Raw genomic sequence first — 132,243 nt, forward strand, 5'->3', positions numbered from 1 at the left:
CCTCTTTTACTTACTTATTCATCTTTGTAAAAGACTTACTTTTGGTTAAAGATGGCTTTGTAACTAATTTGCTCTTGAATTATCTTTTGACTAAAGTTTGTAATATTCTAAACATGTTGTACTTGTATCTAAGCTAATTTGGGCCGTGGTGCCAAGATTGTATTTCATTAAACTTGGAGACTTGTTTATAAATTAAACAGGTGGGAAACTCTTTTGGGTAATATGTATGATACACAAGGCTCTTTATTGAAATGTATTATTATTTATCTTAAAAATCGAGGGTGTGACAAATTTGTATCAGAGCGTCTAGGTTTGAATACTTTGAGACCGTGGGGAGACTTCTAGTCTCATGGATTCAAAATGTCACGCCATTTTCATAACATATGTGTGCTTTGATATTATTTTGCTTACATGGCATGACATTTCAATATAGTAGAGTGGTGTAGAGTCGCTTTAACCCATGTTGGGATAGTTGGAGGTTTTGACCTCATTTGACAATGTTGCTATTGATCAATCTTTCTTATAACTTGTAGTAAGATGCCTCCGAGAACGCATGCTAGGGCAGGTGAGGCCGAAAGTTGGGGTGGTTGTGGCCGTGGCCAAGAAGCGCCAGTTGAGGATGAGGTTAGCCACCATGAGGAAAATCCGAGTGGGAATCCGGGGGAAGGGGCCGAACACGATCAAGGAGAGGAGGTACCGATCGTTCAGAATCCTTTTGCTAGGGATTTCGTTGCAGCTGTAAATCTTTTAAATCCTGCTACTAGGGAAAGCGCGGATAGTCATGCTATGATAGCAATGAGGGAGTTCAGCCGTAGAAATCCACTTACATTCGACGGGTCAAGCAGTGACCGTCTTGTGGCCAATCATTGGCTAGCCCAAATTCAAAAACTTTTCAGGGCTCTTCAGATAACGGAGGATGACTTGCGAGTCAACATAGTAGTAGTTCAACTTACCGAAGAAGCGAACGAGTGGTGGGAGTTGGTGCTAGAATCATGAAAAGATGCAAGGAGAGCGGCAAGAACCGCGGCTCAAGCAAATGAGCCAGATGTTGAGAACCTAACTTGGGCCTAATTTGAGGTGCTCTTCGAGGAGCAATACTTTTCGGAAATGAGTCGCGACCAATTGAGAGATGAGTTTGAGAAGCTAGAGCAAAGGGATATGACCGTGTTGGAATATGCCATAAAGTTTCAATCCTTGCCCCGTTTTGCGCCAGAGTTAGTGGCTACTGAAGAGAGGAAATGTAGGCAATTTGAAAGGGGCTTGCACGACATTGTGAAGAAGTATGTTGTAGCACAATGTAAAGGAAAGTTTTCCGAAGTCGTTGAGTGTGCAAGGAGTATCGAGACACCTAAGGAGGCACCAAAAAATACTAAGGTTTAGGAACCAAGACAACCAATGGGAGGTATGAGCTCTTCTTTGGGGAGTTTCGGTAGTCAAGGGAAGAAAAAACAAAGGGATAAGATGTTGACTTTGCAGGGTCTGTCAAGTTTTAGGCCTCCACCTTCTTCTTCATTTGGGACTTGAGGAGCTTCTAGTAGACCTCCGATCATATGTCACGAGTGTGGTCAGATGGGGCACACTCACCCAATGCCCGTGACTTTTGAACACATGCTTTACTTGTGGGAAGCCTGGTCACTTTGCTAGAAATTGCCCGCGTGGAGAAGGGGCACGTAGTGGGTCGGGATCGGTGTAGCAGCCAAGGGGTGGATAGGGTTCTAGTCGGCAAATATTTTGGGGTAATCAGAGGCAGCAGCAGCCTCACTTTCGTCAGACTACGTCAGCTCAAGGATATTAAGTTGAAAGAGGAGTGAGTTCATCTACAACTACTCAGGGTTCTGGTCAGAGGGGCGGACATGTTCAGGGTCAGACTACTCAAGGAAGGGCATTCGCAATCACTTCTGTTATTCCACCTCCACCACCTCCTGTCACTTCTCAGGCCCTGGAAACTTCGGTTGTGAGGGGTACATTTCTCTTATTTAACTCCTTTGCTAGAGTGTTATTTGATTCTGGAGCATCGCATTCATTCATTGCTACATCTATTGCTTGTGCTTTGGGGTTGGAAATCGAAAGTATCAGTCCTCCGTTGTTTGTTGACACACCTATAGGAGGTAGGTCACCGTTAGATCGCATTTTTCGAGATTGTGAGCTTATTATTCGAGATCGTCGTTTTACATTTGACTTTATCGTGTTGAATATGTCAGGGTTCAATGTTATTTTGGGAATGGATTGACTGTCGACGTTCCATGCTACTATAGATTGCTTCAAGTGTCGGGTCCGTATTTGTCCGCCTGGGGGTTCTTGTTTCGAGTTCTTCGAGGAGTGTCGGGAACCGATAGAACCGTATCTGTGTGAGTCTCGGGAGCGTGAGTCAATGTATGCCATATTAGCAAGTTTGGCCTTAGATGAGAAACATATCCGCGCATGGGGAGTTACCCTTGTCGTTTGTGAATTTTCGGACGTGTTTCCAAAGGAGTTAACCGGTTTACCACCGAAAGGGAAATCAAGTTTTCTATTGATCTGCTTCCTGGTACCGCTCTTATCTCCATACCTCCTTATCGCTTCGCGCCTAGCGAGTTGAGAGAATTGAAGATTCAATTGCAAGAACTGGAGGATTTGGGGTTTATTTGTCCAAGTACGTCACCGTGGGGAGCACCGGCTTTGTTTGCTCAAAAGAAGGATGGGTCGCTTTGCCTATGTATCGATTATCGTAAGTTGAATCGCGTCACCATTAAGAATAAGTACCCTATGCCTAGAATCGACGACTTGTTTGATCAACTTTGAGGAGCAACTTTTTCTCTAAGATCGATTTAAGGTTCGGTTATCACCAGTTGAGGGTTCGGAGGGAAGACATTCCAAAGACCGCTTTTCGTACTCGTTATGGCCACTACGAGTTTGTTGTTATGCCCTTTGGATTGACGAATGCACCGGCAACTTTCATGGATTTAATGAACCGTATCTTTCGTGCCTACCTTGATCGTTTCGTAGTTGTCTTTGTGGACGATATTCTTATTTACTCGCCTTCGGAGGAGGAACACCAAACTCAGCTTTCTATTGTTCTTGAACTCTTGAGAGAGCACCGTTTATATGCCAAACTTAGCAAGTGCGAATTTTGGTTGTCCGATGTCAAATTTTTGGGTCACGTTGTATCGAATGATGGGGTGTCTATTGATCCGGGAAAGATAGAGTCTGTGATGAGTTGGCAATGACCGAAAAATGTATTTGAGATTCGTAGTTTCTTGGGCTTGGCCGGGTATTATCATCATTTCGTACTCAATTTCTCTTGCCTAGTGGCTCCGTTGACTAAATTGACTCGTAAGGGAACTCGTTTCGTTTGGAGTGACGCGTGTGAGATGGCCTTTCAGGAATTGAAGAGAAGATTGACTACTGCGCTGGTTTTGGTTGTGCCCAAACGACGAGTCGGTTATTTCGTGTATTGTGATGCTTCGAAAGAGGGATTAGGGTGCGTATTGATGCAATTGGGGTGAGTGGTAGCATATAGATCGCGGCAATTGAAAACTCATGAGCAAAACTGTCCTACCCATGACTTAGAACTTGCGGCTGTCATCTTTGCATTAAAGAGTTGGCGTCATTATCTTTACGGCGAGAGATTCGAAGTCTTTTCCGATCACAAGAGTCTAAAGTACTTGTTCTCGCAAAAGGAGCTCAACTTCCGACAATGCCGTTGGATGAAACATTTAGAAGACTACGATTTTGAATTGCAACATCATCCGGGAAAGGCGAACGTTGTAGCGGACGCACTAAGTAGAAAGTCGACACACCTTGCGAGCTTAGCTATCCACGAGTGGAAAACAATGAACGACTTAGGTTCGTATGCGCTACATTTTGAAGAGGTCCATGATGGAGTCTTTTTGTGCAACTTTACCGTTCAATCGACTTTGTCAAATTGGGTAATTGAGGCTCAATGGCAAGATGAAGAAGCGGGAGAGTTTCGTACTAAGTTTCTTAGCGGAAATGCTCGAGAGGGATGGATGATACACGCCGATCAAGGTTTACGATACCAAGGAAAATTGTTCGTACCCATTTCGTGTCGGGAGGAAATTTTAAGGGAATTTCACCACTCACTATTAGCCGTGCATCTGGGAGGAATGAAAATGTACTATGACTTACGTAGACAATTTTGGTGGCCGGGAATGAAGAGAGATGTCGTCGTCTTCGTGTCCAAATGTCTCACATGCCAACAAGTCAAAACCGAGCATCAACGACCCGCGGTGGAGTTGCAACCATTGCTAGTGGCCGAATGGAAGTGGGAGAGCGTGACAATGGATTTCGTTACTGGTTTACCACGATCGCCGATGGGGCACGATGCCATTTGGGTGATAGTCAATCGATTGACCAAGCCAGCGCATTTCTTACCGATTCAGGTTACCGATTCGATTGATTCGCTTAGTTGTTTGTAGATCCGCGAGATTATCTGTCTTCATGGGATACCCATTTCTATCGTGTCGGATCGAGATCCAAGGTTTACCGCGCGCTTTTGGCAGAGCTTGCAGGCCGCTCTTGGCACCAATCTTTTATTTAGTACCGTGTATCACCCTCAAACGGATGGGCAATCTGAGAAAATGATCCAAATTCTAGAAGATATGCTTCGGGCATACGTTATGGACTTTCGGGTTAATTGGGAGGATCACCTACCGATAGTTGAATTCGCATACAACAATAGTTACCAATCTAGCATCGAGATGGCGCCGTATGAAGCTTTGTATGGGAGACCGTGTCGATCACCCGTTAATTGGATTGACTTGGGCGAAGCTACGTTGGTTGGGCCGGAATTGATCCAAGAAACCTCTGAGAGCATGAGAGCGATTCGTTTACATCTTCTTGAAGCACAAAGGAGAACCACCGAGCAAGTCAAAGTGATTCGCCAACGGTTGTTAACCGCACAAAGTAGACAAAAGAGTTACGCCGATCGTTGTCGCTGACCGTTATCATTCGAAGTGGGGGATCACGTGTTTCTAAAGGTATCACCACGTCAGGGAAACACGTGAAGATCGGGGAAGTCGCGTATCGATTGGCATTACCACCCAGATTATCGAACATTCACGATGTGTTTCACGTGTCGATGTTACGAAAGTATGAACCAGATCCGTCACACATTCTAGAGTGGTTCGAACTAGAGTTGGAAGCCGATGCATCTTACAGGGAGGAGCCGATACGTATCCTAGATTCGCGCAAGCAAATTTTGAGGGGTAAAATCATTCCGTTAGTGCGAGTCTTATGGAGTAATCTCGGGAACGAAGAGTCAACGTGGGAAAGGGAAGACGAAGTGAGGGAGAAATATCCGCATTTGTTTCCGAATTGATCAATGTGAGTTTCAAAATTTCAACATTATGATTGTCAGCTAATTGTTTGGTTGTAACAACTCTGATTTTTAGTAAATAAAATCTCGTTGTTTATTTAAAATTCTTTAATTTCTCTTGGATGGCTTTATAATTTTCTGGTTAACTCTAATAATCCGTCATACTTGGATTATATCTCTTGGCTAGTATAGTTAGCTTCTAACCAATTAGTTGGAGAAATCTAACTACCAAATCATTTAGTTACCTTTTAACCATTACCCATTGGACGATAAATGTTATGGAAATCTTTATCCATTGGACAATAGAAAACTTAGATTTTCTACCAAAAATAGATTTTGTTAAAGTACCCATATATAGTTATATATGGTTATATATACATGCCTAAAGGACATATGGTATTATTCTAGTGTATATAGTAACTTACCCTTTTATCCATTAGTCAATAACCGTTAGGAAAATTATTACCCATTGGATAATAGTATTAGTCTTGCCAACAAGTACTAAGGTTATTTAATTAAATCATTTCTAGATTTCGCATGTGATGATATACTTATATATATATATATGTGTGTGTGTGTGTGTGTGTGTGTACCTAGTATATTTAATACCCTAGAATTCCTCAGTACATAATCTAATTTTATAATAAGAACATGTGACAATTTGGACTATTTCAATAAATGATTTTGATCTTATAATTTTTTATTAGATATTGGAAAATCTACCTAGATTGCATATTACTTATTTATACATATATATATATATTACAAAGTACACATGTGCATATTAGGTTATTTTAATAGGAAATTATGACTTGAAAATCTAGTAGATCACATAGTACCTATGTACTTTTATATATACTTGGTCATACTCATATATATATGTATATAGTCCGGATCCAATGAGGGATCCCGCACGGTGTTACCGTGCGGGACTCCCCTTTCCCGATCGAATTGCAACGATCCGAGTCGCTCAAAGTGATCAGAACGTGATTTTAAGGGTACTTGAGAGAAATCAGGAAAAAAATGATCGGAAAGGGCTTTATCCGAATAGTTTTTTATTGAACGGTTCAGTAAAAAACTGCTCGAATCAAGCCCTTCCCGATCATTTTTTTTGCTGATTTCTCGCAGGTACCCATAAAAATCACGTTCTGCACACTTTGAGCGGCTCGGATCATCGCAATTCGATCTGGAAAGGGGAGTCCCGCACCGTAAGGCTGTAAGGGATCCCTCATTGGATCCGGACTGTATATGTATATATATATATATATATATATATATATATTGTACAAGAGAGAGAGGGGAGGGCTGAGAGAGAAGGGAGGGCTGAGAGAGAGAGGGGGGGAGGGAGAGAGAGATAGCCGAGAGAGAGAGAGAGAGAGAGAGAGAGAGAGAGAGAGAGAAAGAGAAAGGAAAAGAGGGAGAGATTGGATTGTACATTGGCTTGATCTTCCATTGTACTTTGACTTGATTTCAATCCATGGTTGTTTACTTCTTCAAGCAAAATCTATCTCTCATTGTCCTTATTTGTACATCTACCAATATAAAACCTTGTACCATCCTCCTTTCTTCCACCAATCTTTCCATAATCCAATCCAAAGTACTAAATCTAGCCATGCAAGCCTAGAACTAGGTCTTGATCTTTCAAAGAAAGCATGACAAGTTGAATAAAAAATGAGATATGGAGAGGGAGAGAGATTTGGGTGAGAGGGAGAGAGGAAGGAGCCTTGGCCTATAAATAGCAAGCCATTCCAAGCTTAAACTCACACCTTCACACTTTGCTCCAACTTCTCTCTAGAATTTCTAAGCTTTCCAAGTTCCAAAGTTCAAGTTCTTGAGTTTTCTTGAAGTTCTTGAGAGCTACTACCAAACCACCTCTAGATCTTTAAAGTAGCCTAGTTTAGTTAGCAAAGTTATTTCTAGGAAGAGAAAATCCATCTCTCTTCCTTTCGAAGCAAACCGAAGCCGTTATGCCGCCGATTCGCAAAACCAACGACCTATTCTCAAAATCGACCAACCGCCAAGAAGTAAGGTAGAATCATCTTATTCCCTATCCCTAAGTATATGTAGGATTCCTTGTTCACCAACTCTACGTATAGAACTGTATGTTAGAAAGTAGAATGTCCTTACTCTTTAGTTCAAAGTATAACTTGAAATATTTTTAAGTAGATAAGGTTATCTATTGTTTATTATGTTTAGAATGCAAGATGGTTAACAAACTCGTTTTGCTAATGGTGGTATGAACATGTTGAATAACGAACCTTTACTTCAATAAACATGTGTTGTTTTGAATTTTTCACAAAAGAGGAAAGAATGGATTTTTTTGAAAGATAGAAACTTATCTGTGGGCATGCTTGCCCTTTTCCTTCTCAGGGAAAGGATTCCGTTCCCTTCCCAAAGAGAAAAATGCTGGTTCGCGGGAGCGCTTTCAGCTGGACGACAAGCGCTCGCAAAAATACAAAGTCGCCACTCGGGTTTGAAGGTCCGACACCCAAGGAATCGTATTTCGAAGCACTCATCGCGCTGTTTGATTTGAAAGAGTTAAAGAACCAGTCCATCATAACCATATCTGGGTTCGGGAGCCAGGTTACGAGAGGGGAAGGTTTTATGGCACCCCTCTCGCCCAATCCGTAGATCGGTCTCTACTAAGGCATTTGCGAAAGATGTTTTGTTTGCGATTCTGTTTTATTAATCAATTTTAGCCAATTAGAGGGGGGGGGGGGGGGGACAGTTAATCGGGGTTAAAACTGTAACATTTTGCAGAATGTGATAGATAATAGCATGGATGGAAGAAATGACAAGAAATAAATCAGATAAAACCTAATACTGATATCGGATGCCAAAACAGTGCCTTGGCTTGAGTTTATCATGAACAACGGCAAGCTTGCATGCATGGAAGTTCACACATGCAAGTTCAACGGTTGCGCGACAATCCCAATCCAACGCGCGAGTGTTGCCATCATACCAACAGGTTAGATTTTATCTCCTTCTGGGCTCTGGAATGGACCAGTGCACATCCAGGACAAACCAAGCAGTTTATGTATGCTGAAAGTAGGTGATTATTACAAACAGGACTTAACAGAAATAAGATGCAATCCCTAAACAGTGGGGATGTTAAAGCAAAGGCCTGGATCTTAACTGTTGATGCAAGGGCAACCACTGGAAACAGGATGACCATCGCGCGATGGAGTTAGTGCGTCGTGCACGTGTCCTGACTGGACTTCCAGGAATTGCTTTGCATGCCTGGGCTCTGAAACATATTCAGAAGGAACCCAGGGGCATTCCAAAGCAAGTAGAGGAATAAAAGAAAAACAAGCTAATCTACGGATTTTAACATGCATAACAGTGAAACATCCTAAATATTCTTCATAGGAAAGCATAAGATTGTAAATGAACAAGGACAAGGATCCCATCCCCATGAGAACCATATCGTGCTGACTAGAACAATTGCGCGATGCAGTGGGTACCTCGCACGTGGGAGTGCTTGTCCACGGTAACTTATAACTTTGCTGGCTTTAGGACCAGAACTGGTATTGATTACCAGCCTTGGCCCTGCTAGGCCCCTTCAGGGGTCTAAACAATAAACAGAAAGGTATTATACCTTTGCTTGAGTGTCTTGAAAATGGCTTGAATGAGGTGGTGTGGCTTGGAGAATGATTGTGTGAGGATGGGTGAGGTATGAAGTGCTTGGGCTTGTATTTCCCTCTTCTTCTTTGAAAATTTTGGTAACCCTTTGAAAAATGGATGATGGGGGGTACTTATAGAAAGAGATGTTGGTTGGTGGCTAAGTAAGGCAATGCAACTAGCCAACAAGGCTGGTTGTAATTACTTGGTGGAGAAGTGGGGTGCCAAAGGTGATGGGAGAGTGGGGGAGAGGTGGTGCAAGGGCAACCCTGCAGAACGTTGTTCAGTCGACGAAACGGGGTTACACCGGCCCAAAGACCCCTGATCATCACGCACCAGCTGGAAAAAGGTGAAAATGACAGGTGTTGACCATCGCGCGAGGGACGGGTACCATCGCGCGAATGTTCAACTAGCCCCGCGAAGGTCAACAGTCAAAACTTTGACTTTGACCACCACCTGGCAAGTAAAGCATCGCGCGAGGGATCCAGTGGGTCGCGCGATTGTCAAAATTGAGGTCAAGGTTTGATTTTATGGGTCTTTAGGGTTAAAGATGGGTTCCAAACACACCAAGCTCAAGTCATTTCATTCTCTCAAAACTATTTTCGACCTGAATCATCATTAGGGAAACAAGAAACCGAAAAATGAAGTAAAACGATCAGGAAATCAGATTGGGGTGTCTACAGTAGTCCCTCTTTGACGGCACACGGAGCACCATTGGCTGGTACGGGTAACGTCAAAGATTTCTAGACACCCATCCAATATACCCAAAAGCCGATTAAACAAAAAGTGCAAGCAAGTATATACAAATACCGTGCACCAAGGGATCGGAGAGCAGGTCGATCGCTGTTTTGAATTTGGACGGATGGATCATCGCTGATTTGAGTTTGGACGGATGGATCGTCGCTGATTTGAATTCGGACGGATGGATCGTCGCTGATTTGAGTTCGAACGGATGGATCGTCGCTGATTTGAATTCGGACGGATGGATCGTCGCTGATTTGAATTCAGACGGATGGATCGTCGCTGATTCGAGTTTGGACGAATGGATTGTCGCTGATTTGAATTCGGACGGATGGATCGTCGCTGAGGATATAAAGGACATCTCGAAGGGATCCTAAAATCAATTGCATGGCCTGAGTTAAGACTCCTGGGCCATTATTAAGGCGATACATAAGATCGGGCCTGAACCAGAGGCTGAACCTGGTCAACGGCCCAATTTGGACCATCACGCGCGGAAGCCACACCATCGCGCGACGGTTTCTAGTTAGGGTTTGGGTCTGAAACAAGCCCAGACCCGGCCCATGACTGCCTTCTTCCTTTTTATCGACGGGGATGTTCTGAAACCGCTCACAGCAGTTTCAAACTCCCCCTAACTCTATTCTCTCTCAAACTCCTCCAAACCCTTGATTTTATTCCAAAACCAAGAAATCCATACGCGTATCAACACTCATGGCGGACCACGGCGTCAACGGGGGTGGTGGAGAAGTAGTCGATCGTCCGGAGGATGAGGGAGGACCAATGGAGGTTGAAATAGGGGATCAGCCGCCAGCGGGGGCTGTTGCAGATACCAGTGTAGAGGTAATGGGCGGCGGCGATGGCGAACAGGGCTGCATGCAGGAGGTTAGTGGTGGCGTCGAGCATCGTGCGACGGAGTCAGATCGTCGCGCGATGGAGGAGGTCGGGGCCGTGAGGGCTGGAGTCGAGCAACTGGACCCGAGCGAGACCGTGAGTGGCTCGGTGGTAGTTGGTGGTAGTTGCAAGGGTGCGGGCAGCAGAGGTGCCGATGGTAGGGATGCTGGGCCGAGTGAGATTCCGTCGAGGGATCCAGCGAAAGGCAAGGGCGTGGTGAGCAAGGAGGAGGGTGTCACAGAGGTTCCTGAGGAGGAGGTACTGTTTCGGCTAGTAGCGACATCGTCGGGCCACAGACCGATCACGAGATAGGATCTTGCAGAGTTTCTGAGCGAGGAGTGACTAGCTCGGCTCCTCGAGGAGGATCCCATGATTGAGGCTGCTGTTTTGATGGCTCGAGAGGAGCGAGAGGGGGTGATAGCCGCCTCAGAGGTCGCGGCGAGGGCCGAGAGGGCGAGAGCCGGTGAGGAGGAGGCTCTGAGGGACGCAGAGACCGAGGAGAAGATTGGAGCCGGGGTACATGGGCCTAGGGTGACAGCGGTGTCTGAGGCGGAGAGTTTGACTCGTGCTCCGTTTTCCGCAGAGGGGTACAAGCCACCTGTTCCACACTTGTTTGTACCATCAGGTCTTGCAGCATACAGGCCACGGCAGGTGGAGTAGGACCCTGAGCTTGTCCTGAGAGACCCTGAGACCCATATTTCAAGCAACTGGTCTGAGGTAAACTTCCGAAGATCCCCCTTTTCCTTTTGCAATCGCAATTTAAAATACAATGTCTGTATTCGAATACCGAAAGATGTAAGATAATCCTTGAAGTAGACTCAAATGGCAAAACCATAGCTTCATATTGAATGTCATGCATGAAACATGATAACTTGAACCAACCATCTGTCGTCGGGCTGCATTGATTACCTAGAACTTGAAAACGAAAGTTTTGTATGTTGATTTGTTTCTTAGTGCTTGTTCCAATGTCTGATGCAGGAGAGAGTGAGGTAGAGAGATATTCGAGGCTTCGGGGGTGCGTGTAGCTCTCTGGTGTTGTACCAGAGTTTGCCTGAGAGGGTGAGGCAGTTGGTAGATAAGGTAGGCTTCGGGGAGTTTGTACAGACCCTTACCCTGGTCAGAAATGACCATGCTGTCCTGGTTGCACTTGCAGAGAGGTGGAGGGATACCACCAACACCTTTCACCTATCGCTCGGGGAGATGACGGTGACGCCTACTGACTTTGCGGCGATCACCGGCTTGAGGGTTGGGGGTGACCCTATCTCGTTTGACTCGGGCATTCAGGAGGACGAGACAGCCTTGGAATGGTTCTTGGGAGAGGTGCCCAAGGTTGAGGAGGGGATGGCGAGATATGGGCAGTTCACCAGATACCTCAAAAAGGAGGTGACGACTGAGTGGGAGGCGGAGCAGATGGCCCGGGCGTACCTGTTGTACCTTTTTGGCGCTACCCTGTACCCGAATAGGCGTAGCAAGGTCCACCTATCGTACTTGCCTGCACTGAGAGATCTGAGGACAGCCTCACGCTTTGACTGGGGGGGGCTGCACTTGGCGCAGCTTATGGCTTCATGGGGGACTCGTCGAGGATAGAGATGAGCACTGTTGGGTACTGGCGGATTTGGGAGGTATGATTATAATAGAGTAAAGCACATTTCCAATGTACACTTATCCACTTGAGTACATAACCTGCTCGATAATATTTCTGTGTTGTATTGATGATTTGATCCCTTGATAATTGTGCAGCTCTGGGCCTATGAGGTTTTGAACATGTGTCGTCCAGTGACGAAGAGCCTAGACTTGGGGATCCTCCCGCGTGCTCATATCTAGAGCAAGAAGAACATGGGAGAGAAGAGAGGGAGAGGTGACTTAAATGGCTTCAGGATATACCTAGACGAGCTCCGACCCTCACAGGTATGACATGACTTTATCAAATGGAAATATGCATCCCTCTTTATTGCTTTCATGTTGTCGCTGACCGATGCTTGCATTGCTTGCTTGCACAGGTAGAGTGGGATCCTTGGAGGGTGGCAGAGCCAGAGCCTGAATACCTGGCCAGAAGCAGGGTTGTGACAGCGAGCAGGGTGCTGCTGGAGTCGGCCTTTCGTTGGCAGGGGTACTTGGGTGACCGAGTGACACGCCAATCACTCGGCTATGCAGGGTTCCAGGTGCCCGGACCTCTTCCACCACAGGCCTCACACACAGGGGAATACACGTTGGCCGAGTTAGAGATCCTTACACGACCTGACACCGACTTGACACGCTACCTGCGTCCTGGCATGGACTATGAGGTTTACCAGAGAGAGCGCTTGGCGGGGCCGCTGAGAGTGCGAGAGTTCAGGGAGGTCCAGAGTCAGGCTCGTGGAGCTGCTGAGGAGAGGAAAGCCATTACTGTGAGGCAGAGTAGTGGTGAGAGTCGCGTGAGACGGGATCCGAGTGGACCAGTGAAATGTGGGCCACCAGAGTTGACGTGGCAGATAGCAGTGGTGGACTCTCAGGGCAATCCAGCTGAGCTACATCTAGCCCCTGCCAGAGTTGAGCCAGCGCTCGTTACTGTGCCGGTAAGACATTGTAGCCTTTATTACTGTACTTCCATCAAATTTTGGAACATTGCCCAATTGCTTTTGTTCAAATTATTCTTGCAGGTACCCAATGAGTGGGTGAACGAGGCTGTTCGGCGTATGCTTGCACTAGAGAATGTGATAAGGCGAGCGGCAAGTGGCTTGCCTTTGGACTTGCGCTACCCACCACCGGCGGCTCAGAGACCTCAGGTATATCTTTCAGAAAAATGATACATTCCTGTATTCGATACTTGACATATGCATGCTTTGCTCGGTACATAGTATACTTTAATTGCCGTTGACTTTGAAACTGATCTTACCTGCCTGCAAACATATAATACATAGAATGTATACTAAATGTGCGAAAATTTACAATGCAGGCACAGGGACGGGTGGCTCCTAGGAGGAAAAGCGCCAGAGAACCTCCACAAAAGAAGCTAGCAACTAGGACTCCTGCTCCTCCACCCACTACTAGACCACAGACGCGAGGCGTACAGCCACCTGCTGCGAGTGAGGAGGCGGCCTGAGAGGCCGTGGCGCTCGCTGAGGAGAGGTACCAATTGAAAATGTGCCAAAGGCCCTCGCAAGATGAGCCGGTCCGTACGAAGTGGCTGATCCTGCCCGGGGACTTCGAGGAGGAAGGGGAAAAGGAAGAGGGAGAGGAAGAGGGAGAGGAAGAGAAGGAGGCGTCCGACAGCAGCGGTTCTGACGACTCAGCGGACGACCCTGGTTTTAGACAGGAACCCAGAGAAAGGGACGACGACGATGACGACGGGGATGGCGATTGGTTCGGAGAAGACTGAGGGCTGCTCAGAAGCCTCATTTCACCTTTTGCACTTTTAATTTTTTTGTTTTTGGGCCTGCGCACCCGCGTAGATAGATAGAAGGCCAGAGTGCCTCAGCTGATACTTTGATAGATGTTTTCGAGGCCTGCGTGCCCTTTTGACTTGATGGGCGAGTGTGCCTGAATTGACATGATGACTTTTGAGTGGCCGAAGTGCCGCACGCACAACAGTCTTCTTTTCCTTGACATAGATAGATTATGGCTTAGCTATAAAATTTGCATTTTTGGTCTATTTTACTCTTATAATGAATTAGAGTAAATAAGCGTTTGCCACTAATACCATACTTGCATTGATAATGTACTGAGACTGCTCACAAATACATGCATATGTGCAGACAGAACTAGCTCAGAAGGAAAACAAAAATGTACCCTAGGATACGGCCAGGACACGAGGATACAAGGGAATGAAAGATTGGACATTCATAAGTCAAAACTCAAAATACTCTATCTTGGATGAAAATGACGCTTTCGTAACGTCCTATACACGCAAAATGACCTACGAGAGCTGATGGAATCGAGAAACGCATCCCAAAATGCAAACTTAACCGAAAACGTTATGAAGGACACAAAATGGACACGAGATGGAAAAACATGACTCTATTATGTCCCAGACTGAAACCGACACCTCCGTACAGTCATATTAGGTCACCATGACCTGTACGGCCTAAGAGAAAAAAGCATGAACCTTTGAACTAAGTTTCAAACTCCCGAAATGGTTATTTGGACTTGAAACGGGCCCCCGAGGGTTCAAAAACTTCGTCAAACACGATCTCTTGAATCTGATGATTGGATATAGTTGCATACGCTCATAGTGACTTGCCGGAACCATAAAAGTTGCAAAAGAACCCTTGGAACAGGAAGTGACCAGAATTGGACAGTAGCTGGTGCAATCTGTCAATTTGCAGGCTGAACCATCGCGCGAGGAAATGAATATATCGCGCGATGGAGTGGATGCTGCTCACTCGCGCGATGGAATGAGATCATCGCGCGGCGATCGGACCGTGCCAGGCCACTTTTATTTGACCATTTCAGATTTTTAGGACGACCAAGCCTTGTCATCACCCTTTAACTGCTCAGAGTACTTCAGGGGGGCAGTGCAGAGATGCCTTCACTTTGGAGAAGAGGATGCCACGTTGTATGGATATTTGCCCTAGGAAAGGAGAACATTTCATGTATTCTATCTATAAAGAGGCCAATGCTTCGCTAATGAAAAGCATTCCTCCCATAGTTTGAGAGTCCCACGGGAAGCAAAATGGCAAATAACCTTCCGGTCTTGATTAGCCCGTGGCTCACGGCTTTTGTTGCGGAGATTGGCTGTCATTCCGGTTTCACCGGCTGGCCGCATTCCGTTTTCTCCGCAATGTGACGGTTCATCCTGAATTTCTGAGGGCAGCCCTACAATTCTGGGACGCAGATGTTCACGTGTTCAAGTTTGGGGTCAATGAGCTATGCCCAACTGTGGAGGAATTCCAAGCATACCTCCAGGGAGTCGCCCCGAGCGTGATCGTCGTGCTGCCCTATAGGAAAAATATGCCAAAACTCCTACAGTCAAGTCTTGACATTTCCAGGGGAGCGGCCGAAAGTTTGCTAACCGGAGGGCAGATCAACATCATGCGCCTAATGGAGTGGTATGGGCCAGAGGGGAACGTAAAGGATATAGCCGTGCAGGCCCGGCATCGATTTGCTTTGGCAATCAGCGTGCTGGCCGCCTATTTACTGGTATCTCCGAATGGGCAAGTCAACCCCATGCTGGTGAGCGTTGCAGCTCAAATGGGTGCCCGAAGAAATGTGGTGCCACTGGTTCTGGCAGAGACACTCATGGGTTTGGACTTGGTTTCTACCGGCCAAACAGACGTATTTGGTGGTAGTCCGCTTCTACTGCAGGTTAACTCTCACTCAGCTCACCTTTTTCCGGCTTTCGCACATTCTGTTTTTACCTCATCTCTCGGCTAAGGCTATACCGAACCTTTTCACTTGTCTTTTCTCTCAAGCTTTTTATGACTCCTTACTTGTTTTTCCACTTATGCAGCTCTGGCTGTCTGACAAATTGGGATTGCTCACGGCACCGGAAGCAAACTGGCCTCACCTGCCCGGTTGAATGCATCAGCGGGGCATGATCTACCCGGAAATGTTCGTGCATCAATGGTACACATTCATGAGAGAAATGCTGCCGAACGAAATCATATGGCGGCACGAGGCCCTAAACACTCCAGACATGGCCCTGAGTTCTGCAGGTTTCGAGAGAGTAGTGATAGCTGGACTGACCGCTGTCACCTTCTATATCCCCGGACTCATCCTTCGTCAGTTAGGAATGAGCCAAGGGCTCCACCGAGCTGGGATTGAAGACTTCCAAGTCCCTGCTTTCACTGCCCGAAATTTGAGAGGATATTGTAGGGAGGTATTCCCGAACAGGTGCAAAATGAGCCCGAGCACGGTCAACAAAGGGTCAACACACTGTGGACCACTGATATGAAAAGTCAATGGTCCAGAGAGGTTGTACGATTCTCGGTACAATAACATGAGACGTTATTCGACCAGATACAAGGAAAATGACATGAGATGCCACTGTTTATAGAAACTTGTTCGGCAAGAGAGAGCCGAACAAGTGGAGAGTTCCTTACAAAGGATATGGTTCAAATTGTTTCCTTAGGACCAGTAACACGTGAGGTAATTGGTCCAGGCCATCTGTTCGGCCATGAGATGGCCGAACAGAGAGAGAAGTCCTATTTGAGGGAACATTCTCGAAGGGTCCAGAATCACTGATATTCCGTTAAAGGATGAGATCCCAAGAATATAGGATCTAAGAAAGATACCCAACGAATATGGGATGTTCGGCTTGATATGGAAAAGAGTCCTACAAGGATTAAGGTAATGAACCGATAAAGGAAACGAGAATCCTTGATATCCTGAGATTCCTATACGAGTTAGGAATTCTAGGGCAACACGGATGCTTGGCCAGCAAGCATACGCAAATCTATAAATAAGAGGTAAACCTAGAGGAGAAAGGTACGCAATACACTGCATTCTTATTGCTTTCCTACTGATAATTAGGGTTTGATTGCTAGTACGTGATACTAACAAAGGCATCGGAGGGCCTTTGCCACGAGAGGCAAAGGTGCGCTCACTCCTTGTCTGTTTTGCAGGATAAGGGTTTCTCTGACGAATTAGGGTTACGTTCAAGAGGCACGTGGAGCCGCTGCATTCCAGTGCTGTTCAAAGCACTACTTGAATTTATCCACCTACAATTGGCGCCGTCTGTGGGAATCGAAAGAGTTCCCTTTGAAATACGACCATGGTGGAAGTAGAGCCAGCAACGCCACACGACCCGAAGGATGTGCTAATTGGAGGAGGGGATAAGTCTCCACCCGGGGCTCCGAGAAAGCCCGAAGGAGGACACAGAAGGACCACGAGTAAGGGCCACCCCCTTACTATCCATGGCAACTCTAGAAATAGAGATGGAGAGACGGCATCGAAGTCCACGAGAAGGACTAAATCCCATCGAGGGGATGAATCGATTGCACACTCCAGGAGTATATACCGTAGCGAAGACGTTCTTGATAAGAAGAGACAAGAAATCGAGGAGTATGCTCGTTTGATCAAAAAACGAGAACATGAGATCAGAGAATTAGAGAAAATCAGAGAACATCCGGAGGACTCTGGACTATCTCGAAGAAATTCTAGAGGTAGTGAATACGCTCTGGTGCAGTATCAAAAGGCTCCTTCGCGAGGAAGGAGGAGCAGAAGCAGAAGTCTGACCCCGAGGCGACATAAGACTTCTCCACGAAAAGGGAGGAGCAGGATCCGAACACCCGAGCGAAGGAGGATATCTCCAAGAAAGAGGAGAAGCAGAGGTCGGAGTTCTACCCCCGAAGAAGAAGGGAGTAGAAAACATCATAGGGACAGGTACGAGAGACCTGATTCCGATTGGGAACGAATTAGGTCCAAGAAAGGACCAGAGGATGAAGCCATTACTGCACGGGAAGCAGCACGAAAAGCACTGCAGAATATAGCATCTTCCCCTTTTGCAAGAAAGTTACAGGAGGCTAGATTGCCGACCAGGGTAAAGCACGGGACATTCATTCTCTACGAGACAGATGCTGATCCCGTGACCCATATACAGCATTACCAGCAAGCGATGTTTATCCATGAAGGGGATGATGCAATCATGTGCAAAATGTTCCCGTCGAGTTTGGGGAAGGTTGCTCTGTCCTGGTTCCACAAACTGGGCTCGCGCTCCATCCGAACATGGGTGCAATTGGCCGAGGAATTCACTGCACGGTTCTTGACGAGCAGGAAAGCTCCCAAAACCTTTGAGAGTCTTTCTTTTATGAAACAAGGAGAGGACGAGCCGATCAGGACTTATGCAAAGAAGTACTGGGAAACCTTCAACGAAATTGAAGGATGTAGTGAAGAGTACGCAATAGCCACGTTCAAAACGGGTTTACCTGTTCGGGGGGAACTGCGTAAGTCTCTAAACATGAGTCCCGTGCAGACATTGGCAAAATTAATGGAGAGGATTGAGCAGCACGCCAGGAACGAGGATGACATCCTACGAGAGGATGGAAAGTTGGCCGCCGAGCAAGTAAAGGGGCCTATAAAGAAAGTTGACAAGCCAGAGCCCAAAACTTATCGTGAAAGGAAAGATTATGGGCAGGCGAAGAAAGAGCAGTACAAGGATAAACAAGCCCCGGATCCCAAGTCATTCTTTTCAATAAACACGGTTTGGAAAGAGCCCATTTACAGGATTCTTTATCGAATAAAGAATCAACCATACTTCAAATGGTCCCCAACTCTTGGTGGGAATAAAGATGCGAAACGTGCTACGAACCAACACTGCAGTTACCATAAGGATTGGGGTCACATGACAGAGGACTGTGAGATGTTTAAACGACATCTTGATGATTTGGTCTCACGAGGTTACCTCAAAGAATTTATCCAAGAGGATTCCAAGGATAAAGACAAGGCAATGGAATTGGATTACGAACAAAATCCAAAAGGGATAATCCATATGATACATGGATTGGCCGAACCTTATACGAGAAATGAGGTGAGATTGCTTCAGAGACGAGTGAAACATGACCAGCATGTAATGCAGTTGGGGAAGAAAAGAGGTCGCAACGAAGGGGCAAGCAACGAGGGCATAGTTTTTACTGATGAAGATCTGGGAGGAGTCCAGGTACCTCACAATGATGCTTTGGTCATAACCCTACGAGTTGGGGAATATGATATGGAGAGAATCCTGGTAGATTCAGGGAGTTGCACCGAAGTGCTATACTACGATGCGTTCAAGAAACTGGGGCTCACACAAGAAGATTTGGTACAATCAGCAACTCCACTGGTCGGATTTGGAGCAGGAGCAGTTTGGCCGTTAGGCAAGGTAACTCTGCCTGTTCGGGCTGGGACAGTGGTGCTACGAACCGACTTCTTAGTGGTGGATGTACCGTCTTCCTACAACGTGATTATAGGAAGGACATGGTTACACAAGATGAGGGCAGTCTCTTCAACTTTCCATCAGATGGTAAAGTTCCCAGGGTCTAATGGGATTGAGCACATCAAAGGTAACCAAAAGATAGCTCAACAATGTTTGGTATCCATCATTAAAAGAGTCCATAATGCCCACCATATTAATGCTGTGGAAACTCCGGATCTGCCAACCATTGAGGATATCGGAAAAGACCCAACCGAGAGGGTGGTTGAGGATTTGAAGAAAACACAGATCAACGAGACTGATCCAGATAGGTATTTCCTAATTGGGAAATCACTGCCAGAAGAGGAAGAAAATGAACTGATTAGTTTTTTGAAAACTTATGTCGATGTATTTGCTTGGACACCAGAGGAGATGCCTGGGGTAAATGCAGATGTTATTTGCCATCACTTGAATATAGATCCACAGCATAAACCGGTCATTCAAAAGAAACGAAGGGCAGCCGTACAGCACGTTGACGCTGTAATCGAAGAAGTGGATCACTTGTTGGAAGCCAAGGCAATAAGGGAAGTTTATTATCCAGAGTGGCTATCAAATACTGTTGTCGTCAAGAAAAAGAACGGAAAATGGCGCGTATGTGTTGACTTCACAGATTTAAACAAGGCATGTCCTAAAGACAGTTTTCCTCTTCCAAGGATTGACCAGTTGGTTGATGCAACAGCGGGATATGGACGTATGAGTTTTCTCGATGCATATCGAGGATACCATCAAATTGCAATGTTTGGGCCAGATCAGGAGAAGACGTCTTTTATTACACCACGAGGGTTGTACTGTTATAATGTCATGCCTTTTGGATTGAAGAATGCAGGGGCAACGTATCAGAGACTGGCGACCATCATGTTTAGAAAATTGCTCGGCAAAACTATGGAGGTCTACATAGATGACATGGTGGTAAAGAGTAAATCTGGGCAAGGCCATATTGCAGATTTGAGAGAAGCTTTCGAGATTTTGAGGAAATACAAGTTGAAACTCAACGCCTCGAAGTGTGCGTTTGGAGTGGGCTCTGGAAAGTTTTTGGGCCATCTTGTAACTCTAAGGGGAATAGAGGCAAATCCCGACCAGATAAAAGCCTTACAGAATCTGGAAAGTCCTCGGACAACGAAAGAAGTCCAACGATTAACTGGGATGGCAGCAGCTCTTAATCGATTTATTAGCCGATCAAGTGACAAGTGCAGACCTTTCTTTCAGTTATTGAAAAAAAGGGAAGGGTTCGAATGGGGAGCAGAATGTGAACAAGCCTTTCAGGATCTAAAGGGATATTTGGCCTCTCCTCCCCTTCTTTCGACTCCAGAAACAGGTGAGTCTCTGATTTTATATCTAGCTGTTTCTGAGCATGCTGTAAGTGCAGTACTTTTAAGGGATAAGGGATCCGAGCAAATCCCAGTCTATTATGTGAGCAAAACTTTGTTAGATGCCGAAACAAGGTATTTGCCCCTCGAGAAATTGGTCCTAGCATTAAGGACAGCAACTAGAAAATTGCCACATTATTTCCAGAGCCATAAAGTTGTGGTCTACACCGAGTTCCCATTAAAATCATTGCTCCGAAAGGCAGATTTCTCGGGAAGGATCTCAACTTGGTCCGTTGAGTTGAGCCAATATGAAATCGACTATCAGCCGCGCACAGCAATCAAAGGCCAGGTGTTGGCAGATTTTGTGGCAGAGTTCTCACCTACGGTTGCACCTCTGCCTCCTACGAGAAAGGAGTGTGAAGCAAAGTCTCCTGTAACGAAGAAACAGGCGTTAGCCGAACAAGATCCCCTGGAATGGAAGCTGTTTGTTGATGGGTCAGCTTGCAACACCGGTTCAGGTATTGGAGTTGTGCTTTTACCCCCTGAAGGGTCAATGTTAGAATTATCTGTTCGGCTAGGTTCAATGCATCAAATAATGTGGCAGAGTATGAGGCACTCTTAGCTGGTTTGAGAAGTGCAAAAACCCTAAAAGCTGAACGAGTTAGGGTGTATTCTGATTCACAGCTCGTGGTCCATCAACTGTCCGGGCAATATGAAACCCGGAGCGAGAAGATGGCGGCATATGTACAGGTGACCAGAGATCTACTTGATACCTTCGAAAGGGTGTATATTGAACAGATAAGTTCTGGGAAGAATGCTCATGCAGATTCATTGGCATGGTTAGCCGCAGCTGTGCCATCTGAGTTTAAAAGAAAAATAGCCGTAGAGTATTTGGCTGAGCCGAGCATTGGCAGAAGTGTAGAGATGGTCTTGGACGTGAACCAAGGACCAAGTTGGATGGACCCAATAATGGAGTTTTTACGAGATGAAGTACTCCCTTTGGACAAAAAGGAGGCACATAAAATCAGGACCAAATCTGCTCGGTTCTGGTTATCCCCAGAGGGAAAACTATATAGAAAGTCTTTTACAGGACCCTACTTGCTTTGTGTGCATCCTGAGATGGTGCAAAAGTTCCTCCACGAAATTCACGAGGGGACTTGTGGAAGCCATGCTGGTGGTCGGTCCATAGCCCACCGAGCAATCACCCAAGGGTATTGGTGGCCGTACATGCAAGAAGATGCTAAGGTGTACGTAAAAATTTGTGAGAAGTGTCAGAAGTTTTCACCAATGATTCGAACACCAGCCGAGGACCTGGTGCCGCTAACAAGTCCCTAGCCGTTTGCTCAATGGGGAATGGACATAGTGGGTCCACTACACAAAGCAACTGGGAATCGAAAATTCCTATTAGTTGCAACAGATTACTTCACTAAATGGATTGAGGCTGAGCCGTTGGCCAAGATTACTGAACCTATGATAGAAAGGTTTGTGTGGAAAAGCATCATAACTCGCTTTGGGGTACCCTATTCGTTGATTACAGACAATGGGTCGCAATTTCAGAAGAAATTCAAAACTTTCTGTGCCCAGTATGGGATAAGAAATTATTACTCGACTCCAGCCTACCCTCAAAGCAACGGACAAGCAGAGGCTTCGAATAAAACGATCCTTGATTGGATTAAGAAACGTTTGGATAAAGCAAAGGGGAAATGGCCCGATGAATTGCCATTGGTCCTATGGGCATACCGAACAACGCCTAGGAGGTCTACGGGAGAGACCCCCTATTCATTGGCATATGGAACGGAGGCAGTTATTCCATTGGAAGTAGGTCTGCCGACCAACAGGACCACTTTGGTTGAAAGTGGAGGAAATGACAGAGCCTTGGAGATTGAGTTAGACTTTGCCGAGGAACGACGAGAACGGGCCTTGGTGCATTTGGCCTCATACCAAGAGCAGCTCATCAAAAGTTATAATAAGAATGTACACCCACGAGAGTTTGGTGTTGGAGACCTTGTGCTACGAAAAGTGCTCGGCAATACTAAAGTGGCTAATGAGGGAAAGTTAGGGGCAAATTGGGAAGGCCCATATCGAGTTACAGAAATCGCGGGCATTGGGGCTTATCGATTGGCGGACTTGGACGGGAACCCAGTGCCAAGACCTTGGAATGTCCATAATTTGAGAAAGTTTTTTATATGAATAAATTTTTATTTTTGCACATCGTGATTGTGTGAGAGTTACGAATAAAACTCTCTTATGTTCTAGTTCTGTTATTTTAGCTGCACGGGGTACGAATAACGCCCTCTTGAGCTCTATAGCTTATGAATAAAGTCGCCTTTTTTTATATACTATTGTTGTTTCTGGTATTTGTTTTAAATACGAATTACAAAAGTAAAATTCCCTCATTCGTATTGGGGAGCAGGGTATAGGATATCCATTTAAGTACGTGAAACTTAAAAATATCCATTTAAGTACGTGAAACTTAAAACAAAAGTTTAAGTACGTGAAACTTAAACTCAAGTTTAAGTACGAGACACTTGAACGCAAACGCAAGTACGAAACACTTGTGTGATGTTCTAAGTACGTGACACTTAGAGTATGAGAACACTTGTTTGGAATTTAAGCCATGAAATATCCAAGTACGAGAAACTTAACATTGCATACGAATACATGCCTACAAGCATACGAATATATGCACAAACAGTCCACAGCATACGAAAATATGCACAAACTTGGAAAGCATACGAATATATGCATAAAGTACGTGACACTTTAGCCGATTTAAAGTACGAAACAACTTACATAAGTACGAAATACTTAAAACATCCATGATAGAAATATGTGGAACAAGTATCTTGACAGGAATCATTCAAAACACAGATATAAAGAAAGGCAGAGCTCATTCATCTTCAGTGAGATCTTGCACAGAAGAAGGAGCAATTACAGGAGCTACTGGTGCAATCACATCATCAGTGGCAATTTCCTCTCCACGTTGACCACCACTGGCTTCCTTTTGGCCAGAGTTGGTCATATCACTCTGAGGCTCCACTTCGGTAACAGGAGGCTCCGCTGTCTGCAAGACCTGTTCTTCATCTCCCTCTTCAGCAATTTCCTCCTGATCACCAGCTGCTGCGCTTGGAAGCTCAATATTGGTCCAAAGTGGAGATGACTCAGGAATCTCTGCTTTTTCAAGGCAGGCCCTCCAAGACGCCACCCAAACTTGATCCTGAATTCCAGGCATCTGGTTTGTGTAGCTCTCTGTGGCAACTTTGATTCCTTCGTTATATCCCTTTTCAAAGGCAGCCTTGGCTTCATTCTGGGACGTCTCGAGCTCCTTCAAAGTCTGGGCAAGACTGTCCTCAGACCCCTTCAACTGTCCTTTCAGGCCATCTGCAACCCCCTGGGCCTGGTTCCTTTCTCTCTCAAGCCTGATGATGGTACGTTGGAGCTTGGAGTTTTCACTGACAAGTTTTGCTCGTTGGGGCTCTGATTGGCTAAGTTTTTGAGCCATGGCCACCATTTTTTGCATCACCTGGAAACATTCAAAACAATTGTGATAAACATAACTGTTAAAGTTCTGTGTACACTATGATCACAAAAAGAAATTTTACCTTGGCGTTGTGGGACATGAAGGAACTAAGAAGATTGTCTGGAGACATTGCAACTTCTTTTTGCATGTCCCCAGGCAACAAAAAGGCCTGGGACAATGCAAGGGCAGTCCCTTCGGTCTCGACAGTGTCCCGGGCAGTGATAGCTCGGTTCCCATGAGAGAAGGAGGGAGCCCATATTGGAGCAGGAGACGAGGAGGAAGGTGGGGGTCTTTCTTGAGTTTCCTCCACTCGTTGACGTTTCTCACGGTGAAGGGCTTCAATCTCTTCAAGGGAAAATCCTGGGGGAGCATCTGTTTGAGTTTGAGGGCGACGACCACGACCTTGGCCCCGAGCAGCGCCACGACCTCGACCAGGTATGGTGAGAAGACTCCTTAAATCAATTGGCTGGTTCATTGCTGGAGGTGAAGGCGTGTAACCGCTGGAAGAAGAACTTGATGTGGGACTGGAGGCTTCTTCGGCAAGGGGAATTGGTTCGTCGGAGATTGGAGGTGTCCGAGAACGCCTTTCTTCGGAAACAGGTCTTGAAGGACCAGCCGCTGCAAGGTTGTCTGCTGCTCGGGTACGCCGATCGATAAACCCCCCGTATGACGCTTTGTAACTCAGCAGAACCTGAGCCGCTCTTGCTCGGCCAGCAAGGTAAGTCCCTTCGCCGTTGAAAGCAAGTGCTCGCTTGATATCAGCTACGTGCACTTGAGGGGTTATGATATTATAACCCCGGTTAATGTTCGAAGCTGCAGCCGAACAAAGCATAAATAATTAGAAAGCACGAAAAAGCTTTTCCTATGAAAAAGGACAAGGATTTGAAATTAGGGGAAAGCACTAACGTGGGCTCCCGAATACATGAGGAGCGTGAAAACCAATCACTTGGCCGTCCTCATCTCTGGGTTCGAAGTTGCCCGTGACAATCAGGAAGTCGTCGTCATCCCCTCGAGCAGAGTCAGGGAGTTCAAGGACAAGCTTCTTCCTAGAATCCCTACTCTTTAAATAATATGTGAGGGCATCCCCGGTTCTAGAGATACTGTATAGATGGTGAATATCATACAGGCCTAGCGAAGTCCCTAACATTTGGTTTAAGGTATTTATGCCCATAACTACCCTGAAGAAATTAGCAGAAACCTGCATTGGCGAAAGCCTGTAATACGCTAAGACTTGGCGGAGCAGAGGGGCTAGGGGAAACCTAACTCCGCCTTCAACGACGGCTACTACTGGAATATGAAGGGTGTCAAAATCGAAGCTTTCACGAATGGCATCCTCAGGAGCCAAAACGGTAGCTACGTTGTCAGGAATCCCATATCGAGATCTAAAACTAGCCATGGTTTGAGGAGTATTACAATGTCTACGAAATCTCCCCATTACCAGAAAATCTTTTGGGGTTCTTTGAAGTATAAAGAAAGGGGACGATGAAACCCTAACGAAAGATTGTGAACAATCTACCAAGAGAAAAAAAGCAGTAAGGAGAGGAATGATGACTTACGAAAAACAGTCGATTGAATCCCTAAAAGCAGAAAGGAGGAGGTCTTGAAATGATGAATAGAGCTTCAATGGCGGGTAAACCTTGAAATCGCCTCTTTCTGCTGAGGAAGTCTAAGAGAGAGATTGAGATATTTGAAAATGGGACGAAAACCCAAAAATACCCCAAAAGTGGGTGGCGTACGTGAAACGTCATCCCAGACGCCGTTTGAGCGTTCCGTTTTCCCATAAACACATCTGTTCGTATTTAATGAAACGCAATACGATGATCGACGCGTGTAAAGGTTAGGGCTAAAAGCCTGTGACGGCCACAAGAAAAGATGATTTTTTCTTAAGCAAAGTGATGAAACATTGCACCAATATGTGAAATAGGGTGCAGAAACAAAGTGAATTTGTTCGGTTAAAAGCTTTACTCGTCATCTGAGTAAAATATAAACGAGCAAAGCTGGGGAGCAATTGTAGGGAGGTATTCCCGAACAGGTGCAAAATGAGCCCGAGCACGGTCAACAAAGGGTCAACACACTGTGGACCACTGATATGAGAAGTCAATGGTCCAGAGAGGTTGTACGATTCTCGGTACAATAACATGAGACGTTATTGGACCAGATACAAGGAAAATGACATGAGATGCCACTGTTTATAGAAACTTGTTCGGCAAGAGAGAGCCGAACAAGTGGAGAGTTCCTTACAAAGGATATGGTTCAAATTGTTTCCTTAGGACCAGTAACACGTGAGGTAATTGGTCCAGGCCATCTGTTCGGCCATGAGATGGCCGAACAGAGAGAGAAGTCCTATTTGAGGGAACATTCTCGAAGGGTCCAGAATCACTGATATTCCGTTAAAGGATGAGATCCCAAGAATATAGGATCTAAGAAAGATACCCAACGAATATGGGATGTTCGGCTTGATATGGAAAAGAGTCCTACAAGGATTAAGGTAATGAACCGATAAAGGAAACGAGAATCCTTGATATCCTGGGATTCCTATACGAGTTAGGAATTCTAGGGCAACACGGATGCTTGGCCAGCAAGCATACGCAAATCTATAAATAAGAGGTAAACCTAGAGGAGAAATGTACGCAATACACTGCATTCTTATTGCTTTCCTACTGATAATTAGGGTTTGATTGCTAGTACGTGATACTAACAAAGGCATCGGAGGGCCTTTGCCACGAGAGGCAAAGGTGCGCTCACTCCTTGTCTGTTTTGCAGGATAAGGGTTTCTCTGACGAATTAGGGTTACGTTCAAGAGGCACGTGGAGCCGCTGCATTCCAGTGCTGTTCAAAGCACTACTTGAATTTATCCACCTACAGATATGAGCACAATTGGGGTCTGAGGCAACTCGGAGGAGCTGACCCAGATTTCAGCACAGAACTTATGCACCGATATCAAGTATGTCTAAGAAGGGAAATTGCAAGCAAGCAAAACAACGACTGACTTCTGACGGATCCCGATGATCTAGAATAAACCTTGAGCCTGTTAAGGCCTCGAGCACTTTATTCTGTTTTTACGCTTAAATCTTTTAAAGACTGCTCAGCCTGTGTAATAGAAGTTATAATTTAAATAAAAATGAAAGTTTGAGAGTTTTCCCCTTTTGATTCAAGTGTTGAACCGCTGCGTCACTCAAGTATCGAGCTAACTTTTGGTAATAGGAAACCGTGGATCGAGTTGATTGATTGTGACCGAATCTCACAGAGAGATTTCCTACGTATCCCTTTTCAGGGAATCAGGTCAGCACGTAGTTCAGGCTAAGGTTCACTCGAGTATTTTAGCTCTCCTTTTACGCTCTAAATTTTGCCTTGTGCCGCCACTTCAGGTTTTTAGCCTAGCGAGCTTTGATTGATGCCTATTTATTTTTGCCTAAACCGCCTTCTCAGGTTTTCGGTCTAGCAGGCTTGCTCTAATTTTTGCTTGGAACCGCCCACCTTTGTGGTTTCCGGTCCAACGAGCTTCTCTCTCAGGGATAGTATCGTTTGAGTTGATCCAGGTTAACCAGGGAGTTGAATTCATTGCCATCGAGATTGATGAGCTGAGCCGCTCCCCCAGAAAGGATGGCCTTGATGATGTAAGGTCCGGAACGCTTAGGTCAGAATTTGCCGCGGGGGTCAAAAACTGGCGCCCGAATCTCCTTCGTGACCATGTCCCCTTCGATCAAGTCTCTAGACTTCACTCTTTTGTTGAATGCCCGGGCGATTCTCCGTTGATACCCCTGAACATGATACAAAGCCTGGAGCCTCCTCTCGTCAAAAAGCATGAGTTCAACAAATCTTCCACTGAGCCATTCAGATTCCGAGAGTTCTGATTCTACCATGATCCTCAAAGATGGCACTTCGAGCTCTATAGGGAGAACTGCTTCCATCTCGTAGACCAAGGAATAGGGGGTTGCCCCAGTTCATGTTCGGATCGACGTTCGATAACCCCAAAAAGCCAGAGGCAGTTGCTCATGCCAGTCCCTGGCGGATTCCGCGGACTTTTTGATGATTGTCTCGACATTCTTGTTGGCTGCTTCAACTACTCCATTCGTTTGAGGGCGATAGACCGTCGAATGATGGATTTGGATCTTGAATTCTTCGAAGAGCTCCAGGACCCTGCCTTTGAAATGATTCCCATTGTCTGATACGAACGCTTGCGGGAACCCCATACCGGTAGATGATGTTTTTCCTGATGAAATGAGCAACTTGAACCGCGGTCAGGGTTTTATAAGATTCGGCCTCCACCCATTTGGTAAAATAATCTATCACCACGAGGATAAACCTATGACCATTTGAAGCAGACGGTCTAACCATGCCGATGACGTCGATACCCCATACAGAGAAAGGCCAAGGCGAAGCCATGCCAAATAGGTTAGAGGGTGGAACATGCATTAGATTTGCATGGATTTGGCATTTGTGACATCGCTGCACGTAATCCACACACTGAGATTCCATTGTAAACCAGAAATAGCCTTGGCGCAAGATCTTCCAAGCGAGCATGATGCCGCTCATGTGAGGGCCACAGACCCCCTCGTGGATTTCCTCCATGATTCTGATAGCCTCGGTACCGTTGACGCAGAGCTTGTGCATTCCGCAATGAGATCTCCTATATAACTTTCCCCCACAAATGATGTACTGGGCAGCTATCCTCCGCAACGCAGTCTCATCCTTTTTAGAGGCCTCTGCCAGATACAAGCCACTCTCGACGAAGTTCCATGTGTCATGATACTAGGGTAGGCCATCATCAACATCATCAATGGCGTTGACATATTGATAAGCGGGGCAGTCCCGCTGTTCGATTAAGACTGGACGGAGTTTGATTCCCAAAGGTAACTCGACCATTGAAGCCAAAGTTTCAAGTGCATCGGCAAATCGGTTCTTCAAACGGGGGATGTGGGTGAAAGTCACTTTGTTGAAGCGAGGAATTAGCCCTTCCAAATCCTGATGGTAAGGCTTCAACCCTTCTTCACGTACCCTCTAGTCCCCATTGGCTTGAGATACAACGAGATTAGAGTCCCCGATGACTTCAAGCCTTTCAACGCCGAGTGTGAGCGCAGCCTCCATACCCACAATACAGGCCTCATATTCAGCTTGGTTGTTTGTAACATCGAAGTTAAGTTTGAATGCAAGCGGAATATGAGAACCGTCAGAGGCGACTAGCAAGATCCCGATCCCAAATCCTTTCTGATTGGCTGCCCCATCAAAGTAAAGAGTCCAAATGTCTTCGACAACTGTTAGCACTTCCTCATCCGGGACACGAAATCCACATCCTCCGGTCCATCCACAGGGTGATCAGCCAAAAATTCAGCAATGGTTCGCCCTTTCACTGACTTTCTCGTGACGTATTCGAGATCGAATTCTGCCAGGAGGAGCAACCAACGTGCTAACTTACTAGTGAGTGCTGGTTTCTCAAACAGAAACTTGAGAGGATCCATTCGAGAAATAAACTTTACTGGGTAAGCCAGCATGTAGTGTCTCAACTTCTTAGATGCCCAAACCAAGGCCCAGCACATTTTTTCCAAGGCGGTGTAGCGTTCTTCAGATCCAACCACCTTCTTACTCAAGTAGTAAATGGTCTTCTCGACTCCCTGCTCCCCCTCTTGAGCTAGCAAGCATCCCATGGATGTAGGGTTCACAGACAAGTATAGAATCAAGGGCTTCCCAGGCACTGGTGGCATCAAAACAGGCGGATTCTGTAGATAGTTCCGAATTGACATGAAGGCCGCTTGGCATCTGTCTGACCATACGAACAGGGTATCCTTTTTGAGTAGATGAAACATCGGCTCGCAAGTTAAGGTCAACTTGGCGATGAATTTGCTGATGAACTGAACTTTCCCTAAAAAGCTCCGCACTCCCTTTTCAGCCTCTGGTGGCTTCATTTCAAGCACCGCTTTGATCTTTGATGGATCGACTTCAATCCCACGCGAAGTGATCATGAAACCGAGCATCTTGCCTGTTGTGACCCCGAAAGTGCATTTTTGTGGATTAAGACGCATGCGAAACTTACGGAGCCTTTCGAAAAACTTCCTCAATACGGGAACATGCCCCTCCCGCGTTTTTGATTTAGCAATCATGTCGTCCACATAGACCTCAATCTCTTTGTGCATCATGTCGTGCAAAATGGTCGTAGCGGCTCTCTGGTAGGTAGGACCGGCATTCTTCAGACCAAACGGCATGACCAAATAACAATAAGTTCCCCATTCAGTGATGAATGTCGTTTTCTCACGGTCTTTCGGCGCCATGAGAATCTGGTTATATCCGGAGAATCCATCCATAAACAAGAGCATGGCATGGCCCGCCGTATTGTCAACGAATACATCAATATGCGGCAGGGGAAATCGTCTTTGGGGCTTGCCTTGTTCAAATCTTTGAAATCAACACACACTCGAATTTGTCCATTCTTTTTAGGAATCGGGACAATGTTAGCAACCCAAGCGGGATATTGAGAAACCATAAGGAAACCGGCGTCGATCTGCTTAGTGACCTCTTCCTTGATCTTCTGTACCCAATTCGGCCTCATTCGCCTTAATTTTTGCTTTACGGGTTTGGCATTTGGTAGCAAGGGGATTCGATGCTCCACTATTTCTGGGTCAATGCCAGGCATGTCTTGATGGGACCATGCAAAAATGTCACTGAACTCCGAGAGCAGTTCTTTGAAATTATGATGTTCTTCTGGAGATAAAGTGGAGCCCACTTGAACCATTCGGGGATCATTCTCATCTTTCAAGTTTATTAAGACTATTTCTTCTTTTAATGGCTGAGCATGCCTTTCATCATCCCTTTCGATGAGGGTACGGATTTCCTTGGGAAAGTCCCCATCGAAATCTATCCCTTCATCGTCGGGGTCGACACAGTTTATGTAAAGATCATTCAAGTAGTCAGAAGAGGATTCCTTCATTTCATAAGACCCTGCAAGGTCGCAAAGTACAAGGGAATCGAACTCAAAGTAAAAGCTATGACATGGAGGGCCGAGAGGCACAAATTCCGACTCAGAGCTAGACTTAGACTCAGACTCAGACGACTCAACAGACTCAGTGTCAGACTCTGATACATCATCAATGCAAGTAAGGCGCGGTTTGACAATGCAATTTTTGAGGCTACCTTTGGCTTCCGTGATAAGAGAGGTAGGATCCTTGAAATTGTCGGACCCAAGCATGAATACCTCGGCCTCTTCAGCTTGAAATTGTCAGACCCAAGCATGAAATTGGAGAACTCATAGAACAGCTGCTCCCAGCTTCCCTGATCAAGAGACATCAGCCAATCAGTCTTCAGCTTGGGCTGGCCAAGCTTCCTCTTGAATCCTGCCCTTGCTGGTTCTTCATCACTAGAGGACCAGGTGTCATCAGCGAAGACCTCAAACCCGGGTAGCAGCTCCCCAGTGACTGAATCGACGAAAGGCTCAGGCTGCTCGGTGTAGGCATCATTTCCCACCTCGTGCACAAAGTAGCTATCGGGCTCACCATAGAGAGATCGAGGTTTTCCCGTGCATTTCCTTCTTTTGGCAATCCTTGGTAGAGGAGGAGTACCCCAGACCAAAACGGCCCTCGCAGGAAGGAAAGACAGGGAACTCTGGGATCCCTTGTTGGTGAATCCCCAAACCAAGACCAGGTAGATAGGACATCCTCCTCATGATGTCTAAAGCAACAGAGCTTATGATGAAGTCCCCATCTACGTTGATGGCCAAAATCGAACCAGAAGTGTTAAAAGAGAAACCCCCGAGATCAACATCTTCGTCACCGTGCGCAATCCCCAGAACAGGTGTGCCATCCTCCTTGAGCGGGCGAATGCCCGAGTCCCCGCAGATAGTCAAAGTACCGGTAGGGAGCCCTAACATAACCTTCTGATGAAGAGTAGACGGTACAACCATGATGTCAGATCTGTGAAGCCATGGCCTTCCTAGCAGAAGATTAAAGGTGGCAGGGATGTCAACCACATGGAACTCAACATCCATTTCAAAACCCTCAACATCAAGCTTGAGCACGAGTGTGCCCTCGACCACGCGACGAGTGCTGTCGTATGCCTTAACAGCCAGATTGGAAGGTGCAAAGTCCTTCTTGGTTAACCCCAAGTGGTAAGCCACTCTCAACGGGCAAACATTGATCGCCGATCCATTGTCGATAAGAACAGTTGGAATCCAAAGTCCTTGACACTTATCGGTGATGTGTAAGGGGCGATTGTGATCAACCCCTTCGATCGGTAGATCCTTGTCAGTTAAAATCACGGTGTGCTTAGAAGTAGGCGGGAGGATAATAGTTATCATTGCTTTAGGTGTGACATCTGGTTGAATCTCAAGACGAGAGAGAGTGTGGCAGAATTTCCGACGATGTTCACAGGAGGAACAGATTAGTCCCCAGAGTGATATAGCAGCAGGAATCCGCTCCAGCTGCCTTTGAATCATGTCATCATTCGGGGAGCTAGAAGGTACCTCAAATGGTGCAGACCTTGAGAAAGTAGAAGGTTCGTTCCTTTGGTTAGAAGAATTGGACGAGCTCCCAGCTTGCAGATTAGTAGGCTGAAAAACTCGTCCGCTCCTCGTAACGTTGAGAACGTTCTCTAAAGAGGGCACCACTTGAGGGTCTTGACTATCATCCCAAAGGTCAGCAGGGACCTCCCCCAATTTGCGTTTCGCTTTGTCAGAGGGCGGTGGAGCTACAGGCACTTCCATGCCCAAACCTAGGTCTTCAGCCAAATCATTCAACAATAGCAACCCCCAGAAGTCCGGATCCTTAACAGCTATAGCCTCCTCAATAGGCTCCGTATTAGCAACAAACGGGACGTCCCAAAGTCCCCCATCGGCAAAAGAGCGGTTGATAGTCCAAACCTCGGACCCAACTTGGATATTGACTACATCATCAACGTCCCAGAGGTCAGCTGGCAGAACAAGGTCTGTAACCATAATGCTGCAATCCTCCTCGGTTAGATAAGGCGGTGTGGGGCACGAGAGTTCCTCATTGACGATGTAAAATGTAGGGTCATACTTGACGTTAGTTACCAAGTCAACCAGCCTGTCGAGAGTAGAAGGGAAAAAGCAATCCCCCAAGACACGAGTTTCTTCCTGAATGAGACCATATTCTATAAACTGAATCTCATGATTGGGCAGAGCATATCCTTGAAGAGGATTAGGGTCAAACTCTAACGGAAACTGCCACGCGGGCTCAAGATCCCAATAGTACTCCTCCTCAGGCAGAACAGGCTCGGGCTGTTGAAATAGCATGTTCAAAGAGAACCCATCCAAAGGATCAAGCATGTCTGCCTCATAATTAGCCATCTAGGCGTCATACCAAGCATGGTTAAAAGGGACATACTCAGGGTTCTGGGGGAAACCGTCCAATTCTAGCTCCGTCCATTCATTGATTATGGGGGTTGCATAGTCATCATTATCAGCTATGGCCCATCCCACTGCTTGCATATCAATCTGCTGTTCCGGTAGAGGAGGGACAGCGGACCTAAAATGGCTCATTAAACTTGGAGAGGGGTTTGGATCCGTCACATCGAAATACGGGCTGTCCAAGGAAGAGGCAGAGTTGAGCTGCACGGAAGGGATGGACTGGTGGAACAGGTCGCTGAAAGAAGCGTTAAACACAAACGTTCCGTTCTGCAGGCGTGCGAAGGGCACATTGGAATTGGACGACTGTCCTTCTTCAAGATGAATATAGAAGATCTCGGCTTCGGGTTGAGAAGGTATGGGCACCACTGGCCTGGGTTGGTCTGTTGAAGCTATATGGTTGGTAGGGTTGAATATGGTGGAGTTAGGGTTGATATTAGTGGAGCTGAGGGATATTTGGTTGATATGGGGAGCAACATTGTGCTTTGGCATGGAGTTGGAAAGGATGTTTGGCTTTTGGGTTGGTGAAGGTGGAGCATGGAGAGTCCCTTCATCTATGAGATCCTGAATTGCAAGTCGGAGACGGAAGCAGGAGTCTGTAAGATGACCAGCCCCTTGGTGGTAGGCACAATAAAGATTGGCCTTCAAGTTGGGTGAAGGGTTCTTAGGCAGAGGAGTCGGGTCGAGGGGTTTCAGATGCCCTGACTGGATCAATTTCTCCATAACGGATGACAATGGAGCTTCAAACGCGGAGAAGCTGCGGGGCTGATTGCGGGGTCGGTTATTTTGAGGGGTTTGCACCTGATTAACCTCAGCATGTGATTGGTTGCATTGGAAGAAGAGGCGTTAGTGCCGCTGGTTGCTGTGTTGGAGAATGTCCCACTGCCAAACAACGCATTGGTGTTTCCTGAGTAGACCCGAGGCTTTGATTTCGGAGGGTTAGAAGACTCCCCTCTTGACAGAATCCCACTTTGTAGCGCATCCTCGATAGCCAACCCAGATTTGAAGAAGGTATCAAAGTTCAAAGAAGCTTGGACAAGGACCAAATGCCTAGCATAATCTGGCTGGAGATTGCGGGAGATGATTCGGAGCTGATCTCTCTCGCTCGGGCGATCGGTCATCTGAGCGGCCTTCGTCCTCCATCTTTTGACAAAATCCGCGAAGGATTCCTTAGCTTCCATTTTGGTGGACTCAAGCTCCCGGGTTGTCATTCTGAGTTGGGAGTTGTAACTATACTGCGAAATAAACGCAACACCGATGTCTTCCCAAGTCTTCCTTTTGGCGATGTCGAGGGTTAAAAACCAGTGAAAAGCAGGTCCAGAGAGAGTCTGAGGGAATAGCTGGGACATGGCCTCAGGTTCAACAGCGAAGAGTTTCATGGCAGCATGATAACCATAAAGATGAGTCTTTGGGTCGACGCTTCCATCGAACTTGGCAAGATCAGGCATCTTGAACTTGTCGGGGAGCTTGGCATTGGGATACAAATAGAGGCGATCTAGGTCAATTCCCCCGGCACTGATCTCTTTTTGGACTTGGAAACAGATTCCTCCAGTTTGACGATTTTTGCCATGAGAGTAGTCATGTTAGGGTCTAGAATGGGTCTCGCAACAGCAAGGTTCAGGTTTGCTGTTTCTGGGCGAGCTTCTCTTGGGTTGGGCTGAATTATAATCCGCCCTGCATGGTTGGGGTCTTCAACAAAGATCGGCTCCGCATGGTCATCCTCATCGACCTCCCCCCTTGCTTCTGCAGCTGGCGGAAGACGAGTGTTGATAAGATCGTTGAGCCTAGTGAGATTTGCATCGGTCTGAGCAGCCCTTTGTTGCATGGTGGCGATGCTATTTTGAATGTTCATGAGCATGGTTTCGAGACTTAGTGGTTGCGGATGATCTGCCATAATGGAGGTCCCAGATGAACTTGACGAGGACGAAGAAGCGGATGATGCCGGAGATTCGATTCCCTAGATAACTGAGGGTGATTTTGACTGTAAAGCGGCCAATAGGGAACACGGAGAGTCTTCCATTGTGACTGACTGAGCTTGCAACCTGACTAGCCTTTCAACCGGATTCCGATGCAGACATTCCCAAGTGGGTTTGGCTTTTTGCCTCGATACTTTCCTTGGCGGCGCAATGGTTCAGAATCTTGCTTTGCTTCGCTTTAAAGTAAGAGAAGGTTCAATAAGGGCCCTGCAACAATTTTACTCTAAATAAAAAAAAAGTGATAACACAGCCATCATCGTCAGTGTCGCCCTTAGACTCTAAAACTACGAACGAGTCTGTCTCATGATGTTCGGACGCTACCAAAATCCTCGGATTTCTTTTCGAGAGTGTACCCTTGGTTGAATCGACTAACATTAAAAGATGTCAAAATAGTCTAAGGCTTTGCCTATTCCGTTCTCGAAGCTTCAACTTTGAACTTGGAACAACTCAACATAGATGACGCGATACCTTAACCGGGGCGGCGTAGGCGACATGGCGCCATAGCCTGAGCGGTGTATGTGCTGCGCACGATAACCAGGGTGGTATAAGCATCACGGCATCCTCTCCGTTGTTTCTCGTTTTCTGTTTGAAACTCCAATTGGGTATGTAAACAAGGACTTAGAAAGTCTTGATTCCCCAAAGTCTTGTTCATCTAAGGATTTTGAAAATTGATAACATGCACCATCGAGATGCATGACTCTTCATCGGGCTACGGCAACGTCCTACTAAACCTAAGACCGACTCAAAGGAGAGACAACCTAGAAGCCGCCCTAAACATATTCCTACGCGAAACGGTATGCATGTACAGTGCATGCGATAGGGAAAGCGGTAACACGTAAACAATATATGAGGTTAGATGCAAGTAGATCTTACCCTGCAGGTACCTGTCCTAGTTTGGAGAGTTCTAATGCTTTGTATATGCAAAGGCTGGTTTTGGCTTGTAACAGGTTCCTCGGACTAGGGCCAAAGATATACCTCCCGTTGCCCGCGTAATCGCAGAGCAACAGTCGAATGGTAGAATGACCCATCATCGTCGGAGGTTGTTAGTCATTCGGGGGTCCCCGGGCTCCGGTAAACCGTGCCGGATTGCCAAAACGATCCAACGAGGCTTATCCCACATCGATGCAAATGAGAATGCTAAAAAGTTGATTAATGAAACAGAATCGCAAATTCGCAAATGCCTTTTCAAATTTGGCTCACTTTATTGATCAATACTTAGAAGAAACTACACGAGAGAACAATCGAAAAAGTCCCAGATCGGATTGGCCGAACACGAGGTCCTGTTAAATCACCATTCCAACCTTCGGCAGCGCGAAGCTCACCATTTTGACAGACTTTTGTGGGATTGTTCTTAAGCGTATTAAAATCTAAGTATAGACCAATATCGGTTCGATCCCCAGCAGAGTCGCCACTGTGGGCATGCGTGCCCTTTTCCTTCTCAGGAAAGGATTCTGTTCCCTTCCCAAAGAGAAAAATGCCGGTTCGCGGGAGCGCTTTCAGCTGGATGACAAGCGCTTGCAAAAATACAGAGTCGCCACTCGAGTTTGAAGGTCCGACACCCAAGGAACCGTATTTCGAAGCACTCGTCGCGCTGTTTGATTTGAAAGAGTTAAGGAACCAGTCCATCATAACCATATCTGGGTTCGGGAGCCAGGTTACGAGAGGGGAAGGGTTTTATGGCACCCCTCTCGCCCAATCCGTAGATCGGTCTCTACTAAGGCATTTGCGAAAGATGTTTTGTTTGCGATTCTGTTTTATTAATCAATTTTTGCCAATTAGAAGGGGGGAACAGTTAATCGGGGTTAAAACTGTAACATTTTGCAGAATGTGATAGATAATAGCATGGATGGAAGAAATGACAAGAAATAAATGAGATAAAACCTAATACTGATATCGGATGCCAAAACAGTGCCTTGGCTTGAGTTTATCATGAACAACGGCCAGCTTGCATGCATGGACGTTCACAGATGCAAGTTCGACTGTCGCGCGACAATCCCAATCCAACGTGTTGCCATCATACCAGCAAGTTAGATTTTTCTCCTTCTGGGCTCTGGAATGGACCAGTGCACACCCAGGACAAAACCAAGCAGTTTATGTATGCTGAAAGTAGGAGATTATTACAAACAGGACTTAACAGAAATAAGATGCAATTCCTAAACAGTGGGGATGTTAAAGCGAAGGCCTGGATCTTAACTGTTGATGCAAGGGCAACCACTGGAAACACGATGACCATCGCGCGATGGAGTTAGTGCGTCGCGCGCGTGTCCTGACTGGACTTCCAGGAATTGCTTTGCATGCCTAGGCTCTGAAACATATTCAGAAGCAACCCAGGGGCATTCCAAAGCAAGTAGAGGAATAAAAGAAAAACAAGCTAATCTACAGATTTTAACATGCATAACGGTGAAACATCCTAAATATTCTTCATAGGAAAGCATAAGATTGTAAATGAACAAGGACAAGGATCCCATCCCCACGAGAACCATATCGTGCTGACTAGAACAGTCGCGCGATGCAGTGGGTACCTCGCGTGTGGGAGTGCTTGTCCACAGTAACTTGTAACTTTGCTGGCTTTAGGACCAGAACTGGTATTGATTACCAGCCTTGGCCCTGCCAGCCCCCCTCAGGGGTCTAAACAGTAAACAGAAATGTATTATACCTTTGCTTGAGTGTCTTGAAAATGGCTTGAATGAGGTGGTGTGGCTTGGAGAGTGATTGTGTGAGGATGGGTGAGGTATGAAGTGCTTGGGCTTGTATTTCCCTCTTCTTCTTTGAAAATTTTGGTAACCCTTTGAAAAATGGATGATGGGGGGTACTTATAGAAAGAGATGTTGGTTGGTGGCTAAGTAAGGCAATGCAACTAGCCAACAAGGCTAGTTATAATTACTTGGTGGAGAAGTGGGGTGCCAAAGGTGATGGGAGAGTGGGGAAGAGGTGGTGCAAGGGCAACCCTGCAGAACGCTGTTCAGTCGACGAAACGGGGTTACACCGGCCCATAGACCCCTGATCATCACGCAAACCAGCTGGAAAAAGGTGAAAATGATAGGTGTTGACCATCGCGCGAGTGACGGGTACCATCGCGCGAGTGTTCAACTAGCCCCGCGAAGGTCAACAGTCAAAACTTTGACTTTGACCACCACCTAGCAAGTAAAGCATCGCGCAAGGGATCCAGTGGGTCGCGCGATTGTCAAAACTGAGGTCAGGGTTTGATTTTAAGGGTCTTTAGGGTTAAAGATGGGTTCCAAACACACCAAGCTCAAGTCATTTCATTCTCTCAAAACTGTTTTCGACCTGAATCATCATCGGGGAAACAAGCAACCGAAAAACGAAGTAAAACGATCAGGAAATCAGATTGGGGTGTCTACATTATCGCTTATTTAGAAGTATTCGTATTTTGATCTTTAGGATAGTTATGAGCATGCATACATGAATTGCTTGTATTACTAGTGGTATAATGTTGAGTTGGATGATCTTGTTAGTTAAAGATTTCAATGAATGATGTTGTATGTGAAAAGTTCTAACGCGGAGTCAATGCATGAAAACGAGACACGGAAATCGAGAAAGTAGAAACATGACACCTAGGGTGTGGTTAATGAAAATGCGTGTTTTGAAAAGGGTGAAATTTTTTGGAAACCGCAATGTGGCCGGACGTGGTAGCCCATTGTGTGGTGTGTGTTTTGTGCGCCAATGGGAACCCGGGACGGCGGAACCATTGTGAGGATACTCGGGAGATCGGAACGGCAGAACCGAGGTTCGGTGTGTTAGAAACGATTTTGAAAATGTTGATATGGTTATGAAATGGAGACATGGTCTACGAGAAGTCGCGTAGGAGAAACTCAGAAAATCATAGACACCAACGTTAGTATGGATAATGAATGTGGATGTGTCATTGTTTGTCAAATATGTTTGAACTATGCGGAAATCGTTGATTTTATGATTTAACGTTTGTAAATTAAGAGTTAGAGGATATGGGTTATTCTATTGAGCATTGTAGCTCACGGTGTTACCTTTTGGTGACCCTGACATATTATATTGGTGGCGACGCCGGTATAATGTGTCAGACCTCATAGATGAACATGGTGAGTTGTATACATTGGAGGCCTTTGGAGCCGAGGAGCTTGCCAGGATGGAAGAGCTGGCGGAACAGTAGTTAGGAACCCTAGTTCCCTCCCTTGTTGGATAAAAGTACTCTTGTAAGGCTTTGTGATGTAATAATGAGCCAGACTCACTTTGTTTTTGTAATAAAAATGTCTTATTAACGTACCCAGAATTTGGGGGCGTTACATTGTTAATATGTATTGTTGCATGAGCATGATTACTTGATGCACGAGTTTAGTTGGCTTGTGTTGTAAATTTTGGGACGAAATTTCTTTAAGAATGATATAGATTGTAGAGATTGATATAAATTTTAATTATTGAAATTATTAGTAAATGCTTTATTGGAACAATATGGATTTTGTGGTGAATATTTGAATTGTGGTTTAAGATGATGAAATTGTTAGTAGAGGGGTGAATGTGTGATTTGCAAATATGTGGGTATATATATAGTGGTGTGAGTGATAGGAGATTATTTTTCTCCTAACTCTATCTCTCGGCTCCCTCTCCTCTCCCTAATGTCTCTCTCCCTCTCTCACCCCTTCTCACTTCCAAGCTCCAAAATCACCAAGATCCTCCACAAGTTCAACCTCTTCAAGTGTTCTAAGCCTCGGGTCATGTTCGTTCAAGCTCGAAGGAGGTTTATTTTGCTCAGTTTCGCCTTTGGAGTTCTAGGACTTGCTTGGGTTTTGTTTGAATCAATCGAGGTAGGGATTTCTTGCTTCTTTTATATGTAAATATGTTGATTTGGGGTAAAATTGTGCCTATAATAGTTGTTGATGTTGTACTCGAATCCCTGAAATTCTGCTCAAACTGGCATTGTATCGATATAGCTCAGATTGGTATCAATACAAGCCTCTCTGTTGTATTTCGAAGCCCATCTATATTGATACTAGAATTCCTAGTATCGATACAAACATGCCTAAAATTAGATTTTGCTGTTTTGCTCTAAATTTCATTGTTTTGACCCCCGATCACTTCTAAACCCTTTTGGACACCTCCTAAACTATCTCAAGCATATCTAATTGACTTCCTATGATGGTTCGACGTATTTCTTGGTCTGTTGGTTTTCCGTTAGTTAGAACTGAATAAGGTTTTACTTGATTGGAAAATTTGTTAAAATACGTCGTAATGATAAATAGATTTCTCAGTTATGTTTATGGCATACTTAAAGCATTGTTAGAATACCGTATGATGTTTTCATGTGAATGTGTGATTAAGGTAAAGTAAAGTCTAAGTTGGTTTATAGAGTGCGAGGGTAGGCGAATGAGTCGAGGGTTGGACTAGGAAGCCTCGTAATGCAAGGGGTGGTAATACGGAGACTTAAATGGATCCCGTAACGCAAGGGGTGGTAATACGGTGAACCGAGTCGTTAGGGATCACTATGACGCATGGGGTGGTAACATGGTAATCCTTGTAGTGTATACGGTAGAGCAAGGGGTGGAAATACCAACGGTGGGGATTTGGGGTAGCGAGTCGGTTTGTGATTGGGGAAGTGTTCGAGTCTTATGAAATATGATGTTGGCTTATAATGAACAAACGGTGTGATTGTCGATACACCAGTGAGTCCATAGTTATCTCCTGCTTGAACTATGTCTCCTTGCCCTCTTATTTTACACTTATCATCATATGTGCATATAAGGCTGGTAAAGATTTTTCCTACTGGGCTAGTGTAGCTCAATAAAATCCTTCTTTTCAAGTTCGAATGTCGAGTAATAGACTGCATGCAACGGTGTACTTGGACATGAAGATTTTTGGAAGCTAACCTCTTTTACTTACTTATTCATCTTTATAAAAGACTTACTTTTGGTTAAAGATGGTTTTGTAACTAATTTGCTCTTGAATTATCTTGACTAAAGTTTGTAATATTTTAAACATGTTGTACCTGTATCTAAGCTAATTTGGGCCGTGGTGCCAAGATTATATTTCATTAAACTTGGGGACTTGTTAGTAAATTAAACAAGTGGAAAACTCTTTTGGGTAATATGTATGATACGTAAGGCTCTTTATTGAAATGTATTATTATTTATGTTAAAAATCGAAGGTGTGACAAAGCATTCTTAAGCTTGTAGAAGATCATCAAGCACTAAAACGACATGCCGATTCTTCTATGAGTTTCACAACATGCATGCTCGACGTCTCAAGACTCTCAGAGCTCTCAAGTTTAATATCTCTTTCAAGAGATTTAAAAAAAATTTGGAAAAGATAAAGCGATTCAAGCCCTTGACTAAACTCGCTTTCTTCAAGCTTCTTGACTAGAAGACTCGAAGAAATCATCAAGCAGTTCAATTCAACAACAAGCTTCTATAGACCACTACAAGAAAGATTACGTTGGGTGACGAACAAAAATCGTCACAAATTGCATGTTTTTCGTCACAAATAATATAGGTGACGAAAAAAATTTGTCGACTAAAGGTTGTTGAGGATTCCTACCTGGTGACGAAATCTATTTTTCGTCATCTATAGTGCCTTTTGATGACGAAATATTTTGTCACCAAAAAGTGAATAATTGGTGATGAAATTTTTTTCCTCACATATTGTGCTTTTTGGCGACGAAAAAATTCGTCACCGATGGGTCACATTGGTGACGAAAATTTTCGTCACTAATATAAGAAATCGGTGACGAAATTTTTCGTTACAAAAAACGTTTTCATATGGAAAAAAAATCCTTCTTTCTTGGTCCTGCTGGGTTTCGAACCCGAGTCTCTTGAGTTTTTCGCACAAACTTTGTCCAACTGCACCATACACACTTTTCAGTAAATATTTGAAATATCTAATATATAACTTATACTTTTAACATAAAAATATATTTTGAACCTTTAAACATTAAAATTAGCAATTTTGATAAACATGAAAGTTGTAGACAATTGAGTTATTGTTCAAATCCAATTTAAATTATCTCAATCGGAGTTTTTGGTAAAGAGTTATGTCCGAAATACATTTAGTGACAAAGCGCAATTCATGAATTTCGTCACAAAAGGTACCCATTTGACGATGAATTATATTTTTCGTCACTGAAAGCGATAAAATGGTGACAAAATTATTTTTCGTCACCAAAGTTAGGCATTTGGTGACGAAAAAAGTATTTCGTTACTAAATTGGTCTCATTTGACGATGAAATATTTTTTTTGTCACCAAATGCTTAACTTTGGCGACGAAAAATAATTTCATCACATTTTTTAAGCTTTCAGCGACGAAAAATGTATTTCATCGCCAAATGGGTACCTTTGGTGACAAAAATATTTTTTTCGTCACTAAACAGGTATAATTGGTGACGAAATTATTTCGTCACGGAAGTTGTCAAAACAGTGACGAATTTATTTTTTCGTCGCCAAATATACTCATTTAGTGACGAAATTAAATTTCGTCGCCACTTTTTCGTCACCAATTTTCATTTTTCTTGTAGTGGACGTTGGATTGAGACTTCATTAATTGGAGATCGAATCAGAGGATTTTGTTCTTTTTCTTGTAAAAGAGCATATTATAGAGAATTGTACCCTTTATTTAATTCAAAATCAATAAAATTGTATTTTATGCATCTTTATTGCAGCACTCAAATTTGTGTGTTACAATTTTAATGTGATAATGTTTGAGCACCAAAAGAAGTTTGGAAGCTTTTTTTCCTCAAATTTGTGTGTTACAATTTTAATGTGATAATGTTTGAGCACCAAAAGAAGTTTGGAAGCTTTTTTTCCTAACTTTTTAAAGGTATTTATAAAATTTTGCTATATTATTCACCCCTCATTATTTAAGATTTAACATCAAATTGAAAAGTTTTAATGAGAGAATGTTTGAGCAGGAAAAGAAGTTTGAAAGCTTTTGCTCTAACTTTTGGTATTTTGAAAAGTGTAAGGGAAGAAAAGATGAAAACAAATTTTATTAGGAGGATGCCACATATGAGAGAAAAATTAAAGAGAGAGCTTGATTTTATTTTTAAAAATTACGTGTGCTTAGTACATGGAAAATACTAGGGACACATCAATGTGTCACACCTCAACCATACCTCTCTTACATATATGTGTGGGAATTTCACAATATAGTATGGATGTCTCAGCGCAAGAAGAGAAGGATTTCAACTTTTAATATGTAATTCTGTCTGACTGGACTTGGTTTGGCAATGGAGGACTTTTATTTTTCAACGCTGCTACTTGCACAGCAAAGGCTGCACAGCAGCCGTGCACAGACCAGTTTTGCGTCCGTCGGCTAAATTTTGAAGCAAAGTTAGATGATTCGTAAACACCCTTCCCGATATCGGATTGAGGTGATTTTTTACAGGGACCATAAACGAAGTATTTTGAACAAAATGAGCGGCTCCGATCATCTTTGCGAGACCCGAGACGGGCGCAAAACTGGTCTGTGCACGGCTGTTGTGCAGCCTTTGCTGTGCAAGCAGACTTTCTGTTTATTTTTAAAGGATTGGCCCCAGTCAAATTTGAGTTCCCAAACAAAACTTGACCCCGGTCAAGCACACCAATGGTTAATAAAAATTATAAAATATATAAGCAGGGCAGGCTCAAAGATTTTTAGTGCCCAAGGCCTAATAAAAAAAGTGTCCTTAGAAAAAAAATTTGCACGGTTCCTCAAAAGAGGCAAACAATTTGGGATGGAGAGAGTAATACTTAACAATATTTAGCACAAAGACAAGCACCACCATCCAGGACTCTGCATTTAACAACATAAGTATAAATCTAAGCACCACCAGCAGAGGCTTTGCATAATAAGAGAATATTTACGGACTTGAAGCCTCGCAAGCAAATGGGAGAGATATACTCTAAGACTCCGCAGTGTGTAGTATATACTGGTCCTGCATTTCACTTTCTAATAAGCTTAAACACAAATCAAGTGGGAAATAAAAAAAAGCTCTAATATCACTATCAATACTAAATTGAACTTAGAGAAAAAAAAAAAGAAGCCCTAAAGCCACTATCACTAGTGCATCTATTCTTTACTTTCTTTTTCCTTTTTCATGTCCGAACATATACTTATGATGTCTATGATATATAATAATTAGTTGTGCTTATTATTCTAGTATTTGAAATATTTCTTTTTATTTTTACTTTCTTTTTCATTTGTTTTGGAAAAGAACTCAAACCCTCTGTAACTCAAAATAAAAAAAAACTTTGCAAAAGCACTCAAATTACTCTGGCTCAGAACCCTAACAGTATATTTATTTGTAGATGGTGTGATCAAGTTTGCCTTTCCTTAATCGATATCCATGCTTTTATGTACAATTAATAGCCACTCAATTTTTTTTTTCTCTCACAAATTCCTTTTTTCAAGACACTCGAAACACATTTTCATATTTTAAAGCCTACAGATTAATATAATACTCCTGTCTCCTCAGTATCACGAACGAGAGAGAGAGAGCGCTTACTGATAAACCCTTGTTCTTCGTTCAGTTGGGATTTTTTCGTTCTGGGCAAAACGTGAGAGACTGAGAGATTTGTTTTGTTTGTTTGGAAAATTAAATGGACCATCTAGATCCCCTATTTACAAAAGTGCCACCAAATGTTTTTGGGCCCTTCATCCATTAATCCGTGTGGGCCTTCTAATTATTTGTTCATGGGCCGTTTTTTTATTCTATTGGGCTAAAAAAAACTTCTACTCAAATCCAAAAAAAAAAAACTAGTAGAGTGCCCCTAAAATTTGGCCTTTTTGGAAAGCCCAAGGCCCAGGCCTCTTGGACCTTGTGGTTGGGCCGGCCCTGTATATAGGGAAATGTGGTTAGTAAAATGGGGAGCGTAAAATCACTCCCAAAAAAAAAAAAGCGAATGGAGAGGATTTGAGATCAAAAAATCCAATCGCGATAACCAAGAATCCTGTTTTGTAATATCCTGATTTTTGGGAACGTTAATTTAATAAATTTTGAATATTTATTAAATATAAAGTTATTACAAACTAATTTCTCCTTAAACTCAAGTTACAATTATGTATTAAATAGGGGATGGCACTAAGGTAAATCTTCTTCTTGCGTCGTTATTCTTTCTCAACAAGCCTTTGATCAGCACCGTACTTTTCTAGTTGGAAAAATTGTCCCTGTTCGTCACCTAGGTTTGGCATAAAATGCAAGGGCCATAAAAGTAGCACTATGAGCAATTAAGCCCAATAGCTAACTCTTACTCCTATGTCTCATGCACTAAAAGAAATAGCACATAGCAGTATATCATTTTTTTCAAAAATTTAACATCACAATGATAAATAGGGGTGTCGGTGTCTTTCTAGGTTTATCGCAGCATATCGTAAATCGTGTCATTACTTTTCTAGTATCGATTTCACTTTCCATTTTATTTTTTGGAGCACTGGTTCTGCTGACCATCTTTCAGAACCTACCGGGCTCCCAGAATAAATTCAAATTTTGCCACCCAAAAGCACTGATTCCGCTAACCATCTTTCAGGGCCTACCAGGCTCTCAGGCTAAGTTCAGATTTTGCCACCCAAAAGTACTGATTCCGCAAACCATCTTTCAGGACCTATCGGGCTCTCAAGCTAAATTTAGATTTTGCCACCCAAAATCACTGATTCCGCAGACCATCTTTCAGGACCTACCGAGCTCTCAGGCTAAATTTAGATTTTGCCACCCAAAATACTGATTCCGCTGACCACTCTTTCAAAACCTACCGAACTCTCTGTCTTAACCATTCCACAACACAAATATGGCACTAATTCTGCTGACCTATCGGGCTCCTAGGCCACATACGCACACCCGAATCATGATTCCGCTAACCATTCTTTCAGGAATTATCGGGCTCCTATACTCACACATCAAGTAACCATTTCACATTCTGTTTTCTCATTCTTTTTTGTAAGTCAATTCTTGTTTCTCTTGTCTTGCAAACATGCATAATTTTCTCGCGTTCACATTATTCTTTCAAAACTTGCTAAAATCCTGAGATAATAATAAATCCCTAATTTCATGCATTTCTATTTTCAACAACATTAAAAATTATAACATTACAACTTATCAAACAAACATAACATTTCCAACCATGCAATTAATTAAACATTATAGCGATAATATCAACTTTTCAACTTAAATAATTTAATCATGCGATATCATAAAAAATAATAAATAAATAGTTAAACATATAGCACATCAACATTATACTTAGGTGAGTCGATAGGAGGTTTCTACCTTGCGATCATTTTAACAATAATAGCGGTATTCAACATTTAAATTCCAAAATCAATATAATAAATTTTAACATGTGATATCAAAAAAATTCAAAATTCAATTTTCAAACATATGGCACATCAACATTATACTTAGGTCAGTAGATAGGAGGTTTCAACATTTCTTCTCGGTGGTAGGGTGGCTAATAATACGTTGGATGGAAACGGGCAAAGTAACGTCGCTACGGCTTGATCGAAATAAAAAGAAAGTAAACTTTCCCTTCTTTTTTTTTTAAGAACTACGAAACTTCTAGATTCTTGGAAAATTAAGGATTGGAGGGTGGTCTTGAGTGGTGGAGAAAGGTGCGAGGTTGCAAGGGTGGTGAACAAAGAAACAAGCTTTTCTTCTTCCTTCTCTCCTCTCACCCGAAATCCTCCTCTTCCTCATCTCTCTCTAACTTCCTAGCAAATGGAACAATGATCAAGTGAAGGTGGGTGTGAAGAAAATGAGAGATGAGGGGTGGTATTTATAGGCATTTGAGTTCCTCTCTCTCTCTCTCTCTCTCTCTCTCTCTCTCTCTCTCTCTCTATATATATATATATATATATATACACACATCACCCAATTTAATTTTCTCCATTTTAGGGGATTTTTGGTACAAAAAATCCATAGCCAAATATCCTAGCTTTTTAGTGCTAAGGCTAGGGTTCTTGGATTTTGTAAGTACAAGTTTATATGGATTTTGTGCAAGGAGAAATCAAAAGTACAAGATTTGCATGAGCCAAATCTTGATACAAAATCTCTCTCCATGTCTCTAAGCATCTCTTTCTCTTTCTCCCTCACAATTAAACCTCTCATTGATTTAAGGAGATTTGAAAGTACAAAATGTTTAATAAAATCCTAGGTTGCATGGCTTACATTTAGAGCTTTTAATAGCTTGAACTAGAATTCATAACTACAAATATCTTGAAGTACAAGATCACAATTTAACACCTTTGACACCTCCCTTTCTCTTGGCAATTCTCTCATATGATAGGGCTAGGAAAGATCAACAAGTACAAGAAAATATATCCATGGAAATTCATGACTAAAGATTTACAAGTACAAGATTTTTTTTAGGAGATTATTTGTACAAGAAATTTTTAGGCTTGCATGGCTAGTATAGGATTTTAATGGTGGAAGATATGTATATCTAGGATACAAGAATTTGGTGGAACAAAATCTAATAATACAAACCCATCTCTCCTGTAGGGGGATGAAAACAATTGGTGCCTAGAGTAGCACTAGATTGCAACGGCTATTTGTGCCTCTTCACCAGAACCCTAGTTTGTCGTTGGAACCCTAATCTGCAAAATAGATAGGGGGTGAGTGCACCTTTTCCGCTCATGGCAAAGGCCCTCCGATGCCTAAGTTAGTATCACGTACTCAAGAAAAATCCTAGTTATCAGTAGGAGAACAATATGAATGCAACATATTGCGTACCTTTTACCTCTAGGTTTACCTTGTATTTATAGATTCATAGATGCTTGCTGCCCAAGCATCCTTGTCGCCCTAGGATTCCTATCTCATACAGGAAACCTAGGATATCTTGGATTCCTATCTCATATAGGAAACCTAGGATATCTTGGATTCTTGTTCCCTTATCAGTTCATTACCTAGTCCTTTTAGAACTCTTTTCTTTAATTGGCCGAACATCCTATTTCCGTTGGGTATCTTTCTTGGATCCTATATTCTCGGGATCCTACTATTTTTGAAACCTCAAAGAGTATTCCCTCTGCTCCAGCACTTGATCTTGTTCGGCTATCTCATCGCCGAACAGACTACCTGGACCAGTCACTTCACATGTAACTGGTCCTTTATGAACAATTTGGACCAATGTCTTCTCAGGAGCTCTCCTCCTATTCGGCCCTTTTGTTGCCGAACAAACTACTTGGACCAGTGACTTCACATGTCACTGTTCCTTTATTAGTCTCTTGGTCCAATAACTTCTCATGTTTACTGGACCAAGGCTCGTACAACCTTCCTGGTCCAATGACTTCTCATGTCACTGGTCTTTATCACCGAACACCGTCTTGCACGGCGACTGTCCTGTCTTTATTCAAACCATGGTCCCACATACCACATGTTCGGTCACTTAGTTGTACCTGTTCGGGAAAACCTCCATACAATTGCTCCCCAGCTTTGCTTGTTGCCTTTGTTCGGGGGTAATAAATAAAGCTTAGAAACAAACTTCAGGCCGAACCTCCTGGGGACCCGTGCAGACATAGTATTTATACCCTTTGATGGTTTTGGCGCCTTTCTCATTCTACCATCTCGGGGTAGTGACTCCACATGGCGCATTTCGTACGCCACACATTTAATTCGAACTGACGCTTTGTTAAACGGCTTCAGAATGGCATCCACTGAATCTTATTTTCTCGTTACTTTTCATGTAACGGTGTGAGAGTAGACGTTTTATCTTTGTCCTTTTCACTTATACTCTCAAAAGAGATTTTTTTGTGTTTTCCACCCAAAACTCAAATCTTCTGTTTATCTCTCTAAGAAACCAGGCGAAAGCTTCAATCACCATCATTGCCATCTGCAATTTGTTCTTGCACCCCCAGGAATCGGCGTAATCAACATCGTAAGCCCTTTCATTCCTTCTTCTTTCGTGTTTCAATCTGAGATTTCTTTCTCAGATTCTTTGTTGATTCTAGGGTTTCAATCATACCCATTTCCAGTTTCTATTTTATTTCGAGTGTATCCATGGTGGACAAGGGAGATAGTGGCCCTAAACCTAGTAAATTTAGGAAACTTTGTGAGACTTCCGCCGCCATGGCGGCGTTTAAGACTGAATACAATATTTCAAATAATGTCGGGCTCGAACTTGCTCCTTTAGGTGTAGAGAGGAATGCAGGTTCATGGGACAGAACATGTATTCCCATTGTAGCCATAGTTGAGGGTGGAGTTCGTTTCCCCCTTGATCCATTACTTCGTTGTGTTCTAAGCTGGTACTGCTTCAGTCCTATGCAAGTTTCCACCAATTTCTTCAGACTAGTGATGGGCGTTGTAGCTCTAAATAGGATTCTAGGAACCCAATTAGGAATATGGGACATCCAGTGGTACTATAGCATCGTGCTAAACCCCGAGTATAACAACTACTATTTCAAAGTGAGAAAAGCAGAAAAGCGTTTCATACTTAACTTTCCAGATTTTGCTCGTGATCACAAAATGGACTTCCTGTATGTTACTGGAGCTTTTGAGCGAATGGGGGAAGATGGCCAGGTGGTGGGCTTCCATTGCCTCCATGAATGAGGCTATCCACGTATGCTCCCAATCTACTCCCTTATTCGTGTAAGTATTCTTTCTTTTCTGCATTCTCTTTGCATTTCTAATGTATTTTTGTGCTTGCTTTTTCAGCTACCAACGTTAACAAACATCCAAGAAGGGAACCAAGCTACGTCTGAACAACGGATATCAACAAGGTTCTTAAATACAAAGGGGAGCCCGGTACCCCAACAGCTGGTCGAGGACGCAATGCTGACGTGTTGCTGGGATACAACCCTACACAGAAGGGGTTCATTGACAGGAGGCTAGCCAACCCAAGCACTAGTGCTGCTTCCACTTCGTCTGCTCCCTAGTCGAGGACATCAAGATCCAGATCTGGTGTGACAATCGCCAAATAGCCAAGCGAAGTTCAAATTTCCGAAGGCATCCCACTTCCTCGCTTAGTCCTTAGAAGGTCTTTGCGACAACCTGCCGAATAGACTGTTGTTGATAGAGACACCAACCAATCTTCTTCATCAGGGTACTCTGCATCTCCACCTGATTCAAGTATAATGACTCAACAACCTTTAAACCTTAGTTCTCTCTTAACTGTGTCCGCTCGAGGACGAGGCTCTTTTGACCTGGTTCCTTCTACTGGTCATGTTCCCCCGCCTCCCCGACATACCAGAAGAGTCTCAACAAGGAGCAGTTCATCTCCTCGGGAATCTGAAACCGTTTTGGAGGCCAAAGATGTACCCCGAGACAAACGTCCCAGGAACCAAGAGGCTAGGATACGGCACAAGCTGTCGCGTTAGCTCTTCAACCCCCCTCACTGAGCACTAATGTAGCTCATCCAATCTGGACCCCTCAACTCATTTGAGGTGACTGTCTTGTCAATGCTGGGGACAGTGCCAATTCCTTTGAAACAGCATTGGCTCTAGCTCAAGGGTTGCTGTTACCAGTCGATATGTAGAGGGAGTCCTTATCCCCTTCTGACCGGCTAGTATCTATTGGAATTGTTAGTGGAATCAAGGTAACTTGCTTCTTCGTAGCCTAAGTTAACTTTCTTTGTAGTTTGCAGATTTCTGAGTGTGTTTGTTACTTGGTATTTTGCAGTTCATCCAAAAGATGGTCACACTTGGCCAGAAGTTTCAAGAAGTCGAGTCTGAAAGGAATAGACTCTTAAGGGACAACATGAGGCAACTTCGAACAATAACTAGGCTGGAGAGAGAGAGAGTGAGATAAGGCAAAACTGGGTGCTGAGGAGATGAAAACAAAATTGGAGTTCTCCGAAGATAGTCTCAGTCAAGCTTTGGCGGAGATTGAAAGTTCCAAAAAAGCTGCTTACAATGATGGATACTAGAAGGGGTTCGATGCAACAACAGCAAGTTATGTTGAACAGATGCCGGCCATCCAGGACCAAATATGGGCCGCTTGCTGGGAGGCGTGTTTGACAAAGCTTGGGGTTCCAGAAGATTCTCCCTTTTGGGTGGAGAATGATCTTCCGAGAAGTCGGCTTCCCTATACTCAGGACTTGATGGGGCAACATGAGGACGATGTCGAACAACAGATTGATGATTTTGCTGATGCCAGGGAAGATATTCTGGCTGGACCTTAAGACGCTCATCCTGAATAATCACCTGTAAGAAAAACAGTTAACGAACTGATGAACTTGGAGGAGAATGTAACTGGAGGTGGTTCTACCACTGAAGTCAGTATAAAGGTCCCAGATGAAACTCCTCCAGAGGTCCAAAACCTGGACTAAAAGGTATGTTTCGTTGCGTAGCCTCTTCAGTGTTTTAAGTCAAGCTTGCAGGTCCTGCGTGACCGTCGTTTCAGTCCTGTGAGGCACCAGTACTTTTATACTTTGGATAAATACGGGTATTTGGCCCCTTGTTGCACAATACTATGCTTTAAGTATCTGCTATGTTTGTTCATTGCGTGGATTAGTTTGCTCGGCCCTTCGTGGTCATAAACTCTTGTCGTAGTCTTTTCAATGTTTGTTGGCATTTCATACCATCTCTATGGATATTTCGTATACTTTGTTTTGCTCCAAATGGATGTGTCTGTATGCATGAGTGTTTATCTAAGTTCTAATACTTAGTCTAATTCACCAGACATATCTCATTATGTTTGTGCCCAAGTATTTTCATACTTGGTCAATTACTCCTGAACATATGCTCGTTATGTTTTTAGCCAAGTATTTCAAACCTGGAGAAGAAGCAATTATTTCATACTTGCTTGTAAGTGTCTTGTACTTAAACAGAAAGTCAAGTGTTTGTCGTACTTAGCAATCCGTGCATATGCAAGTTTCTCGTACTTAAAAAAAATTTTAAGTTTCTCGTACTTAGTCTAATTTAAGTTTCTCGTACTTAAACAAATTTTAAGTTTCTCATACTTTAAAGTGTTCGAGCCCAATCTCCGCTCCCCAATATGAAAAAAGGAAAACAATTCCGAATTTTGTATTCATATGTACAAAAAAACAAAAAAGAACTGTGAGATCAAAATTTTCAGAAAATTCGTATGTATAATCATAATAGGATTTTATTCATAATCTTTGGACTCAAGGGGTCGTTATTCGTACCCCTTGCAACTAATAAATAGTAAAAAACAAGTGAGCTTTATTCGTAACTCCCACACAATCACGTAGTGCATCCTAAAACAGGAAGAAATAAAACTAAACTCTTTTAAACAAAGAATTTTCTCTGATTGTGGACATTCCAAGGCCTTGGTACTGGGTTTCCATCCAGGCTGCCAATCTATAAGCCTCTAAGCCCACAATCTCAGTCACTCGATATGGGCCTTCCCAATTGGCCCCCAACTTGCCTTCGTTTGCCACCTTGGTATTGCTGAGCACCTTTCGTAGTACAAGGTCTCCAATACCAAATTCTCTTGGGTGAACGTGTTTGTTATAGCTTCTCATTAGCTGTTCTTGATAAGAGGCTAAATGCACCAGGGCCCTTTCTCTCCTTTCCTCGGCAAGGTCGAGCTCAATTTCTAGGGCCCTGTCATTTCCTCCACTTTCGACCAAAGCTGTTATGTTGGTGGGCAATCCAACTTCTAATGGTATAACTACCTCTGTTCCATATGCCAAAGAATAAGGGGTCTCTCCCGTAGACCTCCTAGGTGTTGTTCGGTGTGCCCATAGCACCAGTGGTAACTCGTCGGGCCACTTTCCTTTCGCTTTATCTAACCTTTTCTTGATCCCATCAAGTATGGTTTTATTGGATGCTTCTGCTTGCCCATTACTCTAAGGGTAAGCTGGGGTCGAATAGTAGCTCCTTATCCCATACTGGGAACAGAAAGCTTTGAATTTCTTATAGAATTGTGACCCATTATCTGTAATCAAAGAATAGGGTACCCCAAAACGAGTAATTATGCTTTTTCAAACGAACCTTTCTATCATGGGTTCAGTGATTTTGGCCAATGGCTCCGCTTCAATCCATTTCGTGAAGTAGTCCGTGGCCACCAATAGGAACTTTCGATTCCTTGTTGCCTTATGGAGTGAACCCACAATGTCCATTCCCCATTGAGCAAACAGCCACGGGCTAGTCAAAGGCACCAGATCCTTGGCTGGCGTTCTTATCCTTGGGTTATTGCTCGATGGGCTATGGACCAGCCCCTGCATGACTTCCACAAGTCCCTTCCGGAATTTCGTGTAGGAATTTTTGCACCATCTCAGGGTGCACACATAGCAAATAGGGACCTATAAAGGACTTCCTGTATAACTTCCCTTCTGGGGACAACCAAAACCTAGCAGATTTGGTCTTTATTTTGTGAGCTTCCTTTTTATCAAAGGGGAGTGTTTCATCTCGTAAAAACTCCACAATTGGATCCTTCCAACTTGGTGCCTTTTTCACGTCCAAGACCAACTCCACACTTCTTCCAATGCTTGGCTCGTTAAGATAGTCGACAACTACCTTTCTTTTAAACTCAGTTGGTACAGCTGCGTGAGTCTGCGTGAGTGTTCTGTCCAAAACTTATCTGCTCAATGTAAACCTTCTCGAATTCATCCAACAAGTCTTTGGCTGCCTCTACGTAGGCTGCCATTTTCCCATTTCGGGCTTCATACTCTTCGGACAATTGGTTTACTACTAGTTAAGAATCACAATACACCCTAATTCGTTTTGCTTTTAGGGTTTTTGCACTCTTTAAGCCAGCAAAGAGTGCTTCGTACTCTGCCACATTATTTGATGCACTAAAACCTAGCCGAACAGATAGTTCCAGCATTACTCCTTCAAGAGGAAAAAGCACAACCCCGATTCCTGAACCAGTATTGCATGCTGAACCGTCAACAAACAACTTCCACTCCAGGGGATCCTGTTCGGCTGGAACTTTGTCCTGTTTGGCTGGTGGCCCGGTTGCCTGCTCCTTTCTCGTAGGAGGCAGGGGTTCTACTGCAGGTGAGAACTCCGCAATAAAATCAGCCAACACTTGGCCTTTGATCGCTGTGCGCGGCTGATAGTCAATGTCATATTGGCTTAACTCAACGGACCAAGTTGAGATTCTTCCTGAGAAGTCGGCTTTTCGTAGCAGTGATTTTAATGGGAACTATGTGTAAACCACAACCTTGTGGCTCTGGAAATAATGTGGCAATTTCCTTGTTGCTATCCATAAGGCTAGGACTAATTTCTCAAGGGGCAGATAACTCCTTTCAGCATCTAACAAAGTTTTGCTCACAGAATAGATAGGGATTTGTTCGGATCCCTTATCCCTTAATAGGACCGCACTCACAGCATGTTCAGAAACTGCTAAGTACAAAACCAAAGACTCACCCGGCTCTGGGGTTGACAAAAGTGGGGCTTCTGCTAAGTATTTCTTCAAATCCTGGAAGGCTTGCTCGCACTCTGCTCCCCATTCATATCCTTCCCTTTCCTTTAATAGCTGAAAAAAGGGTCTACACTTGTCACTTGACCTGCTAATGAATCTGTTGAGGGCTGTAGCCATTCCAGTTAACCTTTGGACTTCCTTTGTTGTTCTGGGACTTTGTAGCCTTTGCAAGGCTGTTGTTTGATCAGGATTTGCTTCAATCCCTCTTATGGTCACTAGGTGGCCTAGGAACTTCCCAGAGCCAACTCCGAACGTACACTTTGAGGCATTGAGTTTTAGCTTGTACTTCCTCAGGATTCCGAAGGCCTCCTTCAAATCCGCTATATGTCCCTGTCTGGTCTTACTTTTCACCACCATATCGTTGATGTAACGCCCCGAATTTTGGGTACGTTAAAAAGACAATTTCTGTAACGCCCCGAATTTTGGTTACGTTAAAAAGACAATTTCATTGATAAAACCAAATGGGTCTGACTCGTTATTACAACAAAACTCCCACAAGAGTTCAATATTTATACAATGAAGGGGTTCTAGGGTTCCTAACTACAGCTCCACCTGCTCCTCCATCCTAGCTAGCTCCTCAGCTCCAAAAGCATCCAAGGTGAACTGTTCATCTTAATCATCTACAAGGTCTGACACATTATACCAGCGTCGCCACCGATATAATATGTCAGGGTCACCAAAGGTAACACCGTGAGCTACAAAAGCTCAGCAGAACAATCCCATACCCGCTAACCCATAACTTACAAACAACAGGTTATATAATCATCGATTTCCACATGATACATGTATACACAGCTAACAATGACACATCCATATTCGTTAATCAACTATCGTTGGTGTCCAAGATTTTTTGTGTTTCTCCTACGTGACTCGTCGTAGACCGTGTCAACCTTATCATTTACAAATCAACCTTTCAAAAAACCATTTGTTTAACACACCCAACCTCGGTTCCGCAGTTCCGGGTTCCCGAGTATCCTCACAATGGTTCCGCCGTCCCAGGTTCCCATTGGCACACACACACCCAACCTCGGTTCCGCCGTTCCGGGTTCCCGAGTATCCTCACAATGGTTCCGCCATCCCGGGTTCCCATTGGCACACATTGCATTGGCTCCGTACCGCGGATAACCAAGCCACAATTCAAAACCCTCGGTTCCGCCGCTCCGGGTTCCCATTTGGGTTTTCAAAAAACTAAACCCTCGGTTCCGCCGCTCCGGGTTCCTGAGTATCCCCACAATGATTCCGCTGCTCCGGGTTCTCATTGGGTTTTTCACAAATCTTACTTTTACACACGCACACAACTCACATAATGCCACCCAAAACCGGTCATTATGTAGTTTCAAAATATTTCCTTCCTCGGAAAACATTTCCTTTCATTAATCACACCCTAGGTGCCATGTTTCTACTTTCTCGATTCTCGTGTCTCGTGTCTCGTTACATGCAAAGACTCCGCGGTAGGACAAAATAAGCATGAATCATTCTAACAAGATCATCCAATTCTATATTACTTATCACGCTCAATCACCACTTATAGCATAACGCCACATGTACGGACGCCCTTGGAGTGTATCACTTATGCTTATTCAAAGCACAACGCCACATGTACGGACGCCCTTGGAGTGAAATCACTTATGCTTTATCACACCACAAGTAATACAAGCAATTCATATATGCATGCTCGAAATCATCTTAAAGATCAAAATACAAATACTTCTAAACAAACGATAAGTTCTATCTTTCGAAATCCGTTAAGGATAATCTACTTATACTTAAGATAAGTGAGTAGAGGAATTCTACTTTCTAACATACAGTTCTATACGTAGAGTTAGGGGCAAGGGGTTCTACCTTACTTCTTGGCGGTAGTGACGACTACGAAAGGCAAGTCGGCTATCGGACAGACTAACCTCCTACGGAATGCTTCCGGTAGCTTTGAAAGAGAAGGGTCTCTCTTGAAACCTAATCTTGACTAAACTACTACTACTTTATGGATCGAAGGGTGGTCGGGTGGCGGTTTAGTGGCGGCTTAGGTTGAGTTTCTTAAAGAACTCAAGAACAAAGTAAGAACAAAAAAAAGAACAAAGAAATTCTAGAGAGAAGTTGGAGCAAAGTGAGAAGGTATGAGTTCAATGCTTGGAGTGGCCTTCTATTTATAGGCAAGCTCTCCCTCTCTCTCCTTCATGGCCGGCCCCCCCCCCCCCCCCCTCTCTCTATATCTCCCATGGATTTGCTCCATAACTCAATCTTTCACTTGTCAAGTTTGATTGAAAGCTTGATGGGTTAGGGTATTAGGCTTGCATGGCTAAGATTTGTACCAAAGATTGGATTATGGAAGATTTGTTGGAAGGAAAGAAGACAGTGGTACAAGATTTGGTCTTAAACAAATCATAGAAGTACAATGGAGAGTTAGGTTTGGCTAGGAAGAAGATTCACCCATGGATTTGAAAAGATGAAGAAAGATCATGGAAGGTACAACCAATCTTCCTCTCTTTTTCCTCCTTCCTCTCTCTCTCTCTCTCCCTCTCGGCTCACTCTCTCTCTCCTCTCGGCATCTCTCTCTCTCTCTCTCTCTCTCGCTCTCTCTCTCTCTCTTAAGTACACTACATATATATGTATAACAAGAAAGAATAAGAAAGTACCAAGGTACTAGATTTTCCAAATCCAAAATCCCATAAAAAAAATCTAATTAGGCACATGTCCCATTAAACAAATAATGTAGTACTAAACCATTTAAATATTCAACCAAGTACCATTATAATATTAACTAAGGTACTAAGTAATCTAGGGAAATCAAGACTCCCCATTAGATTAATCTAATTGAGTACAAAGTCCCAATACAAAATAATATTTAGGGTACCTAGAGAATCTTAGGTCCTAAAGTCTAATAAGTACCTCATCCCATGAGATTTTTAGGAAAAGACTAGTTTATTAAAACCCTTGTACTTAGTAGAAGAATAACCCTATTACCCAATGGATAATAAATCCCCTAACTTTTATTATCTAATGGACAATAGTAACTAGGGAACTTTTTATAATAAAATAATCAAAAAGTACTTTAAAGCAATTATAAAAGTCTATTCAAGTACTTTGCTCAAATCTTTCATTGAATCTTTTTAATAAAAAGAATTGGGTTTCTATTATCCAATGGATAATAGTTTCCCTTACCTTTATTGTCCAATGGACAAAAGTTTAAAGGAAACTTTTATATTAAAATAAATCAAGTTGTCCTTTAAAGCATGTGACAAAAGCCCTATATTTAAATATAGGTGTGGTACCAAGTACCCCAATTAAATAAAAAGGCTAGGATTCTCCCTATTAGATTATAATAGAGGACAAGTACTAGTTTAATCAATAAAGTACTTTAGAAATCTAGGGTTTAGATATACCCCAATATTTTAATGCATAAAGGTACATGGGAATCTAAATCTTGATTATTAAAATAAAGCCTTGTATTTTGTTTGGAAGATTAGGGCTATTACCCAATGGATAATAGTTTCCCTAACGGTTAATAACCAATGGACAAAGATTACCCTAACGTTTATCGCCCAATGGGTAATGGTAAAAGGTTCAAAAGGTAACTAGGTGAGTTTGGTTGCTCGGTTCCTTCAAGTAGTCGGTTGGAAACTAACTAAATTGGTCAAGTAGGGTTTCTAGTCGAGAGTTTAACCAATGACCAAAATCTATCTATGACGGAAATTAACAAGAAATCATATAACCACTCAAGAGAAAATAAGTAATTCAAATATTTAACGAAATTTTTACTGACCAAAATTCAGGGGCGTTACAGTTGATATAGACCTCCATGGTTTTTCCTAGCAGCTTTTTGAACATGATGGTTCCGAGTCTCTGGTATGTTGCCCCTGTGTTTCTTAGCCCAAAGGGCATGACATTATAACAATATAATCCTTGTGGTGTAATGAAAGAAGTCTTTTCCTAGTCAGGCCCAAACATGGCAATTTGATGATATCCCCGATATGCGTCGAGGAAACTTATCCGTTCGTATCCAGCAACGGCATCTACCAATTGGTCAATCATGGGAAGAGGGAAGCTGTCTTTTGGGCATGCTTTATTCAAATCAGTAAAATCCACACACACATGCCACTTTACATTCTTCTTTTTTACTACCACAGTGTTGGATAACCACTCTGGATAGTAAACCTCCCGTATTGCTTTGGCTTCCAACAAATGATCTACCTCTTCGATAATAACGTCAACATGCTGCACGGCTGCCCTTCTCTTCTTTTGAATGACTGGCTTATGCTGTGGATCAACGTTCAAGTGGTGGCAGATCACATCTGCATATACTCCGGGCATCTCCTCTGGTATCCATGCGAACACATCAACATGTTCTTTGAAGAAACCTACCAACTCAGGTTCTTCCTGTGCTGGTAGCGATTCTCCAATTAGAAAATACCTATCAGGATCAGTCTCGTTGATCTCTATTTTCTTTAAGCCTTCAACTACTCTTTTTGCCGGGTTTCTTCCGACATCTTCGATAGTCGTTTGATCTGGTACTTCTACCGTATGAACATGATGGGCCTTTGGGACTTTTTTGATGGTGGAAATCAATCACTATTGTGCTATCTTCCGATTGCTTTAGATTTTTTCAGCTCTGTTAGACCCAGGAAATTTTACCATCTGATGGTAGGTGGAGGAAATTGCCCTCATCTTGTGCAACCACGTTCTTCCTATAATCACGTTATAGGAAGACGACACATCTACTACTAGAAAGTCGGTTCGCAGCACTACTGTCCCTGCCCGAACAGGTAGAGTTACCTTGCCAAGTGGCCAAATTGCTTCTGCACCAAACCCGACCAAAGGAGTCGTTGACTGCACTAGATCTGCCTGTGTCAGCACCATTTTTTTAAATGCATCGTAGTATAATACCTCGGTGCAGCTCCCTGAGTCCACCAGGATTCTTTCTATGTCATATTCCCCAATTGGGTTATGACCAGAGCATCGTTATGTGGTACTTGGATTCCTCTCAGATCCTCATTCGTGAAGACTATGCCTTCATTGCATACTTCTCCTTCACGTCTTCTTTTCTTTCCCAACTGCATGACATGTTGGTCATGCCTAATCTGCCTCTGGAGCAACCTCACCTCATTTCTCGTATAAGGCTCGGCCAACCCATGTATCATATGGATTATGCTCCTTGGATTTTGTTCGTAATCCAATTCCATTGCCTTATCTTTATCCTTGGGATCTTCGTGGATAAATTCTTTAAGGTAGCCACGGAAGACCAAGTCATCAAGGTGCCTTTTAAGCATGTCACAGTCTTCAGTCATGTGGCCCCAGTCCTTATGGTAGCTACAGTGCTGATTCGTTGCCCGCTTTGTGTTTTTATCTCCCCCAGGCTTGGAGGCCATTTGAAATAGGGTTGATTCTTTATTCGATAAAGAATCCTGTAGATTAGTTCTTTTCAAACCGTGTTTATTGAAAAGAAGGACTTAGGATCAGGGCTTGTTTTTCTCTGTATGGCTCTTTCTTAGCCTGCCCGTATTCTTTCCTTTCTCTATAGGTCTTGGGCTCTGGTTTATCTACTTTCTTTGTTGGTATCTTTGGCTGTTCGGCAATGGCCTTGCCATCTTCTTAGAGTATATCATCTTCCATTCTGGCATGTTCAATTCGCTCCATTAGCTTAGCCAATGTTGTTTCCAGATGCATATTTAAAGACCGGCGTAACACCCCCCGAACAGGCAAGCCAGTTTTGAAAGTAGCAATCGCATACTCTTCACTGCAACTTTCGATCTCATTGAAAGTCTCCCTGTATTTCTTAGCGTAGTCCCTGATCGGCTTGCTCTCCCCCTGCTTCATTATGGAGAGGCTTTCAAACGTCTTTGGAGCCTTTCTGCTTGTCAAGAACCGAGCAGTGAATTCTTCCGCCAGTTGCGCCCATCCTCGGATGGAGCGTGGACCCAACTTATGGAACCAAGACAAAGCTACCTTCCTTAAACTTGATGGGAACATTTTGCACATAATTGCATCATCCCCTTCGTGCATAAAAATTGCCTGTTGGTAGTGCTGTATGTGTGCTACAGGATCCGGATTTGTCTCGTAAAGGATAAACGTTTCGTGCTTCACTCTGCTCGGTAGCCTTGCCTCCTGCAACTTTCTTGTAAAGGGGGAGGATGCAATATTGCTAAGTGCCTTCCGTGCTGCCTCCCGTGCAGTCATGGTTTCATCCTCTAATCCCTTTGTCTTGTTGGGTCTATTCTTTTCCCAATCGAAAGCAGGTCTCTCGTATCTGTCCTTATGGTGTCTTCTAGTCCCTTCCTCTTCAGTGGTGGGACTTTGGCTTCTGCTCTTTCTTTTTCTTGAAGGAGCCCTCTGCCGCTCTGGTGTTCGGCTCTTACTTCTGCTCCTCCTTTTTCGCGGAGGAGATTTATGTCGCCTTGGTGTGGGGCTCCTACTACTGCTCTTTCTTCCTCATGAATGAGCCTTTTTGTGTTTTATCATAGCATACCTGTCTTCCCTGGAATTTCTACGAGAAAGTCCAGAGTCTTCAAGATGCTCTCGGATCCTTTCTAACTCCCGGATCTTGTGTTCTCGCTTTTTGATCAAACGAGCGTACTCTTCAATTTCCTACCTTTTTTTATTGAGGACATCGTCACTGTAGTGCATACTTTTTGAGAGTCCGATTGACTCCTCCCTACGATAGGATTTACTCCTCCTTGTGGATTCTGTGACCGTCCTGTCCTCCCTATTTGTGGAGCCATCCAGGATGGTCAGGGGGTTGCCCTTGCTCGTTGTTTTCCTCCCATGTCCGCCTTCGGGCTTTTTCAGAGCCTTTGGTGGAGATTTATCTCCTCCTCCACCTAGCAGATTCTTTGGGTTGATGGGCGTCGTCGGGTTTTCTTCTGCCATGGTCATTTTTTCAAAGAGAACTAATTCGTTCCCCACTGACGGCACCAATTGTAGGGGGATGAAAACAATTGGTGCCTAGAGCAGCACTATATTGCAACGGCTACTCGTGCCTCTTCAGCGGAACCCTAGTTTGTCGTCGGAACCCTAGTCTGTAAAACAGACAGGGGGTGAGCGCACCTTTGCCTCTCGTGGCAAAGGCCCTCCGATGCCTAAGTTAGTATCACGTACTCAAGAAAAACCCAAGTTATCAGTAGGAGAACAATATGAATGCAACGTATTGCGTACCTTTTACCTTTAGGTTTACCTCATATTTATAGATTCATAGATGCTTGCTGCCCAAGCATCCCTGTCGCCCTAGGATTCCTATCTCATATAAAAAACTTAGGATATCTTGGATTCTTGTTCCCTTATCAGTACATTACCTTAGTCCTTTTAGGACTCTTTTCTTTAACTGGCCGAACATCCCATTTTCATTGGGTATCTTTCCTGGATCCTATATTCTCAAGATCCTACTGTTCTGGAACCTCCCAGAGCATTCCCTCTACTCCAGCACTTGATCTTGTTCGGCTATCTCATCGCCGAACAGACTGTCTGGACCAATCACTTCACATATAACTGGTCCTTTATGAACAATTTGGACCAATGTCTTCTCAAGAGCTCTCCTCCTGTTCGGCCCTTTTGTTGCCGAGCAAACTACTTGGACCAATGACTTCACATGTCACTGTTCCTTTATTAGTCTCTTGGTCCAATAACTTCTCATGTTTACTGGACCAAGACTCGTACAACCTTCCTGGTCCAATGACTTCTCATGTCACTGGTCCTTACTGCTGAACACCATCTTGCACGGCGACTGTTCTGTCTTTATTCAAACCATGGTCCCACGTACCAAATGTTCGGTCACTTAGTTGTACCAGTTCGGGAAAACCTACATACATCTCCTTCTCTCTATCGGCCACTCTCCTATCTTTCTTTCTTTGTTTTTTTTTTCACATGGGTCTATAGCTTAGAGTTTAGGATGACGTAAGGAGATCAAGCAAGTACAAGGAAAATCCATGGAAATCTATGGCTTAGAGAATATGTAACTATAAGATTTTTCAGGGATTTTGATTGTATAAATAAACCTCTAAGAAAATCTAACTCCTTCCTATATAATCCTAGGTTTTTATAACTTAATTTAGGCTTATAAGCATATCTAATTTGGTACAAGACTCTAAGGAGAGAATCCAAAGTACAAGGGGTGATACGGGTCCGATTTCCACCGGTTTTGGCGTATTTTTCGATCGGAACCGGTTATCCGGTTTGAGATTTTTAGAAACCGGAACTGGTTGAGATAATATTGTCCGGTTTCGACTGGCTCAACTGGTTTCGGTCCGGTTTATCTGATTTTCATTCATGAGCCATATTTTGGGCCAAACACATCAAAAAAATCCAGAATTCAACCCACAAAATATCAACCAAAAACCCATAATTCAAACCCATTTTTTGAGCCCAACAAAAAAGGATCAATTTTGAGCCCAATACATTAAAAAAAACCATAAAAACATAATTAAGCCCATAAAAACAGTTTATATAATAAATATATTTATTAGACCAATATACACCAAAAGGGTGGATAGCCTAGTGGTAAAGAGAGGGGAGATCCTTCTAGTCTTTTAGGGTTCGATTCCCCTCCCCTATGTGTGTGCGTCTGTGTGTATATATATATATATATTATACATATATATAATCGGTCTGGTTTCGACCGGTCTTTAAAACACATAAACCGGATCAAAATTATTTTTCCGGTTTATAAAATTTTATAAACCGGAACCGGATCGAAATTATTTAACCGGTTTGAAAAATTCGATCCGGTCCGATTTTTCCAGTTTCGATCGATTTTCTCGTCTCAGCTAACAGCCCTACAAAGTACACTCATCTCTCTCCCTCCACAAACTTCAGCACACTTACAAACTAGTATAGGTCCTCAAATGAAAGAATAAATTGGTACAAGAGAATCTAGGATTGAATTTTAGTATTTAGGTTTATTCTTTCTTAGTCTTAGGTTATAAATTAGGGAATCCAATTGGTACAATAAAAATCTAGGGTTTTAATGAGAGAGAAGATGAATCTTAATTGGTACAAGTTGTAAGGTTTTCTAGATTGGTTAGATTTTCTTTTAGATTACAAGAACAAGAAATTATGGGATTTGTGTAAGAGAATCTATATCATATCTATTGGCAAATCTCTCTCCTACTCTCCCTAGATTTTCATTTAAAAAAAAAAAAAAATTCTCCCTAGATTTAAGGGTTCTAGACTGTACAAAGAAATCCTAGGGTTTTGTAGACTTGGAGAAGAAGAATAATCTTGAAGTAGAAGATTTGGGTTTAAAGAGGTGGAGGTGAATCTTTGTTAGGGTTTTGATAGCTAGGGTTAGATTTTAATAGAAACAATCACTTTGATTTGGCAATTAAGTAAAGGAATTAAAATAAAAATTTTAACTTTATTAAAAAAAATTGGCCGAAAATTCGGATCGTTACATGTTTCCTGCTCAAATCTCCATTTGACTCACTTCTCTCCCGCGCCTATACATATACACACACACACACATATATATATATATATATATATGTATATGTATATATATATATATATGCAACTTGTTGGCATGTGTCCTATTACACGGGGTTTTTTCCAGCCACATTAGTGAGTGGTCAATTATGTGCCTAGTTTTATCTCTATTATTGTGTTTTCTCTTATCCTCATCTTTCCAGCCACATTAGTGAGTGGTCAATTATGTGCCTAGTTTTATCTCTATTATTGTGTTCTCTCTTATCCTCATCTATATACCCACGCATACTTAGAAAGCCTAACTCTGAGATCCTATGGCTGGTGATCAAGAGTTTCTTGTATTGCTAGCTCCATATTTTGTATATCTATATAATTGTTGGAGGAGCTTTGGGTTCTAATTTAGTGCATGGTAATTCGAGTCAAACTATATAATTGGGCTATTGTATATATTCTGAAGGAGATATGCCATATGAGTAGCTTTGCTTCATTGGCGGCTCAAGTTTTACCATCAACAAATGGCTTGAAGCTCATCTCCAACGGAAGGTGCGAAATCTGATGTGGAGCTTGTAACAGTAATATTTGATACCAATTCACAATGCAATCTAGGTGCTTTCTACCATGCCAAACCCTATGTGGCTTTGAAGGGAAGCCCAAACCTGCGAACTTTGGCAGCCAACTCCTCCCATGCCAAATTTCAAAATTGACTGTTACGATTTTGAAATTGTGACCGCTTGAATTTTCTTTTTTCTTTTAAAAGTTTGAGCTCTTTTTCCCCCCTATAAATGTAGACTTGAATAAACAATATAAATTGACATAAAGGTTGGAGAGGAATATCTTGATATCAAATAAATAGAATTTGGCATAAGGGTTAGAGATGAGACTTTGATGTCAAATTAGAAATGCCAAAGTGTCCCATAAGCCTTCAAAAAAAAAATTGGCCCCCTCCAATTTGAAGTCAATAATTGGAGATGATAATAGCGAGATATCCACGCCTAAGTCCTATATGTGTAAACCCATTCATTTGAGATAATTTCTATAATATTTACTTTGATTTACTTGAGGTAATTAAGTTGAAATATACTGTAATCATTGAGACTTATGAATGACAATAGATGAGTTCTGCCGTGGAGTAACAAATACGGCAAAAACTAATTTTGTCCGTAACAATGTTGAAGTTTGGCATGTCCACAAACACAAACACATGGTTATATATGTCCAAATAAAAGCAAACGATCAACACTTTCCTTGTTTTAATTTGGATTGATGTTTCAATGCATACGCAGTGCTAGGCAGTTTCTTCTTTGGATTTGCTTTCGTCTTCGGTATCTTCTGATTCTGATTTTAGTTCTGATTTTCCTTCTACGTGCTTTCCCCACAAGACGGCGTAAAGACCGCCCACTAACAGTACAGCTCCACCGGCACTGTCAAAATGGAATATAAAAATAAAAACACAAGCATGTCATTTTCTTGAGACCACGAGCACACACAAAAATTAATCTGTGTGACTGTCAGATAATTCACATTTCAAATTAAAAGCTCCTCAGAATATACGAAAGTATCTTTTGGAGTTCCAAATTTTTTTTGCAATCACTCACATACACGACAATTATTAGCTTTTTTTTTTTGAACTCTAAAATGTCGTTCTAATGGTAAAGAAGGTATTTGGATCTTTATCCCGACTGGCTATCCCGTTTTACAGGATGATTTAGTAATATTAAGTATGGTTCCACAGGCTCAATGCTTCATGTGTTTCAACCAATTGTGCTCTAAACTTGGTACTCGCTAACGTTTTGGTTCAATGATCAAAGACATGAGATACAGGAGCTCAATTGCTTCCTCTTAATGTATCAGATTTGAAATCTCTTAGGCACTATTAGTTTCTATAAGGTACTATTAGTTTCTATAGGGCCAATTCATATAGATCGAGCTTTGCTTCAACTTTAGTTGAACCCTCTGTGGTGAATAGTGGAATTGGTCCTTCAAAATTTGTTGAGGTGAGTGCATGGCTCAAGAGGAAATCTAGCTTATGTCACTTTTAAAAGGGGTGCGTTTTATGAATCGATAAAGCTAAAGGGACCAACGAGGTGGAAACTGATGGGGACCCGACGGGTACGCGGGGCCCACTCCGGGTCCCGCATAGATGATCCGAGCAGTACAATAATTTTATAAAAAAATGAGCGGGCCCCCATAAGGAATTAGCTCAATCTGATATATGCAGGTGCTTGATCTAATTTTCCATTTTTTATTCTGATTTTAGGATCCGAAATTTGAATGAAAAAATGGAAGATTGGATCGAGTACATACGCATATCAGATTGATCTGATTTTTCACAAGCCCACTCAATATTTTGTTTTTAAATTATTGAATGTCTCGTATTATTCGTGCGGGACCCAAAATGGGTCTGCGTGCTTGTCTGTACCCCATCGGTTTTCACCTCATTGGTACCAATAGCAAGGTTCGTTTTAGTATCCATGTTGTATGGAAATATTAATATACAGTTTTTGATTTGGGGATCTTGCAGTGCATTCTTGTGCGGCTGATTTGACTGTCCATTTCTATGATGGACGATTCGGATTAATAGGAACTTCGATTAAATCCGAGCCATTGACGTCAAAATGGATCATGAAATCGGCCACCCTACAGCCCCTGTAGTGGGAGTTGCACTGCAGGATGTCCCTTTCCATACAGATTCATCCTACTCTGACTAAACGTTTAGTTCGGAATAAAGAGAATGAAAGAAGACGTAGGGGCTAAAGTCCAGTCCTTCGGATCAAATGTTGTTTGTAGTAATTCGAACTAAGTGGCTCGAACCCCATGTCCGACAACTACAGACCTAAGTTGTGCCGAGGGAGGTGGCTGTACCCTTGACGCCTAGGCTCGGCAATAATCGGAGCTCAGAGAAGGTCCCACTTTACCTGCCCAACGCCCGGCTGAGGAGAAAGTCCTTGGCTCGGATAAAGTTAAAACCCAGATCCACGACTTCATCTCTTTCTCTCCTCTTCGTGCCGCCCGCCCTCAGGCTCAGTCGAAGATGGGGCTTGACCCATTTCAGAGCTACGCACCGCTCTACCCGCTGAAATGGTTTTGCAAAAGATAATGATTGGCGCACGTGGGGGTGCCGGCTCACACCAGAAACGGGGTTATCAGATCTTATTGGTGATGTCACAATGATGTTAGCCGACCTGTGCAAGGCACATGCCCATACTCGGAGAGCAAGCCAAACAGACTCTATAAATACCAAGCAAAGCAGCCCTAAAGAGGTACATGCTTCTCTACCCCCAAAACCCTAGTCACTTGCTTTACTCTTTGCACAATCTCATCCTCTCGCCGGAGGGCTTTGCCGGGCAACCCTGGCCAGGTTTTAGTCGTGTGCTCACTATGTAGGTTAGGGCAAGAAAGCTAGGCGACACTCGAACCAATCTAAGAAGAGCTCAGACCAAGGATCAATGGGCCACACAATTGGTGAACATGAAGTGAATCACTTCTGATTCAAAGCGGCTCAAACTTCCTTCAAACTACCTCCCTCTTCCCAAAAAATAGCCACAATCTCAGCCACGATGGGTGGAGAATTGACGGACGTTACCTTCTCGGGGGCTAAGGACGCTGATGGAAAACCAATCCTTCCACATTTCGAGAGACACATGTCCATTTCGATTCCCGCTAGCTCTAGGCTATCTCCGACTAAGAACGATGTGACGGTGGCTTATATCCACATGTTATAGCGATGAGACGATGAAAGAGACAATGAACTAACGGCTTTGCGGGCGAAAATGGCCTAAATGAAGCAGCACATGCAAGAAGTCACCCCAGCTGCATCCAGATCTGCCGGAGATTGGAGGCAACGACGGCAAACACCTCCCTCCCCACCTCCTCCACCATCGCAGGAGCAACCCTTTGAAATGGGCTACCGCAGTTTCGTGAAGGATCGTCTTGGCTTCACACCTGAGAAGGGCAACGCAAGGGAACTGATCTGTAGACACCCCAATCTGGGCTTCCAGATTAGTTTACTTACGGTTTTTGATTCCCCAATGATGAAATGGATCAAGAACACCCCGAAAATAATAGCGTGTTTGAGCTTTGAGTGTTTGCAAAACCCTTGAACCTAACCTAGCCTAAGGCACTTCAAAAACCAAAAACCTTGCTAGTCCGCGCCAGGGCGCACCCTCGCGCGACAAACTGACTCCATCGCGCGACAGTGTGCCAGGGCGCACCATCGCGCGACAGACTGAGTCCATCGCACGACGGTCCAACCTACCACCAACCTTTCTGAAGAAGGACAGTTGGCCACCAATGCAACCTCAGCCAGGCCTCGTGGACTGGCTGAACTCCTCTGTTTTCAACCAGATTCACCCCCATCTCCTCCTATAAATACCCTCCATTTGTTCTCTTTTAAGGGTTAACAAAAATTGGCATTCAAAGGTTTACACCCTAAGCACCATACAGAGCATAGCTTGTTCTTCTTCAACTTAAACACCACAAACAACCTCAACCTCAATTCAAAGCTCAAACATCTTTCAAAACTCAAGAACCGAAGGTATAGCTTACCTTTGTTCTGCTCTCTGTTCTGATCCCTGAAGGGGGCTGGCAGGGCCAAGGCTGGTAATCAATACAAGTTCTGGTCCTAAAGTTGGCAAGGTTTCAAAAATCGTCATGGTAGGAACCAGCGCGCGATGGTCCCACTCTCTCGCGCGACACTCCGGTGCTGCATGCGATGGACCGCGTGGGGATTGGTGTCCTACTGTTTTGCATTTATGTATATATAGATCATTCTACAAGTATGATAATAATCAGTTTACCGCTTTCCTTAGTATAAACTGCTAGTCTTAGTTCAATATGAGTTTTTGCTGTTATGGAGTACCCTTGGGACCATTCTGGACCTATCCCAGAACCCAGAAATGTGTAAACCAAGCACTGATCTGGTTGCGCCAGGGCGCACCATCGCGCGCCAGACTAGCTCTATCGCGCGACAGAGCGCCAGGGCGCACCATCGCGCACCAGACTGCCTCCATCGCGCAACAGAGCGCCAGGGCGCATCCTCGCGCGCCAAAATGGATCCGTCGCGCGATAGTATGCCTCTGACCAGTGAGTGGCCTTGCACGGGTAACTTGGATTTAGGCTGTTATTCTGTCCCCACACTGTGTATGGGGTGTTTTATTAATTTGTAGGGCTTTACAACCTTTAAACTGTATACTATGCCGCCTATAAATTGCGTGGTTTGTCCTGGGTGTGCACTGGTCCTTCCAGAGCCCAGTGGGTTTGAGAATAAGAGCTGTGGGTTTGAGCACACCGGCGCGCGCATGTCTTGGAGTTGTGCGCACAGGAGTAAACAACATGCAGTGACTCGTTCAGTGCATGCTGGTTTCTTCCTACGCACGTCACTTCAAAACAGGGGCCTCCCAGTTTGTTTAAACTTCCATAGCAGTCTGTTCTCATCCTATACTAACTGCTCATCCATGCTATCTATCACATCTTGCAAACTGTTACAGTTTTAATCCCCTTAAACTGTTCCCCCGCCCTAAATGGCTAAAGAATTGATTAATCAAACAGAATCACAAATAAATATTTTTGCAAATGCCTAAGTAGAGACCGATCTCGGGATTGGGCGAGAGGGGTGCCATAAAACCCTTCCCCTCTCATAACCTGGCTCCCGAACGCAGATATGGTTATGACGGATTGGTTTTTTAACTTTTTCAAAATCAAAACAGCGCGACAAGTGCTTCGGAATACGGTTCCTTGGGTGTCGGACCTTCAAAACCCGAGTGGTGACTCTGTATTTTCGCGAGCGCTTGTCGTCCAGCTTAAAAGCACTCCCGCGAACCGGCATTTTTCTTTCCTTGGGAAGGGAACAGAATCCTTTTCCCAAAAAGAAGAAAAGGGCACACATGCCCACAGTGGCGACTCCGCTGGGGATCATCAATATTGGTCTATACTGAGATTTTAATATGCTTGAGAACAATCCCACAAAAGTGTGTCAAAATAGTGAGCTTTGCGCTGCTAAAGAAAGGATTGGTGATTTAACAGGACCTCATGTCCGGCCATCCTGACTGGGGCTTTTCCGATTATTCTCTCGTGCAGTTTCTTCTAAGTATGGACTAAATAAAGAGAGCCAAATTTGAAAAGGCATTTGCAAATTTGCGATTCTGTTCGATTAATCAAAATTCTTTAGCATTTTTCATATGCATCGATGTGGGATAAAGCCGCGTTGGATCGTTTTGGCAATCCGGCACGGTTTATCGGAGCCCGGGGACCCCGAATGATCGACAACCTTCAACAATGATGAGTCATTCTACCGTTTGACTGTTGCTCTGCGATTACGCGGGCAGCGGGAGGCATATCTTGGCTCTAGTCCAAGGAACCCGTTACAAACCAAAACCAACCTTTGCATATACAAAGCACTAGAACTCTCCAAACTAGGACAAGTACCCACAAGGTAAGATTATTTGCATCTAACCCCACATACTGTCTACATGTTACTGCTTTCCCTATCGCATGTACTGTACATACATACCGTTTTGCGTAGGAGCATGTTTAGGGTGGCTTCTAAGTTGTCTCTCTTTCGAGTCTGTCTTATGCTTATTAGGACACTGCTAGACCCGATGAAGAGTCGTGCATCTCGATGGTACACGTTACTAATTTTCAAAGTCCTTAGATCAGCGAGACTTTGAGAAATCAAACCTTTTTTAAGCCCTTGGCTCATGCCTGATTGAAGTTTCAATCGAAAATAAGGAACCACAAAGTATGGATGTCGTGTCACTGGCACTACCTAGGTTGAAGTGCGAAGTCACTATACACTGCGGCGTTCAAAGTTAAGGTGCCATGTCATCAATACCGAGTTGTTCCGAATTCTAAGTTGAAACTTCAAGAACGAAATAGACAAAGGCTTAGTCTGTTTTGACACCTCTTAGTGTTAGTCGATCTGTTCAAAGGATACACCTCGAAAAGAAATTCGAGGATTTTGGCAGCGTCCAAGCATCATAAGACAGACTTGTCTTTAGTTGTAGAGTCTAGGAGGACACCGACGATGGCAACACGTGCATTGCATTCTAATTGCTGCAGGAACCCCACTGAGTTCTCGTTTACTTTGCTTTCCGAAGCTCTAGGCCATCTCACTGAAGGGAATAGCCAAACCTACTTGGGAACGTGTGTTGGGACTATTTCACTGTCACTTTCGAATCCAGAATGGCAGCACAAACAGAGTTGGCTGAGCTGAAGAAGGCTGTAAAGGAAATAAGCCACAAGATGGACAAACAAATGGTTATGGTCCAGGGACTGGTTGGCCTCTTTACCTCCACAGCCCCACAGCCAGATATGGGGCTAGTCAAAGAACCTTCTCAAGCCTACCACTCTCCAACGGTCGGAATCAAACTATGCTCAGGAGACATGTTCAACGACCTGGTTGAATTCCATGAGGCTAAGACTCACTCGAATGAGGATGTTGATTCCTTTGTCGAAGCCATTGTCAAAGGGGAAGACATGCTTAGTGGTGAATTCAGCCCCGAGGGCAAAAGAATGCATCCTGTTAATGAGGCAATGTGTTGCAACTGCAAAGCAAACAAGGGTCCTGCTTTGAACTCTCAATTCACTCGCCGGAACCCACCGAGGGTTTTCTCATATTTCGATGCACCTTTAGCCTCGGTCTATGAGAGGCTCCTCGATGCTGGTTCCATCAAGCCCCTCAATCCGACTTCATTGCCCAAGAATCCCTCTGCCAATTTCAAATATAACCTCTTTTGCACCTACCATCAAATGCCTGGCCATTCAACCAATGCCTGTTTTCGGCTTCGACATGCCATTCAAGATCTCATCGGTTGTGGCATCATCCTAGCCCCATCTCCATCAAAAGTTACCACATCCAAACCTATCCCCAATATCATCCCAGAAAATCAACCTAAGCCGACTGTACCCATCCCGTCCGAGCCTGAGGATAGCTTCCTGGCACCAGTTTGTGCAATTGGGACTTTCTCTGCCAACATCTGGACTGATAGTGATGATGGGCTTGCAAAGGGGAGGACTGACCGGCTGAGGTCCATTGATCAAAAGAGCTCCGAGTAGGTTTGGTCGAAGAAACTGAGGAAGCCGAAGTGCTGTTGCTTGGGCCTGACACCCGCTGGATCCTACCTCTTTTTGTGGAAGCTATGGGTAGCTTTTTAAATATTGCATTTTCAAACCGCGTCTAGTTTGCATTGGCGTTTTATCTGAGTCTGACACAGAGTCTTTTGAGTCGTCTAAGTCTAGCTCTGAGTCGGAGGTTGTGCCTCTTGGCCCTCCACGTCGTAGCTTTTGTTTCAAGTTTTGAGTCTGCTATACTTGGCAACCCTGAGGGGCTTTCTTGTTGATATGCATTATCTTGCTTCTAAGTACTTTGCTAGCTTGTGAATAAACTGTGTCGACCCAGACGACGAAGGGATAGATTTCGATGGGATCATTCCCAAGGAAATGTGTTCCCTAGCCGAAAGGGAAGACGAAAGGCATGCTCAGCCTATAAATTGAAATAATAGTTTTCAAATAAACTTGAAAGATGAAGTAGACCTCCAAATGGTTCAAACTGGTTCAACACTGTCCCCAGAGGATCATTGCGCCTGGTCAGACAGGCTCGAAAAGTTCATTAACATCCTGGCGCGGTCTCACAGAAGACACGCCTGGCGTTGATCCTGAGACGAAGAAGCATCAAACCCCCTACTATCGGGTGCCAATCCAGAAAGCAGAAGCTCAGAAGGCTCCGGGCCTCGTACCATGGTCAAAAAGCAACGATAGTGGCGTTTCGCCAAGTACAAATGGGGAAATGCATAAAATGGCTCGGAGCAAGGCATTTCCAACCGAAGCACTATTGACTTTTCGTCATCAAAGCCATTTTATCTAGGGCTACAGCCAAAGATCATCGACCGCGATGGCAACAATTCAGTACTTTGGTCAGCCTAGATCAATTCAAAAGCTACCTTTTCCCTGAGAGAAGCTCGTTGGGCTGAAAACCCCAAGGGTGGGCAGTTCCAAGCAAAAGTTAGAGCAAGCCTGCTAGACCAAGAACCTATGAAGGAGGTCTAGGCAAAAGTAAAGGCAACATTTGAAAGCTTGCTAGACCAAAAACCCGAATGGGCGGTTCTAGGCAAAAGTTAGAGCGTAAAAGGCGAGGTAAAATACTCGAGTGAACCTTAGCTTGAACTATGTTTTGACCTGATTCCCTAGCTTGGGATACGTAGGCAGTCTCTCTTTGAGACTCGGTCACAATCTATCAATTTGATCCAAGGCTTTGGTACATCGTTGTCGAGAAGAAGACAAGTCTCGTCTGTGCAGAAGGGGGAAAACCTTTTATCTTTCAATTTTGTTTCAAACTACTACTTCAATTTCAAAGCTGAGCAAAAGCCTTAAAAGATTTTAAGCATAAAAAAACAGAACGAAATGCTGGCGAGGCCTAACGGCTCACAGTTTATTCTAAGTTCAGCGAAGTCTGGTGTAAGCAGTTGCAGTAGCTTTGCAGTCAGGTGCGCTAGTTTGAGGTTCACGCGCACTTGTTCATAGTTATGTGCATTGGTCTCAACCTTGCGCGCGCTTTTTCAATTCGCGCAGCAATCGATAGCAGTCAGCTACTGCTTTTGAATGTCATTCAAGGGGCTTTTTGCCAAGTTTTGTCATACCGTGCAAACCTAATGTGACTGCAGGGGGGTGTCGGTTTCAGTCCGGGCCTATATGTGTCTTTATCTGCATCTTATGTCCGTCTTTGAGGCATTTTTCTAGATTTCAATCCATTGTCATGTCGAGATGCTAGTCTTGGTTCTATTTGTTTGTGCAGGTCACCGTACATATGTTTGACCTTACAAGTGTCAGTTTCACCTGTCTAAAGGGATATTGTGAGTTTTGGCACGTTAATGCCCAAAATTTCATTATTCTCCATGTGTCTAAGGGTTCACATTGTTCCCTGGGGCTCTTTCCCCCTTTTTGTTCGAGCTAGGCGAGTTTGTGCATGTGCGCGTGTCTGTGTGTCGACTTAGTTCACTTGACAATGCAAATTAGATATTAGCGGTCAGTTTTTGTCAATAAACTGGAAAAATGAAATTTTTACATTGCTACCCTAGCTTCTGTAATCTACAAGCTGTGGACTCTCTTGAGACGGCAGGGGCACGTCAACCCAGCGCCAAGTAAAGCATATCTCTGGGGCTTATCCGCCCAAGCATCGAAGAAGGGGCATGCAGGCCCAATGCCACATCACTATATATCAACTGGCATGCCGGCCCGCTCAACGTTTATCTGTCTGGGTGCGCATCTCAGAAGCAAAGCAAAAGACAGTAAAGTACTGGAGCTCAGTGGTAGTCCTTAGGCATTGTTATCCTCCTAGGAGCCGCCCTTAGCTTGTGTCTGCATTTTCAATTTGTGCATTCATATTGTATACATATCATCGCATATTGTGTGTATCAAAAGTTTAAAGCAGGAAAATTCTATGCTGGAATTGCTTCTGTGGGATAGAGCAAGTATGGGGGAATGCCACACGCCACTTTCCTCATCTCATTTGCCATGGCAACCGTCAAGCACACAACCTCACTAGCCTACTCTGCTGGCACTGGGAATGTACTTTGGGGGATCAAAAATCAACCCAATCCACAATGGCATGATCATTCTGCACACTGATCTTCCCATCCCAATTGAACGATAGCCGGTCCTGTCCATTTCTCAATGGCTCGATCATTCTGCACACTGATCTGCCCATCTCAAATCAACGACAGCCGGTCCTGTCCAAATCTCAATGGCTCGATCATTCTGCACACTGATCTACCCATCTAAGTCAACGACAGCCGGTCCTGTCCAAATTTAAACGGCTCGATCATTCTGCACACTAATCTGCCCATCCAAGTCAACGACAGCCAGTCCTGTCCAATTCTCAACGGCTCAATCATTCTGCACACTGATCTGCCCGTCTCAATTCAACGACGGTCAGCCATATCGTCCGACCCAATTAACCTGATGGTCAGCCATATCATCAACGACGGTCAGCCATATCGTCCGACCCAATCAACCTGATGGTCAGCCATATCATCAATGACGGTCAGCCATATCGTCCGACTCAATCAACCCGATGGTCAGCCATATCATCAATGACGGTCAGCCATATCGTCCGACTCAATCAACCCGATGGTCAGCCATATCATCAACGACGGTCCGTCATATCGTCCGACCCAATCAACCTGATGGTTAGCCATATCATCAACGACGGTCAGCCATATCGTCCTACTCAACCTGATGGTCAACTATATCATCAACGACGGTCAGCCATATCGTCCGACCTAATCAACCTGATGGTCAGCCATATCATCAATGACGGTCAGCCATATCGTCCGACCCAATCAACCGGATGGTCAGCCATATCATCAACGACGGTTAGCCATATCATCAACGACGGTCAGCCATATCGTCCGACTCAATCAACCCGATGGTCTGCCATATCATCAACGACGGTCAGCCATATCGTCCGACTCAATCAACCCGATGGTCAGCCATATCATCAACGACGGTCAGCCATATCGTCCGACCCAATCAACCCGATGGTCAGCCATAGCATCAACGACGATCAGCCATATCGTCCGACCCAATTAACCTGATGGTCAGCCATATCATCAACGACGGTCAGCCATATCGTCTGACTCAATCAACCTGATGGTCAGCCATATCATCAACGACGGTCAGCCATATCGTCCGACTCAGTCATTCCCGATGGTCAGCCATATCATCAACGACAACCACGTCGCCTGTCTCTGCCCATTCAGCGACGACAATCACATCGCCTGTCTCTGTCCATTCAATGATGACAACCAACCACGTCGCCTGTCTCTGCCCATTCAGCAATGACAATAAACCACATCGCCTGTCTTTGTCCATTCAGCGATGACAACCAACCACGTCGCCTGTCTCTGCCCGTTCAGCGACGACAATAAACCACATCGCCTGTCTCTGTCCATTCAGCGATGACAACCAACCATGTTGCCTGTCTCTGCCCATTGAGCGACGACAATCAGCCATTGCCTGTCTCTGTCCATTCAGCGATGACAACCAACCACGTCGCCTGTCTCTGCCCATTCAGCGACGACAACCACATCGCCTGTCTCTGTCCATTTAGCGATGAAAACCAACCACATCACTTGTCTCTGTCCAGTTAGCGATGACAACCAGCCATATCGCCCGTGTTCGCCTCGATCAACAACGATCAGGATATCGTACGATGGTCCGCCCATTCGCAACTAGTTGTTCTCCAGGAGAGTCCGCCACGGTCTGCCCCAAATGACTACCACTACTTCAGTCTAGCTTCACGCGCATCTTCCAGTAGGCTTATTGCTCTGTCTCGAATGGTCTTTGATAAGGAGATTGGCTCTAATTCCCAACAGATGGAATTCAACCAGTCTGACACGACCTACCCGTGTTTGTTGGAATACTTTGGCCGAGGATAGCATGATCCCCAGCAACAACGGCCTGTCCCGTCCAAATCTGCAACGACAGCCTGTCCTGTCCAAATTCGATCAACAAGCGGCGATTCGCTCGTCCACTTCTACTTCCATCCCCAACAATGGACAGCCAGTCCATTCCACCGATCATGTTCTTTAAGTTTACTTGTCTACTTTGCTAGTATGCTTTGCTCTGGATTGCCTCGAGGGGTGTCTAGAATTCTTTGACGTTACTTGTACCAAGTCGATGGTGCTTCAAGTGCCATCAAAGAGGGGCTACTGTAGACACCCCAATTTGGGCTTCCAAATTAGTTTACTTAGAGTTTTTGATTCCCCTATGATGAAATGGATCAAGAACACCCCGAAAATGATAGCGTGTTTGAGCTTTGAGTGTTTGTAAAACCCTTGAACCTAACCTAGCCTAAGGCACTTCAAAAACCAAAAACCCTGCTGGTCCGCGCCAGGGCGCACCCTCGCGCGACAAACTGACTCCATCGCGCGATAGTGCGCCAGGGCGTACCATCGTGCGACAGACTGAGTCCATCGCTCGACGGTCCAACCTACCACAAACCTTTCTGAAGGAGGACAGTTGGCCACCAATGCAACCTCAGCCAGGCCTCGTGGACTGGCTGAATTCCTATGTTTCCAATCAGATTCACCCCCATCTCTTCCTATAAATACCCTCCATTTGTTCTCTTTTAAGGGTTACCAAAAATTGGCATTCAAAGGTTTACACCCTAAGCACCATACAGAGCATAGCTTGTTCTTCTTCAACTCAAACACCTCAAACAACCTCAACCTCAATTCAAAGCTCAAACATCTTTCAAAACTCAAGAACCGAAGGTATAGCTTACCTTTGTTCTGCTCTCTGTTCTGATCCCTGAAGGGGGCAGGCAGGGCCAAGGCTGGTAATCAATACAAGTTCTGGTCCTAAAGCTGGCAAGGTTTCAAAAACCGTCATGGTAGGAACCAGCGCGCGATGGTCCCACTCTCTCGCGCGACACTCCGGTGCTGCATGCGATGGACCGCGTGGGGATTGGTGTCCTACTGTTTTGCATTTATGTATATATAGATCATTCTGCAGGTTTGATAATAATCAGTTTATCGCTTTCCTTAGTATAAACTGGTTGCGCCAGGGCGCACCATCGCGCGCCAGACTGCCTCCATCGCGCAACAGAGCGTTAGGGCGCATCCTTGCGTGCCAAAATGGATCCGTCGCGCGATAGTATGCCTCTGACCAGTGAGTGGCCTTGCGCGGGTAACTTGGATTTAGGCTGTTATTCTGTCCCCACACTGTTTATGGGGTGTTTTATTAATTTGTAGGGCTTTACAACCTTTAAACTGTATACTATGCTGCCTATAAATTGCGTGGTTTGTCCTGGGTGTGCACTGGTCCTTCCAGAGCCCAGAGGGTTTGAGAATAAGAGCTGTGGGTTTGAGCTCACCGGCGCGCGCATGTCTTGGAGTTGTGCGCGCAGGAGTAAACAGCATGCAGTGACTCGTTCAGTGCATGCTGGTTTCTTCCTACGCACGTCACTCCAAAACAGGGGCCTTCCAGTTTGTTTAAACTTCCACAGCAGTCTGTTCTCATCCTATACTAACTGCTCATCCATGCTATCTATCACATCTTGCAAACTGTTACAGTTTTAATCTCCTTAAACTGTTCCCCCGCCCTAAATGGCTAAAGAATTGATTAATCAAACAGAATCGCAAACAAATATTTTCGCAAATGCCTAAGTAGAGACCGATCTCCGGATTGGGTGAGAGGGGTGCCATAAAACCCTTCCCCTCTCGTAACCTGGCTCTCGAACCCAGATATTGTTATGACGGACTGGTTCCTTAACTTTTTCAAAATCAAAACAGCGCGACAAGTGCTTTGAAATACGGTTCCTTGGGTGTAGAACCTTCAAAACCTGAGTGGCGACTCTGTATTTTCGTGAGCGCTTGTCGTCCAGCTTAAAAGCGCTCCCGCGAACCGGCATTTTTCTCTCCTTGGGAAGGGAACGGAATCCTTTTCCCAAAAAGAAGAAAAGGGCACGCATGCCCACGTGATCCTTTATCGGCAGCCAACCACCTCCGTGACACATCGCTCAAGAAGCCACCAGGAGCAGAGCAGATCCAGGGACACCGCTGGATCGTTCACAAGCATTTACTTTACTAGTCGCGTGGAGTATTCCTGCACCACTGCTTCCCGCCATAGCCGAGCCTCCCTGGAGACAAGGCGACACGTTTCCGAGTGTCTTAGAGAAATTTCACCTGAAAACATAGAAACTGAGAAGAAGGTTCGGCGGGATGGAAACGGCGTCCGTGTTGAAGGACAAAACGATGACCTAAAAGTCTGTCGTGAAAGAGAAAAGTCTATTGACAGACCTCGCCGAGCGGACACCGAGATGAAGGAGAAGCTTCGGCACCGAGACCATGAAAAACCCTCGGACAAAGATTCTAAGGATAAAGAACATAAGAGGTCGAGAATCGACGGGCATGGCAAGCCATTGCGCCCAGGCTTTGAACGACAACTGAAGAACCTCGGCATCTCGCCCTTCACACCTCATATAATTAATACAATGGCGAGGAATGCTTTGCACTTGATTTCGTCCTTGGTGGTACATCGTTCGATGGTTTGGCGAAAGTGGATCAAGTGCGTGTAGGCTTCACAGGTGTTTGGATCGAATTTAGTAAACTTCGGTAAGTGGATCCATCCAGAACCTAGCCGACCTTGAATGGGCTTTCAAGATCTGTTTCATCACCAGCAACAAGACGGCCAAGGAACCGCTGGATCCATTCGGAACCTAGCCGACCTTGAACGGGCTTTCAATATCCGTTTCATCACCAGCAACAAGAAGGCCAAGGAGCCTGAATCCTTGTCCCAAACGAGGAAGCTCCCGATCGAGACACTCCGGTAGTACTCCGAACGTTATTCCCAACTTTTCAATGAAATCCCTGGGATCAACGAGTATTGTGTCGCACGTTCATTCAAAAACGGCTTGGAATCAGGCAGCAAGATCTTGGACGAATTCACAATCTGCCCTCCGCACGGCATGGGTGAACTCATGAGGATTGTGGAGAGATTCTATGCCCTCGAAGAACTCTACGCGGACCGAGTTGCTCATGGGATTCCCAATTGAACTGCTCCCCTACCGACGATCACTCCTTAGTTGTTGGCACCAATCCCCACCCCGCAATCCCAGCCAAAGAAGTACGTGAATAGCAATAAAGGAAGGGAAGAAACATCCACCGAAGGCACACGACTACGTGGCTGAATCAAAGAGATTATGAGACAACCCATGGCTTGAGTGGCCGACAAGAACCCATTTGGTCTTTCCTCAAAGAGATTATGAGACAACCCTGGTTTGAGTGGCCGACAGGATAGCTCAGAATCGACACAGGCCAGCCAGATCAGAACCCAAGGAAGAAATGTTATTATCACAATGAGCTCAGCCACTATACCATGGCTTGTGTCCCATACAAAGCACTTTTGGAGCGCCTCGCGTCTCAAGGTCAGCTGGACTAGTATATCGACTGAGCTAAAACACCTGCCCACCAGCCTATCACCAACCCAAACCCGAATGAGCCACGGATGATAATCCACGTCATCCACGGCCCAGTAACCAAAGAGTCTGAGACCACCCTTTAAGCCGATCTCAATCGTGCCTCCACTTCCAAGCAGATACTCTCGGTGGGACCTAGGTCAAAGCGACCACGCCCGAAAGACGTTCCAAAATGGACGATCACCTTCACCGAGCGTGATCTCGAAATGGTGCAAACCCCTCACACTGACGCTCTTGTGGTTACCGTCCAGATTGGAGTCCATGACGTCAAGCGAGTTCTTGTCGATCAAGGCAGTTCGGCGGAGGTCATGTACTACGACCTTTTAAAGAAATTTCACGGCCTAGAGTCGGCCCTACAGTCGGTGAAAGTACTCCTCATCGGCTTCAATGGAGCCCTCATTTGGCCGCTCGGCCGCATCTTCCTTCCGGTCGTCATCAGTTCAAAAATGTTGAGCGTTGAGTTCATCGTTGTCAACGTTCTGAGCCCATACAATGCCATCCTTGGCCGAACCTTGCTCCACGATATGCAAGCCATTACTTCCACCTATCACCAGGTTGTCCGTTTTATCGGCACAAACGGAAGGCAAGAAGACCTACGTGATGATCAGGTCGCATCCAAAAAGTGCTATGTCTCGGCCATTCACAATTCGACCAAAGCAAAACAAGTCCAATGGGTCGAAGTACCTAACCTGGCTACACTTGATGACGTTGGTGAACAGCCAAGGACAAAGCAATCGAAGACTTGGTTTCTATGGCAGTCAACGAAGACGGATCTCGTTTCATTTTACTCGGCTCTTCCTTCAGCGACGCTACGTGCGAAGAAATGTTTCAGTTCCTCAAAAGCAACATCAAAGTATTCACATGGACCCCTTATGAGATGCCAGGGTTGACCCGAACTTCATCAGTCATAGCAATAACGTTAAGAAAGATTCAAAGCCCGTAGTACAGAGGGCAAGGCGCTCGGCTCCCGAACACACCGAAGCCGTCATGGAAGAAGTCACCTACCTATTGGAAGCCAATGTGATTCAGGAAGTGCAGTACACCACATGGTTGTCGAACACCGTCGTCGTAAAGAAAAAGAATGGCAAATGGAGGGTTTGCGTTGACTACACCAATCTGAATGACGCCGGCCCAAAGGATTGGTTCCCACTGCCAAAAATCGACCAATTGGTGGACGCCACGGCCGGCCAAGCTTGGCTAAGCTTTCTAGACGCCTATTGCGGCTACCACCAGATCGCAATGGATCCAAATGACATGGAAAAAATGGCGTTCATAACAACGTATGGCATCTACTGCTACAGAGTCATGCCCTTCGGGCTTAAGAACTCCAGTGCCACATTCATCTGAGCCATTTTCAAAATGCTCCATGCCCAGATCGGCCATACGGTCGAAGCATACATGGACGATCTCATCGTTAAAAGCCAGAAGACAATCATCTTCGGGTTGGTCGACGTCTTTGAAATTTTTAAGATCCACAAGCTTTGTCTAAACGTAGAAAAGTGGGTGTTTGGCGTGAGTGCGAGAAAATTTCTCGGACACTTGGTCACCAGGCACGGAATCAAGGCCAACCCAACCAAATCATGGCCGTTGCAAACCTACGACCACCACGAACAATCCTAGAAGTCTAAAGGCTGACAAGCATGGCGCTCTAAACCGATTTATCGGCAAGTCGTCATATAAGACCATGCATTTTTCCACGCCTTGAAAGGTAAAAGCCGAGGCAATTTTGAGTGGACAGCAAAATGCGACACCGCGTTAACCAAACTCAAAAGCAACCTTTGCTGGGCTGTATTGCTGCTCAAGCCGAAGGAATTCGAGAATCTTTACTTATACCTCCCTGTCTCGTTGCACATCGTAAGTTCAGCGTTGGTTCGGCGAGAAGACGCTGAAGACATGCCGATCTATTTCACCAGCAAGATGCTCCTACTCGCGCAAACGCGCTACCTCCCTCTTGAGAAATTAGCACTCGCACTTGTTTTGGCTATAAAGAAACTTCTACCGTACTTCCAGTCCCATACTATCACCGTCCTAACGGAGCATCCTCTCAAGAGCCTTTTTTATAAAGTCGATCTCTCCAACCAGGTTTCCAAATGTACCGTCGAGCTCGTGAATTTTGACATTCGCTTCGAACCGAGGACGATAATCAAGGGGCAGATTCTCGCCAATTTCATAGTCGAGTTGACTCGGGAAGATACGAACAACGTTCACAATCTAGCACCATCCCAACCCGTGGCCTAACAACAAGTAGTCAAACAAACTTGGCACCTGTTCCAAGGAGACATATGGAACCTCCATGTCGATGGTGCCTTAAACAATAACAGAGCAGAGGCAGGGGTTGTCTTGGTCTCCCCTTGCGGAACTCTTCACGAAAGTGCTATCACCATCAACTTCCCCGCCATAAACAATGAAGCCAAATATGTGGCCCTCTTGGCCGGCCTGCACTCCGCCATTGCAATGAAGGCTGAGGATTTAGTCGTCTTCTGCAATTTCCAACTCATAGTCAATCAGGTTCTTGGGGACTACGAAGCTAGGGACCCAAGAATGTAGAAGTACCAAGCAACAGCGGCCGAACTCATCAAACACTTCAAGAACTTCAAGATTGAGCAAATCAACTGCGAGCACAATGCCCACGCCGACGCACTTGTCAGCCTCGCTTCGGCATGTCAAGCTTTAGAATTTTGGACTATTAATTTCGGCAACATTGAATGACCAACTTTTGAAACAGTTCAAGAAGTACTCAACGTAGAGCTCAGTCCAAGCTGGATGGACGAGATCATTGTATTTCTCCAAGATGATACTCTACCAACGGATAAGAAAAAAGCCTACCACGTCCGGAATAAGGCCGCTTACAACTAGCTTTCTGAGAGCAACCAACTTTACACAAAATCCATCTCTGGGCCGTACCTCCTCATTGTCCACCCAACACAGGTGCCAGCAATTCTCGTCGAGCTCCACTCTTGCAGCTGTGGTTGTCACTCCGGCAGATGCTCTTTTTGTCAGCGCGCAATGAGCCAAGGATATTTTTGGAAGAACATGAAGAAGGATTGCGAAGAAGTTGTCCGCAAGTGCCGACCGCCCGCATAAAACCTCTCTCCTATAACCAATCCTTAGCCTTTTGCCCAGTCGGGGCTCGGCATTGTTGGAAAGTTACCAACCGCACTAGGCGGATTCAAATACCTCATAATGGCAACAAATTATTTCTCTAAGTGGGTGGAGGTTGAGCCTCTGGTCACAATTACTGAGGTTGACGTTCGGAGATTCGTCTGGCGAAACATCGTTACAAGGTTCAGCGTCCCTTATGCTATAGTCTCTAACAATTGGACCCAGTTTGTTGGGAACGACCTCTATAGCCTTTGTGAAGAATTTGGAATACGCTTCTTCAACTCCATTCCTGCATACTCTCAAGGAAATGGACAACCTGAAGCAACAAACAAGACAGTTGTATAGGGATAAAGCGTCGGCTTAATTCAAAAAGAGGCAAATGAGCCGAGGAGCTGCTAAGAGCCCTATGGGCTTATTGTTCAACACATCGGCGATCTACCGGACAGACACCATTCTGCATGGCATTCGGCATGGAGGCCGTAATCTCTTTGGAGTCTAGATTCCCAACTTTGAAAACAGAACACTTCGACCCAAAAACTAATGAAGAAGCCGTGGAAAGGGAGCTGGTTCTGGTAGAAGAGAAATGCGATGACGTTCGGTTAAAGCTCGCAGAATACCAACAGTAAGTTGCCAAGGGCTACAATCGCAGCGTAAGGACCAAAACCTTCAGGCCCGATGATTTAGTATGGAAGAAAGTTGTGTAAGCTAGCAAGAAGACAAAATTCAAACCAAACTAGGAAGGACCATTTCGTGTGGTTCGGATTGCTGGTGAAGGAGCTTATGTTTTGGAAGACATGGATGGGAAGGTCCTCACCAACTCGTGGAATGCCCAAAATTTGAGAAAGGCATGCATGTGATGAACACCACTATCTATCTTATTTAGCCATGTTTGGCTTTGGCCTCAGGCCTTGTTTCCCTTTATGTATTGAGTCAGCCTCGGCCCTTATTTATGTAAATGATAGTTTGACTGTGGTTCGTAAAAGTTTGTTCCAACTTGTATTTGATCTTTGTTTCTAATATAAGCAAAATGTCTTGCTTGACAATTGACATTCTTTGTGTAATTCTCTACTTTTATCTCTGAATTCTTTGCAAAGTATTAACCCCCATCTGCAGTTGCCGAGAAACGCAAACGCAAACGATGACTTCAGTCACACCCACAAACGGCTCTTGCGCCACCGCTTAGGCCATTATGATGCCCTAGAAGCACCCCGGACTTGTGGTCCACCGAGCCTAAGACCCACATTATGGCTGGGACTTAGACTATGGTTTGCCTTGCAAGACATTAAGGTTAGCCCCAGCTCGGTTACGCTCATGCTTCGGTGAGTAAACCACCCACAAACTTCAAACATCTAAATCTTTCGTACTTTGGCTAGGGGTCGACACTTTGGCCGAGCTCCATCCAAAAGTAGGGGGCACCAATCAAACTTTCGTTCAAACCCTGGTACTTTGGCTAAGGATTGGCATTCTTGCCGACTCACAAGCTAAAATAGAGGACCCAACCCGATCTCTCCAAGCTTTCTCTACTTTGGTCAAGGCTTGGTTATATACCCGAACCCCAACCAAAGTGGGGGCTACAAATAATACTCAAACAACAGTATAATCAAAACTTTTCTAAGGCATGGAGAACATCAGAGCATTGTGAACACAAACTTGATCAAGGCGTTGAAGATATCAAAATTAAAAGTGCTGCGGATTTCCTAAATAGGGAGGTACGACGTGGTAAATCGTTTGATACTGCCCTCCCACAAACTATTACATCTGGCATGACAAACTCCAATGTTCGGAGCCGTCCAATCCAAAAAAAAATTTTGAAGTACCAAACGAAAGAGACATTAGACAAGTTGCTTGAAAGGAAAAGGGTTGTCAACTACGGTAACTTACCACCCCAAAGTTGGCACCTGCGGGTAATTCTTCCTCAATCCAGCTCGACGTTCTCTACTTCGGCATCTTGATTAGCATTTGCAGCTTCGTCCCCAACATCGTCAATTACTGCTTTGGCTCCAAATCCACCTTCGGCAGCCGCATCAGCAACATCTTCAATTCCTTCATCATCACTTTCTGGGAATTCCTCGGGTGGAAGGGGCGCACACTCCTCATCTGTGTATGGCAGATTAAGCTCGGGCACAACCGGCATAGGAATTGACTTGGTCAAGTTCATTTCAACCTCCAGTTGCAAAACACCAACTGCAGCGGAAACCCCGTGTTTGTACCCCATTCTGTAAGCAATCGGCACCCTTAGGATAACCTTCTCGTTCACCATCTTCCTTGCATCCCTCTTATACTCCTCGCCTGCCCTGTCAAAACGAGCTTGGTAGCCTTTGGCGTCGGCCACCTTCATTTTCCTCTTCTCCTCTCTCTTCATCTTCCCCAACTCACATTCGGCAGCCTTGGCCTTATCCAGAGCATCATTCCTCTGCCTCTCCAACTCCTCCGCCTTAGCCTCGGCCACCTTCAACTGCTGCTCTAACGCTTTTGCCTTTTCACACTCCACCTTTATCTCCTTTCGATAGCGAGATTTTTAAGCAGTTGCAAGCACAACCTTCTTTGTTGCGTTCAGTAGAGCCTGCCAAGCCTACATAAGAAAGTGCGTTGAGCTCGGGAAGATAAAAGGAACAAGGCAAAAAATGAATAAAGAGGAGACTCGGCCAAACTTGAACAAGATAAGCGCTCGCATGAACCAAGCTCGGCTGAAGATCCTGGGGAATTTTCTCCATGTCCTTCGGTAGCGCAAGCCCCTGGAGCATGGTGACAGCAAGACCAGGATCGGCTTTTACAATGCCCTCAACGGTCACCAGCCTCCCATCCACTGAAGCAAAAGAGGGGGCGAACTCCTGAGCAACGATATGCTCCGCAGGACCAACGGATTTGGGAACCCCCCTCGAACCAACGACAACCAACGCCGCATGCCTTTCTTTCTCTACTAGTTGAGGGATCAGAGGCTTAGTGGGGAATAAGTCATGCGTCATTTTCTGTCTTTTTTCCTAGGGCTTGGCCGGATTGGATCCGCTCGGTGGCACCGAGACATTCCCCCTCAGATTAACACAAATAGTGTTCCTCCTTGACATCCCCTCAGGAAACTCAGGCACAATGGTCTGAAGGGGTATGTCGATGCTAGGGAGCGCTGTTCCTTGATTTTTGCCGGGCCAAAAAGTGGCCGGCTTCTTTAAAGTCGAAAATTTTACCCTCGGCTCTTTACTTTTCTTCTTGTTTTCCCCCCTCTGTGAAGGTCCCGCTTTCCCACTCGGATCACCCGCCTTCTTCTTTTTCCTCTTGAGCTTACCGTTGTATGACGGGGTATAACCAAGCAGTGTCGGTGCGTCTCGACAAGCTTGCGATCTCAGGATGTCGACATTCTTCTCAAAAGATATGGCGTACAAGTTCTTGGTATTGGCCTTGTGGTCTTCAAAAAGGAGAAATAGTCAGCGGAAATGGAGTAATCAAACAATAACAAGCACATCACAATAAAAGGAAAGGCAAAGTTGAGGAACCTTTAAAATCTTTTATTTTTGGCACATGGTGCCTATGGTTGACTTGGTCACCAAACTTATAGTTAGCATGCACCTCCACGTAAAAATTTGCCCATTTATCAGTGTTGGGCAGCCCGTCCACCAGGGGCTCTTTACGTATGCGCGTTGAAAGATACCTATGCTTGGTGCGCCCATGTCGAGACATGATGTAAATATCAAAGAGGTCAGCGACGGAAAATTCCAACCCATGGCTCTTCTTCAATGCAATCATAGTCATGATGATTCTAAAACTATTGATGGCAAACAGGTGAGGGGCGAGGTTGAATTGGGCCAGAAGCTCCCTCAGAAATGGGTGAAAAGGAAACCATAGCCCTGCCTCACAAATGACCATCAAAGGGACAATGATATGCTCGGGCCTATGTTCATCTTTGTCCTTAATCTGGTCACTATCCACTCGGCTAACAACCACATCGTCCGGAATGCCGTACTCTTGGCAGAAGCTCTTATACTCCCCATGTCCACCGCTGAAGTAATGGGCGTGGGGGCAAACCTGGCCCCTATCGTAGAGATCGGCAACCTCCTTATCCACCAAAGGTTCATTGCCCCTCGATTATGTGAAAGTCGAGGCTTCGGCTCCGGAATGAAACCTCGATTCGGCCTCTGTTCCTGTCTGAGGGTTGGACTCGGATGGGGTTGACAACGTGAACAAAATCTCGGGTTCGGTGAGGAACTCCCTATCCCTGTATTCAAAGTCACGCTCGGCATTTGAGTCTTCGGACATGTTTGACACGACAAACATGTTCAAAGAAACGGAGGAATTTTGGTGACGACTCCTACTCCTATTTAACCATTGTCGGATCAATGAATTGGCGGAGTCGTCTCCTGAGCCTTCAGAGTTAGAAGAGATGACAATCACCAGGTGAGCCAGACCTAACAAAACAAAAAGAAGCAGAATGAAAACTCTTATCGTCGGTAAATAAGGCAAAGGACGCACTAAATTCAGCTACCCTTACTGGCTCACCCTGAACCTACGATTATAGGTTCGAAAGTCTCTCAAAGACCCAATTTGGGTTTCGGCGATAATCCACCGGCGAAAGTGCTCTCGGTTTCACTTCGGGATTAGACTCAGGGTCGGCTAGAGCTCGGATTGGGGCTTGGAAGAACAGATTGAGGACGGGGATGAACACCATTGTTCACCCCTAGTTTCCTATTGTTCACAAACAACAAAACCCCCTATAGACCCAGAAAAACTGAAAAGATATGTGCAAAAACCAAAGAAAAGCAAAGAATAACTCAGATTAATCGCATACATGGAGATGTCTGGAGGGTCTGATGGTGAATCTGCAAGAAATCGAAGCTGGAGGCAAAGAGGAGGAGGGAGATGCTCTGAGCATTGATTTTTAGAAAGAGAAGGAGTTTATAACCCTTTTCTCTCCTCTTGCTGCCCCTTATATAGAGGGAGATGACTTGTTCGAATTTCCTGCCATTATGACGATGCCGAACCAATGGCCAATCGGCGGGTGACACGTGGCCTCGATGGGATGGCTGTGCAGCGCCCTAACGCATGCCAAATGTCCTTTCATCTATCGTACCAACACAAAAGTTGACACCTGACACTCATCCATTGCGGCTCAACTCTTGCAGTTGCAGCTTTTCCGAAAAGATAGTCGATGGCAAGGTTCGGCCAAGTTGTGGCCACATCCGCAGTTATTCTGGTTCGACAAGCTCTGAAGTTCGACCAGACTTGTTGTCAATCCCTACCACGCGATGGCACCGGCAGAGATTGAGGGGGCTATTGTAGTAGTCCGAACTAAGTGGCTCGGACCCTATGTCTGACAACTATAGACCTAGGTTGTGCCGAGGGAGGCAGCTGTACCCTCGATGCCCAAGCTCGGCAATAATCGGAGCTTGGAGAGGGGTCCCACCTTACCTGCCCGACGCCCGACCGAGGAGAAAGTCCTCTGGGTCGGCTAAAGTCAAAACCCAAATCCACGACTTCATCTCTTTCTCCCCTCTTCGTGCCGCCCGCCCTTAGGCTCGGCGAAAGACGGGGCTCGGTCCATTTCAGAGTTACGCACCGCTCCACGCGCTGAAACGATTTTGCCAAAAGATAATGATTGGCGCACGTGGGGGTGCCAGCTCACACTAGAAACGGTTACCATATTATCGGTGATGTCACAATGACGTTAGCCGACCCATGCAAGGCACATGCCCGTACTTGGAGAGCAAGCCAAGCAGACTCTATAAATACCAAGCAAAGCAGCCCTAAAGAGGTACATACTTCTCCACCCCCAAAATCCTAGTCACTTGCTTTACTCTCTGCACAATCTCATCCTCTTGCCGGGCAACCCTGGCCAAATCTTAGTCGTGCGTTTACTGCGTAGGTTACGGCAAGAAAGCTAGGCAACACTCGAACTAATCGAAAAGGAGCTCAGACCAAGGATCAACGGGCCACACATTCTTTTATATTTATGATTTTTGTTTTAATAATACAAAAATCAGGGCTTCAAAAATTTGCCAAGTTTCACCAAATGTGTGCCCACAGAAGGTTAGCAGAGGAAGCACTTTGCCCACCACCTCTTTCCTCTTCCATGTGTCACAAGAGCCAATGTCCGAAGGAAACCTCTAATCTTTAGTCCCTCGTCGAAAACTCAAGACAACTCAATGAAAGGTACTCCATATAAGTAATAAGTAGAGAGCCCATACCCTCACAAATTCCTGCCTCAAGATCTACTCCTAACCGAGCCATGTCGGACCAAGCAAAAGCCAAGTCATAGACTTTGAGCCGAGCTCAAACATTTTTCAGATCGTCTTGAACTCAAGCTGACCAAATTTTCACAAAGTCAAGCTTGAGCAATGCGAAACTTGACTCGATTCGGCTCGTTTTGTAGCCCTAACTTAACGTGCAGAATGTAATTTTGATTTTGATGCATTGAAATCTCACAAAAAAAGTGTAAAATTTACCTTCCCCAGTGGAAAGTCTCCTCCCACATAATTGCTGAGAAGATGGCTGTAAAGAGGAGTGCCATTGGAGTAAATGCAGCTACGAAAACTGGCCCTTTTTTCTCCACAACCCAAATTCTCAGCCAGTAAGTTACGGCAGTGACAACTACAGCCTGCCATTCTTATCAAACTCTTAATTAGATAAAATATAAAAACAAATATATAGGAGCAATTTTGTACAAAGTCTCCCCGGGACTATTTGAGAGCCTACTTTTTGACTTTTTATTTTCAGATTTGTCTTTTTGATTTTTTGGATTATGGTCAGAATGTGTTTTGAATATGATAGAAATGTTTGAGAAATACGTGCAAAATGTATTTTGGAATAGTATTAGTGTTTGGTAGATAAATGATGAAAATGAATCATGGATTGATTTTTTATCAAATTGCCCTTGGTTCTTTATTATTGTATTAAAAGATATATGAATAATGTTTATTCATTTATTTAAGTTAGTATTTAAATAATTTAATTTTCTGGGTATTGCGCTTAAAAAATAACCAATAACTTCAAGTTATCAATATTTTAATTTGGTAATTAAGAATATTACCATGTAAGTAGTATTTGAAATATATAAGAAATCCATTAACTTCATTTAACCATTCACTAAAATCATAATAAAAACAACAATAAAAACTCCAAATTTGTTTAATTAGTTAACCATGGAATGAGTTTAATTAGTTATACAAAAAAAATTTCGACTGCTTTAAGGCTTGTTTCGCAGAAGTTTTTTCTTTTTACATTGAAGACGAATGAAAAAACGGTTCATGCATGTTAATGTTCTTCATTGACAGAATTGGTATGACTTAACAAATGTCTGTTCCACAGCATGCACTGGTAATACCTATTCTTAAGTAGGGCAATTTGGTAACTGAACCAAAAAGGGGAAAATGCAAAAATGGGAAAAGATCCTCCGGACCAACTTCTCACTTGGCCTCTAAATCTCAAAATGGTGAATGAGTTATGAGAAAAGGTGTTCTATAAGTAGGCTCCCGAAGACTCAAAATGCAACAGTGGTGGATGCTGGCAATTTAAATGGAAAATCTAATTTATACTCACTAAGCCGTGAGCCCTACACGAGTAATTCTATCTACTACGATTCACACCTCTTCTAAGTCTGCATGTACCGGATATAGTGAAGTAATGGGCTTAATTATAAGTCTGCATGTACCGGACACCGTAACTTAAATACTTACACAATATGCAACAGTAATAAGGTTGAGACCCCAACCAAGGTTCCATGATGATGGTCTTCTCTCCATGGCCACCGCCCAAATTGATGATTGTATACTGGTAAAGAAGCACTGTAGATTTGTGAGCCTTAATAGTGCCGGATATTCCTTGACAATAGGATCCTACCAAAAATTAGAAGAAAAAAAGAGAGAGATAAATAAAAGAGTTGGGAAACAAAAAAATCATCTATATTCCATTATAGGATGGGAGAACAAATTAAAGCTTGGTGTCCTCTTTTTTCGAGATTGTGTATAGTTTTCATTTACTAGTTGCCTTTTGCAGTTGTATTGTTTCACCGCTCACAATTTTTAGATTTTTTCATTAACTGTTGGTGAAAATTTGGCAACGTGATTCCTGATCAACCCCCCTGATCCCACGTTCTATTCAAATTCCATAACTGAATTGAACTGAGTTTTCAGTCTCACGCCCACAGATCAACTCTCTCCATAATATACCTGCTCCCCTGTTTCAGAGTCTTTTTGTTGTATACCGTATCGTTATCTGTTGAATTCGATATTATTCATGATTGACTAGATAGATAGATAGATAATTACACCCCAATAGTAAAGTGTAATTGTACAGGCTCCTTCTATTATATATCTACATAATAAAATACAACGGTGTGGGGACCACACAAACATGAGTTGATCAAAGGGCTGAGATTCATTTGATCCAAGAGCTGATGTGTGTTCAACAACTCTGTTAAGAGAACACCCACATTCTTACAAATATATTACAAAAACGCCATCAAAAAGTAGATAGTGCCGTAGGCATGGGTAAACACTAGTATTATTATATTAAACAAAAGGTCCTCTAGATCGAGGAACGTCCAACGGCCCAGAGAAATAGTATTGGTTAGCCATAAACGGTCAGGATTAAAAAAAAAAAAAAAAAAAACCCATCAAAAGTGGGAGGACCACATCCCAATTAATGAGATTTGCTGTTGGTACTTGGCAGTTGGCACCCACAACCCACGCTAAACGAAACTGGTCGATAAATAATTAACAAAAAAAAACAACAAATTATTCTGTGCCATATATTGTCATGGAGTACTTCTTTGGTCAACAAATCCTTAATGGTGGCAAGAAAAACTGAAAAGCACTCACCGTCCCGAAATGTTTGGGTGTGAGATTTTCGTATAAAAATAAACATTTCATGTAATTTTTTTTGATATTTTTCCACACATGAACTTAAATTTTTAATTGAGGTATGCATAATGAAATTTCAAATTTTTTCCACGGAACCACTTTTTTTTTTTTTTTTTCCAAAAAAAAAAAGAGATTTGCCATAATGAACTACTCCCTCCGTCCCTTTTTAAATGTCCTACTTCGTAACTCCAACTTATTAAAAAAACATCATCATTATACCTTTCACATCAACTTTTTCCTCCACTTTTCCTACTTACCCATCATCATTACACTTTTTACTCACTAACTTTTCAAAATGGAATCTATTTTTAGGGACAAAATAGACAATGTACTATCTTTTACCCACTAACTTTATCAAATGGACATTTATTAAGGGACAGCCCAAAATGGAATACTGGACTATAATAAGGGGACGGAGGGAGTAACATTTTAGCAAGGATGAACAAGATACAACTTATACTACAAAGTTGCTAACATGTATTCCTAAAGCAGACAAAGGCTGTAGGTGCGGCCATGTCCCGTGCCTTTGATACTGAGATTTCTAACACCACCGTTTTTTTTTTTAAAATTAACCAGGGTGTCCGGGACACATTACACAAATTTAAATTAATTTTGAATTTTTCTCATTTTAAAGAAAAAGGGAGGGCTCAATTAAAGCTAGGATAAAGCCTTAAACTCTCTCCGTCTCTTATTTAGAGTCCAGTGTTCTATTTTGGACTGTTCCTTAATAAGTATCAATTTTTGTAAAGTTAGTGGGTAAAAGTTGGTGCATTGTCTATTTTGTCCCTAAAAGTAGATTCCATTTTGAAAAGTTAGTAAGTAAAAGTGTAATGATAATGGGTAAGTAGAGAAAAAAATTGATGTGAAAGGTATAATGATAATATTTTTTTTAATAAGTGGGAGTTACGAAGCAGGACACTTATAAAAGGACGGAGGAAGTATCAACTAGCCCCAAATGAGTTCATAGCATCTGAAAGGTTTTGATCATGAGAACCTTGCGATCCGTTTGGATGGAATATTTGTTTTTGGTGAATATAGAGTGAGAGTGGATATGTAATGATGGGTAATATGTTAAGAAGTGTGGTCTCACCTCTTAAAAATGGTGGATTTATAATGAGGTATTTGGATAATTTTTTGAGAAGGAGGATATGAAAGATGAATATGATGGAATAAGTTATCAAAAGACATAATTACCCTCATACTTTAATTGCCCACAGTTTGAGAATGTTTTTTTTTTTGGATTCATGTTTGAGAAGGTGTGTATTGAACAGAACTGGGGGGAGCTGCTGTCTCAGCAACGTGTTGTCCTGGCCGAGGGGGTCCCGCTCCGATTTTGCTCCGATGATTGAAAACGCTCATTTCGTAGAGCTTGTCGAGTTAAACAAATATGCAAAAAATCAGTTTGATTGGATATCATTAAGTGCCTAATCGGAACACATATAACTTGCCAATAATGGGTTCTAGTAGATTTGATCCAGTGTTTCGGATCCATTCTTTTCAAGACAAAAAAGTTTCGATTAGGCACTTAATAATATCCGATCGAACTAATTTTTTTACATATTTGTTCAACTCGACGAGCTCTACGAAGTAAACGTTTCCGATCATTGAAGCGAGACTGGAGCATGGCCCCCTTGGCCGAGACAGCGAGCTGCCGTCCCTTTAAGGGACAACCGCTCGCTCCCCCAACTCCGTATTGAACATGTGTCACACCAATATAATTTTCTCTCCTCTCATAAACAACGACCACCGGTTCATCTTCCTCTCCATCTCAGCGTCCAGCCGTCTCTCTCTCTCTCACAACCGATCATTCTGGCTACACCACATCTCACAGCGTCCAGCCGTTTTGGGCTACAGTGCATCTTCTCCGGCCAGCGTACAACCTCTCTCCCATCTCAGCATCCAGCTGTTTCTTTCTTCACCGATGGCAATTGCTACAGTTGTTGATGTCTCCGGCAAATTCAATTGTCCCACAATCCAGCGAATGGAGTTCAAAATTTTCTGATTAGGTAAGATTTCCATTTTTTTAGGGTTTTCAAGATGAGAATTTTCTCCGATTGGATTTGGGGAATTCTTTGGGTGGTCTGATGAAGGACAACCACCACCCTGCTTCACCAACGACAGGGCTAATTCACCCGAAGGTGGATTTGTAATCCCATCTCACCAGATCTGGGTGTGGTTTACCCTCCCAAACATGGAGATGAGGAGAAGCTGGAGATGTAATCCGGACGCTTCACAAATCCGGTTTCATATCCAGCATCCAAACAGGCCGTTAGCAAGAGGCAAATCACTAATTCTTAGGTTTTAACCATTAGGGCAACCTCTTATGGTGATATAATCTGTTCGTCCTCAATTATTTGTCCATGTCCATTTTTTTGTCCCGAAAGATTGTCACTCTTCTAAATTACATACCCAAGTTTTTTTTATCGGAAAAATAAAACTAGACGGGCGGGGACATCAAAACCAAATGTTAAATGAGAGAAAGAAAGGCAGAAAGACAAAAGGCAAAATAAAGAAACCACCCAAAATCAATCCGCACTTCCATTGTTTCCCTAGAGCCATTCTGAATTAAAGTACATTATAAAAAGTTGAATTGCGAGAATCATTACAGAAAGGAAATATTAAAGGTAATGATAGTTATGTGAGTACTTGTCTAAATGGACGATTGGGTGAGGGAGGAGTTCATGGTAGCGAAAGGAATCTTTTCAAATCGGGATACACATTGTGTATCATTTTCGAAATCGTATCAGGATATATATTGTGTAGTGTAAGATACATTAGGAAAACCTAATATACAATTAAAAATTAGTTATACCTAATTATAAGATAACAATCTGTTGTATATATGAAACATAAGTATTTCATATATATATGAAAAATTTTGGAATGGAAAATTTCAAATTTCTTAAGTGGGGTCTATAACATTGAGATTTTTTTGTGTCTTGGTCAAGTGGTGAGAAGAAGAGTCTTATCCGGATAAAAGCAAAAAGAAAAAAATAGTTATTTGATTTATGCAAAGCATGATCGAAATATGTTTTTTCTTCTATTCAAGCTCTAATAGATTGAGTTTTGGTTTTGTTTAAGGTTAAATGGAACGCCTTTGAGGTCCTAGTTTGTAAATTATGGTATGACATTTTTCCGATAAATGATCGTAAGGTATGTAACCTAAGCCGACCTTATCTCTCTCTCCCTCTCTCTCAACCCTAGCCACCGCAACTCCTCTTCTCCCTTCCCCTCACCCCGTTTCCATATGCGTGTGCGGCGACGGAAGGAGAAGGCCATGGTACTATTCCGACTCTCTTTCTTTGTTTTTTCCTATTTTTTTCTTCCATCTCTCCAGATAAATGACTTGTCCGCTGATCTATAAGAGTTTTGTCTCTAGTTTTACAAGAGTTATTAGTTTTGTCTTTGGACGAATTTTGTCTATAGATCGAGTTCTCTAAATCGAGGTTGCTTCACAAAGATATCTACATGTGCTCTAGCGTTCTATCCATACATGATGTCTTTGGTGGGGCAACTCGTGACGGCTTGGTAGATCTATAGTTCTTGAAAGTTAATTGATGCATTCATACTTGGTTGGAGTACATCTGATCGCCTGGGTATTTGGTGTCTTTTGTCCATAACTTTGTACTTTTTCTCATTTGAGACTCCTAATTAGATGTTAGGTAGTTTAAAAGCGTCGCTGTTGCGTTAGGCCTGAGTTAGGATGGAAGACATCGATTTGTCTTGTGATTTATTTGTTTTGTATTTGTTAGACGATTAGTTTGGCTTTATCCAAGTTCTTTGTAATGATCTCCGTTTTGTAAGTGCCGCTAGCTGGGCGTTTATCAATAAAATCTTCTCACTTTTGAAAATAAAAAATCGTAAGATATTTTTGTAATTGGAATACCCCTACCAAACTCTATCTATCACTATGTGCTTCTTCGATCCATTCGCTCCTCAGGAAAATTTTGATGTGCGTTTCGCAAATGTCTAAGGATATGTCATTGTAATGTAAGATTTTTATGCAAATGATACACAGTGATATAAAAATGTTGAAGCACACACAGCAATTAATACTTAGCAAAAGTTCAGACGAAGCGGTAATAGAAGATTTGAATTGTTATATTATAGGGAAAAAAAAATCAGAGTACTTGAAGTAGATGTGGCTATCGAGGCTGGGACAGGGAGAAATGCGATTATTATTATTTTTTTGACTCAGTAGTACTAGAATTAAGGCTTGAAGATGAACACATAATTAACTACCAATACGCGACATATCGGCTGCTGTTTAAAACTTGGTCCATCACAGTACTGCACACAAAATAATACTCCAATGCATATAGAAAGAGTTAGAAGAGGGAGAGAGAGAGGGAGGGGGAGGGAGACAAACCTGCGCAACAAGGTACAAGGCAAATGATATGTTTGATCCGAGCATTATGAGACAACCTTTAATGGAATCACTCTTTGCATTCGGGTTTGAAATTTGGGTATGGGTAGCTGAAAACATAGGAGGTCCCTTAACATACATGTACACTATAGCCCCACCAAGCGCCACTGCAGAACCAATCACCTTTGCCCGTCCGTGCCTTTCGCTCATTTTTACCCTTTCGATCCTGCAAATTAATTCAACTTCACAATTAAGCTGAACTCGACACCGACCAACCGGGGCTATTCATTAATTTAATTTATGCATGAGACAACCTTGTTCAATTCTAAGTTTACATTTGTTCTAGTTCAACACCGTCAATCATATTTCAGATTTCAGATTTTACTTTTATGTGCATGTATACGTACGAACAAAACAAAAAATTATTTGTAGTACGTGGTTATCTTTTTTTTCCCTTTTTTTTGTAAGCTTTATAATTGTAGCTTGATTTAATTATCCATGATTGTATTGTTTATCTTGTGGTTGTCGATATACAAATTTTGTTATATAATTTATCTTTTAGTTTGTTAGTTTTACACAGCATAAGGGACGATTAAGTGATTATTGTGTAAAAGGCGAGTGGGTAACTTTTTTATTCTCTCTATTTTTGCTCAATAAGGTAAGTGGGTAACTATTTTTAAGTTAAACGGGTAATTAAGTACTTTGGAACATTTCCTCAAATGTCTACGCCTCTTTTACAAATCTTAACCACAGTCAAAAGCACGGTGGATTCCACGAGTTAAAAGCAACTAATAGACAGGAGGGAAATGTTCACCCATTTTTTAGGTGGGATTAAGGAGGACATTATCAAATTGGAACCAGTTGGGTGTGAATTTCACTTGAAGGAGATAGCGAATTTGGAGGATAATTTGGCCGAAGCATGGGAAAGAGAAGATATGTACTGGAGGCAAAAGTCGCATCAGAAGTGGTTACAGTTTGGAGACCGGAATTAATACTGCCTACTTTCATGCAACTACGATTGAAAGATACAGACGAAACCATATTTCGGGGATTGAAAATTCACAAGCGGTCTGGATTTCAGAGCAAAGGGCAGTTATGGCAGAATTTCATAATTACCTTACAGGGTTGTATACGTGCGAGGGCGTTCAACAAGATAATTGGGTGGTTCTCCAACTCATTCTATGAACCATTCTCTTACCCGGGCATTTTCTACGGGTGAGATTAAAGCAGCTCTTTTTCATATGCATCCAAATAATGCGCCAGGATACGATGGGATGACTCGAGGATTTTTTCACAAGTATTCGGATATTGTGGGCTTGGACATGTGCCGGGCTGTCTGAAGTTTCTTTCACAATGGGAGGATGCTTGGAGGTGTGAATCACACTCAAATCGTCTTAATTCCAAAAGTTCCAGCCTCCACTAAGCTTTCACAATGGGAGGATGCTCGGAGGTGTGAATCGTACTCAAATCGTCTTAATTCCAAAAGTTCCAACCCCCCCTAAGGTAGTTACAGTTTCGACCCATTAGTTTATGTACACCACAATTTACAAGGTTATCGCGAAAGTCTTGGCTAACCGTCTTTGCCAATTTTTACCTTCTATTATCTCGGAGAATCAAAGTGCTTTTGTAGGGGGGGCTAGATACCGGATAATGTATTTATTGCGCATGAACTCATACATTACATTCAGTAGAAATGATCTGGTACAAAAGGGGTAGCTGCATGTGATGCAGGAGTATAATGATCCGGCTGAACCGAAGAGTCTTTTAATTATGTCTTTATTTTCTAGTCAAGCATTTAGAGTCGGTCATTAATATGATACGCATATGCATGTAGTAAGTTTCTTGAAATACATCACTCTAGGTTTATCATTATGCATGTAGTTGAGGAGTCATCTATTTATTTGAAAAATCTGTCTAGGAAATTGTCTAGTCTTTATTGAGTCTAGTTGAGTCATCATTTGTTATGCCTATTTATATGAGTTCTAATGAATGAAAAGATTAGAGTTTGAGTTTATGAAAACTATATGCAAGTATTTCTTGCTTGAGAGTGAGTGATTCCTCCGACAATCAAGTGTGTGACTTGGTCACGTGAGTGTCTTCCGCGATTATCAACGTCAAGTGATTCCGTTGCTCCCGGTGAGTGGCCTTCCGGGACTATCCCATCCTTCGTGGGTTTCGGCCTGCATCAGCATTTAAACTGGACATGGCTAAAGCATATGATCGTGTGGATTGGCATTTCCTCGAGCTGCTGATGAAGCAACTTAGTTTCAACGCCTCTTGGATAGGCTGGGTAATGGAATGCATCAGGACGGTCTCGCTCTCTACAACTGTAAATGGGGAAGCTGGAGAGTCCTTTCATCCACGCAGAAGCATTCGTCAAGGCTGCTCTCTTTTGCCCTATTTGTTCCTGCTGTGTGGTGAAGGTTTTACTGCTCTTTGCAATGATTATGTGCATGGAAAGCTTCTTTACAGCTTCCGTATTAACAGACATTGTTTGGTTGTTTCTCATTTATTATTTGCGGATGACTCTTATGTGTACAGTCAAGCCACGGAGCGAGATTGTGCTGCCATTTATGATAGCTTAGAGACATATGAAACTGCTTCTGGCCAAAAGATTAACAAGGATAAGTCGTCATTCTTTTTTAGCCCTAATACCTTGCCTGAAGATCGTCTTGATTTGGCCAAGCGCATTGGGATTTCCATGGAAGCCAAAGAGGCTAAGTACTTAGGCCTCCCTGTCTTCCTCAGACATTCCAAGCGTGATACGTTCTATTATATCAAACAGATTCTCGGGCAAATTCAGCAGGAAGGGAAGTCTTAATCAAATCAGTCCATATGATGCTACCGAGTTATGCTATGTCTTGATTCAGATTGCCCAAATCACTCACTAACCAAATCTCCGCCGAGATATATATAGCCAAGTTTTGGTGGGGATCTAATTAAGGAAGGGGAACGCAAAATTTGCTGGGTTAAATGAGACAAACTGAGCTGTTGCGAAGGAAAAGGTGGATTGGGGTTTCGCGATTTGGAAGCGTTTAATAGGGCCTTGATTGCGAAACAAGGATGAAAAATAATTTTAGGCGAACCATCCCTAATCAAATGCATCTTTAAAGGTAAATACTTTCCCAATACGTAATTTTTAATGCAAAAGTGAACAACCAGGCATCATGGGCATGGAAAAGTATCTCTTGGGCAAGAGAGTTAATCAACAAAGGTTGGAGGTGGCAGGTTGTTTCAGGGGAAGACATCTGAATTTGGGAGGACATTGGTTACCAAAGACACCTCCGTTCAAAATTAGCCCAAATACGGTGAGGAACAACACCATATCCCGTGTTTTGGAGCTTATTGATGATGCTTCTAAGACTTGGAAGGTGCAACTGATTAAAGATTGTTTCAATAAGGAGGATTTGGATATGATTCTCTCGTTACCCAATAGCAACACTCAACGGAGGGATCTAGGGTCTGGCACTTCTCCCCAAATGGGATTTTCACAGTTAAATCTGCTTATTGTTTGGAAAAAGAAAGTTCATTTAACCAACTAGGTTGTCAGGGAGTTGAATCGAGTTCTGCAAATGCTATGACACAAATCCGGAAGAAATTGTGGGGCTTGCCTATACATCCAAAAATCAAACATTTTGCTTGGAAGTGTTTCAATGATGCATTAGCAACCAACTCAGCTTTAACAGCAAGGAATGTTCGCTCTGACCCAATTTTCTCGTCATGTGGTAAAGCAGAGGAATCTGTGTGCCATTTATTGTTTTGATGCAATTATGCCTTAAAAGTATGGATTCATTCGCCTTTTCGTCTAAGACCGGAGGAGCTTCAAGATTGTAGGCATATGTCTAATTGGTGGCAATGTATTCACAATCATATTAACCATGCTCACCTACCTTCTTCATCCTTGGGCTTGGGTCTCACATATTGCAGGTGGATTTGGAGATCTCGAAATGATTATTTTTTCGATGGAAAAATTGGCCGAGAGAGATGATTATTGGGAAGGCTCAAGCGGATTTTTTTGAGTTTCTAGAGGCTAATAAAACTCCCTCCCTAGTTCGGAAGCATATTTCGAACCTTGTCATTTCGGTTTGGAGGCGACCAAAGCAAGGTGTGGTAAAGATAAATGTTGACGCGGCGGGGTCAAAGGCAACGAACACTGTCGGAACTGGATTAATTGCACATGACTGTTGGTTCAATCATTGGTATCTTTGTTAAGTTATATGAAGGCCTTAAATCTCCTCGGCTTGCAGAAGCTCTGGCACTTTGAGATGGTATGCGTTTGGGTATTGCTTTGAATCTTGCGAATGTGATTATTGAGTTGGACGTGGAGTCAATCCTCAAGAGCTGCACCATGCTACGTGATCCATCCTTTGATATTGCAGTTTTAGTTCGGGATTGCTTGAGGCTTAAGGATTCGTTTTAGTCATGTGATCGTGTTTTCGTCAAACGTGATTGTAATAGGGGTTGTACATGCATGTGCAAAGAAAGTCCTTTCTTGTGGTTTTTCCAACTTGTGGACAACTACCTTGCCCCATGGGGTTCTTTTCTCTCTCTCTCTCTGATGTATAGGCATTTTCTCGAAACTTCTCTCTTTTGTCAACAAAAAAAACAAAAAAAACCAAAAACAAAATTGCACTCCCTCATATAGTGGAACTTTTTATCTCGCATAAAATACCAAATACTTGGAAGGCTAGTATAATATTCTGACTCTGTGATTGTATGTGGAGTCCGTCTATGCGCATAGAGTTTGTCCGCAGAGATTACGAACAGATGGCTTGTGGGACTCACTTTGGAATTTTACAAAAAACATCCAAACTGTTCATAGAATATAAAATAATTTTTTGATTAGCTTTGCAAAATAATCAGCTTAATTGAATTACGATAAGTTTTTGATCCAATCTTCTAACTTTTCATTCAGAATTTAGGATGAAATGAACTTTCTGACTTCGTATGATTTTCTTTTGTTAAAAAATTAAGGAACATTTACTGAAGTTGATTTATTGTGACTGAGCATCGAATTTTAGTTATCAAAAAATTATTTAATTTTTGGCTTTTGATTTTCAATTATAGTTTGTTTTTCCCACTTATGGTGTCCCTATTATTTTTGAGGAAAAATGTAGATACAAATATAATAATATATGGATGAAAATGTATTATCATAGTGGATATTGATCATATGGAGACGATGGAATTAGTGGGAGTGTGAATCCTATGTTTAAAGGCCGACAAGATATAATGGTAGGTGGGGTTAATGTGGCATTAGCGTGCACCACTTAAAAAGGAAACGGGGACAGGGACAGCCAAATGGGATGGAGGATCTCATGTACTCCTGTGTTCCAAAGGATGATACCGGATTGGCTGATATATCAACAAGCTTGAAGATGGAAAATTATACTTGTCCTACCAATGAGATGTTCACAATTTGCAAGGCTGATTGGATAATTCTTATTGAATTAGGGGATTGGATCGATGGTGTAATTCACCACATCTTGTTTTTCCTTTTTCTGTATTTTGCACTTTCTTATTTCTCGATTATGTTCTATTTTCTTGTAGGTATATTTCTTGTCGTCCCATCTTGTTATATTTATCTGCTATCAGAGATCAAATTTCCCTCATAAAAATATTCACATTTTTTTTTTTGGTTCATAAGGAAAACCGAAGAACAGGTACATGTCCGGATTTTTTATTTCTCACACAAGTGACAAAGGCTCATGAACAACGATTTAATGAGACATACAAAACTTATTCACTGTTTTAATTGCATATGGATACCGTTTAGTGTTCACCCACTTTTTATCTTTCGGCCAAAAACATTTGGTTAGAATCTAAATGCATGGACGAAGTTGGTAATGCATATAGGCAGTGTTATGTGAGTTTGTGATCAACGATTTGTGCAGATGTTCTTGTATGTATGTATACATATTGAAATTAAATCCGAGTGAAACACAATTTTTTTTTTCTGCAAGTGCATGTTTGTGCATATTTGGCGTGGGCCGTCGGTTTCATTTGTTTGCTTTCTTATTGATTCTTGGATGAGCTTGGCTCTTTTGGGATTTGCCCCTTTTGGGTGTCTTTGGGCTTTGTCCTTTTAGGTGTTTCAGCTTTTGCCCTTTGGGTGTCTTTGGGCGTTGTCAGAATTTTTTTCTTCATTGAACCTTTTTTTCTTTTCAGCAACAAAAGTTTCATTAATCTTAAAATTGTTACAAGACTAATAGGAGTAAAGAAATAGCAATCTTTTGCCCAAATCAAGATCCAAACCTAGTATTGGCAAGAAGCCAATCAAGGACATCATTTGGGACAAAGCCCACCTAAAAAGGCCAAAGCCCATCACCCGTACAGGTCTAAAAAATCCAGATGCTACATTCTGCTCAAAGATAGGGCAAGCCTAGCCCAACACCCATTAAAATCCTAACCCTATGTTGATGCCGCCACTGGCCACCATAAAATTGAGAACCCTCTTCCGGCAAGCCCAGTCGCCACCAGAAAAACCCCATGGCCAAACCCAGATCCACCAGACATCGAGAGCTGAGCCATCGCAATCCTCACCCATTGCCAGACCTCCATAGTGGCCATTGTGAAATTGCCAGTTCAGCCCTCAAAAGCAAACAGAGCTTTCGACAACCCCACCTCTTCGTTGCTTCTTCGTCTCCCTCAAAAGCTTGAGTAGAATCATTGCCCAGATCAAAGGCCATTCTAAAATGCTTGCTGTAATGCCTTCGCTTGCTGTTAGGCCCAACCAGAACACACCCCGGAGTGTAGAACCTGTGGGTAGCACCACGATCCATGCCTCCACAACCTGCAAACCACACCACGCTGTTAAGCCTACTGGGGACACCCAGGAGTAGAAGCCAGTGGGGCGATTGGGGATGGGAGTCACAACAAGAAGAAGGAACTAGCAAGGGAGAGGCCGACGGTGAGGAACTTGCAAAAATAGGAAAAGAGGAAGAAGGAAGAAGAAGAGGGCGGAAAGAGAGAGAGGAGAGGAGATGAGAAGAAAGGGGGTGACGAGAAAAAATGCCTGGGGGGAGAAGGGCAGAAGGCGGCGACACAAAACTCTAAACGTGGAGAAGAGAGAAGTGGGAGCTTCGAGCTGATTCGATTTTTTCAATCGACTTGAAAAAATAAAAGGGATTTCTTTGAAGAAGAAAGGATCTAGGGTTTGTGATAAGGAATAGGTGGGAATATCGTCCAAAAGCTCGGACCATCATCCAACCCTTGGTTGAATTTTCTTCCCCTCTCCCCCTACTTGTTCTACCCTTATCAAGCTTTTTAATGGATGAAATATTCTTTTTTCATCTATTTTCTTCTCTCTCTCTAAAAAAGAAAAAGAACCAAACTTCACCTGGCTAGGGTTTCCGTGGGTTTCCCTCACTCTTTCCCTCTTCTCCTTTCTCTCTCCCCTCTAACTATTTCTCTCCCCCTCTTCTTTTTCTCTCATTTTCCCCTAACCTCCTACCATTCGGCTCTTTCCTTTCTCCGTTTGTCGTCGTTCCTCTTCCTCCTGCATCCTCTTCACTCCTTGCTAGTCGACCGTTGGTCTCTACTCTTGAGTGTCACTAGTATGCCTAATGGCGTGGTGCAGCTTCAGGGATGGAGGAGAGTTGGATATGGGGCCTCCCGCCGGATCATTAATTCTTGAATGATTTTTGGCTTTTCCTAACGGAATTGGAGGACTCCGATAAGCTCTCGATGTGGCTGCTGTTTGAATATGCAGATCTAGGGCTTCTAAGAGGGGTTTTGGCGGTGGCTTTTAGGCCGCCATTGTTCTTCGTCATCGGTTAGTTTTACGGCGCGGCCTGGTTGTGCAGTTCTGGTGGTGCTGATGGTGGCGTGGGTTTGCTAGTGGCGGCGTTGGGTTGTGGTGGGGGTGGAGGCCAGGGTTTGGCTGGGCTTTGCCTAGCTTCACCTACCTGTTCCACTTCTTGTTGGGCTTAACATGATGGTCTGGGTTCTGGCTCTTTCAGGTTCTCAGCGGCGATGGTGAAGGCGCATTGATGGCAGGTCGAGACGATCCTACAGCGGGAGTGTGGTCCTTCGGCGATCATCTATATAGATTTGTGTAGGTTGTAGAGCGTATACTTTATTTTAGTTGTTTGTTTTGGCCTATGGGCCATGTAGTTTGTATTTATTTTCCTTAACTATATGAATTGCATTTTTTCCGGGAAAAAAAAAAGCTTCTTAATAAATTTGTTGCCGTTTCAAGAATAAAAGTGTTTGTGCATATTTTCAAAGGTTAATTACAGCTTCCTATCACCCTTTTTCACTCTACCAATTTCACCGAAAAAATCTTACACCTTGCCCGTTAATCTATCATTTAGTATCACTTAGCACTTTATCTTCCATTCAGATTTGAACATTAGACTCTGATATAGCATGCACATGTAAGTAATTTATAAACAAAATATCTTGTTTTCTATGAGTTATCGCTTAATAATAATTTGTATCAACTATTCTTAATATATTTATAATTTCACCTTTACTTCTTTTTTCTTTTTATAAAGTACATTCTCTAATTCATGTAGCAGGTTTCTCTCTGTTATTATTTGCTCTGTAGGACCCATTACGACTCTAATTTTGATGGTTCTAACATTTACAGAAATTTCAGATATGAGCCACCAAATTAATGATTTTATACTTGTATCTCAGTGAAAAGTAGTATTTTCATCATATATTATTCATATGCATGTGCATGTCATATCGGGAAGTAACGCTCAAATCAGTACAGAAGAGTAATTAACCAAAGGGGCTAAGTGATACTAAATGATAGATTAAGGGGCCAAGGTGTAGAGTTTTTTAAATAAAGGGGGTAAAGTGAAAAGGGTGATAGTTTAAGGGGGTAATCTGTTACTAATTTTTTTGTCAGTAGAGATATCTCTATTATAAAACAGAAGGGTGCGGGGACAAGTTGCTGCAACAGCTCAGATTTATTTGATCCAAGAGTTGAGATGCATTTTTTCACATTTTATGAAAGTATCCACATTTGCCTATCATATTACATAAATGTCATCTGTTGTCTAAGAGGATAAAAGAATCGAAATTCAAATTTCACATATCTCTCTCTCTCTCTCTCTCTCTCTCTCTCTCTCTCTCTCTCTCTCTCTCTCTCTCTCTCTCTCTCTCTCTCTCTCTCTCTCTCTCCTTGCTTCCTTTCTACGAGACCTTTCCTCCCTTACAAGTTGACTGTCCTCGAGGAAGGGGTTCCCCCCCTTGGACTGCCGAGCACTGAGACTGTCCACTCCTCCTCGACAATCAAACCTCTCGGGAGAAATCAAATCAGGAGAGATATTTTTTGTTGCCCACCATGTGTTTGTTAAAATGTTCTCTTCTATTTTGTATACACTTCATCCAAAATCTGGAGAGATACTTTCTATTGCCCACTATGTGTTTGTTAAATGCTCTCTTTTGTTTTATAGAGCTGTAGACATTTTATGGGGGTTTTTTTCTCCCTTTTTGAATGGCGTTCTGCATAATTTCGTGAGTTGATAATTTCTTTACTATATTGTTTGCATATTCACTTACTTCATATCAATAAAAAAAAATCTTCACTATTAAAAAAAAGAGAGGTTCATTTTCAGCAATTTGTAGCTACCTAAAATTGAAATAATGTTTTGAGCCACTATCATGATTCAAAGGGTATTTCAATTCCAATCGGGGTGAGTAATGCCATAGGTACGGGCCGGGGTGGGTAGTGCTGTAAGTACGGACAAACACTAGTATACTATATATGCAGAGTCTCCATGTTTTTTGTTTATACCTGAGGAGAACAGCGAAGAGAAAGGTAAGGGCAGGAATGACGTTAGAGCTGGCCACAAGTAACGTTGCTGTCACATAATTTAGGGCAATATAGTAGGTATTCAAGCTCACAGTAATCCTGAAAATTATTCACAGGGAAACGATATTAATTACGCATTAGACATAGCTGAAAATGCAGGGTAGATAATAGTAGTAGTTCATTAGGCAAACATTTATTCCTGCATGACAATTACCTAAAACAAAACGTACCCGGAAGAAACCAAGAAGATCTTGAAGAGTAATTTGCAAGACAGTTTAGCTGGTAGTTCGCTGCAGATTCAGAAGAAATTACCTCATGAGTACCAATGATTGATAAAGAATATTAATTCGTGCATATTGATGAGTTTGAGTATCTCAAACCCTTACCCTTCTAATGGACTTAGAACGTCCAAAATATTCCGAGTAAATTCGCACTACACTCGCCCTTGTCCTTAACTCAAACTCACACTAGATTGTGTTTTACTCAAAATATTCATTAAATCAAGAGAGAGTCAACTTTATGATCGAATGCTTATTTTGATATTCACCGCTATCCAATTTATGAAATTTTTACTTAAGTTTGTGCCTACATTGAGTTCATCCATTAGAGTAGTTCATACCAATGAAGCTTTGACTCAAATTTTGAGTAAGGATTGAAGATGCTCTTATATGCATACGACCGTTGTTTTTTCACTTAAAAAAAGAAAAGAAAAAGAAAACTTATCCTAACGGCCGTAATTTACAAAAAAAGAAGAAGTCATCCCCATGTCATTAGTCTAGCGATGACAAAAGAATCATATTTATAAACTTCGTCATATATAACGGAAAAATTATTTGGTGGTCTTTAGGTACCGCCACGTGGTGCCCAACACCTTTAAACACCACACATTTTCATGAAGTCCACTGGACCACTGCTTAGTGTATAGATCCCACGAAAAAGTGTGGTACTGTGGATTCTTGGGGCACTCCATGGCGGTGCTCCGAAATCACAGAATAATTACTCAATTCAATGACGTATTGTGTGAGTCTTTCATTTAATTATGAACCTCTTGACTCATCTATGCGGCAATCCCATGAATTTGTAGGTTTCGTGATCTATTAAGGGGGAAAATATGGTGTACTAAATTATTTACTCTTGAAACCATTTTACTCCTAACACAAACATAGTAATTACACTTTAGTCATGGGAAGGGACCATTTTTAGAGGCACATCCAACATAGTAAGGTCGTAACTCGTAAATAAAAAAAATACTACGAGTAGAATAAGACTGTCATGTGAAAATTAAAACTGTGCTTGCAAGTGCCTCCAATTGTCCCTGTTGGCTTCATCCATGGATGGATGTATATAACAAGTGTGTGATCGAGAGAGAAAGAAGAGACAGAAAATGAGAATATATTTTTGAAATTGTTGGGTTAATTACCGTTCGAGGAAGAAAGCAAATGGAGATAAGGCAAGAGTAGCGAGAGCTTGGCGATAAACAACAAAGACATAAGGGTTCATTCCCTTGGTAACTGCCAGTTTGGATAACAACGCCATTCCTGCGTAAATCAACTGGATTAAAACCATTCCAAGGTAAGGCTTGTTGGTTTCCACCATCATCCTCACACATCCCATTGAACTGTTCTTCATCTTCTTAATTTGCACTATATATCTATGTATATATGTATGTAACCTCTGGCCTTCCGGATCAAAGGGAAGAACCTCCACATCCCTAACATGAACATTTCATGGCCTTATATATAAATCCCATTTTGTACCTGTTGGAGACACTGAATATATTTTAATAAGGGATAAAAAGATGTTATTGCAAAGTGCCACTAATTAAAAAAATGAAACGAAAAAAAAGAGCACATACACGCAGTCATTTTCAAAAGAGTCATTACAACATTATTATATGTGGAGATCCTAGAAGGATGTCCAAGGTTTTATTTATTTATTTATTTATTAATCTTCGAAACACAAAGTACAAAGACTAAAGAGATCAAAGACTAAAGAGATCAAGAGAAAAGCAAAATCACAACGGAAAACAAGCATTCCAACAAGGTAGACAGTTGGCACACCTGTACTCGACTATCATATGTACGTACCCGAGGACCAAAAACTAGACCTGGGTAACAGGTCGTGTCGTGTCAGTCGGGTTCGTGTCACAAACCACCCGATCCAAACCCGACCCATTTTAGAATTCGTGTTTCTCGAGTCGTGTCATTTTTTTGTTTCGTGTTAGAAATGCTCAACCCTAACTCGTTAATTTCGTATCCGGTTCGTGTTGTGTTATCGTGTCCGTTGCCCAACTCTATAAAGAATTACAGCTATACCATATATTTTATATACATATACATATATATATATATATATATATATATATGTGTGTGTGTGTGTGTGTGTGTGTGTGCGCGCGCGCGTGCGTGTATTCGTGTTAATGGGTGACATAGATTAGTAACCGTGTTGGTCGTGTCAATTTCGTGTTCAACCCGAACCTGACCCATTTAGAATTCGTGTTCTCCAGTCGTGTCATTTTCGTGTTTCATGTCAGAAATGTTCAACCCTGACCCGCTAACTTCGTGTCTGATTCGTGCCGTGTTATCGTATTTCGTGTCCGTTGCCCAGCTCTACCAAAAACTGAAACATAAAAGAGGTTGACGAGGATTCAACCACAATACATAAATATTTATTCGAAATGACATCTGGATAGAAAGCAAAACCGGCACTAAGAACCAATATGCATGCGTCAAATCCAAGCAAAGACACCATAGGGGAATGGGGAATCAAATGCAGCAGTAACACAAAGATTTCCATATCACCATCACCCTTCCCCCCTTCCGAACCAAACCCTTTGTAAAACGAGACTTCAGGAGCATCTTAAATCATTAAAGTCAATTGATTCCATAGCAGCAGGCAAACAAAGCCTCATCAATAGTCAAAAAATACGTCTACGTTGTATGTGTGTGCAATATGTGATGACATTGTGAAAACTCCTGTTTTTAGCACAAGTATGCCAAGTGTAGGTTGGGGTTCCGCGGCGGTATGCCTACGTGTAAATACGTTTGAGCTGGAGAGGTGCGATTGGTCGATAATTAGTGAGGAGGAAAGTGTTAGGAAACAATTCCCAAAACCCAGTAATGACGGGTACAGATTAGACAATAATCATTGCAAAAAACCCTACAAGGCAGAATTATGATTTTACCATAACTTCCGCGTCATGAACACTGATTGAACTTGTTACAGCACATCTTGTTATATGTCACGAATACTGCTCGACCGTACTTTACGATCTTCTGCCATATTCCCTTATACCTTGAATCACGTACCCGTTTGTGGAAACCCTACGTGATTGTTTGTTCTCTCTCACAATCCACTTTTTTGATCTCTCAATAACATCTTATCGACCTAGAGAACGAAGCGATATATTTATAGGGCTAAAGCAGGGACCTAAGGAGAAATAAATCTGGACTCCTTGTGTAAATAAGAAATCTTAATCCCACAATGATTCTATTTCTTATCACACAAATTATAATTCACCCCACTACAGAATTGTAATTGCACTTCCGTCCTTATCTCAATTATATTTCGAGCTCTATGTTATTAAATACTTATAATCTCCCCACGTTAAAATCATAGATACCTATTGATTAAAATAAATTACTAACAATCTCCCACTTAATCAACATCTGAACTTGAGACTATCCACTTAACTTATTCGATATGCCAGATACAAATATCCACCTGCAGGATTTGACATAATCGAAACTTATAAGCTTACTCAATGGGGTATCATCAATCCCTACTGGGACGTAGATTCCATTAATAATTAATAGCTGTCATATACATAATGTTGCTACGCAACTCATCGAGACTATTGATTGCATAGAAATCTCACTCTTTAATGAATCAAAGTTAACAACATTAAATATATACCTTTAATAATTATCTTTGGATTAAGAGCATAAGTATTCATAATAACTATGAGATTTCAATTGTCTTATAAAGTTAGTACAAAGACATTTACCTCAATCCGGTCTCGTTCAATGCACACAAAATGTACTAGCACAATGAGTTGGAACTAGACCGTGTCTTGCAGTCAAGATAGACCTACTAAACATTCTACTACAGTCCGATCGATGGTGTGTCCAGTTCCATCTAAGATTGTGAACCATATCTTATATTTCACAAGAATCGATGATCCGATCTTCTGTGTGTAAGCCGAACTTTACACACCAGATCACCTACTTTGTAAAATAAAAAACATACATGCACAACATACAATAATATTATGCTAACATCACCCATAAAAGATTCTCAAAAAAATGGATAAAACTGATTAATAAATAGCAGTCAAATATTAATCCATTACACAAAAGCGAGACTTTTAGTATAATTTTCTAACAGAAAGGAGGAGAAATCTTGTGGGGTGAGGAAAGGAGCAAGAGGTACAGAAGAGACAAAGGCAGCGTGTCCCTTGTTTCTTTCCGCGGGGTTAACGTTTAACTTTTCCTGGACTGAATGGGTGAGGTCACCTTTTCTCTGGGGAAGAATGTTCTCCTTCCTCAAATTTAGTGCTCACACACTCTCTCTCCAGAAAAAGTCAGCTCTATCAAATTAGGGGGAATGTCAAGGGTATTTATAGGGCACATGGGCCTAGGTCAGGCCCAGGACGACGCTCTTGTGAAACCCCGACACTTATCCCTCATGTACCTTTAGGTCTTGGGGAAAACTCGTTCTCTTGCGAACTCTTTTCTGTAAGAGAACTCGAATTCCCACAGCGCATCCTCCATCCCAAGCCACCAAGCCACAGAAGTCTCCCCTATTCCCACGGGACCAAGGTCGCGACCTGCGGCAATCGTTCTCTCATTGCGGAGTTCCTTCCAGACCCTGCCTTGTGGTCCGGATGAAGCTCTAGAGACTCCTTAATCAAATCCCTTTCTTGTGCAAAATTTCGGAGGCTTGCGGGGCTTTTCCCACAGTCTTCCGCTATTATGCTATCTTGGGATTATGGATGGCAACGGGGCGAATATTGGCATATCCGTACCCGATCCTCAAAATCGAAACCGAAAGCATATCCGCCCCAATACCCGAACGGGACCGGAGAAGACTGGTGAACCATAACCGAACCAAACGGGTTTCAGGTGATCCCCGAACCAATCGGGTAACCGAATTTGGTACAAAATAAAAAACAGAGAAAGAAAACTTAAACACCATCTCAGAAAAAACAGAGAGAGAGAGAGAGAGAAACTGTAAATCGCTTCTGGAATACCCAACAAAAATGGAATACAAGGCTGGAATTCCAAACAAAAATAAAAAATCTACATCAGAAATCACACCCAAAAGAACTAGTATTTGCAATCAACCGAACATACTGTTGCAAAAAAAATCTGTAACTTTGCTTTAATCTATGAGAAAGAGACTTATGGCTGAAGGAGATGATCAATGGCGACGGAGGGAAAGAGAGACGTCGAACAGAGAAGAGAGGCTTCACCGTGAGAGGCTTCGCGTGATTCTGTGAGAGAGAGGCGAGAGAGCATGTGCCAGATCTAATTTCTGTGAGCCCTAAGTGACCTACTGTTATGCTTATATATAAAGGGATATCACACTCCAGGTCCTTAGACCTTAACACATGCAACAAGCTGATCCCTAACATTTTTAAAAGTGTTCACTTCAACCCCTGGTCTATTTTAATATATGTATATATATATATATATATATATATATATATATATGAGAGAGAGAGAGAGAGAGAGAGAGAGAGAGAGAGATTTTAGTTTGGTTCGGTTCGGGGATCTGCTGAACCATAACCGAACCGAACCTGTTCGGTTATTTCACTTCCTCCACCATACCCGCACCCACGGGGAATTGTTCGGTTATGGTTCGGGGAAAAAATTCGATTACGGTTCAGGTACCCATCGGTTTGGTTCACTTTGCCATCCCTACTTGGGATCTATTTTCTTTCTCGTGGATTGAGCGGACTTCCGCGGATATTGCGCCTCCTGCAGAAGCCTCTCGCGAGCATTTTCTTCGAAATCTGTACACGTGTTTCCTCTCAATTGGATAGTCAACCATTCTCCTTTAGGACGAGGCTTGACCAAGACTTTCTTTCCGCGCACCCCTTGTTGCCATGTGTCCATCGTCGATTGGCGGGTCAAACGATTTTCTATGGTCAAAGGTTAATAATTTAGACCGCACCTACACCAAGCAAGGCGTGAACGCGCTTGTAGACATTTGTGGATTGATTGCGGGCATGCCAAGACTTGTCCCACCTAACTGATTGCCTTAATCTAATTTCTAAAATGACAACTGCGTGTGACCTAAAACGGAAAGCCACAAAAAATGGTTCAAGCTTTTGCCACAATTGTTTGGTTCCCGTCTAAAAAATATTCTCTCCAAAATTTTTGAAAGTTTCGTCATCTGTGTTTTTCCGTTTTTAGTAAATTTTTTATCAAATTTCTTATTTCTTACTTATTTTTTTAATTTTTGGATGTATATAGCGTACTTCTATTCGAAAAGTCAAAAGATTTGTTAAAATGTTAAAAAAAATATTGACTAAAGACGAAAAAATGCGCAAACCTATTAAACATTTTATCTCAAAAATATATCTCAAAATTGACAATTTAAAAATAGTGTAGGAAAAGAGAGAACTAATAGTAAAGTTTTTTATTAATCTTTGAAAAGGATTATAAAGAATAAATGGATCACGGGCACACCGACGAAAAATGCCACCCGAAAACCAAAGCCCAAAGAAAGCAGGATGCCAACCAAAAAACACCATGACAGTAGCCAAATACCCTAAACAAACCAACAAGATGTCAACCTTCACTACAAGAAAAATTCAATTGGGTGACGAATAAAAATCGTCACAAATTGCATGTTTTTTGTCACAAATAATATAGGTGACGAAAAAAAATTTATCGACTAAAGGTTGTCGAGGATTCCTACCTGGTGACGAAATCTATTTTTCGTCACCTATAGTGCCTTTTGATGACGAAATATTTCGTCACCAAAAAGTAAATAATTGGTGACGAAATTTTTTTCCTCACTTATTGTGCTTTTTGACGACGAAAAAATTCGTCACCGATGGGTCACATTGGTGACGAAATTTTTTGTCACTAATATAAGAAATCGGTGACGAAATTTTTCATTGCGAAAGATGTTTTCATATGGGAAAAGAAATCCATCTTTCTTGATCCTGCTGGGTTTCGAACCCGAGTCCCTTGAGTTTTTCGCGCAAGCTCCAACCAACTGCACTACACACACTTATCAGTAAATATTTGAAATATCTAATATATAACACATATGTTTAACATGAAAATATATTTCGAATGTAATTTTGGACCTTTAAACATTAAAATTAGCAATTTTGATAAACATGAAAGTTGTAAGCAATTGAGTTATTGTTCAAACCCAATTTGAATTATCTCAATTGGAGATTTTAGTAAAGAGTTATGTCCGAAATACATTTAGTGACAAAGCGCAATTCATAAATTTCGTCACGAAAGGTACCCATTTGACAACGAAATATATTTTTTGTCGCTGAAAGCGTTAAAATGGTGACGAAATTATTTTTCGTCACCAAAGTTAAGCATTTGGTGACGAAAAAAATATTTCGTTACTAAATTGCTCACATTTGTCGACGAAATATATTTTTTGTCACCAAATGATTATCTTTGGCGACAAAAAATAATTTTGTCACCTTTTTTAAGCTTTCGGCGACGAAAAATGTATTTTATCGCCAAATGGGTACCTTTAGTGACGAAAATATTTTTTTCGTCGCTAAACAGGCATAATTGGTGACGAAATTATTTCGTCACGAAAGTTATCAAAATAGTAACGAATTTATTTTTTCGTCGCCAAATATACTCATTTAGTAACAAAATTAAATTTCGTCGCCACTTTTTCGTCACTAATTTTCATTTTTCTTGTAGTGCTTGATAATGTAATTTTCATTAGGTCCTGTCCTAATGTGGTCTGTTTTTTTATGCTTTTGGTTGGAACCTTTTCAATTGATTGATGCTGGGTGTGATGGGGCACATGATTATCGAGTAGGCTGGGTGTCGATGTTGTTGGGATGCTTCCTTCTCGTTGTGATGCCATAACCCTTGTCATCTTTTTAATTTTTGCACATCTTCAAAGGTTAATAAACTATTGTTTTTGCTGTTCAAAAAAAAAATTTACCAACAACCAAACACCCTAAACAACTCAGCACCAAGAAGACAAAGAACATACCTAATGAAACAAAACCAAAAAACCTCCAAACGAATTAGAATTCCAAAGAAAGAGAACCACCTCCCTTTAAATCATTAACTTCCTCCAAAAAGTCATCTTCCTTCAAATTGTCGAGGGCGTTGATCCTTTCCGCTATGTGCTCGATCTTCCTCGATTTCAACGAATTTCTTCAAAATAAAATCTCTCCCCCCTCTAAAATTAACTCCCAACGAAGCACTGAAATCCATTCTCTTACAAGCATTCTTTAAAGTGTTCCTGTTCCTGTTCCGAATATCAACGGAAGATAAAGAAGAAGAGGGGTGTAGACACCCCAAATTTGGCCTAATGAGTATTTCAAGTCCCACATTGTGAACCATTCGGATGATGAACATGATACAGTGATTGTTGATTAACCTCTCGTAAACTCGATGGACTTTTTGAGTCATTTTGGCCACTTAGAGGACCTAATCCAAAGCCAAAAAGCTTTGTTGGACAGAAATACAGTTTTCTAGTCGAATTGATCTACTGGCCACTAGATTGATGTGCTGGCCGCCACTTAGAGGACCTAACCCAGAGAGATCGTTTCCTCGCCCACGAGATGTATTCGTCGGCCACCACATCCATTGGGCGGCCGCTAGATCGTTTTGCCCAGAATTCTGGAATGTTCTGTCTTCGTTTGATCCAAACTCATACCCTAGCAGCCAATTTGCGAGACTTTGGGGCTACAAAAAACACTTCCATGTAAAGGTCTGTTGCCCTATACTTCCATGTTGATTCATGCATTGTGATTTACCAAAGTGAGTAACCCATTACCTATATAAAGAGAGCCTTAGGGTTTTGAAATTAAGGTTCAATACACCCTCTCCTACCATGAAACTCTGCAGAACTCTGCAGAAAACAACTCTCATATCTCCTCTACAAAATCCCTAACTCTCCGTGAGTAGCTGCAATCCGAGCGATCAAACCCCGAAGTACCCACTCTAGTTCTTAGGGTTTCGAGAGAGAAATCAACCAATCACCCTAAATCCAAAGCAATCAAGCTACTGAGTGATCAAGGTGGTGAGGCCCAGGGGACTATGGTTTGATTCACTTTCCATTTTTGTGCTTTAATTGTAATTTTTGTATAACTGTTTGTATTCTGGTGTGAGGAAGAACACCGGTCGTGACTTCGTTTAGCCGACCGGTACATCAAACCAGTGGGATACCTCGGTCATGTAATGCATTCACTGAGACAGTTTCTGTATTTTGTCTATGTCATTGCATGTGATTTATTTACTTGTTCGGATCATCTATTTAACTATTTACAGGCTTAAATAACCAGTTTAATTGTGTAGGATTAAATAAAGAAAGTATTAATTCTATGTTAAATAATTATGGGCTAGTCTCATGACCGAGCGAAGAGGGGCGTCTAGCACTTTTCCCTCATCATACTTTTGGCTCTCGTACCCAAAATCTCTACCTGTTTTCTTAGTTTTAATAAACTAAGTGGTGACCCTATTTAGCGGTAATCATTATCACATAGAGATGTTCCTAGCCATGCGAATATCTACGATTTTAGTTTATGAAGAGGAAACAAGTAAAGAGGATATCTGTGTGGCGATGCCCCTTCGGGGAGGTGTCCACAATTTTGGCGACTCTGCTGGGAACTTGAGAGCCATAATCAAAAAGTTCAACATAGAATTAATATTTTCTTTATTTAAATCTTTTTCATGTGCATCGAGAGGGCAACCACGTTGAGTTCACCTAATATCCCGGCATGTCACGAGCTATGTTAAGGGTTTGCAGCAAACTCCATAGTCACTAGTACCTCTATGGTATGTCAAAAGGAGGGCTGTCTGATTGCTGCCTATGATGGGCTAGCAAGAAGGTTGACACTCTTTGACAGTGGGGCACCTTTGAGACCACCCAAACATAACATATGATTAGAGAGCTAAAGAACTTATGAAAATAAGATAGGAACTTGCAGGTTGGGATTCTACTTGCATCCATCTTTAAGTTCTTCGTTGCGCCTTGTATAAATTATTGTAACACATCTTTCTGTGCAAAAGGGGTGGGATTTTTCAGCCCAAATCCTAACCCTATACAACCAAGTATTGACATACAATATTATGTTTTAAGCAGGCACCATAGGTAAGTCAAAGAAGCAACCACAGCTAGTTTCATACTTTTACAACACCCGAAGCTTCGCCAAATAGAAATCTTTGCAAATACCTCGCCTGTCATCCTCACCCGTCAGAACACCCTCACTGTAACGATCCAAGTCGACCCCTGGATTGTTTGCGGTCGTCTTCCCAGCAAACCCGATTGTCTACCAATCCCCAAGTTTCACCCAGTTCTCACCCCACTCTAATTTCCAAGATGTCTGATACTGAAACTGTCATCGTTGTGCTCAAGGCCAAAATTGCTGCTTTAGAAGTCGAGAAAGCAGCAAGGGATGTTGAAGATGAAGAGGAAGAAGAAGATGAAACTACTAAAAATAAGTTGGTGATGGTGGAAAATCTTGAGCTTGCTAAGCAAGTTAAGGAAATCAAACATACTTTGGCCTGCTCGCAAGGAGACTAGATCCTTGACTTTGAAGGACTTTGCCTCTTTCCAAAGGCCCAGCTAGCGGAAAGTTTTAAAATGCCTAACATTGAGAAGTTCAATGAAACTAGTAACCCCACCAATCATGTCTGTCATGTTATCAACACCTTGAAGCCCATGGGTCCGAGTGATGAGCCCATTGCTCAACTTTTCCAAAGAACCCTTACTAGCAGTGCTCTTGATTGGTTTCTCATCTCACTCTGGAATTTGTTCACTACCAAAAGTGGCAAGAAATTGCCAATACTTTCATTAAGCAATATACGTACAACGTCTAGATTGAGCTAACCACTTGTGATCTGGAGATGACCAAGTAAGGGCAAAACAAGGATTTTGCCACCTTTGTGGCCAGATGGAGAGAGAAGGTAGCAAAGGTGAAGAATCGTCCATTTGAAGATGATCAAGTGAGGATAGTTGTCAAAAATGTGTAGCCTGAGTATGTCAGGCACATTTACACCCAGGCCATCAAAGGCCTGAGGGTTGAGGATAGCCGATCCTATTTGACACTAGAATTTACAAAGATGTGGCAGCCTTGAAGTGGTTTTTGGGTAGGGTACCTGATCGAGATGAGGAGATGGCAAAGTACGACCAATTTAAGGAGTACCTGAAGAAGACACCGACCATTTGGCAGGAGGAGGAGCAGATAGTGAGGGCCTACTTGTTGTACCTCTTTGGCACATCCCTGTACTAGAACAGACGCAACAAGGTGCACTTGTCCTACTTGCCAGCCTTGTGGGACTTTAGCACGGCCTCGCGGTTTGATTGGGAAGGAGCAGCTTTGGGCGTGTGGTATAGTTTCATGGGACACTTCATGAGGGCTAAGAAAGCAGTTGGTGGCTACTGGACAGTGTGGGAGGTATGATTTCAAACTTGCATAGTTCAATTTCAATATGCACTTGTACCTTGATTTGTATAGCTTTGCCATGTATAGAATGTATCTTATGCTTTTGCCTATTTGAAACTTTGCAGCTGTGGGCCTACGAGGTGTTGAAGATGTACCCATCGGAGACCAACTATCTTGACTTGAAGACTCTCCCTCGTGCGCTAATCTAAGGTCCACCACATAGAGGAATGAAGAAGTCAAAGGGAAGCCTCCTTGCCTTTAGAGTCTACCTCGACGAGCTGTCGAACACCCAGGTAACCCGAAACATTGTTAGTAGATTTTGCCTTGAATTGCTTTAATGTTGTCGTTGTCTCGCTGATATCCTTTGCCTTGGATTTTTCACAATGCTGCAGATAGGGGGGAACCCGTGGGGTGGAGCGGTACCAGAGCCTGAGTACATGGCACGAAGCATGGTGGTGATGGCGAGCAAGGTGCTACTTGAGTCAGCTTTTAGGTGGCAGTGGCACTTGGGCGACCATGTGACACGACAGTCACTTGGTTGGCTTGAGTTTCAGGTTTCGAGGCTGGGGCCGCTTCCACCTCGTGCTTTGCACACAGACAAGTACACGCTAACGGAGCTACAGAGGTTTACGACACCGATGATCGACCTTACAACTTTCTTGTGGACTTAATGTAACTACGCCATTTACCAGAGACAACACATGACGGGGCCACTGAGGGTGATGGATTACAGAGCAGTGGAGTCCAAGGCCCTAGCGACGGATGTAGAAAGGTGAGAGGTGGCTGATAGGTCGAGAGGAGAAATGGCTCGCCCTAGGAAAAGGAGAGGTTGTGCAGCGCAAGGAGGGTTGCCTCAGCTTTCTTGGACTTTGGAGGTGCGCGACGCATAGGGCAAGGCTGCTACTGTTCAGTTTTCGCCATCCAAGATAGAGCCTGCGCAGATCACCGGCCCGGTAGGACATAGCTTTTGTTTGTACCATTTCCTCTCTTTGCATCGTATTTGAAACGGGTATCCTGAATTCCCCAAAATTTATTTCAGGTGACAACGGAGTGGGCGGAGGAGGTCGTACGCTTTATGCTTGCAATTGAGAAGGAATTTCATAAAATTGTAGGCGGCACTCCCCTATGTTTACATTATCCTCCAGTGGTAGCTCCAGCTCCTACACCAGCGATGACGAGACCTTAGGTAATCCCAAAAACTTGTTCAATTCTTGCTTTCGATACACAATATGTTTCACAACCCGGCTCTTGATATTGGATAGATAGTTCCTGCTTTCAACATTTGAAATATACAATATGCACAATTTATAATATAAAAATTGACGATGCAGGCATAGGGCAGGGCGGCTCCTAGGCGAAAGACGGTACGGGGCCCTCCTCCAAATGCAAAGAAGACAATTCCTAGCACTTCTGCCACTCCGCTGTAGCTCAGAGATAAACAAGCATAACACGACCAACGGCTGGAAGCCTGCAGAGAGCTACAGAGAGTGCAGCCCGCGCAGAGGAGAGGTACCAGATGAAGTTGCGAGAGAGGCCACACCAGCCGCAACCAGCTCAGAAGAAAAGGAAGGTGATAGAGACTCAGATCTTTGAGAGTGAGAGCGAGGACAAGGAGGGAGTGGAGGACGAGGATGAGGATGAGGATGAGGAGCGCTTGCCTTTCAGTAGTGGCTCCGATGACACCGCCGATGACCCTAGGTACAAGAAGGACCCGAGAGAGCCGGAAGATGATGATGAGTAGGACGACAATGACGATGACGAGGAGTTCAACGACTGAGGACTACCACTGAGACTCCTTTACCTTGTTGTCTTTTGATTTTGATTCGGGCATGCATGCCAACATAGATAGGCTTTTGATTGGGTCACCGTGCCCTAGTTGACATTAGTAGGAGTAGCATTGGGCCTGCACGCCCCTTTTTGACTTTTGGGCGAGATGTGCCCCATAGATATGCTTTTGCTTGGGCTGTTGAGTCTTGACGTACATGTTATTCCACCATTTGTTTCATGGATTTTGTTAGTAGTATATAAAAGTTGTATTTTCCGATTTATTAATTCTCTTATTGATAAAAGAAAGTATAAACCAATCACTAATATCCAACTTGCATTGACGAATGATCTGTGTCAACCAATAGACATATGTACATGTACAGACTTGCTAGCTTCGATTAAAAAGGAAGAAGAGTGCCAAGATACGATACGAACTCTTAGACACATGAAAAATAATGAAATTTTGGGCATTAATAGGCTGAAACTCAAACTTTCCCTCGATAGGCAAAACTGACACTTGTGTAAGGTCAAATAGGTGTATAATGACCTGTATGAACCTACAAAATTGGGAAAAGCATCCCGAAATGAGAAATGGACCAAAACTTAAAAAATGTCACAAAAACGGACATAGGACGCAAAAGATGACTCGTATAGGGCCCGGACTTAAACCGATACCCCCGCACAGTCACATTAGATCCATATGAGTTGTACGGTATGACAAAACTTGGTAAAAGTCCCTAGAACAAATCTCGAGTTGTCAAAACCTCAATTTGAACTTGAAATGGGCCGTCGGGGGTCCAAAATCTTCGTTGAGCGTGACTTAAATTCGATGCTTCGACACAATCCCATATACCCTTTGTGACTTGCTTAAGTTGATAGATCCAAAATAACAAGCCTCGAACTGAAAAAGACTACTAAGAGGCAGTAGCTACCTACTGCAGAACTGAAGCAGCGCGCGTGTCCAGGACCGGCGTGGGAGATAGAGGGACACACGCGCGACGGTCCTTTACCAGCATACGCAGATTCAGCTCTGCTGAAGGTGCCTTTGTTTGACAAGTCTCCTTTTTGAGGGAAGAAAGCCTTGTCACCATTTCACATGGCTTGCACAAGGTTTTGATCAATAGAGTGGAATGTCCTTGCATGCAAGGTGGTAAGACACCTAGGCATATGCTTTATCCTCTGGCACGCGAATAAACGTACATATTTTGAGGTTCTTGCCTATAAATAGGAAGTGCTAGCTACATTGTAATCACATTCCACTCCTCCAAAACCAGAGCTCTCCTAGCTTTCATGATGGATAACCCTCTGTTAGACTTGCTCGAACCTTGGTTGACGCAGTGTGGGGCCATCGATTGGGCGAGCTCTCGATCATATGGTCTAACTTCAATTCGAGACCTTCGACTTGTGGGGTTGTGCCCTGAACTCTTCAAAGCCACTCTTCGGTTTTGGGATCCTGCCATGCATGTCTTTCGGTTTGGCGACGACAAGTTGTGCCCAACCGTTGAAGAATTTCAAGCTTATCTTCGAGGCTTTGCCTCCTCTGTACTCGTTGTTCCTCCACTTCAAGAGAGGATGGCGAGTCTTTTGCTGACCACGCTTGACATTTCTTCTCATGAGCTAATGGCAACTTTAGTCCATGACAACAAACTCTACATCGTGCACCTCATCAAGTTATACAGCCCAGATGGAGACTTTGAGAATCGTGTTGTGCAGGCTCACTGTTGATTTGCCCTTTCAATCTGTGCACTGGCTGCCTATATGCTAGTTTCTGCCGATGGGAGGGTTAGCTCTAGCTTGGTGAGCATTGTTTCTCAAATGGGGGTTTGCAAGAACATAATACCCCTAGTCATTGTAGAGACGATTATGGGCTTGGATTTGGTCAGTACTAGCCAGAAAAATACGTTCAGCGGTAGTCCACTTCTTTTATAGGTAAACTCACTCAACTCACCTTTTCTGGCTTTCGCACTTTCTCATTTTACCTCGACACTAGCTTAGATTGCTCTTAGATCCTTACTTGTTTTTCCGCTCAAGTTTTATTGGCTTCTTACTTGTCTTTTCGCTCATGTAGCTACGACTTTCAGACGAGATTGGATTGCTTGAGGCACCTCAAGCGGGTTGGGACCATTTCCCCAGGCAGATCCTTTGGAGGCCAATGCGGTTTCTTGAAATGGAGCTAGAGGATTGGTATGAGTTTCTGCCCCAGCTTCAGCCTGAGGAGATTGTGTGAAGACGCCCTTGGCTAAACTTGCCCGACATGGCCATTCATTCTGCAAGCTTTGAAAGAATGGTGATTGGCGACCTGACAAGTTTCACCTTCTACATTCCCGGTAGCAAGCTACTAGGCCTTGGTCAAGGACAGAACCGTGCTGGCACCGAGGATTTTTGCATTCCCGACTTCAACGCTCAAACGCTACACGAATATTGGAGTGGTTGGAGTAGCAGAGAGCTGGAAGGACCCGATCCGAATTTCAACACAATACTTAGAATAAGTTGTGAGTCGCTTGGCCTCGCAAGCATTTTGTCATGCTTTTCATGCTTAAAATATTTGAAGGCTTTTATGCTCAACTTGTGTAATAGAAGTAGTAGTTTGCAATAAAGTTGAAAGACGGAGGGTTTTCCCCTTCTGATTCTCCAATAAAGCTTGTCTTGTTCTTGACCTTTGATGTGCACCAAAATGTCAACCATGGATCAAGTTGATAGAATATGACCGAATCTCACAAGGAGATTGCCTATGTATCCCTTCTCAAGGAATCAGGTCAAAATGTAGTTCAGGCCAAGGTTCACTCATGTGTTTTACTGCACCTTTTATGCTCTAACTTTTGCATAGAACCGCCTTTTCAGGTTTTCGGTCTACCGAGCTTTCAACTATTGCCTATTCATTTTTGCCTAGACCGCCTTCATAGGTTTCTGGTCTAGCAGACTGCTCTAACTTTTGCTTGGAACCGCCCACCCTTGGGGTTTTCAGCCCAAAGAGCTTCTCTCAGGGAAAAATAGCTTTTGAATTGATCAAGGTTAACCAGGGTATTGAATTTATTGCCATCGATATCGATGATCTTTGGCTGCACCCCCAGATAGAATGGCTTTGATAACGTAGGGTCCAGAGTGCGTCGGTTGGAAATGCCTCGCTCTAGGCTATTTTTACACTTTCTAATTTGTACTCGGTGGAACGCCGCTGCTGCTGCTTTGAACATGGTTCGAGGCCCAAAGTCTTCTGAGCTTCTGCTTTAAATGATTTGGCATCCAGTAGCAAGGGATTCGATGCTTCACTATCTCAGGATCAACGCCATGCATGTCTTGATGAGACCATGCAAAGACATCGATGAATTCTTGGAGCAAGCCTAACCGAGCTCGATGCTGGAAAATAGACTTAAAAACTCAAAAAATGTCACAAAGATGGACAAAAAGATGCAACGGGAAGACTCGTATATGTCCCGAACTGAAACAGACACCCCTATATAGTCACATTAGGCCCACATGACCTGTACGGTATGAGAAAATTTGGCAAACACCGTAGAACAACTTTTGAGGCATTGAGACCTTGATTTGAACTTGAAATACCCCCGCGGGAGTCCAAAATCTTTGTTAGGAGTGATGCCTGCCTACTACTGTCTGCTACAGGAATTGAAGAAATGTGCACAGGTTGAGACCAACGTGCATCACTTTGAACAAGCATGCGTGATTACAAGTCTGTTGCAGCTGGTCACACCAGACTTTGCTGAACTTAGAATAAGCTATGTGCCCGCTAGGCCTCGTAAGCATTCGTTCTATTTTTTATGTTTCAAATATTTTAAGGCTTTTGCTCATCTTTGAAATTGAAGTAGTAGCTTGAAATAAGATTGAAAGATGAAGGGTTTTCCCCCTTCTGGATAGATGAAACTTGTCTTCTTCTCGACCACGGCGATGCACCAAAGCCTTGGATCAAATTGATAGATTGTGACCGAACCTCAAGGAGGGGTTGCCTACGTATCCCATTTAGGCGACCATCGTGGTGCACCAAAGCTGCAAACCTGTGATCCAGTTGATAGATTGTGACTGAGTCTCGAAGAGAGACTCCCTATGTATCTCATTCTGGGCAATCAGGTCAAAACGTAGTTTAGGCCAAGGTTACTCTCGAGTATTTACCTCTCCTTTTACGCTCTAACTATTGCATAGTACCGCCCATTCGGGTTTTCGGTCTAGCGAGCTTTTGACAATTGCATAATCATTTTTGCCTAGACCTCTTCACAGGTTCTCGGTCTAACAGGTTGCTCTAACTTTTGCTTCGAACTGCCCATCCTTGTGGTTTTGCGGCCCAACGAGTCTCTCTCAAGGATAGTAACATTTTGAGTTGATCCAGGTTGACTATGGTAGAGAATCCATTGCCATCGTGATCTAGAATCTTGGTTGTAACTCCAAACAAGATGGTTTTGATAATGTAGAGCCCAGAGCGCTTTTGCTGCTTCGACTGCCCCATTTGCCGGTGGACGAAAAATCATTGATTGATGCATTTGAATCTTGAATTCATCAAAGAGTTCCAAGGGTCTCCCTCATCTTCCAAGTTTATTCGAAACTTTTATTTCAATTACAGGCACGGCATGCCTTTTGTCTTCCCTTTCGATGAGGGAACACATTTCCTTGGAAATGCCCCCATCGAAATCTATCCCTTCATCGTAAGAGTCGACATAGTTTATGTAAAAGCCAGTGAAGTACTTAGAAGCAGGATAGTTCATTCAAAAAAGAAAGCCCCTCAGGGTTGCCAAGTACAGCAAAAGACTCAGATTGAAAATAGAAGCTACAACATGGAGGGCCAAGAGGCACAAACTCCAACTCAAAGCTAGACTCAGACGACTTGACAGACACTATGTTAGACTTAGACTCAAAAGTGTCAATGCAATTTAGACGTAGTTTGAAAGTGCAACTTTAGTAGTTACCCTTGGCTTCCTCAGAGAGAGGTAGGATCTAGAGGATGTCAGGCCCAAGCAATAGCACTTCGACTTCCTCAGCTACTTCAACCAAACCTACTTGGTGCTCCCTTAATCAAAGGAACTTAGCCCGTCAGTTTGCTCTTTTGCTTGATTGATCAAATCATCTGCCAATGCTTTCCAGCTTTCAGCCTCATCTTCTACTTCGCAACCTACGGCCATTATGCTAACCGCGGGTTCAGACAGGATAGACATAGTTGGTTTGGGTCGATTTTGAGGGACGATATAGTGGCTAGGGTTGAATATGGTAGAGCTCGGGTTTGATTTGAGTGGAGGTATGGGATATCTGACCAACCAGAGGGTCAGACTTGTGTTAAGGCAAGGAGTTGGAAATGATGTTGGGCTTTGGTGGAGCTTGAACAGTGCCATTATCAATGAGATCTTGTATCTCGTGGTGGAGACGCAAGGAATTATTAGGGATATGACCAGGCATTTGATGGAAAGCACAAAAGTGGTTGGCATTGTAGTTGGCGGGGAGCACTTTGGGTGAGGGAGTTAGGGTCAAAGGCTTGAGATGCCCAAATTGGAAGAGCTTCTTCATCACAGCGGACAGAGACGCCTCAAAGGTAGTGAAGTTCCGAGGTTGGGTTAGAAGTTGGCTGTTTTGAGCAATTTGAACTCGGTTGATATCGACAGTGCGATTTGAGTTGAAAGCCGGAGCATTGCTCCCACTTGTAGCTGTATTGGAGTAGTTGTTGTTACCAAACAACACACTACTATTTCCAGAATAGGGCCGCAGCTTCGCTTTCTTTGAGGAAGACACTCCCCTAGGCAGAATTCCACTCTACAGTGCATCTTAAATGGCCAAACCAGACTCAAAGAAAGTCTCAAAGTTTGCAGATACTTGAACCAGCACGAGATGCCTAGCATAGCTGGGTTGCAAGTTGCGGGAGATGATACGAATCTGATCCCTCGCTTAGGTGATCAGTCATTAAGGTGGCCTTGCTCCTCCACCTCATGATAAAATCAGCAAAGGACTCCTTTGCTTCCATCTTTGTAGACTCCAACTCTCGAGTAGTCATTTTGAGTTGAGAGTTGTAATTATGCTGCGAGACAAAGGCAGCCCCTATGTCTTCCCAAGTTCTTCTTTTGGAGACGTTGAGAGATAGAAACTATTGAAAAGTCAGGCTAGAGAGCATTTGAGGGAACATCTAGCCCATCGCGTCATCCTCGACCCCAAGTAGCTTCATAGCAGCATGATAACCCAACAGATGAGTCTTTGGGTCATCGGTTCAATAGAACTTGGAGAAGTCTGGAATTTTAAACATTTCGAGTAGGTTGGCATTCGGAAAGAGGCAAAGCCAGTCCATGTCCAAACCACCAGCCCTTAGTTTTTCAGATTGGAAACAGTCTCCTCGAGTTTGGCCATCTTGGCTATTAGAGCAGCCATTTCAGGATTTTGAATAGGACCACCACCCACAAGATTCGTGTTTGGAAGAGGCACATGAGCCTTTCTAGGTAAGCGTTGAACAATGAGGCGCCCTTCATGATTTGGATCTGGAACCAAAATAGGTTCCATATGGATATTCTTGTCTTCCCAGTCTACACCTTCCTCTTCGAGTGCTGGCGAAAGTCGAGTAGTAATCATATCACTCGAACGGGTGATGGTAGCATCAGTCTAGGTACCCTTTTGCTGCATAACAGTGAGACCATTTTGAAGATTTGTGAGCATGGCTTCAAGACAGAAAGATTGGTCTACCATGATAGGTTTTCCAGAGGAGCTTGATGAAGATGGGGAATCCGGCGGCGTTGCTTCTTGCAAAAACGACGGTGAACCTAACTATAGGGCAGCCAACAATGAACCTGTAGAAGCTGCCGTTGTAACTGACTGGGATACTAGCTTGACAAGCCTTTGAATCCGATCCTGAAGACATTCCCAAGCAGGTTTGGCTCTTCCTTTCGGTACTTTCTTTTGATGGTGTAATGGCTCAAAGGTAGACAGTAAAGCAATTGGAGGCTCAAAAAGTATCCCTGCAATAGTTTATTTTGAAAGAAAGAAGGAAGTGCAAATGTACACATCGCCGTCAGTGTCGAACTAGACTCTACTAAAGACCTACCTCAGCCCCCAAATTTCACTTGGGACATGCTTGTACCAAGGGCTCCAACAACCACGGGTAAGTCGTGTCAGGTAGCTTAAATCCCATTTGTTAGGATCAGAGCCAATCTCCTTATCAAAGACCATCTGAGACCACACAAGGACATTGCTAGAACTTAGATACAAGCATACCTTAAGGCCAGATATGGAACAGAGGAGCCTCGACTCTACTGCTAAAGAAGAGTACGTCTTTTGATGTTCAGATGCTGCTAGAATCCTCAGAATTCTTTTTAACGGTGTATCCTTGTTTGAATCGACTAACACTACGAGATGTCAAAATAGTCTTAGCCTTTGACTATTTCGTTCTTGAAGTTTCAACTTTTGGAGTCGGAACAACTCGATGTAGATGACTTGATACCGGAATCGGGGCGGCGCAGGCAACACAGCGCCATTTAGCCTAAACGGTGTAACTGCTTCGCACGATAACCAAGGTGGTGTAAGTATCACGGCATTCTCTCCAGTGTTCCTCATTTTTTGTTTGAAACCTTGGGCGGGCATTAGACAAGGACTTAGAAAGTCTTGATTTCCTAAAGTCTCGTTGATCTAAGGATTTCGAAAATTGACAACATGCACCATCGGGATGCACGACTCTTCATCGAGTCCAGCATGTATCCTTACAAGTGTAAGACATACTCGAAAGAAAGACTGACTCCCTAAAAGCCACCCTAAATATGCTCCTATACGAAGCGGAGAATGTATGTATGTACAGTACATGCGATAGGGAAAGTAGTAACATGTAGACATCATATGGGGGTTAGATACAAGTAGATCTTATCCTGTGGGTACCCGTCTTAGTTTCGAGAGTTCTAGTGCTTTGTATATGCAAAGGCTGGTTTTGGTTCGTAATAGGTTTCTCAGACTAAAGCCAAGATATACCTCCTGTTGCCCACGTAGCAGCAGAGCACCAGTCAAACAGTAGAATGACTTATCATCGTCCAAGGTTGTTGGGCATTCGAGGACCCCAGCCTTCGGTAAACCATGCCAGTTAACCGAAACGCTCCAACGCGGCTATCCAACATCGATGCAAATAAAGGTGCTAAAAGATTGATTAATGAGAAAGAATCGCAAGTTTGCAAAATGCGCTTTCAAATTTGGCTCGCTTTTATTAATCAATACATGGAGAAAACTACTCAAGAGAACAATCGAAAAAGTCCCAGTCTTAATTGGTCGGATACAAGGATCCTGTTAAATCACCATTCCGTTCTTCAGCAGCACGAAGCTTACTGTTTTGACAGACTTTTGTAGGATGTTCTCAAGTGTATTAAACTCGAAGTATCAACCATTATTGTTCGATCCCCAGCAGAGTTGCCATTGTGGGCAACGTGCCCTTAAGAAAAAAAGGCAGATCGAGGAGTGTTGGCTGACAAGCGCTCAATTCAAAGTCCCCACTTGAGTTTGAAGGTCCGATACCCAAGGAACCAAACTTGAAATGCTTGCCATGTTGTTTTATTTGAAAAAGGTGAAGGCACTAGTCCGTCATAACCATATCTAGGTTCAGGAGCCAGGTTACGAGAGGGGAAGAGTTTTAAGGCACCCCTCTCGCCCAATCCAGAGATCGGTCTTTACTCAGGCATTTGCAATTCTGTTTGATTAATCAAGTCTTTAGCCATTTAAGGGCGGGGAACAGTTTAACGAGGATTAAAGGTGTAACACGATTTGTAGGATATGATTGATAGCATGCTCGAAACGTTATTATAGAATGAAAATAGACTATTGTGGGAGTTTTAAACAGATTGGAAGGCCACTATTTTGTAGTGTTATGCACAAGAAGAAACCATCATGCACTGATCAAATCACTGCATGCTGTCCAAACCTGCATGTGCCACACCAAGACCTGCAAGCGCCAGTAGGTTTAAGCCCACAACTCTTATTTTCAAACCCTCAGACTGGAAGGACTAGTGCACACCAAGGACAAACCAAGCAGTTTAAGGCAATTAATATACAGTTATAGGCAGTTTGAAAGGGCACCAAAGCCACAAAATGAACAACACACCCCTTAGACAATGTGGGGATAAAAACAGAGGCCAAGGCCTAGCTACCCATGCAAAGGCCAACCACTAGTCAAGATCGAACCGGCGCGCACGGGTAGACCACTATTGCCCACAAGTTTGAGTCAACAAACTAGTGCTTGGTTCTACATGTTTTTCGGTCCTACGACATGTCCAAAAAGACCCCAGGGGTATCCCATAGCAGCAGGTACAAATACTGGAACAAAAGTAGCAGTTTTAACTAAAGAAAGCAGTAAATTGGTTTTTAACATGCTTTCAGTGATGTGAATAGAAAGAATAGTATAAAATCGCAAGACACCAATCCCCATGCAGATCTGCGCATGCAGCGACGGAATGGCCCGTGCATGTAAAGGACCGGCACACACTGGTCTTTACAACTATGGTTTTTGAAACCTTGCTAGCTTTAGGGCCAGGGCTTGCTATTGATTACCACCCTTTACCCTGCAAGCCCCCCTCAGGGATTAGAACAAGTTGCAGTACAAATGTGTTATACCTTTTGTTTTTGGGTTTGAAAGAGTATTGAGCTTTGAGTGCATAGGTGTTGGATGGATGTGTGCTGCTAGGTAGGAAACTAGGTGTGTTGCCTGTTAATGTCTTTCTTTCACGAAGAAGAGATGAAGAAGAGGCTAGGGTTAGAACTTTGTGCTTGGAGCTTTTCAACTTGGTAACCCTTTGGCATGAGGTGCATGAGGGGTATTTATAGGGGATGAGGAAGGATACCAGCCAAAGGAAGGCTGTTGTCTTAGCCCTTAAGCCTTCGCTCTCATTGGATGAGAAGGAAAAGATGAAACAAGGGGTGTAAGGGCTGTCCCCTGGTGAAGACTGTTTTTTGGGCCAAACAGAGCCTTCCTCCGACCCCAAAAGTCCTACTGATCGTGGCTGAAAAAAGGTGGTGGAACAACCTTTGACCGACACGCGCAGGTCTTAGACTAGCACGTGCAAGTCAAATTAACACGCACGTTGGTCAATAGTCAAAGATTGACTATTGACCAACAGTTGCCCATTTGACCCGCGCGTGTGGGTTCCATACCAGCGCGTGCTAGTAGGGCTTTGGTTAGGTTTAAGGGTTTTGCAATCACTCAAAGCTCAAACATGCTATCATTCATGGGGTGTTCTTAATCCATTTCATCATCAGGGAATCAAAAATCGAAAATAAACTAATCTGGAAAGTCCAAATTGGGGTGTCTACATCGTCGAGAGGGTCTGCCTATGCCTTGTTCCATAGATCCATCCAATGGCCAATCCAAGCTTGATCGACGTGAGGATATTCGGGGAAACCCGTATTGTATTGCTCAATCCAATCATCTACTTTGTCCTCCATTCTTTAACCTACAGCCATCATGTTGATGTCTGGTTCAGATGGGATAGTTACAATGGGTTTGGGTTGGCTTTTAGGGATGATATAGAAGGTTGGGTTGAATATGGTAGAGCTAGGGTGGATTTGAGTACAGGTAGGGTTTATTTGAGTGGAGATGATGGATATGTGACCAACCTGCGAGCCAAAGTTGGGTTGAGGGAAGGAGTTGGAGATGGCATTGGCTTTTGATGGGAGTGGGGTTGGAATGGTTCCATTATCGATGAGATCTTGAATGGCATGTCGGAGGTAGTAGCAGGCATTGGTGGAATGGCCAGGCATTTGATGGTAGGTGCAGAAGTGGTTGGGGTTGGGGTTGTGGCTGACAGGGAGGACCTTAGGCAGTAGAGTTATGGTTAAAGGCCTAATAGAACTAGCATCGAGGAGCTTCTCATAAACTGAGGCCAGAGGTGAAGGGAAGCATGAGAAAGTCCTTGGTTGGTTCCAGCGACTGGATTGAGGGTTCACGGTGCAACATTTGCTTGCTTTGCAGCTGCACAACATTGCGCCATCAATAGGATGCACTCTTTTGCCTTTAGGGTTGATTTCATTGTCACGCATATCTTCCCTTTTAGGATTGGCTTGGGGCAAGGATTCAACATCCTCCTTTGGGTGAACTCTAGCCTTATGGAATTCGGTCAGATTCTTGAACATGCCCTTCGTGCACAACTTGATTTCGACCGCAGAAGTGTGGTAGGCTTATGGAGGTTCTTTGATTAGTCTCATATCCAATTGCAGGGGTAAAGAGGTCAACTAGTCTTTGCTACAAATCTAACATTTGATTCATTTGCTTGTCCATTTTGTGACTCATTTCCTCTATAGCCTTCTTCAACTCAAACAACTATGTTTGCCTTGCCATTTTCAATTGATCGAAGAATGTGGTATGGCCTTGGACATAACGGTCAACCTATTGGTGATACCGCTGTATCTGACTGAGTGACAAACTTTTGCAAGCTTTTGAAATAGCCCCAGAAGACGTTCCCAAGCGGGTTTGTCTCTTCAGTGCTTTCCTTCCCGGTAGAATGGCCTAGAGCTTTGGACAACAAAGTAAATAAGAGCTCAGTGAGGTTCCTGTAGTAGTTAGAATGCAATGCACACATCGTCGTCGTTGGTGTCCACCAGACTCTACAACTAAAAGATGAGTCTGTCTCATGATGTTTGGACGCTACGAGAATCCTTAGAATTCTTTAGATAGTGTATCCATTATTTAGATCGACTAACACTAAGAAATGTCAATAGTCTAAGCCTTTGACTATTCCGTTCTTGAAGTTTCAACTTTTGGAGTCGGAATAACTCAGTGTAGATGACATGATATCGAAACTGGGGCAGTGTAAGCGACACAGTGCCATTTAGCCTAAACAGTGTAAGTATCATGACATTCTCTTCGTTGTTCTTTGTTTTCTGTTTGAAACCCTCGATCGGGCATTAGACAAGGACTTCGGAAAAGTCTTGATTTCCTAAAGTCTTGTTGATCCAAGGGCTTTGAACTTCGACGACATGCACCATCAAGATGCACGACTCTTCATTGGGCCATGGACAGACTCGAAAGAAAGAAAACCTAGAAGCCGCCCTAAACATGCTCCTACGGAGAACGGTATGTATGTCCAGTGCATGCGATAGGGAAAGTGGTAACACATAGACACTATATGGGGATCAGATGCAAATAATCTTACCCTACGGGTACCTATCTTAGTTTGGAAAGTTTTAATGCTTTGTATATGCAAAGGTCGGTTTTGGTTTGAGGGGGTTCCTTAAACTAAAGCCAAGATATATCTCCCGTTACAACACGTATTATAGAGCAACGGTCGAACAATAGAATGACTTATCATCGTCCAAAGTTGTTGGGCATTCGAAGAGCCCGGGCTCCGGTAAACTGTGTCGGTTACCCAAAACACCTCAACGCAACTAGCCAACATTGATGCAAATGAAGATGCCAAAAGATTGATTAACGAGAGAGAATCGCAACGTTTGCAAAATGCCTTTTAAAATATGGCTCACTTTTATTAAACGATACTTGGAGAAACTACACAAACGAACAATCGAAAAAGTCCTAATCCAGATTGGTCGGATACGAGGATCCTGTCAAATCACCATTCCGTTCTTCAGAAGCAT

General features: G+C 43.3%; 1 protein-coding gene and 1 long non-coding RNA gene across 3 annotated transcripts; both read right to left on the reverse strand.

Moving 5' to 3' along the window:
* Positions 1-65,337: 65,337 nt before the first annotated feature.
* On the reverse strand, positions 65,338-108,050 carry LOC131330164 (WAT1-related protein At1g43650-like). Of its 2 annotated transcripts, XM_058363656.1 has the most exons (7): positions 107,749-108,048; positions 106,559-106,618; positions 106,311-106,427; positions 96,563-96,785; positions 91,009-91,167; positions 89,779-89,930; positions 65,338-65,693 (listed from the first exon to the last, which is right to left on the reverse strand). In XM_058363656.1, the coding sequence occupies exons 1-7, from the start codon at positions 107,955-107,957 to the stop codon at positions 65,558-65,560; spliced, it is 1,056 nt and encodes a 351-aa protein (XP_058219639.1). In that variant the 5' UTR covers positions 107,958-108,048; the 3' UTR covers positions 65,338-65,557. The 2 variants fall into 2 exon arrangements, with proteins under 2 accessions (XP_058219639.1, XP_058219640.1); XM_058363657.1 differs by lacking the exon at positions 106,311-106,427 and having other exon boundaries at positions 107,749-108,050.
* A 3,506-nt stretch (positions 108,051-111,556) lies between these two features.
* LOC131330210 (uncharacterized) lies at positions 111,557-111,986 on the reverse strand. Its single transcript, XR_009201025.1, has 2 exons — positions 111,633-111,986; positions 111,557-111,601 (listed from the first exon to the last, which is right to left on the reverse strand). It is a non-coding gene; the product is annotated as an uncharacterized LOC131330210 (long non-coding RNA).
* Between the last annotated feature and the right edge of the window lie 20,257 nt (positions 111,987-132,243).

The sequence above is a fragment of the Rhododendron vialii genome, chromosome 6a (assembly GCF_030253575.1).
Source record: "Rhododendron vialii isolate Sample 1 chromosome 6a, ASM3025357v1".
In the NCBI taxonomy this organism is placed as follows: Eukaryota; Viridiplantae; Streptophyta; class Magnoliopsida; order Ericales; family Ericaceae; genus Rhododendron; species Rhododendron vialii.

Excerpts from the sequence above, each read along its gene's own strand:
- LOC131330164 (XM_058363656.1), bottom strand. The coding sequence starts at position 107,957 with ATGAAGAACAGTTCAATGGGATGTGTGAGGATGATGGTGGAAACCAAC. Across the intron at positions 91,168-96,562 it reads CCTTGTACCTTGTTGCGCAG|GATCCTATTGTCAAGGAATA; the intron begins GTTTGTCTCCCT and ends AATTTTTGGTAG. Across the intron at positions 89,931-91,008 it reads TTATTACTGTTGCATATTGT|GCTGTAGTTGTCACTGCCGT; the intron begins GTAAGTATTTAA and ends TAAGAATGGCAG.